The sequence below is a fragment of the Candoia aspera genome, chromosome 3 (assembly GCF_035149785.1).
Source record: "Candoia aspera isolate rCanAsp1 chromosome 3, rCanAsp1.hap2, whole genome shotgun sequence".
NCBI lineage: Eukaryota > Metazoa > Chordata > Lepidosauria > Squamata > Boidae > Candoia > Candoia aspera.
In genome coordinates, this window is record NC_086155.1 from 146860837 (window position 1) to 147005015 (window position 144179).

The following is a 144179-nucleotide window of genomic DNA, read 5'->3' on the forward strand; positions in this document are numbered from 1 at the left end:
CATCTAAACCATTGCATAGGAAAGAGAATGAGCTAGATCTTCTCTTTCGGAAACTGAGATTCCCCCTACGCGTTTCCCAGGATCTTAGCGCGTCTTCTCCTCCGGAACAGGTCGGGCGCTAGGACCCAAACGGCGGAAGGCCAAGTGGGTCGGTTCTCTTCATCGACAGAGGCGCTTCTGCTTCTCCTGATGTCACAGAGGCGGGGCTCGTTTTCTGGTTCCTGGGGGCTGCCGCCGCCGGCTCCTTGTTTCAGTCGCCTAAGGAGACGGCGGCGGCGGCTGCTGCTTTGGGAGCAGGGAAAGGAAAGGAAAGGAAAGGAGCAGCGCGACTGTGGCTTAAGCGCGGTCTGGTGCGGAAGCGGCGCCGTGGGCTGGGGCTCCCTCGAGCAATAGGAGGAGATGCGTGGCTCTTGGGGCGAGGGGCCTTGGCGAGAGCCCAGGTAAGAAAAGGAAGAACCCCCTCCCCCGCAACCCACTTTATTCCTCTTTCGGGACGTAGATTTCCGCCCGCTTGTCAGTCCCGGCTGCCCTCTGCTTTCTGAAGCTGGGGAGTTTGGCGGAGTTGCTAGGAAGAGAGGAAGGGAAGTAGAAGTAGTTGTTTTGTGCCAGAGCCGCGGTTGGCCATTCAGAGGGCAGGGAAGAAAACACTTGGTGGAAAGTGGTTCTCTCACTTCCTCTCTCTCCCCGCGAAAGGAAGGCGCTCTTGCTAAAATGGTCCTGTTGATAGAGGGAGGTCTCGGCTGAGGCTCTGTAATTTGGTGTCCCAGTTGTTGGCAATGAGGTTGGTTCGGCTGTAGTGCAGAAAGTCTGAGGGGGAGTCTTACGCTTTCCAGTTCGTGGGATCTCCCATCTAGGCGTTGTTAGAGGCAGCGAATATATTTCTTTCATCTCTTTATTCACTCCTTTTCATGATTTCATAGACTAGTTTCTTCGTATTTTTCTTTTTGTTTAACTGTGTTAATTTTCTCTATGAGCATGTAATTAGTCATTTCCACTGACAAGAAGTTAGTACAGTATGGTTTGGGGATTACTTACAATATTTAATCAGTCAAGCTTCTCTAAGTTGGATGCCTTGCAGGGGAGTTGGGACTACAGCTCTCAGAATTCCCTGTGATCTGATTGGGCATTCTGGGAGTTGCTGTGTACAGTATCTGAAAGGTATTGCTGGGGGGGAAGCTGAGTTTGTTGATTAAGAACAATTTTGATTGATGGAAAGAACTCCTAACTAAAGGAAAAACAGTTACAATGTAATTTGCTAAATAAGTAAGTTATTAAAAGTTCAACCGACAAGTGAAATCTTGAGTTTTTCTCTCTCATGCACAAGGAGGAATCTTCCTCTGTATCTTCCGAAAAGGGATGTTTTCTCAATAGCAATGATGATTTGAGAATAATTCTGTTTGTATTGCCACTGATGGAAGTAAATGTCAGGGTGAACTGTTCATTCAGATAATCAGTCTCTTCACAGAATTTCTATTCATTAAACTCATGATTACAGGAATTCTCAACCATGGAAATTCTGTCTTATTAAAGACACTCTAAGAGGCAAGCCATGTTAGTTTATGGTAGCCAAAAATCTGAAGGAGTGAGTCTGGAAGCATCTTTCCCAACTAACATATTTTATTAAAAGCTACTAGATTTCTTCTGATTTGTCTCTCATTAAAGAATCTGCTGCCTTTATTAAAGACAGCAATAGTTGCCTTACAAGTGTCACCACACCTAAAAGTGTTATATGTTATGCCATTAATTATAAGTATGCTATCCAATCTGCATAGCTTTTTGTTTACTATATATTATTACACTGTAATGTGCAGACCCTTAATGGAATTAATTTGAGAAAACTTGCTATGCTGGAATCATAAACATAACAAATGAGCTGATTTTATATCATGAGTACTAGTAGCTTGCAGATAGGTTTTAGTAAGTTTACTTTGTTAGAAAACTTATTTTTAGGATTGTTAAGCTTCTTCATCCTTGGACTTGACAAATCAGGTACTTAACTTGAACGTCAGCAGGGTGGAGCAAGCACTGGTTTAGACAAATAGATTGTCTTTTCCTCTAGATCATTATGATTTGACTGATTTTTGTTGTAATAAATTACTTTCTAATTATGCAGCTGAATGTTTCTATGCAAGTCTGAGCTTTTCTCCTCTCACTTTGTTTTTCTAGGGTTGCTTAGAGAACGGCATATGTCCTATGGGAAGATTAATCAGATATGAAGACAAGTCAGTAAACCCCGAGGAAGTAATAAAAGGGGTTTCCTTTCGTTACCAGCTGTCCTAATGCTGTGGGACATCATCCTGCCCGTGATGGAAGCAGATGGCTGGGAATGGCTGGTGTCTGCAGTTCAGCAGCTGATATCCTGGGGGGCATCTGCAGCCATGATGTTTGGAGGTGTAGTGCCATACATCCCTCAATACCGAGATATTAAAAGGACACAGAATGCAGAGGGCTTTTCAACCTATGTGTGTTTAGTATTATTAATTGCAAACATTTTAAGGATACTCTTTTGGTAAGTTGTTTCTTGTTTAAAAAACAAATTTCTCTGTGTTTGTACTTCTGGATGATCTATTGATACCTGGAAGAAAGATGTGTGTGTGTGAGTGAGTGAGTGATTTACTGTGCTGCCAAATTTCATGAAATTCCTTTGAAGTATAAGTAATATATCAGCTCTATTTGGCTCCCTCTGGGTCCTTGTCAATATTTCATGAGTATATTGAAGAGGATACTTGGGACAAACCCAAATGGTGTTTTCATGGTTGTCCTAAACTTGTGATACCTAATAAATGTCCTAAACCTGCGATATCTAATGATATCTAATATGTTGAAAAATATATGCTGTATTGGAAAGCTTGTATACTTTTGTCAGCCTGAAGTTGCCAGAATTGAACAAATGTAAACCTAAATAAAAACTCCTTTGAAGTTAGCTATGGAGGCTTTAGCAATATTAGATGCTATGACTTTTGAAAAAATTAATCTAGCAAACAATAATAATAAAATCTAATGAACAATGAAATATCTTATGAAGAATAAGGCTATGTAGCACTTCAGAATTGAAGGGGAAAAGGTCCTTTAGAGCATGCAAGTGCCGGTATGTAGGACACTGCAACTCCTTAAACAAAAAATATCTTTACTTAGGATCAGATGGCAGTCTTGTGATCCTGGGAAATGACAAAGCTGCTTTAAGGGATTGCAGACAAGTGTGTGTGTATCCCCATAGACTCCAGAGCACCTTTTTATCATTAACTCTGAAGTCCGCCCAGCCTTAGTGAAGAATATTCCTCAGTTAAATAAGGATACCTGAAGTGAAATGATACAGTGTTTTTATGTGAAAACCACATAACTTCTGCTACTCCATGTCTTCAATCTGAGGATTGCTATGGTTAATTGAGAAAGTTGTGTGACTTCCTGATCTAACTGATTACTGCACAAGTTTTTGTAGAGTATTGTGAGCAGCAAAGGTTTATGTAATTTTAAGATGACAACAAAGACTGTTTTTTTGCTGGACTTGACAAGCATAGATATCCCGCTGGAAATTGGCAGATTATTATGTACAGGATGCATGTTTCAATCTTTTTATACAGCAACACTGTAAGATTCTCATGCATACGTCATATTCCTACGTGGGAGTGTCAGGTATAAAATAAAAATGGTAAAATGTAAAATTTATCTAAGAAATTAAGTAGCACAATTTGTGTGGTACATTAAAAGTATTTTTGATCTTGTCTATTCTTAAAAAGGTTGGACATAGCCAATCACAAAACACCCATTTATCAAACAGATCAGTTTTCTTCTAACCATTTCCCCTGGATTTCAGAAATGCTTGTTACCACCCAATGTTGGTCTTTTTTTTTTTTTTCTGGTCAAATCGGCACAGTTTCAAACTAAGTTGCAGCCATTCACCAGTTTCATTTTCTAAAAATGCCAGTGGTACTTTATCATGTCCAGAGGAATTCTTGGAAATAAAGATGCAAACAGAGGGGCTCATCTGGCATTAATATATCTGCTTCCCTTTTTAAAAGAAAGTAGAAGAATAAAATCAAATGATGCAGGGAACCTAGTGGACCTATTTTCCCAATTGTGTAGGAATCAGGCTATTATTTGAGAGCTTGTATTTCAGGAAGGCACAATTTCTTAGCAATGTGTTTCAATATAGCAATGTATATTAAATATACATTATATTTCCTGAATGCACTTCAATATAGCTTGTGCTAATTATGTATATATAAAACAGCCTTGTGTGGCACAGAGTGGTAGGCGGCAGTATTGCAGCCGAAACTCTCCCCATGACCCGAGTTCGATCCCAGTGGAAGCCAGATTCTCAGGTAGCCAGCTCAGGTTGACTCAGCCTTCCATCCTTCCAAGGTCAGTAAAATGAGTACCCAGCTTGCTGGGGAAGGTGATAACTGAGGAAGGCAATGACAAACCACCCCGCTATAGTCTGCCAAGAAAATGTCGCCAAAGTGGCGTCCCTCCAAACCATTAACCCTATATATTTAGTTTGATCCATGAATCTTTGTGGGAAAGCTTTCCTTGGATTTTTATTTGGTTACAAATGACCTTTTAGGAGGTATTGCTATAACTCTTATGAATGTAATGCAGAATAAAGAACTTGGAGACAAGCAAATACTGTTGAAGTATTGCCTTTTCTTGTGATTGCATTAGATTGTTCCATCCATCCATCCATCCAGGGTCTGACCTTCAAAAAAGTTAGGCTGCTATTCACATTCTTCTTTCTGTGCTGCCTGAAGGAGAATTAGATTTTTATTATTTGCTTTATAGCTGTGTTTGGGGATGTTAACTAATCAAAAATGGCCTTTTGTTAAACTATTCTGTGTTTAAAGGAATAATGAATGCTCACTGAATCATTATTGAATCACACTAATCAGGGCTATCATTTAAGTCAGAGATAAGAGTGAAGCATATTGTCCTTTAGAAATTGGCAAACTCTCTTTTGTTCCTGTCAATTTGGCTAATATACAGGATGATGAGAGTAGCAGATGAGAATAGCATACTCCCTCTGGTATGAGGGGTACTAATTCTCCTTACTTTTCCTGTAGTGTTCCCCCCCACCCCCATGATTGTAATGATTATTTAGGAGCCTCAGTATGAGTCTCTCTATGTCATAAATGTAATTACTGTACTGTAAATATAATATTACTGAGCCTATGCATGTGCTTTTATTTTTTTAAGGGACTAATTTTCCTGGGTGATAATAATTCATTACATTGTTGTAGTTACGAAATCTAAAAAAAAAACAAACCCCACCACCATCAAAGGCTCTTTAAAATACAGCATTTTTCTGCAATATAAACATATTAGAGATTGGATCCTTTTTAATCCAAAGAGCCAAATAGGTAGGTAGATAAATTATGTGTGTGTCCTTCTGTGTATCTCTCATCCTTCCCAGTTTATCCTCACAATAAACCTGTGAAAGTGGTTAGGTTGAAAAATGGTGACAAACCCAAAATCTTAATTCAAAGAGTTTAATCTTACACTCTTAATCTAGCACTCTACCACATTTTTCCAGGAATTTATTGAAGAATGACTAAAATGTTCCATGGGTTAGCTGTGATGACAGCAGTGTTTGCTGCTTCATGTCCTTAACTGGCTTAAATTTTGGCTGGAGAATCCATGGGGAACTAAGGCAGACTTGAATGTGTGACATTGGGCAGAATAGGCAGGGATTTAGGAGAAATAATGCCTAGGAGGAGAAAAGGCAATAAGGTTTAAGTAATAAAAACAGGAGATCTGCCTTTATAAACTTAAGGCAACAGATGCCTTCCTAAAGCATCTTCTGCATCCTTTTATTGGAATATTAGACAGGTGCTAATGAAATTTGAACAGGTCACTAGTCCCAGCTATGCCTATTTAAAAGTCAGGGACTTCATACAAGACAGACAAAATATATTGTTTCTAATCATATATATCCATTACACATTGGGATTGTTGTTATAATGTATATTGTTTATGCAGTGTTCCTCAGCATAAACTCATCTGTATTTTATAATTTATATTTTTAAGTCAGAGCAAGGTGAACAGACAATGTTAGCCTGGACATTCCCACCTGTTTTGAAGCCAGGATGTGACAAGATTCTGAAATAGTAGAGCCTCTTTTTGCTAAGGATGATTTTTCTGGTAAGGGAGGAAAAATGTACCTGAAGTATTCATAACATTAGCTGCTGAGCAATTTTATGGAGTACCTGTACAGCTGCTTACATATTCTTCCTGATAATCCAGTACTCAGGTTTCTTCTATGGTACTTTGTGATGAAGTCAGTTGAGTGCTGTGAGTATTCTCCTATTTCCATGTAATTGGAAGGGGTGGGGACAGACCTACTGTTTTCTGGCCACTAGAAAACACAGCTCCAGCCCTGCCCCAACTCTGAGAAAGAATGGTTGCAAAAGTGAAGAACAAGGAAGTGCAGACTGAGCGGGCGGAACAGTCTAGTGTGAGGGCCTCCCTGAGTGCTCTACAGCTTGAGGGTTAGGTGAGGGAAGCTCTGAGCCCTGGAATCCCTCCTTTAAAACTAGACCAAAATCATAAAATGCCGGAAGGCTGTTATAAGATTGGCTTTTCAGATTGATTTATCAGTGACAGTCATTCAAAAAGACTGTAGGCTTTTATGGTGTATTTCTTTTATGCCAGCTAGTAAAATGTTGCAAGACCTTGCTGATGATGGTTGTATTTTGGCTAGTTGTAAGTGGGCCAGTGCTGCTCTCTCTCCTCAGACCTTCTTAGATTTTGTAACCAGCTATGAGGAAACTAGGCTGTATTTGTAGCGTCTTTTAAAGATTGACTCGTACGCTTTGTTTCTCACTTCCAAGTTATAGCAAAGTTCAAGAAAGGGTAGATAACGTTTTAAAACTCTCTTATGCACTTTCTCTCACAATCTTTTGTCTCTCTCACGCACAGGACAAGACAACTTTACATTAACATCTAGTAGATAATTTGATCAAAGCAATTTACTGTGGCATTTAATGGAGATCCTATCATTTATACATGATGAGAGAAAATTCAGGAAATGGAGAATTGTATTAGTGTTCATTATTATTGCATCCTTCCTTTGAATATTGGTAATGGGCTGCTTTTAGAGAAGGGATATTTGGATTTCTCAGTCTACTTATTTTATTATGCCAGTGCTTTCTCTTTTCCCAATCAATGGGGAATATGATTGTGGCTTGTAGTTAAAAAAAAGGATGAATATTTATAGACATGGAAAATATTTAATTAAATAATAATAGTTAACAGTTTACCCTTGAAAGTGGGATATCCTGTTAAAAAGATTTTAAGCATGTATCTGTTCATATTTGTTTGTCTTTTGGACAAATATATATAGTCATAAGTCATAACTATATATAGATTATAATGCACTAATACTCACCAGCTGCAATAGGAATAGAATTCTGACTATCATAAATCCAATATGCTGCATGTTTGATACTCAAATCCAGTTATTCAGTAAACCTAATTAAATTGACACCAGCAAATTAATTTCTTAGAGGGGGTAATTTTTTAACCTGATTCTAAGGAATTGTTGAGTAGACTTCATCTTAAATGTATTCTTTGCTTGGCCCACATATCATTAGAGATATGTTGTTAAAATCGGATTTTCATATCACTTTAAGATATTTCGATTTTGGTTTAGTGTGTTGTGTAAACCCTGTTATTGTGGGTTATCTAATAGATCATAGGTGATGTAGCATGATTTGTGAACCCAAAGAGCTGTGTATTTTTGCTAAAAGAATGAGAAATGTATTCTTTTAGGCTCCATAGTTTTCAAAGGTCTTTTCCTTCCATGCTCTTCTTGCCAGGGATGCTTGATCTTTAGTTTCCCTAGAACCCTTTATTCTGCACCTTTTTTTTACCCTTCTATCTTCACCCAGAAGATAAGTTCCTTCCTTCTTCAGAATTTGACTTTTCAATCTGCTGTCGCTTTCTTTTTATTAGCTACCATATCTCTTAGCATCCATTCTTTTCTCAGTCAATGGAAGTAGTATCTTCAATATCAGACTGCTCTTTCAACTTGCTCAGAGAAGTTACACTATTTGTCAACAGTGTATATTATCCAATTCCTCTTGAAGAAAGGAACACTAATAGTCATTCTCATACAGACACACACACACACACACACACACACAAAGAAACGGACACTGCCCCCCAATACACATAAATCATATATATAAAATTATGGGAGGTTGATTGGAGTTTGGGGAGGAAAATAGTAGAGTATAAGTTTTTTTTTATGGTATGCTTTTTTCCAGTGGAATTGATCTGGCTAACTTTTTTCCCTGTGGATTTTGAATTAAATTAGATTGGTGCTCAGCCATAGGACATAATTAATCGTTCTGTGTAGGATCATTCATATACTTATGGCATAGCAGTAGAAACTGCCATTTCATGTATGATGTAAGATAGCCTTCTTAAAGTTGGTGCTCTGCAGATGTTTTGACCAACAGTCCTGCTGTCTCAGAATTTTGATAATTGCTTAGAGTGCCAAACACAATTGGAAAGTACTAAGTTGGGGAAAGCCAATGTAAGATATCATTTTCATCCATTCAACTTTACGTTTTCAAGCCTTATAAGGCAAAACATTTCTGCAACAGGTCATGCAGTATATAGAGGGATGAATGTGATTTGTTCTTGATTACCTACTTCTCTGAAGCCCTTGGGGGAAAAACTTCCTGTGAGTGCTGTTATTTTAGGTTGGCTTTATAGTACTCATTTTATGGATTGAGGAATACTGGCAATCCATGCATTCATCTTTAAATGCAGACAAAATTAACATTACTTTTTGACTGATGCATAATGGATTTAACTTAGGTCTAGTGTTGAGGGAAGGAGAATTCTATGGTGTATTGCTTCTTCCTCCTTTGATTGCACTCCCAGTTTGGCTCAATGTTTGGCCAAGCCCTGAATAAAAGTATGTTAGAAAGGACTAAGGATGACCTTTCCAAGGAAACAAAAGTTAATGTGGAGTCCTTGGTGCTCTCTGAGGCACTGATGATGTTACCTAGTCAGATAATGAATAACCAATCTCAGAGAGCACCAGGGACTCCGCAGTCCAACCCTGAACTACATTATATTCTTTCTATTGGAAAAGCTAATGTTTCTCAGTTTCCAACTGTATAGTTAATGGCTGAATTTTAGCAAGATAATGGGATATTTAACAGAAGGATATTTGCATTAAATATGCCTGGCAAGTTCTTTTGACAGTTAAATGAGCAAGCAAATATTCACATTCTCTGGAAATATATTTTGTTCATGCTCAGAGGAAAAACTATTAACTAAACCAGACATTAAACTATATTATGCATATCCTTGCATCTTCTATAATATGACCTTTTACCCTGTACTTTTCTTTAATGACTTCATATTAATATTAATAATATGTAGTAGGATAAACCTTCTTCCTTTCATTTCAGTACTTAATATACTCATTAATTGATAGATTATGTGCCATCAAGTCAGTGTCATCACTTAGCAACCACATACATATTCTCCATGATGATCTGTCCCTAACCTGGTCTTTCATGTCTTCCAATGGTGCACCCATTGCCAGTGTAACTGAGTCCATCCAACTTGCTGCTGGTCATCCTCCTCTTTCCTTTTACCTTTCCCAGCATCAGAGCCTTCTTGAGAGAGCTAGTAAAGGTAAAGGTTTCCCTTGACGTAAAGTCCAGTCGTGTCCGACTCTAGGGGGCGGTGCTCATCTCCGTTTCTAAGCCTTGGAGCCGGCGTTGTCATAGACACTTCCGGGTCATGTGGCCAGCATGACTCACGGAACGCCGTTACCTTCCCGCCGAAGCGGTACCAATTAATCTACTCACATTTGCATGTTTTCGAACTGCTTGGTGTGCAGGAGCTGGGACTAGCAACGGGAGCTCACCCCGCTGCGCGGTTTCGAACCGCCGACCTTCCGATCGACAGCTCAGCGGTTTAACCCGCAGCGCCACCGCGTCCCCTTTTGAGAGAGCTAAGTCTTCACATAATGTGTCCGAAGTATGATAATTTGAGCCATTTATGCCTTGAGTGAGAAATCTGGGTTGATTTGTTTGATGATCCATTTTTATTGGCTGTCCATGGTATTCTCAGGAGTCTTTTCCAACACCAAAGTTCAAAAGCATCAATAGTCTTTCTATCCTGCTTCTTCAAAGACCAACTTTTGCTTCCATAGCATGTCACAGGTTCCCAATCTGCCCTTAAAGTCTCCTCTTTCTCATTTTACAGCAAGAGATACTCAAGAATTAAAAACTGAGGCAATATTAGAAATTGATCATACTAATCAATCATAGTATAGCTCAAGTAAAAATAGTTTCTGATTCTTTTTGGTGGGAAATATTTCTTGGCTACAGCTAGCTTTTCTCTGTTGGATTTCACCCTATTGGGGTAATATTTGGCCCAAATACAGGAAGAGTTGGGACAGTTTTCGTCTGCTAGATATTATTGCATAATACCCATGTCTCAACAACAAAGGAATCTCTCACATATGTTGGATAAAGGTAGCCAGATAGCTTGCAGTTGAAAGGAAAGATTCTATCCGATCATGGGCACTTGGAGAAGCCCTTAAAACTCAGGCAAGGTAGTCCCAACGTACACTGAGCTTTTGTAAGCACCCCCCCTGAATTCTCTTCATGCTTCCCATTGTCTGATTAATACTTGTGAACTGAAGTGTCCAAAAGCAAGAGAGACAGGGAGGGAACCAGGTATGACCCTGCTGCTTCAAACCCTGCTAAAGAGAAGAGTAGGTTAGATAAATATTTATACACAAGCATAACGCTTATAATTAAAACGTTCTGGTGTTACGTGTGAAAGAAACAGCAAATCTTGAGCCATTGGTATGATCTGTGGTGAAGCTGGTTATGCCTTGCTGCTGTTGCTAAACCCAGAAATTTCAGTGAAGATTTTTGTTAGAATAGTAACAGAAAATATCCTGTTCATCACAGATCATGATACTAAAGAATCTCTTCCCTTTCCCCTCTCTCATCAGTCCAGGAGACGAGAAGGAAAAGAATCTTTCTGGGTGACACTTCTTGATGATTTCCCAATTCCTTATTTTGTTGTTTTTATTTTGCTAAAATCTCCCCCCCCCCCATGCTCTCAACCATTCATCATGTCAGAAGAGAACAGGTTTCTGCTCAACTGAGAAAACTCTCTTTCCTTGCTTTTTCTCACCCTTTTCCTTTTGTTTTTATCCAGAGAACAACTCTTCTTTTTGCTCTTTGTCTTTTTATCCCAAGAAGCTGCACCAGCTGCCAGCAAACCCTGAACAGCCCGAACAGCTCAGTGATGCAAAGGGAAGTGGATGTTTCATCCATAAACCTTGCTGTCTCTGCCTGTTCTCCATATTCTGTTTTCTATGCCTACGGGGAGCAGTGCAAAAGGTGCTTGCCGTTGGGACATGTGCATGTATGTGTGTGAAAGTGCTACATTTTGTAACCTTCCTCCTTTTGCTATGGCAATAAGCCAGGATGCTAAATTCACCACTACCTTTCCTGGAACTCACTTGGTCTCCCCAAACTGAATGACCCATAAAAAGTTAAGATCTGTATGTTTATCAGCAAACTCCCAAGTGCAGCTGTTAAATACCAAGTGAGTTTTTTATTGCTTTGTGTGCTATTAGTCTTTCAGCAAAGGATTGTTACCTTGTCGTGGTGCTGGAGCTTGAGCACCTCGATGATGCCATGAGCTAAACCGTGAAGGGCCACCCAAGACGGGAAGGTCATGACAGAGAGGTCAGACTAAATGCGATCCCTGGGGAAGGTAATGGCAACCCACCCCAGTATTCTTGCCGTGAAAACTAAATGGATCAGTACAACCAGAGGTATGTCGGTATACCATCGGAAGATGAGACCCCCAGGTTGGAAGATGGTCAAAATGCTACTGGGGAGGAACAGAGGATGAGTTCAATTAGCCCCAGATGTGATGACGCAGCTAGCTCAAAGCCGAAAGGACGGCTAGCGGCCGACGGTGCTGCTGGTGAACGGCGAATCCGATGTTCTAAGGATCAACACACCATTGGAACCTGGAATGTAAGATCTATGAGCCAGGGCAAATTGGATGTGGTTATTGGTGAGATGTCAAGATTAAAGATAGACATTCTGGGCGTCAGTGAACTGAAATGGACTGGAATGGGCCACTTCACATCAAATGACCACCAGATCTACTACTGTGGACAAGAGGACCACAGAAGAAATGGAGTAGCCTTCATAATTAATAGTAAAGTGGCTAAAGCGGTACTTGGATACAATCCAAAAAACGATAGAATGATCTCAATTCGAATTCAGGGCAAGCCATCTAACATCACAGTGATCCAAATATACGCCCCAACCACAGATGCTGAAGAAGCTGAAGTAGAGCAGTTCTATGAGGATCTGCAGCACCTACTGGACAGCACACCTAAAAGAGATGTTATTTTCATCACGGGAGACTGGAATGCTACAGCACCTACTGGACAGCACACCTAAAAGAGATGTTATTTTCATCACAGGAGACTGGAATGCTAAGGTGGGCAGTCAAATGACACCTGGAATTACAGGTAAGAATGGCCTGGGAGAACAAAACGAAGCAGAACACAGGCTGATAGAATTTTGCCAAGACAACTCACTCTGCATAACAAACATTCTCTTCCAACAACCTAAGAGACGGCTTTATACATGGACTTCACCAGATGGACAACACCGAAATCAGATTGACTACATCCTTTGCAGCCAAAGGTGGTGGACATCTATACAGTCGGTAAAAACAGGACCTGGAGCTGACTGTAGTTCAGATCACGAACTACTTCTTGCACAATTTAGGATCAGACTAAAGAGATTAGGGAAGACCCACAGATCAGCTAGATATGAGCTCACTAATATTCCTAAGGAATATGCAGTGGAGGTGAAGAATCGATTTAAGGGACTGGACTTAGTAGATAGGGTCCTGGAAGAACTCTGGACAGAAATTCGCAACATTGTTCAGGAGGCGGCAACAAAATACATCCCAAAGAAAAAGAAAACAAAGAAGGCAAAATGGCTGTCTGCTGAGACACTAGAAGTAGCCCAAGAAAGAAGGAAAGCAAAAGGCAACAGTGATAGGGGGAGATATGCCCAATTAAACACAAAATTGCAGAGGTTAGCCAGAAGAGATAAGGAATTATCTTTAAACAAGCAATGCGTGGAAGTGGAAGAAGACAATAGAATAGGAAGGACAAGAGACCTCTTCCAGAAAATTAGAAACTTCAGAGGTAAATTCCAGGCCAAAATGGGTATGATCAAAAACAAAGATGGCAAGGACCTAACAGAAGAAGAAGAGGTCAAGAAAAGGTGGCAAGAATATACGGAAGACCTGTATAGGAAGGATAACAATATCGGGGATAGCTTTGACGGTGTGGTCAGGGAGCTAGAGCCAGACATCCTGAAGAGTGAGGTTGAATGGGCCTTAAGAAGCATTGCTAATAACAAGGCAGCAGAAGACGAGGGCATCCCAGCTGAACTGTTCAAAATTTTGCAAGATGATGCTGTCAAGGTAATGCATGCTATATGCCAGCAAATTTGGAAAACACAAGAACGGCCATCAGACTGGAAAAAATCAACTTATATCCCCATACCAAAAAAGGGAAACACTAAAGGATGTTCAAACTATCGAACAGTGGCACTCATTTCACATGCCAGTAAGGTAATGCTCAAGATCCTGCAAGGTAGACTTCAGCAATTCATGGAGCGAGAATTGCCAGATGTACAAGCTGGGTTTAGAAAAGGCAGAGGAACTAGGGACCACATTGCCAATATCCGATGGATAATGGAAAAAGCCAGGGAGTTTCAGAAAAACATCTATTTCTGTTTTATTGACTATTCTAAAGCCTTTGACTGTGTGGACCATAACAAATTGTGGCAAGTTCTTAGCGGTATGGGGATACCAAGTCATCTTGTATGCCTCCTGAAGAATCTGTATAACAACCAAGTAGCAACAGTAAGAACAGACCACGGAACAACGGACTGGTTTAAGATTGGGAAAGGTGTACGGCAGGGCTGTATACTCTCACCCTACCTATTCAACTTGTGCGCAGAACACATCATGCGACATGCTGGGCTTGAGGAATCCAAGGCTGGAGTTAAAATCGCTGGAAGAAACATTAACAATCTCAGATATGCAGATGATACCACTTTGATGGCTGAAAGCGAAGAGGAACTGAGGAGCCTTATGATGAAGGTGAAAGAAGAAAGTGCAAAAGCTGGCTTGCAGCTAAACCTCAAAAAACCAAGATTATGGCAACCAGCTTGATTGATAACTGGTAAATAGAGGGAGAAAATGTAGAAGCAGTGAAAGACTTTGTATTTCTAGGTGCGAAGATTACTGCAGATGCTGACTGCAGTCAGGAAATCAGAAGACGCTTAATCCTTGGGAGAAGAGCAATGACAAATCTCGATCAAATATTTAAGAGCAGAGACATCACACTGACAACAAAGGTCTGCATAGTTAAAGCAATGGTGTTCCCCGTAGTAACATATGGCTGCGAGAGCTGGACCATAAGGAAGGCTGAGAGAAGGAAGATCGATGCTTTTGAACTGTGGTGTTGGAGGAAAATCCTGAGAGTGCCTTGGACTGCAAGAAGATCAAACCAGTCCATCCTCCAGGAAATCAAGCCAGACTGCTCACTTGAGGGAATGATATTAAAGGGAAAACTGAAATACTTTGGCCACATAATGAGAAGACAGGACACCCTGTCTCCGATATTCTTTAAGCTGTGTTTCTTAGTTGCTAATTATAGTTTCATTTTTGTACTGTCTGAACACATGCCTTGTTAATCACCTATAAAGTTAAGGTAATTAAAATTGGTGCTGAAGGAAGCCCAGTTTGTCACACCTGCTATAGTGCAAATGGGTATCATATATTTTCACTTGGCTTTTTAAAGAAACGATCGTAAATATGGATATTATGTATTAATTCAGCATGTTTTGAATATGTTTTGTGAAGTTGTTACTTGCATATGATTTGATTAATGATTTGTAAAAGCTTAAGAGGAGAATAGATCTCCCTCTAGTGGTTTCACCGGGAGAAACTGAATTTACTTCTATATACAGTATAAGGTTAGGTTCATGGCAAAAATTCTGTATTTAAAGTTAAGACTCTCCAGTACCTCTATTCTATAATGTCCTCTTCACTATGTAAGGTTAGGAAACTCAGGAAAAAAGGTTATTCTGCCTCCATAATTTGTTAAATTTTCTATAATTACCTAGTGCAGTTTATTTGGCATCCCTTTGTCAAAAGTTTCCCTAGCTACAGATTTATATGCTGGTTCCCTACCTAGAATTAAGATGATGGCTGACCCTTGGCAGAAGTTGCATATTGATAAATTAATTTATATCCATTTTGGAATTTTTGCTTTATGAAAGTGGTGCTTTTTTTTTTTTTTAGCACTGACAGTTTATATTTCAGCTATTAAGATTCTGTCTGTTCAACCACTTGATGTCTTTTTTTCTTCTTTTAGGTTTGGGAGACATTTTGAGTCACCCTTACTATTACAAAGCATTATAATGATAGTCACAATGTTACTGATGCTGAAACTGTGCACTGAAGTACGTGTGGCAAATGAGTTGAACATAAAACGACGTTCCTTTTCAGGTTGGTTGAAATCATTGTGTAGTGGTTCTGTATGGTATTGTTTCTCCCCTCTTTTCTTTGGCTCCATTATATTTTGGCATATCAGTGCCAAACCGTTTTGATAATCCAACATTTAAAAAGCATTCCAATTAAGGAAATGGGATTCATTTTAAAAATACTTACTTTTATGTGTGTATGTGTATATGAATATGCCAAATCCTAATCAAAGCAATCCTCACACAGTAACACTATTTATTGGAGTGGTGAACTACAGAAGTGGGTAGTGTTTTTCTTCTTTGCAAAGTTGTAGAGGGAAGATTTTCCCACCATTCATTTCCAGATTGCTAGTACTATATACTCAAATGCTTCTTGCTGTCACACTGATTGCTCTAAACTCCTGTGGCAGCAACTTGAAATAGCCTCTTTGCACTTATTGTTCTGCCATCAATCATGAATGTCTGGTGGTGATATCGGTGATGTATAGATTAATCATGTGACAAGCTATCCAGCATTCTTATCTATTAGACCTTCTGATGGCTTCCATCAAGTTATAATGTCTGACCTTCAAATACAAAATATGGGGATAGGGTGTTATTATTACATGCATATGCCATGTAAAAACCTTCTACAGTTTTCTCATACTTCAGCTTTTCTAAGTGTTTATTCTTAATTTTGTGATAATAAAAACAAGAGAAAAAGCTGATGTCATGACCCCATGAAATATGTATACAATTTACAGTCCTATGCATGCATATTTTCCCCTCTCTTCACTTCAGATATGGCAGTGGTTTTCAAATTTGCTTGTGGAAGTCCACACATCTTAAAGTTGCCAAGTTTGAAAAACACTGAGATATGGCAGTGCAAAGAATGCAGACATGTTGGTCTCCCTCCCCCCTCCTTCCCCTTGTTAATTCTCCTAAATTCCTATTTTGCCCTTTCTGATTGGACGGTTGGCTTCAGTATATAGAACCAGGTCCCTTATGATTTTCACATTGCCTAATCCTGACAGAATAGGCACTTGCACAGAAAAATGTCTTAGGTGAAGCAAATCTTAATGGGAAAACCTCAAAGGATCTGTAAACAGTCTGCTCTGTGCTGGTTGGAATATTTGTTAAATTGTTGCAGATTATTGAGCTTTCTATAAACTTTAGGCAAAGACTTGTTTTAAGATGTAGCCTCCTCTTTGCTTTTCAGCCAATATTGACCCTTCACTCTTGGATTTTTTCCTTGAGTCACCTGGTTTATGACAGTAAAGAGCTCAGAGCTCTTCAGTTTATATGGTCTACATTTCTGGCGTATTCTTATACGATACCTGTTTTGCGTAAAGGGTAATTCACTCATATGCTCTATTATTAGCTTAGTGACAAGCATGCATTGGAGGTTTTTCTGCAATGCCATTTTCTAATTTGTAATGCAAGGAAGTTTTTCTCCTCATGTTCTTATATGATTTAAAACATTGAGTTCTGTGAGGAAGTGGTCTGAAATATCTAAACACTTGTTCTGATAGTTTGCATTATTGGCTTTTTGTTTTGAATTGATGCTTTTCATTCTTATGTTTGCTTCAGAAGGAAAATGAATTTGTGTATGTGAGAGTGGGTGTGTATGTATAAGAGATACATATATGTGGTGACCGAAGGCATTTATTGATTTTGTTTCAATATCCATCATATATAAAGTTTCTTGATTTGCAAAATTTAGAGCAGAATTATTTTGAAAAGAATTTAGTTGTTTTTAGCGAAGAGGAGATATCGTGTCCAAAGAATGAAAGTAATTGCTGGTTTTGTAGTTTTGTGCCACTTTGGATAAATGAATATAACTTACTTAAGGGTTCCTTTGTTATTCATATTGTAATTCAATTATAGAAATTGAACATAAGGTTGTTATACATATTTATCTCTTGAATTATTGGCTGGATTGTAAAGCATCATTTATCAAAATTCTTAGATGAACGCTTTCATGCTGTTTTGATTTAGCTAAACTAAAACTTCACTTAAATTTTTTTTTTTCACATTCCTCTTAGTGTTAAAATGTGTGGTATAAAATAGAGTAATATAATTGCTTGATACTGATCTGTGCATTAAATATTTGCTTAAGCTATGGTTCTTGTGCATTATGTTATCTAAATAAATGTTTCTTTTATTTTTCTAAATTTTGGGGAGCACAATATGAATCCATGATGCCTAATTTCAGAATCCAGCAAATAGTCTTTTCAATTAAAAAAAAAGCATTCTAGCATGATGACTACCACCAAGATATATTAACTCTGAGTTAATTTAAAAGCAATTTCAGAGCTTGCTACTATGAGGAGTCAAACCGCTTTGTTTTGTTTTTGCTTTCTCTTCAATATTTTAATATAGCTGCAGATAGTAAGGATGAAGAAATCAAAACAGCTCCCAAGAGAACCTTTCTGGGTAGGTACTTCACAAGCCCATGTCGCATGAGGTTGCCATTGGAACACCATCTTTTCTCCACTGCTTTTCTGTTTTTGTTTGGGCTTTATTTTACTGTGTGGTTTTTGCTGTGTTAGAAATGAATGCATGCTCGTCATTTCTAAGAAGAAACTACCTGTGCTACATCTTCCTAACAGCAGCGTATTTCTTCATTTTGGTTTTAATACTGAGGAAGAAGGTGCATTCAGTTTTGCTCCTCTTGTGTTTCACATATTATGTCCCTTTAACAATTTTTCCCATGACCAAATTTGACGTTGTAAGATTTACCCTCTTAGATTTACTTTGTTCATGAGATTTGTGAAAATCATGTGGGATTGTGTGAGTGGTGTTCCATAACCAGGTTATTCAGCTTCAGATACACACACACACACACACAATATTCAGAAACATTTTAAAATACTTGCATGTATGAGTGCACACATGTATGTATTATATGAATTAATGCACTGCAAGATGAAAGCTTCATTTGAAGGTTATGGGCTAATCTATCACAGTGGTGCATTCTGGACGGATGGATAGATATTTCTTGACTTCCCAGTCTAGGGATGAGAACTGGCCCAAAGCCACTCAGCTGGCTTCGGTACCTAAGTGAGGACCAGAGCCTGGGCCTCCCCATTCCTATCAAGGATTCCAATGGTTTAGTTTTTTGTAATTTCTTTACTTAAATAAAGATATATAATTTGTGCTTTCCCTAGGTTGGAGTGTTGTTTTCCCAGTCAGTCGAGCATTTTAGAAATTGTTGTGTGGAGACTGTGAATGGTAACTCCTAAATGATTATTATCATCTTCAGATTTTTTTTTTAATCTGTTCAATCGTGTCTGATTCTTGGAGACTGCCTCGACAAGTCCCTGAAGTTTTCTTGGCAAGGTTTTTCGGAAGTGGTTTGCCATTGCCTCCTTCCTAGGGCTGAGGGAAAGTGACTGGCCCAAGGTCACCCAGCTGGCTTTGTGCCTAAGGCGGGACTAGAACTCACAGTCTCCCAGTTTCTAGTCTGATGCCTTACCCAGACTGGCTCTCATCTTCAGATGATCATATCTTCAGATAATCATGTTAAATGATTAAATATTAATTAAATCAAATGATTAAATATTAAGATGATTATCTTCAGATAATCTTCAGATAATATTAAAATGCACATATTAACTCTGTGGTATGGCTGTTGTCAAATATCAAACATACTCCAGGTACCATTTTGGAAGAGTAAGGTTTATAAGCACTATGTAAGTTGCTTAATGAGCTAACTTAGTTACTTCCCTCTCCAGCACTAATTTTTCACTTTAGAGCCCGAACATGCATATATTAAAGTTTAGAGTTTGTCTAATGTTGTTAGTGAACCTACCTATACTGAATCCTACTCAAGAGTGCATGAAAAATGAAGATTATGGAAATAATGCTTTCTTAGTGTACTTCAGTTTAATTATGCTATTTCATTTCTTGTGGCATTTTTTTCACCAATAATTTTAAATCATTGCTGCATTGTTTTATGTTCTTTGGTTCACCTGATTAGCCAGTAGTAAATTTCAAAAATTGGACATCTACATGAAGCCACTGGGGCAGATCGTCTGGAAGTTAGGGGTCTGGTATCATCAATATGCTGATGATGTCCAACTGTACATCAAGGTTCCAAGCCGAGCCAGAGATGCTGTTGAAGTCCTGTTTCAGTGCCTGAGGCTGTGTGGGTCTGGGTGGGAGAAAACAGGTTTAAACTAAATCCTAGCAAAATGGAGCTACTGTTTATACATTAGGGATCCTGTATGCTCCCTGTTTTGTCTCTAGTTGAGATTGCAGGAGCAGGTCCACAACTTGGGGGTCCTCCTGGACTTGCGGCTTCTGCAGGATTAGGAAGTGGAGGCCATGTCCAGGTTGGCTTTGCCTACAGGGTGACTATAATGGCTCACACCCTCATCATCAACCAGTTAAAACACTGCAACATGCTCTGCCTTTAAAGACCACTTGGAAGCGTCATTTTATGCAGAATACGGTGGTCCAGGTTCTGATAGTCCAGGGTGTGAATTCTTGAGCTCATATTACACTTGTTCGGTGGGCCTTGCATTGGTTAGCTATTAGCTTCTATGTGAGACTTAAGGTGCTGGTCTTAACATATCAAATGTTGAATGGCAGGACACCTCTCCCCGCTAGAGTTTGCCAACTACTCTATTCATGCCAGAAGAAGCAGCTGGTTGTCCCCCATTTTGGGGAGGTTGGGAGGCCATAGCCAGAAGCTGTGTTTTTCAGTAATGGAAAAGCAATGCCATTGGAGATTCATCTTTCCCCAACATTATGTACCATATGGAAGAAACTGAATATGGAGCTCTTCTGGAGGGGTTTTGGGATAATATATGGTGAATTATTGATGAAAAAGATGCCACAAGAAATTATGTTTTGAAATGTAGCTCTTCTGGAGGGGTTTTTGGACAACATATGACACAATGCATGGTACTTTCCAGATAGTAACTTCTAATGGCCACATGGGCTCAGAGTTTTGGGAGTTGTAGTCCAACCAATCAGGAGTGCTCAGAACTATAGAATATTGGTTTATACTGTATAAATCGAAGGACAGTAAAACTGGCAAATGATTTGGAGTAGTCATTTGGCATTAATTTCAGATCAGAAACCGAGCCACTTCCCTTGTTGTCTGGGCTCCTCCTTTATCTTATTTGTCAGCAATCCAGAAAACTACTTAGTGTACTTAATTGTCCCCGTCATCACTACCAAGAAAAGCAGTACAAAGCTTTTATCTAAGTGCTTTATTCAGAAACCTGTCTAATTGTTTGCCAGGCAGTAGCTGTCAGTCTTCCAAATAGAAACAAAGTGTTGGTCAGGCTATCTATGCAAAAACAATAAATAAAAATGGATTCCAGTGCAAATTATTATTCATATTAAGCCTGTGGTTTATTTGCAGAGCTTATTAAAAAAACATGATGAATTGTTGGTCTTAATCATTTAATTTATCTAATAAGAATAGAAGGTTCAACATTCAATTAACTAACATTCAATGTGTTATCTTAAAAAAATGTTTCTCTAAGTCTAGGGACAGTGCACAAACTTTTTACTGTAGAGTTGTCAGCAGATAGAGAGCTGTTACATATTAATGCTATTAAGGTTTAGAATTTTTTTGTTTAATGGCTAAACATGTTTGATCTGATAAAGCTCTGCTCTGTTCCCAACTAGCTTCTTAAATGGCTTCCAACTTCAAGTCCCCAGATGCTGAATAGTGTCTCTTGTAATCCCCTCTCAGCCGCGCCAGTGGTTGAGATGATAGAATCAAGGTTGGAAACTGTTAACTTAGATAGCTGCTATGGCAGGTCTTTAGCTTTTAAAGTTAAGTTCCGTTTATCTGAATGGAGAACACGGACTTGCTGCTATATCTCTTGTTTTTGTTGTCATCGTGCTTTGAAGTTTCTCTCTTTTTATGGTTTTGCTAGTTTGATTTTTTCTGCTATAGTTTTTCTGTTTACTGTTTTGCATTCCACTTTAGGATTGTTATCACTATATTAAAAATGGCAATAATACTGATAAATAACATTTTTCCAGTAGTGAATATTTTGGGGAATTTCAGATCTGGTAGTGTTTGTCATCAAAAGATGCCCCCTGCTTCAGTTGGGTTTGTGATCTGTACATCATAGAAGTGTGTAAAGAGGTGCTTCACAATATGTGGGAGTGCAAACAAAGCTCCTCTCTTCATATTGTTAAAACAACTGCACTTTTGCATGCATGGCTGATTTGAAATCTGCTTCTGGCTGAGTCTGCATGTGCGTGCACAGCCACTTTTTTTTTCAGTCATCCAGTAGCAGCCAGGAACAACTTTCAAGGCAGCCTCATATATGAGCCATGCAAAGGATGTGGCTGCTTTAATGATTCAAAGAGAAGGGCTTTGTTTGCACTCCTGCCCATTTCAAAGCACCTCTTGAATTCCCTGCACAAACCGTTCCATGCACAGAACAACCACTTTTGGGTGGTTTATATCTAGACTGAGACACACAAATTTGGGCTGTACATGAATTGAAAAATGTGTGTTTTGGAGGGTTGAGGGAGAAACGAAACATGCCAAGGGCATTAGCAGTGGCACAAAGTGGCTGACTGGAGATAAGGGGAAAAAAAGGTGCTAGGAAAATGGGAGGCAGATGGCTGCTTTGATATGCTGCACTTGAACCCAAGGGCATTGGTGACTAAGGGGAGAAAGGGAAAAGGAGGTGTTAGGAAAATCAGCGGGTGGGCTGTCACCCAAGCCACGCAGAGGGGGAGAGGGAGGGGTGAGGTGTACCAACCTTGTTCTCTTTGCCTGAGGATTTTGGCTGAAACCCAGAATAAACAAAATATTTTGAGGTACAGTTCTACTGAACTGCAGCCCACCTGGAACATTTTGGCAGAAGCTCTGAAATACAATGCTTTTGTTCTGGATTTGAAAAAAAACACATATTCTCTTTTCATGTCCAACCTTAATATAAATGATGAACTTTTCTAATGATTTCTGTTTTCAGAGCTAACTTAGACGCTTCATCGATTTGGCTACTGCCAACTTAGCACAATAGTTTTTGACCACAAGCATTTGTTATGTTGCTCTGGCATATTAACATCCATTATTATAACTTTAGTGGTGGTATTTTTTGGTCTCCTTTTTCTAATAATTGTTAGAAAATTATTTTTCTAATACTTCCTATAATATGGTTTATTATAAAAGTTCATTGCATGTTCCTCTGGGGAGAAAATTACTGTTGCTGTTATCAGCTCAGGTTATGTACATATTGCCAAACTGAAATGGTAAGGATGGTATTTTGCTAACAACTTGCTATTTTTGAGAAAAAGCCATTCTTATTTATAATCAGCCAGGTGGCTTCTTCTAGCTCTTCCTATATTTGAAATTTCACTGCCCCTCACTTCCTGTAGCAATGTCCTTTTCTTCTTCCTTCCCATCTGGTGAAATTACCAGCCAGTTTCCAATTATGAATGTTAATCTAATTATCATTTTGCATAGATTAATGTAAGATTATGTCTGCCTAAAGAGGAATCTCATTTAAAAATACAAGATTAAATATGAATACCTTAATTAGTTGGTATAAGCCATGAGTATATGAATATTTCAGTACTGTTGCCCTATTTTTCAGGGTCCTACTTTCACTAATTATGATGACAGAATCCAGTCTTTCTCTGTAACTATTGTGTTTTCTGTTCCTCCTTACTGCTTTGAAGGAAGCCAGATTAAACATTACGTAACAGTCAGAATTGTGATCTTCTAACAGAGTACCATTAAGTTGAGCTAGGACTCTTTCGATTACAGGATAACATTTTTGTCTTTGGTATCCAGTGCTGTGATTTTGCTGAGCAGGTGGTTCTTTGAGGTTTCCTTCTAGCGTTTAATTTCATGAAGCTTGCATCCTGAAACTGGAAAAAGAAAAAGATGATTTAAAAAGGGGATGGAATAAAAACATCTTCTCTTTTAGTGTTCCCAAGGTAGAACTAGATCTCCTCAAATCACCAATGACATTGTCTATTGATTATTCAGGCTGGAAATTTACTTTTGGAGTGAGCTGTGATTGGGTATCCTGCCTTAACATATTGCTCCTTATCTTTTTACCTGAAACTTCAGCTATCTAAGTAAAATGTTATATTGGATCAGTGATAATATTCAGTCTATCCATCTAGCATAAGGAGGATGAAACATCATAGGAGTAATTTATATTAGTCTTAAAACTAATAGTGTTAAAGTAAGATGCCACATGTACAAGTGTTATCACAGTCATAGCCATTGGCTATAGCAACGGAGGTCAAGAATGAAGTCCCTAATTAATTTTCCCTCTGAGTTGATATTGTGTACATGGCTAACCTAAGAACCTAACAAGATAACAGGAAGAGCTAAAAGCATTTCTCTTGGTGAAGAAACAGAAGTGGAAAAGAACAAATATGATTATGCAGTCATGACCTCAAATGTGTTTTTGTCTCAAAACAAACTGTCATGTATTTGAAGCAAGTGTGAGCTTGTAATGGAAAGTAAAACAGTGCAAAGCTGTGCTTCAGCTTATAAGGCAGGATGAAGATTTACTAGACTTAAACAAAAGAGGCACAACAACGGGAACTGATAGAGAAAATAATTATCTATAGGAAAGACAGTCAAACAAAGCAGCAAGCCCACAGACAAAAGTGGCAAAAGCAAGAGATATAGAAGATACTCTGCACTCAGTTGGAACTCAGTACAGGCACCCTTCGGAGATACTGTGGGTTCAGTTCCAGACCACTGCAATAAAGTGAATATCTCAATAAAACAAGTCACGTGATTTTTTTGATTTCCCAGTGCATATAAAAGTTATGTTTACACTATACTGTAGTCTATTAAGTATGCAATAGCATCATGTCTAAAAAAACAATGTACATACCTTAATTGAAAAATACTTTATTGCTAAAAAATGCTAATCTGTTGGGAAAATGGCGCTGATAGACTTGCTTGGCGCAGTGTTGCCATGCTCCTTCCGTTTGTAAAAAAAAAAATCTGTGAAGCACAATAAAGTGAAGCACAATAAAATTAGGTATGCCTGTAATAGGTTCTTGCAGAAGGAACAGTTTGTGAGTCTCCAAGGAAGAAACAAGAGACTGGGCTAGGCAGGAGATGAGAAGTTGGACAGCTGAATAGCAGGGGAATGCAATTGCTGTCCACAAGAAAACAAAGAGGACAGTTGTGGTGGCTGATGACTCCTTACTATGAGGAACAAATATGCGCAACCTGGACTCACCCATGAAGTGCAGTTGGGAGCAGAGCCAAGGGTGAGGGGAAGTTGCTGTGACTCATTAAGCCCATTGACAGGTATCCTCTCCTGTTCCATACCGTCTTGGACTGTGAAGATCTATGATGGAAACTGAAGAATTTGGGAGCTTGGTAGGTATTCTCATATATTCTTCAATTCATGAAAGATGATGGAGAAGGAAAGAACAATTTTGCAAATGATTGGTTAGAGCAGTATTTCTCAAACTTGGCAACGTTAAGATGTGTGGACTTCCACTCCCAGAATTCTGGGTGTGGAAGTCCACACTTCTTAACGTTGCCAAGTTTGAAAAACACTGGGTTAGAGCAATGATTCAGAAGAAGAGATTGGGATTCTGGGATCATACAGACCTGAATGATGGACTACTGGCCCAATATGTACTGTATTTACAAAGACTGGAAGAATGTGTTTGGCCAAAGCATGTGAAACTTGATCAGGAGGACTTTACATTGAATCTTGGGGCTGGTGAAGCAAACCTATACATAAGAACTTATGTGCTACAGGGGTGAGTGGCAATAACTGTACTAGAAACTATTAAACCACTCAGTGAAAATCAGGAAAAGCATTAATTCATGAAGTTCACTGCCTTCATTATTTAGATACTTAAGCTTGGATTATGGGAGTTAAGTGGAATGAGCTTGAACTTTTGTTATAGGGCACCAAATGATTTAAAGGTATAGCTGAGACCTGCTAGGATGACTCATGTTCTGAATACAATAATTGAGAGAGACAACTTGTTCAAGAAGAACATTAGCAATAGAAAAGGAGGAGTTATACTGCCTTGTGAAAATATTGACATTTGCACAGAAATCCATGGGAATGGACTTGATGGCACTGTTGACAGCATCGTAGTTAAAATATATGGAAGATGGAATGCAAGAGCACTGTTGTTAAGTGTCCACTTCCAACTCTCCAGGCAGGAAGATTTGTATAGTTTCCAAAAGCAAAAGAAGCCTGAAGGAATAATAATGGGGAATTTAGTTAGCCCCACCATCTGTTGGGTATCTCTGGCAAGCATGGTCCTTCCAGGAAATTTCTGACCTGTGTTGTTGACAACTTTCTCCTTCAGTCAGTGTAGGAAGTCAGAAGGGGATTGACTATCCTTGACTTGATCCTAACTAACAGAAAAGTCTTAATAAACGAAGTGGAAGTAGTGGGAACTTCTGAGAAATAACCATGTAATGCTGTAACTCCAACAGTCTCTTATCACTGGCCATGTAAGCTGGGACTGATGTCAGTCCAAAATATACTGCTAAACCTTCTTAGCCATTACATAATGTAGATACCATAAATATATGGGTAGCTCCATGGAGATAATTATAGGTACATATATGCATGGATTATGATAGATGCCAATGATAAAGATTCATACTCTAGGAAATGGGCACTTTATATATATAAAAAGTTAGCTTGGGCACAAGATTTTTTATGCCAAGATGAAAACTTTAGGTTGAAGAGACCCATGGTATCTAAAATGCTACCAAAGCTGTAATTGCTATATTTGAACACTTGAGGGTGCCCCTAGATTTTCAAATTATTAATATCAGGGTCTTCAAGTTGAATAGAAAAATGTGTATTCTCAAAGTCTTAAGGGAAAGCATGAAGATGCAGCAAAAATAAAAAGGATGTTCTGACATCTGAGATTGTGATTGAGTCATTATCCAGCAAGCATTTACACAATCATGTTAAATAATATACTTACAAACAGGGGAGGGAATGAGAAGAGAAATTGATTTTTCCCCCCTGTATTTGGGAGAAAAAGGTATTCATATACTGTATGTACTGAAAACTTTTATGAAAATACCTTAAATGACTATCCATATGCTTAAGAAAATGTGTTTGAAGTAAGTGGTTGTAGATATTAGAATGATTTTAAAATCATAATTCAAAAACACTATCGAACAAAAATCTGAAGCTTGCATGCATAATTTATATTTCTTACAGTGCCTCTAGCCCTGCACTGAACTCAAAGTCATTCTTGGAAAACAATGTACAGATTCTGTATTTTCCTTCAGTGAATGGATTGAAGAGAGTGGCTACAGTCCAGGGCTTGCTTTGGATGTGTGCCTGTATACCCTGAAAAACAAGGCACCCTGAGGTGGTAGTGAGCTAGAGGAAGTGGTGTAACAACTTCACCCAGTTTGTATGTATTTACTTGATATCCTGTACTTGGCAGCCATTTTTTTTTAGAATGCCCATAACATGCACTTGAAAGTTCAAAAAAATTTGAGAACCTTGATCTAATTGTGGTGATAACATTGATTTCAAATAAATACAGTGAATAGTGGGGAGAACTGGCTGTACCCATCTTTTCAAACTGGTGTCCTTCAAAGATGGTGAGACTGCATCTTCCAGTCCAGTGTTTCTCAACCTTAGCAACTTGAAGATGTCGGGACTTCAACTCCCAGAATTCCCCAGCCAGCATAGCCAGCATAGAATTAGGTGAGAAACACTGTTCCAGATGCTTCAGTCAACTCCCATGTTGCCTAGAAATTCTAGGTCCTGCAGTTTCAAGGAGACCAGACTGGAGAAGGGCTTGGTGTACAATGGCTGCATTTGCACTGTTTGTAAGTGTTCCCCTTGCTCCACCATTCTGGAACAAAATATGATTTGGTTTTCTAATTTGATTTAAGCGTTCTGTAGAGAGTTTAAACTTTTTTTAAATGGGAAAAGCTCTTCACAGAATAAGGGTTTGTGATAACAGCTGCATTGTGTGATGTGATAAATGGAAGTACATGGATCTGAATATAAATATCCATCCATTCATTAAAATAAAGTAACTTTATTGCCCTCAGGGTTAAGAGACCCTTTTGTGAGAAAAATGGGATTTTGCAAAAAGTTAGCGGGCAGTAGCTTCAGTGAGAAAGTGTCAGGGCAGCCACGCTCTGAATAAGACTCAGACTCACTTAGGAGGTCTAAGGATTTCTGGTTTTATTAGAAAGGTGTGCGTGCAAAGAGAAAGACGGGAATCCTTATGTGGTGACAGGGTGCCCTGTTTATACTTTGCTGGCGGACGTTGTGCTTCTCTACCCTCGGGCCAGGACCGGATGGGTGCTTGAGACTGCGATGTGTCAGCTGATGGGCGATCCCGGCGATCTCCTTTGTCTCCCTGTCTTCGTCCGGACCGGGTGCGTCCCCTGAAGGTGTTTCCCCGATCTTCTGATAGGCGTTAACTACTGTCTGATGGGTGCTCCCATTATGTTGGGCATTACTCTGTGGACATGCGTGCCTGAGGGAGGTGTGAATGCATCCCCGGGGGGAATGGGAAGGCATTCCCCTTGCCTCTTGATGGGTGCTAAGTTTGGTCTGAAGGGCTTATCTATTGTGTTGGGGGTTCCCTTCTGGATATGGGTGCTTGAGTGATTTAGGGATTATGCTTATCCCTTCCTCTTACCTAATGTGCATGTTCCCCGTTGTGATGCACATATGCCTTGCAACGGGGAACATGACAGGCAGAATAAGTCTCTGCTTGATTTTCTTTGAACTCCCCTTTCCTCCAGAACTGTAATGTTATACATTTGTTCATGGTACACAACTTTATACAACTTGGTGCATCCAGATATGTTGCATAAACGCCTCATAATTTCCAACTAGTATGAGCCATAGCCATGAGGACATTATCATCCTGACCAAGCTATAGTTATTATATATACTTGTGGTGGTTCTAGAGAGCCAGTCTGGTGTAGTGGTTAAGGCATCAGGTTAGAAACTGGGAGACTGTGAGTTCTAGTCCCTCCTTAGGCACAAAGCCAGTTGGGTGACCTTAGGCGAGTCATTACCTCTCAGCCCTAGGAAGGAGGCAGTGCCACACTGCTTCTGAAAAACCTTGCCAAGAAAACTGCAGGGACTTGTCCAGGCAGTCTCCTAGAATCGGGCACAGTTGAAAGGATTAAAAAAAAATGTTCTGGATGGAGAGCTACATAAATGATTTTCTAGTGGTGATTGTATACCTAGGTTCTCTCTCTAATTAGAAACTGAGGTTTTGTAGGTAAAATCCTCTTTTCTAAAAGGTGATGATCTTTTAGCTGGGATGTTGCAATCTGCTATCGTCTATGAGCAAGTTGGATTGGGTTGGGAGATGAGGACTTCCTGTTGCAGGGGCTGATCCACACAATCCTAAGTATATGCATATCCAAGCAGAACTGCAGCCAGATACATATAAAATGAGATATGAGTTTCTCAAGCAGGATTATAGATGAATGGGTAGGGACCTAAACTTTCTATCAACCAGCAGTGTAGTTTCCTGCATTCAGCCCCTCCCTAGGATCTACACTGCTTTTATTTTCAGCTGTACTTAAGAGGTACCCCCAACATTTGGTGACTAAGAATGGCTTGGGTTGAGAAGAACCTGGGGAGCTTTTTCAAGAACCCTTCTGCAACAGGATAACAGCAGTTCATTTCAATTAGTTACCATATTTTATTCTAAAAACTGTTTTTACCATTGCTTTTTAGGGGACTTGGAGAAGAGCTAGGTGTACACAAGTGAAATTGCTGCTTTTTGTCTCTAGGAGGTTCAGCACAATAAGGTCATAATTGACCAGAAAGCAAACAGCACTCTGTTAGGAAATGTAGCATTCATTTAGTATCAAGCAAATGGATTTTTGCTTGCCTAGCGGAATGTCCTTTTCCTGCCTTGCATCCCCTAGCCTGTTCTATAGGATCTCCCTACCTTCCAGAGCAGATTTTGGATGCAAGTAGAGCAGGTGAGAATTATTGGGTAGATGGTCTAGATATCATCCATGCATTACATCTTGTATTAAGTATGAAAAAAATATTAAATAATTCAAAACTTAAAATTCATATGAGAACAGTCTGGTTGGTGGCAATTTATGAAACTCTTAAATAATGTAAATTAGTGCAAAATTAGCTATATAATGTTATGTATTGGTAAATATGTGTGAAATGTGCTGAAGTGAATCTTACCATCACGTACCACTAAAGATGTAATCTAAGGGCCAGAATAGGAATGGGGTCTAAAACTTTCTGGCTGTTTTACTTTTCTGTTTGTTGCTAGCAAAGTGTAAGTTCAGCGACTGGCCCAGAGTCACTCAACTGGCTTTCCTGCCTAAGGGAGGCCTAGAACTCACAGTCTCCTGCTTTCTAGGCCAGCACCTTCACCACTACACCTAACTGGCTCTCTAGATGTGAAAATGAAAAAAAAAAACAGGCTGATAGAAGACAAAAGTTTCTTTTAAGTTCTAGAAGCTTTCTCTCTCTTCATTCATAAAAATTCATAAAAGCTCTCCTTTTGTAGTCCTTGGTGCTCGCTGAGCTTGGTGGTTTGCTTGCAGACTTTTCATTACCTGGCTAGGTAACATGATGTTACCTACGGTAGTCGGGTAATGAAATGTCTGCAAGCAAACCAAGCTCAGCGAGCACCAAGGACTCCACAGTTCAACCATGAGCTATGTATATTCTCTTCTATTGGAGCTTTCCTTTTATTCATCCTGTTGCATTATATTAGGCATGCATTACATTTCTCCACGGTTTGGGCCATATGCTCTCTTCCCAGCAGAGCAACAAAAAGCTTTTGCGCAAGTAATATATGAAAAGCCGCCGTGGCTCCCTTCAGCTTTTCCTTGCTCTCCAGGGATTTGACGTATCCCATAGGAAAAGACTGAAAATAAATTATGTAGTAGTAGTGCTGGTGGTGAACGGCAAATCCGATGTTCTAAGGATCAAAACACCATTGGAACCTGGAATGTAAGATCTATGAGCCAGGGCAAATTGGATGTGGTTATTGGTGAGATGTCAAGATTAAAGATAGACATTCTGGGCATCAGTGAACTGAAATGTACTGGAATGGGCCACTTCACATCAAATGACCACCAGATCTACTACTGTGGACAAGAGGACCACAGAAGAAATGGAGTAGCCTTCATAATTAATAGTAAAGTGGCTAAAGCAGAGCTCAGATACAATCCAAAAAACGATAGAATGATCTCAATTCAAATTCAGGGCAAGCCATCTAACATCACAGTGATCCAAATATACGCCCCAACCACAGATGCTGAAGAAGCTGAAGTAGAGCAGTTCTGTGAGGATTTGCAGCACCTACTGGACAACACGCCTAAAAGAGATGTTATTTTCATCATGGGAGACTGGAATGCTAAGGTGGGCAGTCAAATGACACCTGGAATTACAGGTAAGCATGGCCTGGGAGAACAAAATGAAGCAGGACATAGGCTGATAGAATTTTGCCAAGACAACTTACTCTGCATAACAAACACTCTCTTCCAGCAACCTAAGAGACGGCTTTATACATGGACTTCCCCAGATGGACAACACCAAAACCAGATTGACTACATCCTTTGCAGCCAAAGGTGGCGGACATCTATACAGTCGGTAAAAACAAGACCTGGAGCTGACTGTAGTTCCGATCACGAACTTCTTCTTGCACAATTTAGGATCAGACTAAAGAGATTAGGGAAGACCCACAGATCAGCTAGATATGAGCTCACTAATATTCCTAAGGAATATGCAGTGGAGGTGAAGAATCGATTTAAGGGACTGGACTTAGTAGATAGGGTCCCAGAAGAACTATGGACAGAAGTCCGCAACATTGTCCAAGAGGCGGCAACAAAATACATCCCAAAGAAAGAAAAAACCAAGAAGGCAAACTGGCTGTCTGCTGAGACACTAGAAGTAGCCCAAGAAAGAAGGAAAGCAAAAGGCAACAGTGATAGGGGGAGATATGCCCAATTAAATGCAAAATTCCAGAGGTTAGCCAGAAGAGATAAGGAATTATTTTTAAACAAGCAATGCGTGGAAGTGGAAGAAGAGAATAGAATAGGAAGGACAAGAGACCTCTTCCAGAAAATTAGAAACATCGGAGGTAAATTCCAGGCCAAAATGGGTATGATCAAAAACAAAGATGGCAAGGACCTAACAGAAGAAGAAGAGGTCAAGAAAAGGTGGCAAGAATATACGGAAGACCTGTATAGGAAGGATAACAATATCGGGGATAGCTTTGACGGTGTGGTCAGGGAGCTAGAGCCAGACATCCTGAAGAGTGAGGTTGAATGGGCCTTAAGAAGCATTGCTAATAACAAGGCAGCAGCAGATGATGGTATCCCAGCTGAACTGTTCAAAATCTTGTGAGATGATGCTGTCAAGGTAATGCATGCTATATGCCAGCAAATTTGGAAAACACAAGAATGGCCATCAGATTGGAAAAAATCAACTTATATCCCCATACCAAAAAAGGGAAACACTAAAGGATGTTCAAACTATCGAACAGTGGCACTCATTTCACATGCCAGTAAGGTAATGCTCAAGATCCTGCAAGGTAGACTTCAGCAATTCATGGAGCGAGAATTGCCAGATGTACAAGCTGGGTTTAGAAAAGGCAGAGGAACTAGGGACCACATTGCCAATATCTGCTGGATAATGGAAAAAGCCAGGGAGTTTCAGAAAAAGATCTATTTCTGTTTTATTGACTATTCTAAAGCCTTTGACTGTGTGGACCATAACAAATTGTGGCAAGTTCTTAGCGGTATGGGGATACCCAGTCATCTTGTCTGCCTCCTGAAGAATCTGTATAACGACCAAGTAGCAACAGTAAGAACAGACCACGGAACAACGGACTGGTTTAAGATTGGCAAAGGAGTATGGCAGGGCTGTATACTCTCATCCTACCTATTCAACTTGTATGCAGAACACATCATGCGACATGCTGGGCTTGAGGAATCCAAGGCTGGAGTTAAAATCGCTGGAAGAAACATTAGCAATCTCAGATATGCAGATGATACCACTTTGATGGCTGAAAGCGAAGAGGAACTGAGGAGCCTTATGATGAAGGTGAAAGAAGAAAGTGCAAAAGCTGGCTTGCAGCTAAACCTCAAAAAAACCAAGATTATGGCAACCAGCTTGATTGATAACTGGCAAATAGAGGGAGAAAATGTAGAAGCAGTGAAAGACTTTGTATTTCTAGGTGCGAAGATTACTGCAGATGCTGACTGCAGTCAGGAAATCAGAAGACGCTTAATCCTTGGGAAAAGAGCAATGACAAATCTCGATCAAATAGTTAAGAGCATCACACTGAGAAGAAAGGTCCGCATAGTTAAAGCAATGGTGTTCCCTGTAGTAACATATGGCTGCGAGAGCTGGACCATAAGGAAGGCTGAGAGAAGGAAGATCGATGCTTTTGAACTGTGGTGTTGGAGGAAAATTCTGAGAGTGCCTTGGACTGCAAGAAGATCAAACCAGTCCATCCTCCAGGAAATCAAGCCAGACTGCTCACTTGAGGGAATGATATTAAAGGCCAAACTGAAATACTTTGGCCACACAATGAGAAGACAGGACACCCTGGAGAAGATGCTGATGCTAGGGAGAGTGGAGGGCAAAAGGAAGAGGGGCCGACCAAGGGCAAGGTGGATGGATGATATTCTAGAGGTGACGGACTCGTCCCTGGGGGAGCTGGGGGTGTTGATGACCGACAGGAAGCTCTGGCGTGGGCTGGTCCATGAAGTGACGAAGAGTCGGAAGCGACTAAACGAATAAACAACAAAAGTAGTCCTCAGCACACTGATTATTATTATTTTATGTTTCTTACAGCCACCCATTCCCATAGACTCTGGATGGCTTACAAATACAAAACAATAAAAACATACAACCTCACAGGCAGCCTGGACCAAAACAATCAAACTACAACAAATCAAACCAAATGAGCAGCCCCATAGTACAAAGCCAGTACTGAAGAACTTTTTCAGTTTTGCTTTTCATGTAGTCCTCCCTGGAGAAATGGGGTAGAGTTTTCCAATTACTCCTTGCATATGACTTTGAAGACTGTTGCAATTACGTTACTTCATGCAGCGCATGAAACAGAAACAGTCCCTTAGTCCAACATCAATTCCAGTACTGTCCACAATAGAGTCATAAAGCTTTCTTCCAACAAGTTTCTTCTACCTACCCCCAAAAACAGATGCAGCATGTTTAAGTGGCACAAGAAATTGGTGCATAATTCACAAGAAAAGGCAGCCAGAGTCTTTTCTCATTAATTTAAAGGCTTATTCCTCTCTTTAAAAAAATGGCTGTGTTTGCATTTGCAGCTGTTAGACTTTGCTTCTCAAAATCTTTTTTTTTTTTCAGGGGAGTGTCAGAGCCCTAGACATTTCAGAAAGGCTTATCTCAACAGACTCTGGTGGTATCTGGTGGCTATTGAACTCAAAAGCTGAAACCTGTAATTATTAAAAAAAGCATAAATAACGTGATGTTATTCTAGCTTCACACCCACCTCTTTTTGCTTGGTGATTATTGATTTTTTGGGAGATGGGTTATGTTTTAAGATGTTTCCAGCTTTTAACTTGAGTCAAGGTTTCTATGAAGGACAATTTGGACACCTTTTCTTTTTGGTAATAACTGTTAGGATGCCTCTCTGATAATCGTAAATTAGGTGTTGAAAGCTTAGGTAAATACGTACCAGGCAGGGGATATACCATGATCATGATTTTGAGCTTAGGAAAAAACTAAAGATCAGGGCAGTTATTCAGGACCTAGGAAGTGAGTTTCATCAGTATACCTGGATCTAACATCAGATATGATATTTGTGCAGCTTTTATGCAGAATACTGTAGTCACTAATGCTAAGCTACTCCAAGACATATCTTCCTTTTTTCTGATCTCCAAGGACTGCTTCATTGCAGAGAATTCTGATCTGTAGCAGCTTGTATTTTCCAAAGCATTACAAGAGTCCTGTGAAATACTTAATGCTTTGTCTATTTAGAGGCAAGAACTCAGTGTACAAATGACAACTGGAAATTGTGAAACCCACAGTAATGCTTGCTTGCACACTTACATGTGTGTGACTATGTTTATTACAGTATTGTAAATGTTCCTGTAATATTCTGGTTTGCTTCTGAACATCAGAATGCTTGACTTGGGCTATTGGGTCCTACAATCAGCTTCAAGAAAATGAGGAACTAAGGTCAGAACTATAAAGTTAGGGTCTGTTTTCTACGAAATTGTAATTGCAGAGTTTGTGTGTGTGTGGAAAATAGACATTGTTAACTTTTAGAAATAAATACATGTCAGAACAAGGGAGTTGGCGAAGCAGCTGTAAAATGAAAAAAAGTCTATTTTTTCTTACTAAGCTTACCTTCCTATTTTTTTTTTTACTGTTTTCTGTTGTTAGCTTTCAGATCAATAAAACCTATCTGCGCAAAATCTTCTGGATTATTTTTGTTTTCCCATTAGTAGAAAATAGTTGCAAATGTCTAAACCTAAAGTAGTTTATAGCTCCTTGAAATTTGACACTGTACATATATAATTTTTTTAAAAAATGGATTTGTTTAAATGTCTAACATCACATCAGAGGTGTTGCACTTTTGGCTGTGTTATCATTTGCCCACTCACCACCCTTTTAAATACAGTTTTCCAGATACCCAGTTATTTTTCCATTGGCAATGGATGCTACATGTCCCCTAGCACTGTCTGCAGTTTAAAAATTCCTTGATGGCGCAGACTTCTTTCTCTTTCTTAATTCTCCAGCTTTTATAAAAACAGGACAAGCAGTCCTGCTGTGCTGAACTTGTTGACATCAATATGCTTGCACAAGGTAGAAACTAATTCACAGAATAATAAGCCACAGAAGCTAGGATTTCTTTAATTACCTGATAAAATGGGAAGAATTCTGCACGGAGAGGTCTTCTTCCAATTTAACTGTGAACATTTATTTTTCTGTTTTCATATCAAATCACGCTATAATGTTAAGCTAATTGCTTTTTATTACTTGGGCTAGGGTTGGGGAGACCCAGATTTAAATTGACACTTAATCATGAAGTTCTCTAAGTGAGATTGGATCAATAATTGTCCTCAAAAGATTATTATGGGGATTAAATAAAGGGGAGAATTATGTAGACCACTGTGGCTCTTAGATGAGACATGCTGATGCCTGCAGATGCCAACTAAACATACTCCACTTACCTTAATTTTTTAAAACGTTCCTTTGATTTTTTTAAAAAAGGAAATCTGGCATCTTATAAACTAGCAGTCTCTGGAATTATCGTTATTTTTAAAAATGTCTCTGCAGTTAACTTCAGAGGCCTGTTTTCTAAGAACATCTATGAGACCTGTATGAGGCCCAGAGGAATTAGTAGAAATGACTATATTGATTGATTTGGTGTCATCAAGCTTAGTGGCAGCCATAGCCAGATTTTCTCCAGGACATTCTGTCTCCAAGCTGGTCCTTCAGGTCTTCCAGTAGTGCACCCATCACTGCTATAATTGAGTGAATCCCCCTTACTTCTGGTTGTCCTCTTTTTCTTTTTCCTTTTACCTTTCCCAGCATTATAGATTTCTCCAGAGAGCTAGTTCTTCACATAATATGAAAACAGCATTAAGAGGGCAAAAATTTGTTTTCAGCAGGTTAGTTTGAAAGTTAAATGTTTCTTTAAAATTGAGTGAAGTGGGGCAGGGAATTTGTGAGGTGCCAAGACTTGTCCATGGGCATCAGGTCTGGGAAAAACACACTGCTGACAGCTAATCCTGAGAATTTCAGAAGGGTATACAGAGGAACATATAGTGGACTGAGCTGGCACTTTGCTATTCCTCTAGAAAATATGCATGTAAGATGGAATCTTTTGAAATCATGTCTGTTCACCCAGTCATTTATAGGATAACAGCTACTCCAAGATCAGACTTGTCTTTCAGATTTATTTTGGTTTTTAATGAAATATTTTTATAATTGTTTTTAAGGATTGTTGATTTTATTGTTATTTTTAGATACAATTTGTTTTATTCCTTTGCTAACAGAAACAGGTTCCTCCATGAGTATGAGCTGTATAGAAATAAAATTTATTTATTTATTTATTAAATTTATCACTGCCCATCTCCCCAGAAAAGGGACTCTGAGCGGTTAAAATGCTAATCATATAAATCTGTCAAAAAAATTGAATAGGTTTTTGCTCTTATGCTACTACATTTAATTATCTTTTGATCCCTTCTCCAATTTGATTATGCATTCCCTCCACATACAAGCTTGAACATGCCATTTGGATAGATAACTAGAGCCTGATGAAAATACCTTTTCTGCCATAGAAATGGGAACACCTGCATAATCAGTTTTCTTTACTCAACCAGTTGATCATTCCATGGGTGTACTTCATTTAACATTAAATAGTTCTTTTTATATAAGAACTGAAAAAGATGAAGACCAGACTAGCTGCATTAGACTTGGATCATTAGCGGCAGTAGATAACAAGTGCAGATTGTTCATGGTTAAGCTCTTAGATAACTTGATTTCTTTTCCTAATCTCTACATTAAAATCTCAAAGTATAATATTTGATGTAAGAAGCTAACTTTAAAATAAAAGTCTAAAGTTTTGATAAGCCATATGACATCATGTAGGGCTTTAGTTTTCCTAGGGAGGGAAATAAACATTTATAATGATCACTGAAAAATTCTTACCAGACAAAAGCCTTACGTAATTTCTAACTTAATCGCGTCTTCATTTTCATTCCTGGCTCAACAAAATGGCAGTTCAGATTAATTCTGAGCTGTGAGATTTCAAACAGTCCTCAAGAGTCTGCCAATGTTTTTGTGAGGAGTGGGACCATCTGGAAAAATGAGATCTCTTATCTGGCTTAGGTGTCCTTGACTTTTCTGCTAAAGTCTTTCAGAGCTCTAAATCCTCAGTGGGGTAGACTTCAGGAAATCTCAGTTTTATCATAGTAGTCCTAATCTAACCTTATCTAACTTAATCATATTCGATTGCTTAAATGTTGATGGAAAAGTTGGATTCTGATGAACTAATTGAGCTTTGCTTAATCTCATCTCAATGCCATTTAAAAATCTCATAAGAAACCATCCTTATTCTTGCCTTGACATATCAACTTTGTTATATATATTCTGGCACATTTTATATTGGGAGATGGATTTTCTGTATATATATAGATTTAAATTCTGCAGTTACCTGAAGAAACTGATCGTTATTCTTGGCTGAATTTACCAGATTACTCAATGGAGAAGATGGAATTGCTCCCTTAGTCTGAACTTCATACCATGGAGACAGTACACTGTTTAAATCAAGATTCCCCTAATTTTTTATGGGAGTCCTATTCAAATAAGATATACCCTGGCTAATCTTTTTAATTAAAGCATCACTCAGAGCATAAAGCTTTGATAACATACTACATTGCTCAGGTTGTGGTAAATTGCAGAAAGGTTCTATAAATATGGCATCCTTTTGCCATTATTTATCTCTAGTAGACTGACTTCTGGGTTCATCACCTCTTCTATCAGAATAAGAAACAAATAATTTCCATTAATATTAAAGGGATTCTTTAACTGCTTGGTACTGTCCAAACTACCTGTTTCAATCTGTAATTGGAACCAGATTTCTGTGTACCATCATACTTTACATCTGTGTAATGCATAGTACACTTGGTATAATATATCTCACTACTATACTTTTCTTGCATTGGCTGCACTATAATTATATAAGATTCCATTTTATAAAAATGTGTTTATGGCATAATCACTACAGAGGTGAATAATTTTATAAAATTTAAATGATATGGTTTATGATTTAAATGACTTGGGATACCTGTAATGATTGCCTATTCCAATAAAAGGAGTCTCATCAGTAATTACTAGAGAAAACTAATTTATTGAATGAATAGTATGCAAAGTACGAAGAAAGCTGAGAATGAGCAAAAGCGCGCCAAATACAAACTAAATACCCTCGCTTCAAACCCAATCCCGCCCCTCGCCCCACCATAGCAACCACCCCCTCCCAGGTGTTGGCAACCGTCACACATCGGCCTGGGAAAGTAACCTTGAAGACATGTCATAACCCAAACATACATTCCTGCAGAACAGCAAGGAGATTACAGCCTGGCACGGCTGAAATTCCCCTCCCCGCAAATGACAGACACGGAACAGGAGAGTGACATGTGAAACGTTATGATGTATTCAAACCATTGGAACGATGAACATGACAATACCTCTGTTCGAAAAGTCAGAATTTAAGGTGTGAGATGCAAATAGCAAAATGTATCTGTCAGACTAGGTCAAAATAGTATACTGTTTACTACTTAGGACACACACACAAAAAGGAACAGCACTGTTTTTATAAGGAAGGATATAGCAAAGACAGTACTTGGCAACAGGGCAGTCAGTGACTAAATAATATCTGTTAGACTTCATGGACATCCCTTTAATCTGATGGTTATCAAAGTTTATTCTCCAGTCACTGATGTAGAAGAAGACCATGAGTTTCATGGTCAAATTCAATCTAAAATCAACAGAACATGCAAGCATGAAATATTAGGAGAAAAAATTATTTAGACTGTATGGCCTAGGAAATAGAAATGAGGCAGGAGAATGACTTATTAGTTTCTGCCAATCCTTATTGCTAACACAGTCTTCAAACAACTTCAAACAATGAAAACAATGCCTATATACATGGACATTACCAGATCGAGTACCCAGAAATAAAATTAACTGTATTATTGGTATAAGTAAGTGGGAGAGCTCATTCCTTACAAAAAAGATGTAAGGCTGACTGGAACAGGTCACAAACTGCTCATGTGTGGGTTCCAACTAAAACTACCATGAAAGAACAAAACTAACTAGTTTTCACAATGTGACCTTGAAGATATATCCATCAAGGAGTACATCAGGGATCGCTCTGAAGTCCTGAATGTCACTGTTAGGCAACTGGAGGAATTGTGGAATAAAAAAGTTACTAAGGATGAATGTGAAAAGAGACTGCCAAAGATGGAGAAACAGAAGAAAGCAAACTGGATGTCAGAAGAAACCATGAAAATTGCCAAGAAGTGAAGAGAAGCCAAAGCCAAGAAAGACAAAAATCTCAGGAAGGAACTTAACAAAGAGTTCGGAGAGCAATTAGAAGAGATAAGTAGTATTACAACATTGGTAAATACATTGAAGATGGAAACATACATAGAAAAACAAGGAAAGTTTTTCAGAAGATTTCTGAACTCAGAAGAAGGTTTCAACCTCAAATTGGTATATTAAAAGACACCAATGGACAGATAGTAACTGATTCAAAGAAGATCATAGATGGAATATATTGAAATTCTAAATAATGGTGATGTCAACACCCAAGACCTCAGCACTCTTGTCATTACCAAGTTGAAAGGCTACAGGAATTAATGGAATATCTACAGAAATCCGGCAAGCAACAGAAGAACAATCTGTAAAGATTCTAACCAAAATATGCCAACCAACCTGGAGAATGACACAGTGGCCAACCGATTGGAAGAGCTCAATCTACATACCAATACCAAAGACTTAACAGAGTGTCCAAACTATCATATAACATCCTTAACTTCATGCTAGCAAAATAATATTTAGGACCATCCTACACAGATTAGAGCCTAACATTGAAAGAAAGATGTCAGATGTTCAAGCTGTCCTTAGAAAAGATTGAGGAACAAGAGACATTATTGCTGATGTACTCTGGATAATTGAGAAAGCCAAAGAATACCAAAAAGGAATCAATATATGCTTCATTGATTATAGAAGGGCCTTCAATTGTTATCGACTATATTAAGCTGTGGAATGTTCTTAGGAAAATGGAAATCCCAAAACATCCTCAGGCTGTCCCCATTTGAAACCTATATGCAGATCAAGAAGCCACAGCGTGGATAGAACATGGTGAAACATACTGGCTGCAGATCAGCAAAGGAGTGAGACAGAGATGTATATTATCCCCTTATTTGTTCAACCTCTAAGCTGGATATATATTGAGTGAAGCTGGATTAGAAGAAGATAAGCATGGCTTTAACATTGGAGGAAGAAACATCAATAACTTGGGCTCTACTGATGACATAAGTGGGTGAAAATGCAGATGATCTGGAGGCTCAAGGATCACAGTGAAAAGTCAAGGATCACAGTGAAAAAATGAAACTAAGATTAAATATAGAGGAGACCAATCTAATAATAACAAGTCCAGTAAACAGAATTGACAATGAAGATACTAAAGTGATGGATACTAAAGTTTCTGCCTTTTAGGATCAACTTTCAACAGTAAAGAAACCAGCAGTCAAGAAAAATGCTGCAGGCTAGCACTTGGTGCGGTTGCAGTGAATGGCTTGAAAAAGTTGATCAGATGCCGTGCCATGTCTGTACGTATTACAATCAGAATCCTGCAGGCAATGGTTTTCCCTGTGACACTCTATGGAAATAAAAGTTGGATTCTGAAGAAGCTGGATAGAATATTGACAATTTTTTGAAAAGGCTTCTGAGAACACCATGGATCTCCAAGAAAATAACAAATTGATCCTAGAACAAATTAACCCAGAGTTCTCACTTAAGGAACAAATGACCAGGCTCAAATTATCATATTTTGGACATATTATGTTAAGACCAAGTTCTCTTGAGAGGTCAGTAATGCTGGGAAAGGTAGAAAGAAAGAGGACAACCAGCAACTGCAATGGGTACAGTGTTGGGAGATTTGAAGGGCTGAGTTGGGTACTTATCACCCTGAAGAAAGATTAATCTATGTGGTCACTAAGAATTGACACCAATTTGGTGGTATATATCTAAGATGGGTTAGCATTCAGATACTGATTAACATTGGTTTGAAGTGGTTAAATGTTTGTGCTAAGTTGCTTAAGTTTAGCAATGGGCTGATCAGGGAGAACAAGCTTAAATCTAGACAAGATAAAGTCAGTTTGAAAGTATAGGTCCTCATTTAGCACCCACAATTGGGACCAGCAACTCAGTTGTTAAGCGAAATGGTCGCTAAGGGAAACCATGACTGTGCTTATGATCTTACTTCAGCTTTCCTTTGCTTTACAGACCTGCAAAGGTCATAAATGCAAGGATTGGCAGTAAAGTGTCATCATCGTTGTTACTGTGAATGGTTGCTAAATGAGGCAGTTACTGAACGAGGACTGCCTGTAGACTCAAGAACACAAGAATAGGGTACTCTGCATAGGAGTGCATTTTGATCCTCAACTGTCACTGGAGGCCCATATGGCAGCTGTGGCATTTGGGATTCCAGCTTTTCTCAGGTGACCCCTTTTCTCTATTATTGAGGCCTGCAAAGGTTATCTCACTGCCAAGGCAATGCTCCATGCCACATTGGATGACATGCTCTAGTCCTTTGTCACAGTAATGCAGAGCTTTGGTAAACTCGGTGCGTTGTAGGAAATTAAAAAGATATCTAGATCCCACTGACAGGTACTGTTGTTGTTGTTAGTTGCTGTCAAGTCATTTATGATTCATGGTGACCCTGTGTATAACAGAACGAAATGCTGTTCGGTCTTGCGCCATATGCCTGCCTGTTCCAATGTTTGCATCCATTGTTGCTGTAATTGTATTACAGCCAGAATGTTCCCTAGAGGTGAAGGTAACTAGGCAGGTACTAGCTAGATGGACATAAAGGGCCTTGGCTCAAGATCTCTGACAGCTCTCTACAAAAGTGGGCTTTTAAACCTGGCCAAGCTCTGTGTATACAGTATTTCCCCTGCACAATGTTCCATTCAACATACAGGCATTGGGAGATAGGCAGCAGTTGGATTTTAGGATCAGGTGGTGCACTGTTTCCTTCTTTACACATTGCATATTGTGGAGCCTTTGCTGAAACACTTTTCTTTATAAAAAGAGCACATTTTAATTATTGATTACATGTACTGTTTGGGGGATAGGATTTCAGTGACAATGTCTCCTATTCTCTTTGAAAATATGTAACGCTCAGTCTTTCTCCTCACTGGAATAATTTCCTTTTTTGGGAGGCAAAAGTACAGGGCTATCTCATGTGTGTTGAGTACTGCTGTCATACATTATTGACACAATTAAGCTGATCCTCCTCCAGATCTATCAATCTTGGTTTGATGTTGCCAGCACACAGTGTCTGGCTTATTGCTCTCAGCTAACCAGTTGTGGACCAGACTTTTATAGGGTGAGGCTTACGTTGTAGCTGAAATACAATTAATCTCAGCTATGCAGTGCTTAAAGAGAAGGGATAATAAATGACTTCCATTTTTAATGCTCTCAGAAAATAGTCTTGTGTCTCAGTGATTTTGGTGGGAGATGGAAGTTGCAATATAGTACAGCTTTCTTATCTGTTAGCAAATAAGATAGCAGCAATGGTAAATGATGCTTTTCATTGTTGCAGCAGATGCAAGCAAGTGAATGTCAGAATTACTATCAAAAAAGAAAAGTTTCATACAATTTCCCTGCCTTCCTATAAGGCTGCTTCAGCTTTGAATTTTTTCCTTTTTCTCTGTTTGTTCTGGTTAAACTTTTCTCTGTTTGTCCTTGACTCTGCCTTTCCCTTTCAGCCGCTTAACTCCATTTGCACCACCAGAATATGGTGAACAGCTGTTTACTTGGGGGCCCAGAGAAGGCAAGCGTATCTAGATAGGTTGTCCCCATCCCAATGGCCTAAAAGTTAAGTCAAGTCTGACTGCATGGATACATCCATGTTTTTTCTTGGCCACAATCTGGAAGCAATTTACCGTTGCTTTCTTTGAGTTTTTTGAGTTTTTTTTTTTAAACAAGCCTGGGGTTTCCTTGGGGTCTCTCATTCAAATCCCAACCAGGTCCACTTCTGCTCAGCTTTTCTAGGAACAGGTTAGGGTGCAGCCACCTCCTGTGATCCCAGGGGATTAGAAGAGAGAAGTAGCAAAAATATCTTAAGTATATCACCATTCCAAGGTCTTAGAAAACAATATTTTAAAGATCTTTTTGCTTTTCCTGTCTCCTAGAGACTCAATACTTGTTGCAGTAAATTATACCAAAAGTTCAGTGCCCAGGGCTACAGCTCCCATCCCGCTGAACTACTGATATCCTCATGGCTGGAGAAAAGTGTGAGCTCTCCCATCACTGGGAGCAAAGGCTTCCCATTTTAATGGATAGACATTGTCACAGTTCCAGAAATATGGCAAATATTCTCAGGACAGGGAGAATATACAGTCGTTTTCTTTCCTGCCCAGGGAGAATAATCAATGGGAAGATAGCAGGTTCTTCATATGAATCAGCCCTGAGATTCTCAGAATCCTGTGACAATCTCTTGATGGCAATTTTGTGTTTTGTTGAACAACCATATCCATCAGATCCTAGTGCTTATTTAACGTAACTCCTGATTCCATTTTCTTGTTCTTTGTTCTCTAAATGGATGGCTTTGGAATCTTAAGTTCTCATCAACAGAACTTGACTTATGTACCCACCAAATTAAGATGGGGAAATGGTTGGCATGTAAGTTGCGAAAAGAAAAAGAAAAGAAAGTGGTATTAAAGTTACAAGAAGGAAATACTGTAATAACAGATAATGCAAATATGCGAAAAGTGTTTCATCAGTATTATTCTACTTTATATAAAGGCCAAGAAATTTCCTTGGAAAAAGTGGATGAATATTTACATAAACAGAATTTACTGAAGATTATGGAGAATCAGAGACAAATTTTGAATAGATCTGTAACGATAAAGGAAGTGTGTGAAGCTATTAAAAAGACTAAAAGAAGAAAGGCGACTGGTCCAGATGGGTTGCTGGCTTCTTACTATAATGTTTTGAGGATGAACTTTTACAACCTTTGCAACAAACGATGAATATTATTTTACAGCATGGAAATATTCCTGATAGCTGGAAAGAGGCTAATACAGCATTAATACCTGTATTAATGCTGTATTAGCCCCTGTAAAGAGGCCCAGGACTTTAACCAGAAATTATCGACCAATATCTTTATTGAGCAATGACAGTAAATTGTTTACCACGATTCTGGCTGAAAGGTTGAAAATAATTTTACAGAACTTTATTCATGAAGATCAATGTAGGTTTTTACCTAAAAGACAATTACAAGATAATATTAGAAATGTTTTGGATAGTCAGGAGTATTTGGAGCAACATAATGAAAAACAAGCTGCATTGATATTCTTAGATGCAGAGAAGGCCTTTAACAATTTGAATTGGATTTTTTTGTTTAGAGTTCTGGAACATTTGAATCTTGGAGATAATTTTATTAAATTGATAAGATCAATTTATACTTCAAGGAAGCACAAATAATTGTTAATGGGGAACTAAGAATGTCCGTTGTCTCCACTTTTGTTCATTTTAGTTCTTGAGGTACTAAATAGAGACATAAGACAAGATGAGAGAATCATGGGAGTTAAGATTAAAAAAGAAACTTATAAATTAAGGGCATTTGCAGATGACCTGGTGTTAATTTTGGAAGACCCACTAGAGCAGTGATGGCGAACCTATGACACATGTGTCAAAGGTGACATGCCACAATGTTTTGGGTGACACGCCAGCGTTCACCAACATCCAGCAACAACTATTCTCCTTGTTTGGGTTACCAAAGAAACTGAACAAGCAAAAGGCACTGCAACTCCCCTCACCCACCTATCTTCCCCCCTACCCCACATCTCTGCCCTTTTGGGCCACCCAAAATTGGTTGTATTATGCTTATGGACTTTTTGCATAAAAATGAAAAAAATGAGCTTGCGATTTATGGTTTTGATGATTAGACAGGATAGATTATAGAAAAAAGTCATGATGTAACTTTAGAGAGAGAGGTTAAAATATAATTGTACTTAAAATTTCTGTAAAGAATATTGGAAGCTACTTCTTTATATCTTTCTATATTTCTTTCTATATTTTTTTCTACTTCTATTTTCTTTTCTTATTGTACTCTTAGATTTTTCTGTTATTTCTTTCTTGCTTGTTTTCTCTGTTTTAATTTAGTTTGTATTAGTTCTTATTGCTTTTAAAACTTACAGACACACACACACAAACAGATAGAACTTGGCTTATGTGATGCTTCCATTGTTGGGATGAGAAATGTCTATTTCCCTCCTTCTACAACATCACAATTTGCAGAAATGATATTTCTGATCATGGTTCATGTAATCGCTTGCCTTACAATATTCCATAAAGGCAGTTTTAGTTGCATTATATGTTTATTTTTCCACATCATCTTCTCTCCCTATTTCTATAATCTTGTTAATCAGTGGTCTGATCTCAGTTTGCCTGCCAGCTCATGTGTTTATGACAGTTTCCTTAAACTTTTGAAATAATTGTATATCCCTCTCTTTTTTGGAAGTGCGAGTGGCATTGATTGAATGGCAAAGCAGTACATTTTGCTTTTTATTTATTTATAAACATTGTTTTTCAGATTTTGACTTGAACTCTTTCTGGCACTGGAACAAGTTTGCAGATTATGTGCAGTGCGTTCTGGCTTTCACTGGGGTAACAGGATGCATCACTTACCTTTCCCTTGACTCCGGTATCTTTGTTGAAACCCTGGGTTTCCTTGCTGTTTTCATTGAAGCCATGGTGGGTATCCCGCAGCTCTACCGTAATTATCAAAATAGGTCAACTGAAGGAATGAGGTAAGATTGTATGCATGTATCATAACTTCTGGCTCTCTTGACATTAAATTGTTTTCTTCACCTAAGTGACAGCCCCAGAATTTATTTTAACTAAAAAACACACACACAGAAATACCATATATACTTGCGAATAAGCCCATCCGCAGATAAGCCAACCCTCAAATTTGTAATCAAAATACCATGAAAACTGTACCACATGCAGATAAGCTGACCCTCAAAATTTTAATATTTTAATTTTCACAATTGGCTTATCCATGGGTGGTGTACTTTTCATGGTATTTTGGTTAAAAATTCAAGGGTCAGCTTACCCATGGATGGACTTATTTGCAAGTATTTATGGGTAGAGAGCCAGTTTGGTGTGGTGGTTAAGGCATCAGGCTAGAAACCAGGAGACTGTGAGTTCTAGTCCTGCCTTAGGCACGAAGCCAGCTGGGTGACCTTGGGCCAGTCACTGTCTCTCAGCCCTAGGAAGGAGGCAATGGCAAACCACTTCTGAAAAACCTTGTCAAGAAAACTGCAGAGACTTGTCCAGGCAATCTCCGAGAATTGGACATGATTGAACGGAGATACAGATATTTTAAAAAGCATTACCATATACACTTGCATATAAGCCCATCCACCAAACCCAATTTTTGGTGTGTTTTTTAGAGCCTAAAATTCTTGTCTTATCTGCGAGTATACAGTATGTCCACAATTCTGGCTCAGCTCTAATACTTTGGGAACACCGGTGGTAGAAGATTGGAAAAAGCTCCTTTTTCAAAGCAAGAATTGTGGGACTGAAATTGGGAGTCAAGATTCAGAAAAACCACCCAGAGTCCCTCTTTGAGGGAGATGGGTGGTGATGAAATTTGATAAATAAAAATAAATTTAAAAATGTAATAATAGAATACAGTATATGTGACTCTGTGTGTGAGTGTGTGTCTGTGTGTGTGTGTGTTTAAGAGTCTATGTAATTATATGTAGTATATACAATCTTAAAAGAATTTCCAAAACTAGGAAATACACTATTTTCTGTGTTATAAGCAGAGCTTTATATAGTCTTGAATTTTCTACAAGCTTGAATGTAATGATGCGTCACAATCTCCTGAACTTCCTTTTTCTTCTTTTTAAATAAGCTTAGTTTATTATTGGCTTATACTCTAGGCGGGGAAGTTCATATATAGACTGGTCTATACAATACAAAAATTATGTGATTATTGGCTTATACTCTAGATGCGGCAGTTCATATGCAGACTGGTCTACACGATATAAAAATTATGGCTATGCACTGCACATTTTGAAAAAAGTAGAAGGAAAGTGCTTCAGATGTCATGTGAATGTGCTCTCTGCTGTCCATTTAATCATCCCAACTGGTTTCAGGCTTTGAATGAAAGGGCTGTGTTCATCCAAACCAGAGGTTCCAAAGCACTTCTGAATAACATTCAAAGCATAGGGTAAAGGTAAAGGTTTCCCTTGACATTAAGTCCAGTTGTGTCTGACTCTAGGGGGCGGTGCTCATCTCCGTTTCAAAGCCGAAGAGCCGGCATTTGTCCGTAGACACTTCCGTGGTCATGTAAACAGAACGCCGTTACCTGCCCGCCGAAGCGGTAACTATTAAATCTACTCACATTTGCATGTTTTCGAACTGCTAGGTTGGCTGGAGCTGGGACTAGCAACGGGAGCTCACCCTGTCACACGGATTCAAACCGCTGACCTTCCGATCGGCAAGCTCAGCAGCTCAGTGGTTTAACCCGCAGCGCCACCACTTCCCTTATTCAAAGCAGACATAGCCCTAATATACCCACAGATATCATCATTAGGTTGTTTGAGTGGATTTTGCAATAGATTTAGCATATATAAATGTAGGAGCTAGTACTCAAATCAATTTTTGTCACTGAGATGTGGAACAACGCCTACTTTCCCAATATTTGGAAGTTGCCAGTGGAGACTCTTGAAAAGTCTCTTAACATTTGTGTGTTCACCACAGATAGTGATCTATCGTTCCACGGAGATATTTCTATTCTTCATGTCATAAAATGCTGATAAATTCAATTTTCAAAGTAGAATTGTAGTCTAGTATAATGTTCTTGTGGATGTGTACCCTGCTTATTATGGTAGTTACCCTTGATATGCTGGCTATGTGTTGTTTTCTTAAAACTGGTGTCTTCTAAAAAGCCAAACTGACCTATGCATCTATTTCAATGTGCTGACTTTTTTTGAGGATATAAGGTGTGTTATTCTGTTATACAGAGAAATGCTGTATAAGTATCTGCTGCAAATGGATCTGTATTTATTTCTAAGAAGTATTTCACTGAAGTATTTCATTTTCCTTGAAAATGCTTTTTTTTTTTTCAGGGCCTCATTTTGCAACCTTTTTTGTCATTTCAATTTTTCCAATCAAAGGAAAACTTTTGAAGTGATAATTTGGGGCTCATCACTCTTTCCTCCCTCATCGATGCCTGAGGCAGTCTTTGAATTTGGCAGAGCTCTTAGCTCTGAACTAGCTGCACGATTTCTTTCTGAATGCTTGTTTTGCATCTGCTTGCCATCTGGGAGCAGTAAAGTCTTTTACCCTCAGCCCTCCGTCTTACTGTTTTGATGCCAGACCTGGTTGTCTTTTGCAGTATTATCTTAATTGTGCCTTTCATGAATTCTGTTGTTTGTTACATTATGCTTTCTCTATCTTAATGATATGTTGGGAACTGAATTAATGCTATTCTCTTTCTCTGGTTCTGCTGTTATTTAAAAGAAAGATAGAGCTCTGCCTGTACCAGCTTGTTTCCTATACAGCATTGCAATATAGGGGTACAAAATTTACATTCTAAATTGCATGCCTTCTAGAGGAAAAAGTGGTAATATGTATATACTATGTCAATTGTACAATACTGTAGTAAAACACTGCAGCCTTTTTGTGGTGGGGAGTTCTATTTAAAATTCAAAATACATGTCATCAACAGTGGAATAGAAAGAGTTCAGAAACCCCATTAAATTGGCTTCACTATTTATTTAAAAAATCTCTGGAGACTATTTTATCTTCCTTTTCCCCATTAAGGTGAATGTCATCTGTTGTAAAGGAATGTGGATGAAGAGGTGTAGGAGCCGTTAAGGGAGGGAAAACTGCCAATTCTGTCCACAGAAAGTGAATGAGAGAGAACCAAAATAACCCTGCCTTGATTCTACTTGGTATAAGAGGGGGCAGAAGGAAATACTAGCAGGCTTTCACAATTCTCTTATTCTACCCTACAAGAATAAAGTAGCATTCTTGTAATCCTTGTGATATCTGTTTCCCGACTTGGCTATCTCAAAGAGCTGACAAGAGTTCCTTTTACTTTCAGCAGTTCAGGATGAGCAGACACTGCAATGAACTGGGATGTTGATGGTTGGGCTAGATTTTGGGGACTTTTTCTCCATCTCACCTACCTTATAGGATTATTCTGAAGACATCAAATGGGGGTGGTAGGCTACAGTGTACACTGTACTGAATGCCTTGGAGGAATAGCAGGGTATAAATGTTAATAGCAGTCTTAAAGAGTTTAAAACAGAATATTCCTGAATGCTAGGAATTTGATTCATGAGAGGAACATGCATGTGTGAAATGCACGTAATTGCACGGCCCTTGTTGTCTGTGGTATAGGTCAAAGAAGCTAGCTAAGTCAACTCAAATAGAGTATCTTTAAAACAATTCATACTTTTTTCTGAAGATATATTAAGCCAAACCTGTTTTGCTGTACACTGACTTATACCAGGATTGTGTAGCTGCTGTAGTTGTTATATTGTCACAATCACCATTTAATCACCATTTTCCCCAAGGCTGATGTCACCACTAACTTTCACTTCCCCCTTCCTACTTCTTCTATGACCAATATATACTCATCAGCTTCCTCAGTCATGAGTATGTGCTTTGAACCAGCATTTTGCCTTTCTGCCACCAACTTTCATCACTTTCATGCTTGTTCAATAAATTCCATGCTTTCTATATTGGCCTCTGTCATCCACACGTCCTTATTTTATAGCCCTCTCTCTGGCTCTGTTGTCTACTACCTTGACATGAATGCCTTCTGTCAGTATTGCTGCAACTATTGTTGTTGCTTTCTTCAGACTTTTGAACTGTGGCAACACCAAGATGCCTTGAATGAGAACCAGAAGGGTCAAATCACTGTCCGCCCATGAACCTTGTTTTGACCATACTACAGCACATAAGGAAGCATTTGGAATAAGAGTTCTTTTTTGGCATTAAAGTGCAAGGGTTAGAAGGGACCTTAACAATAATCTACTTGAACCCTCTGCCCAGTACAGGAATTGACTACCATTGCAGCCCTGACAGATAACATCTTGGTTCTGCATAAACATCCCTGCGGGAAGGAGAGACCACCCTCTCCTGAGACAGACTGTTTCATTCATTCATACAGCTCTTACCATTATAAATTTTCTTCTAACATCCAGTAGAAATGTCCACGTCATTAAATTTCTTGTCCTGTCTGCAGCAGCTCTGCACAATTTTTAAGTATACTTAAAATGTATTTTTATAGATTTAAATATAATTCTTAATTGGGGGTGTGTGTGTGTGTGTATCTAGATCTATTTATATTCATTCTTTCATATATATTTATGAGAGGTAGTTTGAAAGAATGACTCCAAACAACTGCTGTAGATGAAAACCCAATATTTAAATTGCCTAGACTGGTCTTAGAATCATTAAAATAAAACAACAATATGAAATACTGACATGATGTCTCAGTTAAAATAAATGAGCTTAAATATTATTATACATTTTCTTGAGGGATTTTCAAAACAAAAGAATTAAATTAATCTCTGTTGATAATTGTGAGTTCTGGTGTGGCCTTCCACTTCCAAAAAAGGTTCCCCAGACAAGATTAATCTCTAGTTAAATGGTAGAGTATTGCATTCTAAGTAGTTTCTGAATACTGAAATACACAACTTAAGAATTTTTCTTAATGTGCAGCATGGCCTCAAATTAGGTTTGATTTCTGCCTTGCCATGGGCTTAATTCGAAAGTGGCTTTGCTTCTGCATTCTGGGAAGATTTAACTGATCTAATACCTCTACATTGAGTAATGAATAGCTTGCAATATTTTCATGACAGCAGTGCCTTAAGAAAAATAGCATTTCTGTATCACCTCTCACCCATATGGAGGTGGAGGTCTGCCTATCTACAGCCTCCATTTCTGACAGCAGAACCACATATACTCAAGGCAGTGTGGGTATGAAATCTGCATTAAGTCTGAAATACAAACAACACAACTGATCGCCAGAATTCTTGTTGCCTCCTTTATGATCCCTGAAACAAGATTTCTCCTGGGGAACCCATAGCATGTGAGTTTCATCCTACGTGATGCTGCTTGTGATTTGTGCTAATTTTAAGAATGCCCCAGAAACCTCCTGAAAAGGAGAGACTGCACACCCATTATTAGAATTTGATTCAAGTATTTAACTGCTGTGGCAGATGTCTCTGTGATTTTTGGTGGCCTTCGGTTACACGAATCTGCCCTTAATTTTATTAAAAACTAAGTCTATCAGCAATGAGCACATTCCAAGACCATGCTGCATTTGCTTTGTGGATGTGACCCAGAAGTCACGCAGGATCATCTTTCTGGATCATACGTTGCTGAACAGTCAGGCATACATCTCTGCCCCAGCCCCAAAGTTAGCTGAAACATTAGGTCATCCTTTTACTTGGGGATATAGTTTCTGTTTCATACCAAAGTTCCCAAAATAACATCGGAGCTCTTCTTTCCCAGTCCCAGTTAACTGATTTTTGTGATAGATGGGCCTAGACATCTTGCTTGCTCTTGAGATTATCAGTGCTGGTGTAATGCCAGACAGATTGCTGCAAAGTGACATAAGAAATTCCTGTTCCGAGGTGGTGCACATTGGCATGCTGGAATGAGCTTCAAATTTAGAACTCCTAAGTGTTGTCCAATGGTCCCAAGATTGGACATGAAAGAAGCTCTATTACCTGCTCATTCAGGAATTCCATATTTTTAGGTGCAAGCTCAACAGACTCGTATTTTAAAAGAATAAAAAGCGAATGTTTTTAAAATTTATCCTCTTCGTAAAAATACTGTTTAGAAGTTTGGAAATGATTTGCATCGATACCTTCCTGAATTCTTGGTTACGGTTAAAGATTTCAGATACATTTGTATCTCTTTGTGTGGTACAAACGCTCCCAAGTTTTTGTTTTTGTTTTTGTTGTTACTTGTTATTTTTTTCCTATGCTATATGTTCATTTGGCTTTCTGCTCTGCAAAAATAAATAAATCACCAGCATATATTTATATTTCTTGAACAGGGGACCTTTTGCCCTGACATGAGTTACTATTGGTATCTTCTTATAGTTGGGACTCTGAAGAATGGTTGCTGGGTGCCCATATTGTATTCAGTTCCTGTTCATCAGCAGATAAAAATCAACTGAGTGGAAAGTATTGAAAATGTTGCTAAGAAAATGAGCAATTGATGGTGCTGGGTCAATTCTTTATTAGTGTCTGTGGTTTACATGTCCTTGCCCATCTTTCTTTTGAAGGATACTTTTGTTTTCTTTTCAGATTTTAGCGGGGTTAAAAATAAAAGTTATCTCTCTGCGTTTTGTTCAAGACAACTGAAATAGACTTGGGAATAGTGATTAAAGATTGAATATTTCTGTTGAAACCCACATGGAGAACTTTGGCCTCAGCAGATCCAGCTATTTCTTCATTGCTAAGTTCACACTTGGCCATCAAAATTGGCCAGCACTTCAAGTATTCCATTATCATATTCCACTGGAGTTCTTGTGGAGAGAATAAAGTGGTTATTACAAAAATACTTGGCAATGCATAGTACATTAGCCTTTATTTCTGGAGCACTAAATCTTTTGCTAAGAGGGACATTAAGTGAGCATTCCAACTGTTTGCCACCAGTTTGGGGACCTCTTCACTTTTTTCTAAAGTTCTTCCTGGATTCAATAATTTGCAGCACTATTTGTAAGCAAATGGCACCCTAGGCATTTGAAATTCTTTCAACTGTTACAGACTTCACTGCTATTTATTTAGCAGTGTATGCCTTTCCTTGATATATCAGTTGTTTCAGGAAAAAAAAGATGTTCTTTTGTTGATACACAAACCCATACGATGAAATCATTCTGGATACTGCTCTACTCAACAACTCTCAGGGTAAAAATTTTCCCATCTAGTTTATTTTTTGATTCCTTGGTTTCTGCTCTACACACTTCATTAATTGTTCCTCTATTTTGGTTAACCTGTATCTTGGTTGAAGTAACAACCATGTGGATTTAGTGTGCATTCTCATCCATACCAAAAGGAGAGTTGCATAAATAACCTGAGCTTTTTTTTCACCAGTTCCTGCTTGCTGTAATCTATTGATTTATGTTAGAATGTTATCTATGCCTATTTCTGTATGATGGAGTTTGTTTTTTCCTACTTAGCTAGGTAGAAGCATCTAGTTGATCTTGGCTGATCACAAAAACTAAACTGGGTTGGGTAACAGTTTGTAGAGGATGGGAGACCACCAGGAAATACCAGGCCTGTGCATTAGGCTGGAAAGTTGGAAAAAAATCCCAGTAGTAGGCAGGGACAAAAGACTTCAGCACTACTATCAAGAAAACTGTGTGGACTTGCACATGACCTCGCCTGGAATCAAGCTTGATTCTAGATGACAAAATATTTATTCACCTGAAAAATCCACCCTTCCTTAAAAACATGTTTATTACTGCATTTGCTTTTTCATCATGCACATTGGTGGACTGAATTCTATGAAAAGGTTAGTCCATGCTGGCTGGGGAATTCTGGGAGTTGAAGTCCATGCATCTTAAAGTTGCTAAGGTTAAAAAACACTGGGTTAGTCTATAAATGGCTAAAAGACTCTTTGTTCTGTTTGCTACACAAATGATTGTCGTTCCTCTGGAATGTTTTCTCGGAAGGGCAGCCATTCTGTTCAGCAGGGCTCCCAACTACACATGGACATAGAAATGAAGCCTATGGGGGTGGGGGGCATTAGGACACATTTATGAAATGTTAAAGCTGCATTATTGAATAACCAGATTTACATTTTAAAAATTCACCATTATTATTTGAAGCAAGGTTTTTTGACTGCAGTGTTTAGACTGTAAGAATTACGGTTCTTATATATATAACAGGGGCCTTCCTGTCTGTTGCGTAAATTGTGTGGCTTGAATGTAAAACTGATTTTGAATGCGGCAGAATAAGATAAGTTGATGGACAAATTGGTGCTTGTGCTAACACAGCTTCCTGATGAAGTTGTTCAATGCATGCAGAGTTCAGAGGAACAGTTCTTTGATATGGCTCAATGCATCATTGTCATCAGCACTGAGATCTGGCACTTTTTTCAATATCACGGGAAATGGAGAGGCGCTGCTTTCTGATTCTCTCTCTGCACGTATAGACTTGAGTTGGGATGTGGTTGCCCAAAATGAAATCTGGTTTTCCAGAATCCCTGTCCCAATATTTCCTTATCAGTGTTGCACAGATTGGTAAACTGGGAAGGGGGCCATCAAATCTGTCCTCCTGACATTTGGTGAGATTTCTGTTGTCTAAATCAGTTTTAATTCCTCCAAGCAAGGAGATTTCACCTCACTGTGAGGCAGCTTATTCCTCTGTATATAGTTTACCAGTGAAATAAACTAGGTGTAATAAATGCTTTTCTCCAGTTATGTAATTATTAGATCTGCAACCTTCAATGGAGGGAAAGTTCCCCCTTCAGTCAGATGATTGCATAACTGTGTTCTGAATATCTTAAAGTGTTACAGGGTGGTTCTCAGGTTACGATGTAATTGGGACCGGGATCACCATTGCTAAGTAATGCAGTCATAAAGCTCGATGTCACGTGACCGCATCGCATAGCAACAACAATCCCAGCAGTCCCAGTTGCCATTGTAACCCCAAGATGTCATTAAGTGGGAAGCAGTGTGAGTGCCAGCATTGCCATGAGAAGCCCTGGGGGGGGCAGTGCAGGCCCCGCATGAGTTGGAGGCTGGGGAAGGGAGGTGCCGTGGCGCACTGTGCGTGCAGTAAGGCTGGGGGGTGGATGGCATGGCAAGGTGCTCATGCAGGAAGGTTGGGGGGGGGGATAGATGGCATGGCAGGGTGTGCGTGCAGGAAGGCGACTTACTAGAGTGACTTGTGACCTTCCCTGCTGGCTTCCCCATTGACTTTGCTTGCGGGAAGCCGGCAGGGAAGGTTGCAAACGGCGATCATGTGACCATGGGACACTGCAGCCGTCATGTGAGGCAGTTGCCAAGCGCCCGAAATGTGATCACATGACTGCTGGAATGCTGCAACAGCCGGAACTTCAAGGAACAGTTGTAAGTACCACTCATTTAGTGCCGTTGCAACTTTGAACGGTTGCTAAACAAGTGGTTGGTAAGTGAGGACCACTTGTATTTCAAGAGGATGAAATTGACAATATCATCTCCAGTTTTCAGATATCCATGTTTTGGATGCAGCTGTACCTATACTGCCCTCCCATTTTCCTTTTCTGAAATTTTATTGTATTTTAGATAGTGGAATAATTGGCCTACTTTTAGAGCAGATGTTTGAAGTAATCTAATAATTTAAGATCCTGCAAAATTTAATTCTGTGGCAAATAAAATGGGTATTCTTAGCGTCTTACCAGAAAACGTGTTTCTGTGATCTGATTATGGTCTTGTTAGAGCTGCACCACAGAAACACTTTCTTAAAAAAAAATGTGAACAGGTGTGTAGTGAATCTACTGGACTTTTAAAAAGAAATTACTGTATACCTCTGGGTCTATTCTCTGCCTTGTGTGTTTCTCCATTTCTCAGAAAGGTTACACGCAGGAAACTTCGAAGAAATAGCTAAGCAAAAAAAATCAAGGAATTAACAAAAATCCTTGTTCAGGAGAGGAAGCTGGCTGGCATAAGCAGTCAGACTATAGACAGATGACTCTAATAATGGAGAAATTTCTTCTGGGAATCTTAAAACTGAGTAAAATGTTCAGGAGGGAGACTAATAAAATAATATTTTCCACAGTTAGATATTACACATGCTGTTTTAATGATCCACCTGAGGGAGAAAGGGGTTGTGTATGTGAGAGAGGGAGATGATGATGGAAGAATCATGTATGTTCTGAAATTCTTAATTTCATTGTTTATATTGTAAAAGTCACCATTATCCTAGTCTTAGAAATCTGAGTTAGAAACATGTATTTATTTTTGCTTAACTTTCACTTTAACTTCCCAGATTTTTTAAAGTTTACCCAGTAAATGTGTTCTGATTTTGGCATGATGTCAAAATGGCCTATGTGCTTGGTATAATGGGTAATATTTTCTGGAACTGTCCAGAGTTTGTTATTCCAGAATTTCCAGAGGTTAGCCAGAAGAGATAAGGAATTATTTTTAAACAAGCAATGCGCGGAAATGGAAGAAGACAATAGAATAGGAAGGACAAGAGACCTCTTCCAGAAAATTAGAAACATCAGAGGTAAATTCCAGGCCAAAATGGGTATGATCAAAAACAAAGATGGCAACAACCTAACAGAAGAAGAAGAGATCAAGAAAAGGTGGCAAGAATATGCAGAAGACCTGTATAGGAAGGATAACAATATCGGGGATAGCTTTGACGGTGTGGTCAGGGAGCTAGAGCCAGACATCCTGAAGAGTGAGGTTGAATGGGCCTTAAGAAGCATTGCTAATAACAAGGCAGCAGGAGACGAGGGCATCCCAGCTGAACTGTTCAAAATCTTACAGGATGATGCTGTCAAGGTAATGCATGCTGTATGCCAGCAAATTTGGAAAACACAAGAATGGCCATCAGATTGGAAAAAATCAACTTATATCCCCATACCAAAAAAGGGAAACACTAAAGAATGTTCAAACTATCGAACAGTGGCACTCATCTCACATGCCAGTAAGGTAATGCTCAAGATCCTGCAAGGTAGACTTCAGCAATTCATGGAGCGAGAACTGCCAGATGTACAAGCTGGGTTTAGAAAAGGCAGAGGAACTAGGGACCAAATTGCCAATATCTGATGGATAATAGAAAAAGCCAGGGAGTTTCAGAAAAATATCTATTTCTGTTTTATTGACTATTCTAAAGCCTTTGACTGTGTGGACCATAACAAATTGTGGCAAGTTCTTAGCGGTATGGGGATACCCAGTCATCTTGTCTGCCTCCTGAAGAATCTGTATAACGACCAAGTAGCAACAGTAAGAACAGACCACGGAACAACAGACTGGTTTAAGATTGGCAAAGGAGTACGGCAGGGCTGTATACTCTCACCCTACCTATTCAACTTGTATGCAGAACACATCATGCGACATGCTGGGCTTGAGGAATCCAAGGCTGGAGTTAAAATCTCTGGAAGAAACATTAGCAATCTCAGATATGCAGATGATACCACTTTGATGGCTGAAAGCGAAGAGGAACTGAGGAGCCTTATGATGAAGGTGAAAGAAGAAAGTGCAAAAGCTGGCTTGCAGCTAAACCTCAAAGAAACCAAGATTATGGCAACCAGCTTGATTGATAACTGGCAAATAGAGGGAGAAAATGTAGAGGCATGAAAGACTTTGTATTTCTAGGTGCAAAGATTACTGCAGATGCTGACTGCAGTCAGGAAATCAGAAGACGCTTAATCCTTGGGAGAAGAGCAATGACAAATCTCGATCAAATAGTTAAGAGCAGAGACATCACACTGACAACAAAGGTCCACATACTTAAAGCAATGGTGTTTCCCGTAGTAACATATGGCCGCGAGAGCTGGACCATAAGGAAGGCTGAGAGAAGGAAGATAGATGCTTTTGAACTGTGGTGTTGGAGGAAAATTCTGAGAGTGCCTTGGACTGCAAGAAGATCAAACCAGTCCATCCTCCAGGAAATCAAGCCAGACTGCTCACTTGAGGGAATGATATTAAAGGCCAAACTGAAATACTTTGGCCACACAATGAGAAGACAGGACACCCTGGAGAAGATGCTGATGCTAGGGAGAGTGGAGGGCAAAAGGAAGAGGGGCCGACCAAGGGCAAGGTGGATGGATGATATTCTAGAGGTGACGGACTCGTCCCTGGGGGAGCTGGGGGTGTTGATGACCGACAGGAAGCTCTGGCGTGGGCTGGTCCATGAAGTGACGAAGAGTCGGAAGCGACTGAACGAATAATTAAAAAACAACCAGAGTTTGTAGGTATGTTACATGATAAATAAAATAGCCTTTTTGCAACTTGGTGGAGCATAGACCTAAATAGGTGTCCTTCACATCTGTTGGACCTCAGATAGGTATCTTGGCTAGTGGACTATGAGAGTTCAACCTGAAGGGTATCAGGTTAGGCGAGGCTGATGGGGAACATACCCATCTTATATCTTAAGCTGTTTCTCATGAATAAAGCTATGAAAAGAGTCAACCAATATAGTACTATTGTACTATACTGTATTGTACTGTAGCAGTGCTTCTTAAACTTTTTTCTCTCACTTTTAAAAATTATGGAGGACCCCAAAAGAGCTTTTGTTTGTATGGGTTATATTTATTGATATTTGCTGTATTAAAAAATTAAAATTGATACATTGGCTGCCACTACTGCTTCTCACAACTGTTTGATGGGATTTTAATATTGTATTATTTTTCAACATAGGCTGGCAAAAAAAATTGATTTTGTGGACCCCTGAGAGGTCTTGGGGCGCCCCAGCGGGCCTCGGACCACACTTAGAGGAACACTGGACTGGGTCAATTATTGCCAGATCGGGCTGACCTAGACATGGGTTTTCAGCCTTGCACTGATAGTTGTGCGCACACGCTTCTTGCCATTGCCAGCACCTGAAGATCTAGAGAAAGCATCAGAGAGGAGTCCCAGGCTACAAACCTCATCTTTTGTATTACAAAATAGAGCTTATCCTGTATATTTAAAAATTGATCAAAATTATTTTTCAATAGCTGTTTTGGTTTACAGTAGCCCCCAAGCAGAAAGAGGCTGGCTAAACTGATGTAGGTTTTAAAATAGCCACTCCACGAATCTGATAGAGCGTGCTGTAGTTCACGACAGCTTTTGCCTTTTAATAAAATTGGTTAATCAGAAAAGGTGCTACCAGACCTCTTCTGGTTTTTGATCAAACAGTATCTGGCTACCGGTGGGAGGGGTGCAGAATGTTTTTCTCAGAAATGAAAACAATCACATAATATTTATTCCTGTTATACATTTACTCTACTGTATATGTAATTACTGCTATTAAATCCTTCGTTGTAAATGCGGTTGTCTGCACTGCGTAACTGGATTGCTCTTTTTGCCTACCACGTTGAAACTTTTAAACGCTTGGCTCTAAGGCACTTACGTTAGAGGGGCGTGTTTGACACTGGATATCACGGTAGTGAGTTACATAGCAGGGAAATGCTATTTTTGTTGCTTGAGCCTCTGGCAATGGCATTTCTTCCAACCCGACCACTGCTTCTTTTGTTTTCTCTGGCGTATGCATTGTTGCAAAATCTGAGGCCTCTCTTGAGCCTCTTGCCACTCAACTAGCCGTATTGCAGCATGGTTCCGTATAGATCTGATTCCTGACCAATGCAGACCCGTCCCCGCCCCTCCAAATCAGGGTCCTTTAGATCATTGTTCTTAGAAAATTTGCAGAAAATGTGCTCATAACAGAAACCTTAGATATAATGGGAAGCGTTCTTCACAATGTTGTGATCAGGACATATTAGGGCTGTGCGTACTTAGAAAGGATATGGAAGAACTGCTTTTGAACCTGCCAAGTTCCTGTTCGCTGAAGAAAGCTGTCATTTTCTGGCTTGGGTATAAGCCTGAAAAAATGGAGCTGCTCTCACAGGAATGGCTTGACTCCTTAAAACCGCAGCGGAAGGCTTGAAAACAACAGGGTGTTTTAATCAGCCATTCTTCCTAATCATCTTCAAAGCATGCACAGCGTTAGTACATATGATACAAGTTAGACTGCTGTGGAAATACAGTCCTGGCTACTTCACACAATACTGCATAATTTACTTAGGTTTTCATTTATTCATAAATTTCATTTATTTCATGTGGCCAGCATGACGTTCCGAGTCGTCATGCTGGCCACATGACCCGGAAGTGTCTATGACAACGCCGGCTCCAAGGCTTAGAAACGGAGATGAGCACCGCCCCCTAGAGTCGGATTCGACTGGACTTTACGTCAAGGGAAACCTTTACCTTTACCTTTTCATTTAACAGGGCTGTTACAAGCTTCAGTTTGTGGCAGGGGCCTCTGCGGGGCAGGGTCAAAAGTCAAGTTAGCAGCTGCGACCACACAAAGGAAGCCCTGCCTCTTTGTTACGAGCGACACAACCCCTGTGAAAAAAGGGCAGTGCTTTGTTTGCAGTCATAGCTGCCATCTTGACTTTTTTGACCCTACGACCCCTGGCACAGACGCCCTTGATCTGCGAGTCCTCCAGTACAGTTACAGTTGATGGCAATTCTCAGCTGTTTGCCTTTGTCTTCAGTGTTGTGCAAGCATTATTTTTGCTTTTACAACTTGGAATTTTACGACCACTAAATGATGGTAAAATATCTGTAGAATTTAGCCTTTATTTTTATCTTTCATTTCACTGTTTATATATTCTGAGACTCATGAATGATTAATAAAAATCACATGGTGGCTTCTTGGACGCAGTCTTGTTTCAGTTTTGTCCATGAATTTCCACCCTACATTGGTGTCATGTCTTTTGTAGAAAAGGAATGTGACATGAAATTAGCTAGCCCAGAATGCAGACCCTTCTTAGCATATTTCTAATTCGTCAAAATGCTTCTGGATATTTTTCATGGAATTACAACACTGTTACAGATCTCCCTTCCTTATTAATGGAGAAACAGCTGCTCAAAATAGGGGAAAGACCCTTTGTGTAATAAAACTCCTATCTGCCCCTGCCCTTGGCTGCCTTCTTGCTTCCAGGCAGATTGTGTGCTACTTCTAGCTTCCTGCCTGTTGGGGTGTTCGTTCGTCCTGTTTTTTGCCTCTTCTGTCGCTCAGAAATAAGTGTGAGCCTGAGCAGCTGTTCAGAGTTTGCAAAAAGCAACATTTTTCCAGCTTATTCTGACTGCAGAAAGCTGGCTTGATTTCCTTCGGCATATGCAAAAGTTCCATTATCTTGAAGCAGGAGGGGCGGGGGAGGAGGAGTTGTGCAGTGAAGAGGCAATAATATCTTAAACGGGAGCATACATGAAGCAGAAATTTTCATGTCATGGATTGTACCAGAGGACCGGCTGAGAAGGGAGGGGGCAACCCTCCTTTTTTCTAGTCCTCTGGCCAAAATGCACTTCATTAATTTGGGCCTGTCATAACTGTGTTGCTTTGTCTCTCCCCCCCACCCCCAACCTTCTAAGGATACTTGAAATAAAAAAGGGCAAATAAAGGAGTTAGAATAACTTCAGTTTATTGTAGAACTATAGATACAAATTAAAGCATTGCCTAACAATTTAAGCTTATTATTTTTGGATATTGCTCCTGAGCCTTTGTGCATAAATACAAGAGTGGGAAACATATTTTTTTTTTCAAATGAAAGAAAATGCTTTATGTTTATAAGAAAGAGAACAGTTGGGAGTTTTGTTTATTTAGAGGGGATTTCATTAACCAAATAGAACTTTTTTCAGGATGGTGTATGAGTTTTGTAACTCCTTCGTGTGAAAGTGTAGGATTGGATCCAGGAAAAAGTACCCAAACTCTGCACTAAAATATTTAGTTTTATGTTTCTTTTTTTGAAAAGAGTCAGGGACTATAGTTTATTAAAGTTATATTTAATCCTGCTGTTACATTCCTGATGTTTTGTGGATGCATAAAAGCTTCATTAGCATCTATAGCATTCATGTTATAGCTTCACATATACTGAATGCTGGAGAATGTTCTACGCAGGTACAACTGGGGTCTTCCTTTAAGCAGAAATCAGGTAAGATCTCACTTATAGAGTAGCTGCCTTACCTCCAAGTCATGCAGAAGACATTTTGAAATTTCAGTAATTTCCCCATTTGTGGACATAGTTATCTTGAAAATTATTGCTTCCTGGGTACGTGGATCTCTTCACTGAACCTTCAAGATGTTGTCATTGTGGGAACCCGTGGTTCCCACGCAAGATACTTTACATTTTTGTGATGTCCGTTTGCAAAGCTGGGTTTTGCAACATCCGTTTGCAACATCATATCTTTGTGAAGCTGAGTTTTTGGTGGTCTTTTGGCCCAGGGGCACTGTTACTCAGACACTAAGGTGCCATGAATCAAGAAAGTTTGGGAACCTCTGGTGTGAACTGACAATACAGCTAGACACAAACTTTCTTCTGGAAATTTCAGCACTTCTCTAGATTACTGGGGATGGATTGCCCAGCTAGGCAGGCCGATACTTGTACTATTTATTCCCAATCCACATGGATTACCAGGAGAACTCATTGAAGTGTATGTATGCATGAGTACCTTCTGAAAGATAGTGGACTGAATCCTGATGGGGTTAGTTGAATACAAATCCCATTGAAATCAAGTTGCATTGCAAGTTAACTTGTTTCATTTATTTTAGGGGAGATCTATGTTTAATTAATTTAGCCTGTTCTAAAATATATTTTATATAAACTACTTTTGAGTTTGCAGCCACTGTCCTTAGGGAAGTAGCAACTCAGGCATGAGTAAACTGCTCATCTCTCTTGTAGAACATAGCTTTTGAGCCTTGGTCATCAGATTTTGATAAAGTTAATGCACAAATATAATAAATATTTTTGCTACCTTCAAGTTGCAGTACAGTCCTAACTACATGTCATACAATGAAGCTTGTGCCTCTCTTTCTTTAACTTTTGAAGACATTTTTGGGTCTTAAGATAAAGTTTATTCTGTCTAACCTGTATCTCTGTCTCCCTTTGTTATTTCAGCAGTTGGATAAGAGCTGGGCCATCTCTGAATTCAGTCATACCCATGCTCATCATAAATTGTAAATAAGGTGAAGTGCTCAGGATTTTCAATTATATTTTGTACATGATGCACAATATATTTTAAGTTATTCTAACAGCTCTGAAGCTTTTACTGGGCATTTCTTATAATTTCCATTTAAAAGATTATGCATTTATAATGTACTAAAACAAAGTCACTTAAAAGCTGGCGATGTCTTTGAGTCTTGCTATTTATATGCATTAATGAAAACATTTATGATAAAAGCTATTTAAGATTGCTTTTGTTCTAATCATGTGACAAGAGAAGCATAATATTGTGCTTTAAACTACAAAATAATGGCTTAAAAATAACAAGAATGTTAAATATCCTTTCTTTTCTTACTACTGTTAATTCTATAGTTTGGGATATTTACTTTATTTCTTTGTGTTCACAAAATCTGATTATCTGACAGCATAGGACAAACTTTGTATCCAAGTGATGCCCACATGCACGGTCCTTGTTTATATGCTGTCATAAAATCAGGAAACCTCTAATTAACTTAACTTTCCATTTTTGTTTGAGCAGGTATGTCTAGCTTTGAAATCACAGGGAATGTGCAAAATGGTCTTGCATGGTTCTAGGTTAGGTCCTAGGTTCTAGCAAGGTTCAGGTGGTCCATATGCTGACCAAAATGTTCAGCTTAGGTATAGACTGAGAACAAGTATGTTGGGTCTTGGCATAGATGTTCTATGGTGAAAGACAGCAGGAAAATGCAGTCATTGGCGGCGGCAGCAGCAGCAGTTTATGGCAGCAGCAGCAGCTAAGCAAAGATACAGGGAAGAAAAGTGCTGGGTGGGAGGATCAAAGGAGAGGCGATTTTGGTTATACCACCTTTGAATTCAAATGTGGCGGCTAAGGGCAGGGAAGATCTGCTGCACAAACCATGCAAAGATAGAGGGTAGAGAGGAGCAAGAAGCCCCAGGTTTGCTCTACTCATCCTGTAGGACTCACCTGGAACATCTCTAAACCAAAACATGAATCAATCAAGATGTTCCAAGTTTCAGTTCAGCCAATCCATGACTCATCCAAAATGGTTCAGTTGATCTCCTAAACACAATGTATTTGTTCTATGCATGGAACACAGATTTTCTGTTTCACGCTCACCTCTAGAAATAACCTAGGATCTTAAATATAGTTTAATATCCTGGTTTGTTTTGAAGATGGAAGCCATATATCTTGGTTCAGATAAAATGAGGAACATTGGTTAATTCAAGACCTAATCATGTAAATTAAAGCATAGTTTACCGTAATAGAGCAAGGAGATTTTATTCATGGGCAAAAGGATTGTCTAGACCTCACTTGGTTAAGACAAGATACTATGATCTGAACTAGGTCGTCCCCTTTTCAGCCTTCAGCAAGTTGTCATCTATTAGATTCCTTTTTTTCTGTCATTCAATTGTGTCTGATCCTTGGGAACTGCTTGGACTAGTTCCTTCAGTTTTCTTGGCAAGATTTCAGAAGTGGTTTGCCATTGCCTCCTTCATAGGGCTGAGAGAGAGTGACTGGCCCAAGGTTACCCAGTTGGCTTTGTGCCTAAGGCAGGACTAGAACTCACGGTCTCCCAGTTTCTAGCCTCTTGCCTTAACCATTAGACCAAACTGGCTGTCTAGATTCCTATACCCATCTATAAAATAGGACGTATTACATGACTTGCAGAATGGTTGTGAGCATGGCTATAGCCAGCAGCACTGTAAATTTTAAGCTGGTTCAAATGTCAGCTGAGTACAATGGTTTCTCCCATAGGTCTGTTTATGTGGGTATCTTTTGAAAAATCTAAGAGATGTATCTGTATTTATGCGTGCATGTGTATGTGTAAATGAATCTAGACTTGAACGACATACTTGGCTGTGTGTTGTATGAAGTTCTATGGCATGGTCTTGATAGCTTTGTGACTAACTACTTTGCAGAAGAGCAAACAAAAGATGTACCCGGTGTGTTATCATCATTGCAACAGCATTTGATCAAACATTATTACTCATTGTATCAGAACATTAGTGGTAAGAAATTTCTAATTTGTTTCTTTTATTTCCCTTACTGGCCTTGATATTTATTTGAATAAACAATGTAATGCTTTCTTTCTTCATAAAAAGGAAATACTTGCTTTGCCATTGGCGGAATTCCAACATCTGTGTCAGGGAATACCTTTACTGGTGCTTTTCTCTTTTTAATTTGTTTTTCTCTCCCTTTTAAGTGTAAAGATGGTGCTAATGTGGACCAGTGGTGACACTTTCAAGACAGTGTATTTCCTCCTGAATCAAGCTCCATTCCAGTTCTCAGTGTGTGGACTTCTCCAGGTCTTTGTGGACTTGGCCATCCTTTTGCAGGTTTACTTCTTCAGCTGCTACCCACAGAAACCGATTCCACATTCCACACATCCAGCCAGTACCAAGGCACTTTAAAGCACAGGGTGGAAGCAATTATGAGTTGAGATGTAGAAGTCAAGTGGTTTGGAGCCAGCCTTAGCTTCAGCTCTGCTTGTACCTACTGTGTCTCGGAGGAACTAGAAATAGAAGAATCAAAGATGGACACCTACACGGACACTTCTTCTGGCATTTTTCCCCTTCTTCCATTGGGTTGCATACCCATTGAGTGGTTTCTGCTCTTTGGGATTTTTCTTTTACTTTCTTCAGTCCTACTCAATTCTCTATATATCTGTGCACGGACAAATGTGTGTATCACAAGGGCTGGTTGTTACTGTTCTCAATGCTATATTTTTCAAAGGTCAGTCATAAAAATTGGAGTATTTTGTCTGAAGCATTTACCTATTCATATGATATATGCATATGGGTTATGTATTTGGAATATTTTACATTCCTTACATGGAAGTACAGAACCATTTGTTAAAAAATGTGATAGGTAACACTTGATAAGATTGTAGGGGGTGATACTAGGAAGAGATGGCTTAGTGAATGATGTCAAGAAACAGATTTTGTGCAACTGTGTTATATATATATGTGCACACTGCTGGGCCAGTGTGATGTATAGATTAGTGATTTTGGTTCAAATGCTACTACAGCCAAATGGAAGAGACTGGTGCATAAGAAGTCTTTAGAGAGCTCAGAAGGATGAGTAATTTTGACCACCTTGGAGAAATTACTAATAAAAATGATACAGGATTTATGGGTAAAAGAGGAAGAGCTTGAAAGAAAATCAGTGTTTAGTTTAGGCATTATTTGCATTCTGTTCCTGTATTTTTATTTGGTGGAAAAGCCACTACTGTAGAGTTATGTAATTCTTGTCTTTGCAGTGTGAGCGCAATGAAATTCTTAAAGTTAGAATCTTAAACTGCACAGGTCAACTACACTATCAGAAGCACTGCATTTTAAGTTAAAGACATTATCTGAGTAGGCTTTTCTCCATGAAAGGGATGGTTCACTAGACCAGAATAGAGGAGGGAGAGCAATAGTTTAGTGCTGGATAATAGAGCAAACCTTTTTTTTTTTAAAGAAAATGTGTGTGATATTTTTCTAAATGTTTAATGCCAAATGTTACCATTTTATGTTTGGGGCTACTAAAAAAAGGGGGAAATACAGTAGTAATTCTAAGCCCATTAAAGTTTTGAAAGTTGCTTCATTTTAGCAATGCCATGGCCAGTAACTGAAATGGGAGAATGAAAAAGCAGGGATGCAAATTTACAAGAATAGAGAAACTGAAGGTTCTATAAAATGAGTTCACCAGACTTATATAAGACTTTTCTGGGATTTGATTGGGCTGCAAGAAAAGTATTGCTTGAATTGTTTTAAAAGTTCCTTGGCTACTTGTCAAGACAAATTTGCTTTCATAGCTATGAGGTATGCATTCTGCAGTGTTTCAGGAACCACTCTGTTCTCGTAGCCATAAAATGTACTACATATGCTTCGATGTTAGATATGTCCTATCCGGAGAGACATTTGATTAAATGCTGATTAAATGGTTACTTTGATTCCCTACACTATCCAAAAAAATGTGTTCAAGTCTGATCAGAACTCTTCAGCTGGACGACCTCCTTGCTTCATCCAGTTGTCTCTCTCAAACCTTTGGTGACCTGAAGACACCAAAATGTCACCTTTGCAAGAGTGGGAACCAATCAGAAGCTTTGTTTGAACTCTTCCACTTGCACATCTGATCTTGGCCATGCTTCCTCTCCGCTTCACATCTGAGGGACAAGCTGCTTCGCTATGGCAGTTTTGAATGTGCAGGAACTCAATCCCTCCCTTAAACAGCAGAAACTTGAGGCAAGGCAAGGACGAAGCAGTAGCCAATATTGTTTGGCTACTGCTGTAATGGAGCTCTCTCTGCCCGTCTGGCAAATAAATAAAACCTCAGGAAAGCTGCTTTAGTGGGAGCTTGGTGTGAAACGCTGTAGTTGGCTAGACTCTGTGCTATTCATTGGCTTCCCTACTTATTCCCTGGTGCCTGAAGTGACCTTACCAAGCTGATTTTATGTGGCATGGCCAAATGTGAATGTTGCATTGCTCTCCTTTCCACAGATGTTCTGTGATAGAACACTCTGGCAGCTGTCTTTTAAATTATACATTTCCATCGTAGTTTTCCCTGGTATGCTGCTGTAAGTGAGGATTGTATTTCTACTTGTAGAACAGAATTTATTAAACTTGCAACACTAGGTTTTATTTTTGTATGGGGTAATACTCTTTACTTTCCCCGTGTCTTTTGAAAAGAGGTATGGGACTAAGCTATGTTAACGTTAGTGTAGCCTGCATATATACAAATACCTCTTTATATAACAAGTGTTATTGAAGATAAAATTAATAGTATTCCACACACATTCCCAATTTTTATTCAGTTGAATTACTGTACAGATTAACTTTTGCTGTCAATACTAAAATACAGGCTCAGAACATCACAGCAGAGCTACAATGCCACTAGACAAGTTTGTGCACTTGTGCAGTATTTAACTATGTGGGACTTTCCTGAACTCCAGATAACCAGGTATTTAAGGAAAGGGCCATTTTAATGCTGTATATGGTCCAGTGGAATCATAACTGTCCATCACATAGAAGAGAGCCAATTGCCTGGGTTTTTCCCATGGCACTTCTCCAGTTGGCATGACTGGAACATTTAAACCACAAGTAGCCAATCTTTAATTGGACAATGGTGAAACTCTCTCTCCTGATGAGCTGGAGAAATGCAGGATGCCTTCTAGTGATGTGGGACCATCAATTTTCTCCTAACCTTTTTGGAGGGGGAGGGATGTATGACCCATGTTTCTGAAAATTGGCTATTTTGCCATCAAATTTCAACAGTTCTCAAGATGCTGGGAGGCCAGATTTCACCATAGGAGACAGGTTGCCCATCACTCACATAAGCATTCTCCCAGCCACAGGTAAAATACTCATCAGTCAGCAGCTCTGATACATCTGGAAGAGTATCCAAAGAGCACCTCAGTAGTTAGAAAACTATTTCCTGAAAAAAAGTTCTGTAAAGAAATTTTGTATATTTTCACTATATGTTGAATGTATGGAAAAAAAATCAATTGCACTCATTGATCAGTTTCATTTTTTAAAAAATAAATCAGTTATACACAAATTATTTGTTGTTCTTTTCAAATATAAAATGGAGAAGAGATATTGTGTCTGGGTTCGGTTAGCCTGTCAGTGAAAACTGGCTTCCTCCTCCAAAGATATATTGAATTTGAGAGAGAAAACATCTGTAACTTATCTATACATACAGGAGAACTTTACAAAGTTCACTTTGTTTCTAATATTGGAATAATAAATTATATATACATTTAATAAATAAATAAATAAATAAATAAGGCTGCTTTTTATTGTGTTCAGGACTGATTGTGCACAAGTGCTAAAGAAATTCAGTAACATACTCATTTCTTCCATAACACCTCATTTATACTCAAAGGCCAGTCTTCTTCTAAAACAGATGGTTTTAATAATTTAACCCTTTAAAATGCACATTTTGTTAGCAAAGGTGAGTGATTTCTGCAATTCCAATGCCAATTACCTAATAATTAATTAGATGTTAATATAATAGTTGCTTTCTGAGTGAGATGGGTGTGAATAAATTTGATATATAAAGAAATAAAATGTGTAAGACTTTGCACTCATACACTACTCACACAGAACCAGACCTGGATTACCATCTGAATAGATCTTTGCCTGTTCCAGCTGATCCCCCTTTCTGTTCCATCAGTCGCAGCAAAACACTATTGTTGTATACATTTTTGTATGAAAGATAAAATAGTACATATACCTTAGAACGCAGAATACAGTAAAAGTTGTATTTGTGATTGGCTGAACTCATTGGATCTTGCATGGTGAAGTTTGTTAGGAATTGGACTGTAGAATAGAAACGTTTCATCTGGCCTGTTTGCAGAAAAGAGATACTTCGATATCTCAAAAAAAAAAAAATCTGCCATTGTCTCCAATTTAAAAAAAATGCATGAAAAGTTTCATCTATTTAAAAGATAAACTTTTATCTAGTCTTCCTTTGCAGGACCAGAATCTCTTCACAAGCTTTAGAATCCGATGTCTGAATCATCTACAATCCCACATATGATGGTATGATGATCTGAACGTTCCAGTTGCTCCCTACCAATCACCTTGTAAAGCACTATGTCCTACCCTTTCTACCCTGATCTTTATCTAATAACTGTGCTGCTTTAATCCATCCTATTGTTTTTGGACATAAAAATAGGAAAATGACATTGCTTCCATCTAGGAGACTGAATACAATAGAAAAAGTGCTGCCTCTGGCACTTGCACTAAGGTTCACTTTGGCAGAGTGCTCCACAAATTCTCACAGTTGCTAAGCACCTAGTAGAATACTAAAATTGAAAGGGTTCCTGGGTAAATTGCTGGTAACTGATGCTCCAGTTCAGACCCTGAACAACATTAGGCATTCCAGATGTGATGGACTGTCTCCTGAGGAGGGAGATGGTGTGACAGTCTGCTTAGTGTGGAAAGGGGGGGAGCAAAGGAGGTCAGGCTGGTACCGCCTTAGCTTCCCAAGGGTATTTTCCCCTTTAGCTCAGAAAAGGAACCTTTCCTCTGGCAAGATTCTGTGTATGGTAGAAGCAATGAAGAACTAGAGTTAGAACTTCAACTCAGTGTTGTTTCTTCACTGGTTGCCCTGACATCACTCCAGGACTCTACCAGTTCCGAATCACTGTTGGAACACTGTAATTGCACACAGTTGCCTGAGTTCAGAAACTAAGCTAATTTATTTCCAACTAAGTGATGGTATAACCCAAACTGCACAACAAACAAAAACAAAAAGCAGTCTGCTTCCCCATTGGAGGGACCTCTTGCCTCTATATTCTTCTGAGCTCCTGATTCTCCAGCATTTGAGCAGCTCCTTTAAGGGCAATGCTAGTCTGACTTGCTGGGATGAAAGTGAGTAGTTCTCTTTCCTCTTTCTATTCTATAAAGAGCAAGGAACAAGTTGCTTGGTTTCTCTTTTACTTTTTCTTTGTGGAGTGGGGAAATGGATTTTGGTTGGTCCAACAGAAAGGAAATAGCACAAATTGCCCTTACAATGAGTTGCACTTCCTGTAGCTTAAAAATTACATATTGCCCCCTTTCACTTCAACTGGTGTTAGATCCAGTGAAGTACTTGGTTGCCAGATGAACAGAGCATCATGGTTTTCAATGGGGCTTTAATACAAGAGGATCCGGTAGCTTTACTGCATGGGGCTTGGGGTGGGGGGAACAGCCAAATGGATGGAAAGCATTGGCAGTGGGGATGGTATTAGCAATGTACGTAGTTTCCTTTTTGTGTGGAATGGAGCTGGGGGGGGGTGTTTTTGCTCCAGGACAAACAGTAGTTTTGGTGGGGCACTGATTGGCACTAAAGGGAGAGCCCTCATTCTCAGCATTTTGAAGTCAGCAGGAGCAAAGATATTGGCTAGGTCCATTTCACATTGCTTGGAGGGAACTGGTTTGTGGAAGTGTCCATTATTTGGGAAACATCTTATGTTGAAACTCGAAGTGAGATTGGCTCCTAATCTGTTTACCCCCAGGTGCTAATATTAGTCTTACTATTTTAGTTATTATTTTAGTAGACCTCGAGCACATGGAACAAGTTATATTGCATTATGTGTCTCACCCCGAAAGTAGGAATGGGGCTTTCCATTGTAGTGTGAACTTAGCTTCTCCTAAGTTGGTTCTTCTGACTCCAGCATGAGCTCAGATAGACTCTTTTATGTAAAAAAATGGTGGGTTATATACAGTTCTACATATTCAGTGGAAACAGCAAGAACTTAAAAGAGTGCATATGGAAAACAAACTATGTGTAATAGAAATTGCTACAATAGGTAAAAGAAAACTGGTTTTAGATTATGTGTCACAAGGTCATTTTATTTTCCTTTTTTTATTTTCAAAATAAACCAGAACAAATGAGAATCAGGAAATAGGTTTTTTTTACAATGTTCCTTGCTTCAGATGAAATGTTGAATATAACTCAGCCACACAAAACAAGACTGAATAAACTCCCAGTGTCGTCGCAATCTTGCTGACGAAGAATCAATTCAAATGGAAGAGAAAGTGGACATCAGCCTTACTACTTACCTCCTGCACTAGGACTCTTCATTGTCAAAAGTGGTGGGGCTCTTAATTTTTGCTTAGATCCAGGAGGTGGAGTTCACCACAATTACTAATCACTGTAAAATGCTCCTGCCTCCTTGTAGGAAAACACACTTCAAAAATATTGCTCACTGCTGACACTTATGCAGTTGTTTCCATCATAGGGAAGCAGTCATTTTTAACCATGAAGAAAATATTTGCATGGTTAAAATACATCCAAGCCTAGAGCTTTTACCTCACATTTGTAAATCCCACATGCCCAATAAAACAAGACTTTGCTGCAAACATAGAGGAATATAAAAAGTGGAAATGCTTTGTGCTTCCTCCCTTGTTGTGGATCTTTGCAATGGCCACGGTTTAACTTCTGCATGTTCTGTGGTTTTCCCCATATGCAACTCCATGCCAATTGGTCTTGTTTTCTTTGTGCATACAATTCTTTCTATTATTGGTAGCATTAATTTCTACCAATTTCTAATACAGAGCAGAAGCTTCCCAGTTTTCTAACCTAAGATTGTAGGTGATATTTGTTGGAGTAAAATGAAAGCCCAATTTTGCTGTTTGGTTTGAAGAAGACTGGAGCCAGCCAGTTATGAATGTCCTAGAAGTGTTTTGTTCCATTTTAAAAATCATGGCTTTAGTACCAATGGATCAGACATACAGAAAAGATCCAACTAAGATCATTTTAAAACAATGCACATTGAAATCTGAACAAAGAACACATCTTCTAAGCTAGCAAAAGCTTCCTGTGGCCAATACCACTAATGCATAAAGAGCTCAAGCAGGCCTTTTTATTGAAGGGAAAACTAAATCATAGATAACCTAGAGATTGGTTTGCCAGTTGGTCTCAAAATGTCTTCACTTTTTAACCTTTATGCATGCCTCATGACGTATACAACAACATGAATCCACCGTGAATGGGAAAACTATTCTTGGGCAATCTTCCAGTTGCTCTAGTTCCATACATAGTGAATGGAACACGGACTTATTCTGAATTCGGACAAAAATATGATTTAGCTATGTTATTTCTTCCCACGCACACAAAAGAAACATGTCTGAAAATTGCTTTTGAAAGAGCAATTAGCAGCATTTTTAGTGCTGGAGAGTCTCTGAAATTCTAAAGTATGTTTAAAGCCAAACTGTCCTTAGCACTGTGATTGGTCATGTAAGCCATTGCTCAAAAGACAGTCTTTCTGGTGGTAATAGGAGATCTAAGCAGTTTGGTAATTTCTTGAAGACATAAATATCCCTCCATGCACTTTTCCTCTGCTATTCCCGCACAATTCCAATTTCATTTGTGTCAGCAATTCTTAGTCCCTTGTTCCATTTCTGCGTGGACTGCTGCTCCATCACTGCCCTGCGAAGAGAAGGAATCTCCTTCCTGAGAGCTGCTGTCTTGTGGGAGGTTGCTGCTCTCTTCCAGTTCGTGAAGTTGCCTATTAGCAGCTCGCTGCTGTTCTTCCTTAAGCTCTATGTACGAGCGCGAGAAAGTGTGGAAAATGGAAGTCACAGGAAAAGCCATAAGCAGGATGCCACTCAAGATACTGCTCAAGGCTACTACCTGACCTGGAATACTACGAGGCACCATGTCACCGTAGCCAACCGTTGTCATGGATATTACAGCCCACCAATAACTGCTGGGAACACTAGTGAATTCATGCTTGGCACCCATTTCATTTTCTGCCAAGTAAACGAGTGGCGAAAAGAGTGCCATGGCAACACAAAGAAAAAGGAGGAGGAGTCCAAATTCCCGTGTGCAGCGGCGCACAGTGAGTCCCAGGGTCTGCAGCCCCAGGGAATGCCTTGCCAAACGCATGACGTACAGGATACGAAGGGCTCGCAGGGTGCGCAGCACCAGACCTACTCTCTCTAGGTACTTGTTTCCAACTCCTCCACCTCCACCCCCAGGCTTGTTGCTGGTTTTGGGAGAAGCCATATCTACAATCAAAGAGATATAGAAAGGCAAGATGGCCAAAATGTCTATAATGTTGAGTGGTGTCTTCAAAAAGGCACACTTGCTCTCTGCCTGGATAGAGCGCAAGATGAACTCAAAAGAAAACCAAGCCACACAGACCGTTTCCAGCACGAAGATGTCATGGCACTTTTGGGAACATTCCCCCTGCAAGGAAGGCAGAAAATTAAGAGGTATTTAGCAAGCCAGCCAAAAAAAGACGACGACGACGAAGAAAAGTTCTTTAGTTTAAGATGCCAAAAATGTTCTTGTATTATGTGCTTCTGTGTTCCCGTAAGTAATTTGCTCCAGAATTAAAGCTGCAATATAAAGCTAAACTAAATCCAATTCTATGCATTGGCATCCTAGAGACCAACAGATTCGGGTGGATCTGCCCAGACAGTAGCCTCCTTATTACACAATCTGTTCAAGTTACTCATGTTCCAAATGAATAGTTATTATTTTTGGTAAATTTCTCTAAAAGTAATTTTCAGACTCTTCTCATTTTTATGAATACTTAGATTCTTTAGAGTAGTGTTTTTCAAACTTGGCAACCTCCCAGAATTCTGGGAGTTGAAGTCCACACATCTTAAAGTTGCCAAGTTTGAAAAACACTGCTTAGAGGGTTCAAAAGCAGCTCTTTTGCCCAGTCAGGCCCAAATGCCATTTAGGGGTGTTATAACTCACCAAATTCACACCAAAACGGGCTTGATTCTAGGGGAAAAAAATTGTAGCACCTACTCTACATTAAAGAATTCTGTTGGAAAAGCTGCTAAAGAAGTCTATTCTACAAAACCATTTCTCCCCTAGCATCTAAATTAAAACTAATCACTGCTATTAAAAACAATTCCAAGCGGTAAGACAACTGTTTGATTATTATTCCTTACAGGAAAATGAACAAAGTTGTTATTTAAAGGCTGTAAATAAACTCACCAACACAACACTTAAGCAACAACGAATAATGATTTTTCTTTGGTTGTTCTATCCCCACTTCCAAATATAGCTGCAATTCACCATTACCTTTTTGTTATGTGTGAACATTAATCACCTCCAGCAAGAAAATGGAACAAATAAAGGCTATTAGAACAAACATGAATTAGTTTTCCTTACAAATTCTTTGTGACTTGGTGAGGGGAGTGCAGGGTTTAAGGGTGGAAATGGAGGTTGCGATTTCTATCTTTATTTTTGAAAAAAGAACCCCCCCAAATTGTACCACTGAAAATCAGACATTTTGTTGCTTAATTTTGGCAGCATGATTTCTGGGAGCAGGGGAACTGGCGTCATATAACTAATGGGTTGCTGAACTCATAATACTGAATTGAATTATAGGGTTGATGTTCCAGCAATGCATTTTCCTTCTCTTTGAAGACAAAAGAGTGCTCACTTGCTGAATTCCTAAAAGCCATCATAATTTGTGGGGAAAAAAAGATTCAGACATTTCCTATAAGTCTGCTCAAGAGACTATGGATGATTGTAATGGTCTATGGGAATGACCTTGGGAGACAGGAGGAAGAGCTGCAGCCTAGACAACAGTCTGATAAATGAAATTTGAGTTTGAAGAAGGAGGGGTGGCGAAAGTGTCCAGAACGGACCATCCCTAGTTTTGGGGACAGTAAAAGTGAAGGAAGGGAGGGGTACTTTCAGACTTGGAAGATTCTGTTAATGCAACCTTGCAATAAAGATAGAGCTAGTAATCATGCTTCTTGTCTGGACTACCTCAAAGGGCTAACAGTGATTTAGATCACTCTGTACATTGAGGAAGAGAAGGAACACTGCCAAAAATTTACCTGAAATATTTTAATGAAAAGAAAAGGAGGCAGAGATGACATTTCTAAGTTACTGTTCTCTCAACAGATATAATTTGCTGGAAATGATTTGCAAGGAGAAGGCTGTTAAACATAGTAAAGGTTCTGCAGGGTTCTTGGCTCCATTATTTGGTAGAAAACTAGAAACCAGACCACGAGCTGAAGTGGTTTTTGCCCAGTTAGAAAACAAGATCAAAAGAAAAAGAGAGGGAAAACAACTGCCTAGCTTCTTACTTCCATCAGTGGAAGCCAGCAATAGCTAGGCATAGTGATACTTTCAGTGAAGATTTTCCAGCCTCACTTCCACACCTAGTAGTGGTAGTTCACTGCCCAAAAAAGTTCTAAGTTTTTATCTGGGAAAGTAACAGTGGCCAAATTAAGTCTTTATTTTGGTCATTGACCAGCAAAAAGCCTAACAGCCAGTATGTTATCTTAGTAGGTGACCATTCATATCTTATATGGAAAAAGTGAAACACTAGTTCACCACACTTCCATTCACACAAACATTTTGGATCATACTGGAATATTGTTAAGTGTTGTTACAGAAAGGAATGATTTTAAATTTCAGCTTCACAGAGATAATTTGCCAGAGAACTAAGGAACACATTCGTGTATATTATATATAGTGGGCTGATCGTAAAAACTCATTCTAGGTGTGGAATGGAAATTTTAAAGAAGACTTAAGTAGAAAACTGTAATGTGGGAAAAGCAACATGTATATTGATTTGGGGAGAAAACATACGATGGACACATCTCTTTTTAAAATTTACCTACATTCAATTTCTTTTGGGAGGAGAACTAAGAATTATTTCCCCATTATGTTGTTTGTGCTTTTAGGATTCTATAGCTGGCACTACTAGATTTTGGATTGGAATGAAGATCCATTTAGCTTTCTGTTTTCAAATGTGGTTAGCTATACAAGCGAGAAGCCACCAGTCTTCCTCCACTTCCTCCCTTTCGCATTTAGTTGTTACAGGTAATAGCGACCGATGGACTCATTCTCCATAAATTGTTTTAGCCCTTTTAAATGGCAGAACTAATATCAACTGTGTGGTTAATAATTATGATTCCAATGGTAGTGAATTACATTAATTATACATTGTGCAAAATATTTTATCTGCAGCCAGTACATTTTACTGTTTGCTCTAAGTCCTAAACTTTTAGAAAAGAATTGAAGTATCCAATGCCATGCATAATTTTATAATTTCTATAATCTCCTCCTAGCTATTATTCTTCTCTCCTAAAAAGATGTTTATCATGGAATTAAACAACAATAACAACCCCCACCCAATCACACTCTTTGTTAGTTCTCACCATTTCACCATCCCCCCTGTGGAATTGCTTCTCTTCCCATTTTGTTGACCATATACCCATTTTGAGATAATTTGCATATTCTAAATTGAGATATAAGACATAGGTAAAGGTTTCCCTTGACATTAAGTCCAGTCATGTCCGACTCTAGGGTGCGATGCTCATCTTCGTTTCAAAGCCAAAGAGCCAGTGTTTGTCTGTAGACACTTCCATGGTCATGTGACTAAATGGAACGCCGAAGCGGTACCTATTAATCTACTCACATTTGCATGTTTTCGAACTGCTAGGTTGGCAGGAGCTGGGACTAGCAATGGGAGCTCACCCTGTCACATGGATTTGAACTGCCGACCTTCTGATTGGCAAGCTCAGCAGCTCAGCGGTTTAACCCGCAGAGCCACCGCGTCCCTCGATATAAGACACAAGACTGAAAATTATCCATTATCTTTCTCCATAATTAAACATGTTGATTACTGCCAATCCTGTTTTTAAAAAAGTACTGAATTACATATCCTTTACATTTCTCTTGTTTTATAACGAAGAGGGAATCCTGGGAGTTGGACCCAGAGTGTCTTACCAGGATTTATGTTATAGTATTGTTTTTATGAAACAAATCTGAACCTCTCTTTTGGGGTAAGAGCGCCTTAGTGAAATAGCAGACAATACAGTAAAAAAAAAATTATTTTTTTTCTCTTTCCGATTGTTGCTACTGCAAAGATGCAACAGTCTCTCATGGAGTGAATTCTGAGAAGACGTTTTCCAACTTTCAAATTAATCTTGGTACAAACCTGCTCTGGAAACACCTTTTTTTCTGCCATATCTCCATGAAGTTGTGTTCATTGTACACCAGGCCATGAGTGAAACAAGTTATGGTTTCCTTAGTTACATCAGTATTAATTATTATTGAATATCAACAATTAAAGGAATCAGCACTCAAGAGGTATGCTACAGACTAGAACTTGGTAGGGTAGCAATAAATGTACTGGAAAAGATATTCAGATATTATGATGTGTCTATACCTACAAAGATCAGAATCATGCAGGGAATGGCTCTTCTGTGATACCTTACAGAAGTGAAAGTTGGACTTTGAAGAAGCAGGAGTGTGTTGATGCTTTTGAACTTTGACTCCTGAGAATGCTATGGACAGCCAAAAAAACAAACAAATGGACATAGAACAAATCATTCCACAAGTTCTCACTTGAGGCACAAATTATCACCCTCAAATTATCATATTTTGGATACATTATGCAAAGACCTAGCTGTCTTGAGAAGTCTGTAATGCTGGGGAAGGTGGAAAGAAAGAAGACAACCATCAGCAAGGTGGGTGGACTTGATTATAGCAGTGATGGGTGCATTGTTGGAAGATCCTGAAGTGCCAACTGGGAGACAGATCATGCTGTGGCTACAACACCAACTTAATGGAACATAATCAGAATCAATCAGTGTTAAAGGAATGGTTTCCCCTTAAGCATACAGCATCCAGTGACAGCAGTAAGGTGTGTAAAATCTGTTGAACTTTGTCAGCCAGTGCATCAGAAGTAAAGTCAAGTGACCAGTAGCTGGTAGGATGGGAGAGATGCTTATCAGCTATTTCAGGCTGATGCAAGCATGCTACCTCCCCTCCAATCAGCCATATATGCCATCATTCTGTTGTCTTTAATAAGCAACGCTGTGGGACAACTTTCTATATAAACAGAAAGGTGGGATAAAAAAAACTAATACCTAAATAAACGGACAGAAAGAAAATACCTGTTGGGGCTTGAAACAGCCAAACTATGAAACAGTGTAACAGGGAGAAATAGCATGACAGCATGAACAGAGCTGGAGGGATCTGCAAATTGGATTTTTTTTTTTTTAACCACAATAACGATTCTGGATTATGCTCTCTTAGTGACTCAGATCTAGTTGTGTGGGTTTTTTTGTTTTGTTTTTTGCTTGTTTTGTTTTAAAGAAACTTTATTCAGCTTGGGTTATGACAAAATGAGGTGTAGTAAGAGGGGTACAGGAAGAAGCTTAGAGATGACAAAGTCCTATAGACTTCCTCCATTCCTGCTACAACATCGTGATTCAAGCACCCTAGAAGAAGCAGATTATTTAGACCAGTTCCAAAGCATGGCACCTGGGACAGGAGAACAATTCCTGCCCACATCACCCTTGGTCAGGACAACTGCAATGTGCTCTACATGGGGCTCCCCTTGAAGACCACCCAAAAACTTCAATGAGTCCACAATGCATCTGCCTGTTCATTGCCTGGCACTTGCTGCTATGAACATATTATTATACTCTGCACTGGCTTCCAATTAACTTCTGAGTGCAATTCAAGATGCTGGTTATTATCTCTGAAGCTGAAAATGGCTTAGCTCTGAAGTGTCTTTGGAACCTCCTTCTTTAATCAGAATCAACCTGACCAACTCTTTTGTCTTGAAAGACACTGCTGGTAGTTCTCCATTTCCACAAGGCAAATACTATGGAAGTCCTCCATTTCCACAAGGTAAATACTATGGAAGTCCTCCATTTCCACAAGGTATATACTATGGAAGCTTGTAGGTACTGCTTTTCTGTGGCAGTGTCTACACTTTTGAATAGACCCATGTTTGAACTGAGATTGTCCTTCTAGTTTTACTGTTTCAGGAACAATTGAAAATAGAGCTGCTCTGGAAGATGGAGGAGGAGGAGGAGGAGGAGGAGGAGGAAAAATGTCATGGTAGATGAGTTGGGGGGGTGTTATGATTTTTTAGTTATATAATTTATTGTTTCTACTGTGGATGTTTTATGTTTCATTACTGTAAACCAATGAACATCTTGTGATTGGGATAGGTAATAAATGTAATAAATAAAGATGTCTTAAGATGGACTATTTAATGCAAAATGGATCTACAAATCATACTATCTCTGAATCACAGTAAGAATGAGACCAGAATCAACATGCTCTCTGTGAGGTTCCCAACCCTATCCCATAACAGACAGAATCTGTATTACATGAAATTATTTACCTTATTAACAAAATGAATAAACCTCCCCAGTCATGCCACTACTTAGGTACCAGAAAAGTAATTTTAATATACTGAATGTAAACAGGCATTAGCAAGACATCTTGCATCAAATGTATCCCTGCATTAATAACTGTCATGCAAAATAGTCTATGAAGTTTTCAAGCCCATGACTTAATGATATTTATAAAATTCAACAAAAATGCAAATATCCCTTCAGGAGATAATTCACAAACACAAAAATATAAGATAAAGTTTTAGTTCCTGTAATGTATATTAAAGGTTGGTAAATCCTTCTATGGGGATTTTTTTTTAATTACTTATGTCTGACCTACAGCCCCGGGAATTCCTGGTGTCCTCCCTTCCAAGTATTAACCAGTTCAGCCTTGCTTAGCTGTTTTGACCACTCCAAGGTAGACTAGGTGAGGCCACCTGCTTTAAGTCAGGAGCATTTATTTATTTTACCTTTTCTCTTCACTCAATGTTACAGGTTGTTAATGTGATCATTCTGTATTGCTACATTTGAGCATCTATTAGGAATAGTCTTAGGGAGAAGGAAGAAGAAGAAGCCATAAAGACAGATAAGGGCAGAGGCAGGTGTGATGCAGGGAGGGAGACCCATTACCCATCTTTAAAAAACTTTAAAAGGCAAACATGTAAGACATAGAGACATAGTGGAGACCATACAACCTCTTCAGAACTAGAAAAAAATACCTCTTTGGCATTAAGAATTAGGATTGTCTCTGCATATCCTAATTGCACATTATGAAGCAGCACAGCCTCGGTTAGTCTGTTTATTTTTATTTTACATGATATATTCAGTGGCTCCCTCATGAGTAGATCGGAATGTAGACAGATATGTAACTTAGTTTAAGAAATATGATACTTTTTTCATAAGCATACAAATCTGAGAGGTATGCAAAAGCATATGAATCTATGTAAGAGAGAAAGTGTGTACAAGCAAACAAATATTGGCAATAGCTGTTAAGGGCCACTGAGCAAAATACATGCATTCAAAATGTCATCAGCCGGTGCTTGCTAATATTAATTGTTAGTAATACTGAATATATTTCAATAGTATTCAATACAGACTATTTCTGATACAAAGCCATCTTTACAGAAAACACGATTGTAATGTGTTTGCATTCCATTACGTTTAATGCTGTCCAAAATATTTTGAGCCACTCGACATTCTTCATCTGAACCTATAATATAAAAACTAGATATTTTAACAGCCCCTTAAACCAATCTCCATACATCACTGAGTCCTGAACAGCAATGATCCACAAAGCACGGAATATACAGCAAAAGCCATCAACAAATAATAGCACCTGGCCAGCCTTGTTTGAATTCAAAAGCTGGGCAGGGATAGGCCTGGTCAGTACTTGCGTAGGAGACTATCAGGAAGTTTAAAAAAAAAAAATCTTGAAAAAAGACAGCGGCAAACCATTTCTAGAATGCTGCCACAAAAGCTACACGATTGTTTCCTTAAAGTCATCTGATCTCAATTTAAGGACATCTTTATCTTTTTATGAGATTTTCTGATCTCTCTCCAATTAAGATTACAATTATTATAGGATCAAAGTAGATTTTATGTGATCTTGCTGTTCTCCATTATTTCTATTCCTCTCCAACCTGATTGAGGCACGTTTCCCTATCAGCAGATTTTTGTATGTCCAATCTTTTCTTTACTTACACACACACACACACACAGACACACACACACACACAGAGGCCAGCATCCTGGCAGTGTTCTGTGATCTCTAGCTTTTCACCCACATTATACTTCTTGTTAACAAGCAATATCTTGTTATGTGATCCAGGTTGTCCAGAAGACTATATTAACTTTTGTCCCTTCCTCCTCCACTTCACTATCAATGCCTTGATAATAATAAAAAAAAAAAGGAAATTTGCATCACTGCACAGAATATCTAGATAACAGTTCCATAGCCAGGTAACTGCCCTGAATACAGAGCACAAGCCTGTAATCCCCACCTTTTGCCTCCTCTACCTGAGTTCCAGGTTGTCTGTGCGCATCTGTTCCCCCAAAGGACCGAAAACGTAGTTACCCAAGGAAGTAGTTATGCTGCTACTACCTGTGGGAAAATGCACCCCTTCTTCCCTGGAATTTGAATAGGGCAGAACAGGCCTAGGCTTTTCAAAAAATGCTCTAGTCTCCCCCTTTAACCAGGGTATCGGGTCCAAGGGGATCTGGAATGTGTGGTGGTAGAACACACACACTACTGGATAACAACAAATAAAGGGCTTTTATTTTTATAAAATATAACCAAGAGGGTACTTGGGAAATAAGGGATCTGAACCAAGTTCTACCTTCCCAGATCTATCTATATCTAACAGCTATTAAACAGCAAAAAAACAACACAGACTTAGAGGAACAAAGAATATTAACATACAACTGAGTAAAACAGCTCTGAAAAGAAATAAAACATCCCTGATGCTTCTGCCTATACCTTCCCTGGCAGCTTTATCCCGCTGGTTTCAGCTCTTCCAGGGTTTTTGGGCAGAGGGCCTGAGTCACTGGGTCAGCCAAAACATCTGCTCCTACAACGCTTGTTGTTCTGAGGACTTGCAGCCAGAAAGGCAACTTCTAACTCTGTCACACAGTCTGACTGCCATCTCTGCCTTTCCCTGGAAGAGGGCAGTGCTTTCTAACACTATGCAGTGCACAGAGTCACTAGCCATATATTCCTTGTTAACAAATGCTAAAATATCAGACCCTGACAATGCCACGATTTTAAAATCAATTTTGTATTGCATTCTTAAGATGCTGCAACCAACCTTCCACCTCAATTTTTCTGTCATATTTACTGATAGATGTACAGTATTTCTAAAATAATTCTGATGCGGGATTCCATATTATGGTGAACATGCAAAGAATATATCTGACCCAATAAAATAAAGTGAAATATAGCTTGTGATGATATGGGTATATAAATAAACGCACGACGAACAGCCAACATTTTTGTTCTGGGGGCTAAAGGACAAATATAAGCTGAAGAAAGAGTATCTTAATGTGAGAGAAAACTATTATTATCATTATAGTTTTAAAAACCCAATTCAAAAAGGTACTCTCATGAACCCCTTCTGCACAGACTTCTCTAGCCATAGTATAATCACATTCATCAGGTGTAATCCCATTTCTTAGTATGATAAAGTGTCCAGGACATTTTATGTTACTCGTGTTCTAATCCAGGACTTCAGTGTTTGCTGAAGCAGGAGGAATGGGGGTTTCTTTATGGATGTCTGGTCATGTTTCCTGCCACTGAACAAGAAGTTTGACATTTCTCTGGGATACAGTCTGTTTCCAATGAGTCATCTGGCTCATGAAAAACCACTCCAAGAAACCAACTAACTAAGCAGCAACCAATCATTTTGATTGAAAATACGCAATTAAAGCTAGTGTTGGCTTCAGACTATATCTCTTTGCCAATACTGGCTAAGACATTCTCTCCCTCCTTTAGTCCAAGTGCTACATTTAAAGGACACAAATTCATAACAGCTTTCCCAAAAACCCTTAAGAAATAGCCACTTGCCTAAAATGTTAGGCAGACATTTCTTTGCATTGTTTTCATTTGGTTTACTTAGTTCTGTATTCTTGAGGTCTCTAAGAGCTTTCTCATGTGATCTGGCACAGAGGTTATTACTCTGAGTGTGAGGTTCTTGAAAGGCCTTATGGTATAATATTATAACATGGCTAAGGCACTCCTAATAATTTTGCTTGCATATTGAATAGCAATGTATTCATAGCATTAAATTTCCTTAAACCAATTTGCATCTTTAGGACAACTATTTTACACATGCTCTATAAAATAATATATAGCATATTTAGCATAAACGATCAAATAATTCTAAAACCAATGTCTCTCCCCACCCCATTCCTGTCTTGTTAAGAAATGAAGGCAAATTTCCAGTCTCTGATGGTTGTCTAGGATCATTCTCATGGACTTTGTCAGAAGTGCATGTAGTTATAAAACTAATGAACAGGTAATACTCTAAAATAGATACTTAGAATAAGGGCTTAAAAATAGGCTGTTGGTATTTTAGGAAGTAAAAAGTCTCAAGCTAGCAGCTTTACCATCTCTTGTTATATACTGCATCTCAAATTCATGCTTCCTTCTTTTTGGTCCCATGCCACCAATCAAATTTCTCCACGCCGTACTCTCCTGTCCTCTAACTCCCCCTTGTCCACTGCTCTGGGCTTTATGGCTTTCATAGTCTCCATGAAGAACCGAAAGTTGAAGACAAACTGAGAAGTTGCCAATAGAGAATTCTTTGCTTACTCTTTGTGAAGGAATAGGCATGGAAGAAAATGTCTATGTAAAATCGCAAATAATAATATATTTGTAAATCATCATTCAAGGACGGGAGGAACTGACACATTTAGCAAGGTAGGTTTGATAAAGGGAGAGGAAGAAACTGGATGAGGTGGGTCTCAAAAATGTGCAGTCTGTATTACCCAATTACTTGTTTTCAGTGTCATTACTGGATAATGTTGATTATGATGAAAGTAGAACAACTCTCTAAAATTTGATTGTGGAGGGGCAAGCCAACTTTCTAAATGTTTATTATCAACATTACTAGATGCAACTACCAGCCTAAATTGGCACAGATTGTACCAATATAGTAGTCAGTCTATCAGTAGTCACTTGACAATGTAAAACTCTGAAGATTATTTTGCTTGTGATGGAAGAGGTTAGAATATAATCATCTGAGGGATGCAAAGCTATATTAATTCATTGTTCATGATCACTGGAATTCACTCCAGTAGTAAATTTGGCACTAGACAATGAAGTACAGCTCTTGAGAAATTAAGGTACACATACTATGGTAACTTATACATACCAACTATGTTAAAACTATGGGCAGCCATTTTAGTGTATGAATGGAAGAACTGGTGAAAAAATTACAGAAGAGTAAATCAAGACCAGAGCAAAAGGCTCAAAGCAGATGAAAACAATGGGCCCAAATGAGAAAGTAGTGGGTTGCAATACCAGCAGATAATCTAAGGCCAACAGAGACCAAGAATAGGCTTTTGGAAAAAATGTGGATGAGACAAGCACAAGAATCCAACCAGAGGCATAAGGGACTGCATGATCTCCTTAGTAGGTACAATCTATTGAATTGGCAAGATATTGTAAGATGAATGGGGGAGTATAAACTAAAAACTGTCTCAGAATATTGTGAAAGAAGACAACAGTAAAACATGACAAGGTGGCAAATAACAATAAGTCGCTCTAGACAATCTGAACAACCAGTAAGGGCAGAAAGTGACATTGTCCAAATGAGGGAACTTCATCAAATACAAATTCTTTCCAAGCATGAAACCAAATAAAAGTGGCAAATAAACAGCAAACATTTGGGAACTGATTGACAACAAAAGATTACCTAAAGCCAAATAAACAACACCAGAACTTCCCAACTCCTTTTTTCTCTAAAAGCCATCTTTGATCCAAAATTAAATAAAAGTTAATTAAAACAAACAAAATTGCCATAATATTCCAAGATCTCCAAATATGACAGGATTTCAAGGTTGTTACTTGATATCTTGGCAATTCTGAGTGAGGATGCCAAAATTATATAACTGAAAAAACTCACATTTCAACCTTTTTAAAAATTACTTTTTAGATTTAATTCCTAAACTACAGGTCCCCTGCATAAACCAGTAACTATATTTAATTGGATATTCACTATGTAAGGTAGTCTTTACTTTACAGTAAAAGCGCAGGGTGGTAGGCGGCAGTATTGCAACAGAAAACTCTCCCCATGATCCAAGTTCGATCCCAGCGGAAGCTGGATTCTAGGGTAGCTGGCTCAGGTTGACTCAGCCTTCCATCCTTCTGAGGTCGGTCAAATGAGCACCCAGCTTGCTGGGGAAGGTGACGACTGGGGAAGGCAATGGCAAACCACCCCAATATAGTCTGCCAAGAAAATGTCACAGAAGCGGCGTCCCCCCAAAGGGTCAGACATGACTCAGTGCTTGCACAGTGGACCTTTCACCTTTCACCAAAGTAGTCTTTGGAAGAGTGCTAAAAGCTAGCTGTAATTATTATTATAATAATTATACTAATTTATGCTTGGCAAGCAGAGAGATGATTACAGGCTGCTTACAAGCATTGAGTTTTAACTGTTCCTTCCATTTGACACCTAGTATCATCTTAATATTAGATTGCTCCCACTGATCTGCAAAGCCAAAATATATTTGCTCTCCTTTCATAGTTATTCTAGACTAGAAATAGGCACTACAATTCAGGGCTCTTTATGATGTTTTGCTTTACTTTTCCACTGGCATATTAATAAGTGTCCTATCATTTCTTTGTTGAATTTTAAATATCTCCACCATTTGGTTGCTACCACCAATTACATTAATATGTTATTTTAGGGAGATTGCATTCTGACAGTGGCTTATTATCACCAGCGTAAGACTATCAGCTATATCCTGAAATTATGTTTTTGTAGTTTTCCTGACAGCAGTGGCTGTCTAAAAATTGCTATACCACATTCTCTGATGCTTTGATATAAGTGCACTTTCTCTAGCTATCCTCAAGCCATATGTTGGACTGAAAACATAACCCCTGTACTCTGTTTTAAAGATATTGGACTTGCTTACTTTACTTTTAGTCCCTTTCATCTCCACCATCTCACACAGCATTTGTTATAAAAATCAAACTAATCATTGCAAGGAGGAGAAAAAGAAAGACATCATACACACATCAAGATCTTCTCTGTGCAAGCTGCATTAAAATGAATTTAACTTACACACAACATGCCCATGCTGTAAAACTACTGCTGGAATATGAAGGGAAATTTAATATTATATTTTGCTACTCTTAATTGTAGAGACTGCTCATGAAGATAATAAGAAAGCCTATAGAGTTGAGGAAGCTACTAAGCCTGCCAAGTGGCAAGAAAATATTTGCTAATCATCAGGTGCAGATACTGTAATATAATCACTCTGACAAAACCTTCTCCCCAACATTCTTCAAATTGATCAAGATACTGGTGTCAAGTTACTACTGTTCAGCCTAGCCCATGACAATGGATCATCCTTAGATAATTCCTTTTTCAAAATTACATAAAAATAAAGTGTTCCTTGTATATGGCAATTAAGTTGTGCAATGAAATAGTTCCGGATGTTTCATGCAATTCTGGAAGGCCCTTTAGCCCACAGAACCAGCTTTTTCAGGAAAGCCTTGTTGTATGAATTAACTGAATTCCTTTGGATCCATGGGACTGAAATTACCATTAATTTTTAAGTTATTTTCATACATTTTGATAAAAAACATCTTATGACCAGATGTATGAGTTTAATCAAAGACCTCTCTCCCTCTTTCTCTTTCTCTTACTATCGCTATCTCTATTTTTCTATGCCACGATCGCAAGACTCTTTGCAGTTAAAACACTTCTGCTGGGTTTAAAATCAGCAAACTCTTACAAAGCTCTTAGCCTCTGATCTATATAGTGTTTATATAATAACTTATAATAACTTATAACCGTACACTTTCTTTAGACTACTTTAGTTAAGCAGGTGTTCATAAGAACATTATTCAAAGAATATTTTGGTTTATTTGAGGACACTATATTTAATGAGTATTTTCCACTAAACGTTGGCTCCTCCCTAACTCTGTGCAACATCCTCTTGGAGCATACTTTTGCCTCTTGGAACAGACTCTGCCTTTTTGGACAAAGGACTATTTTCAACTCACAGACATCTTTCTCTATAGTGGCCTAATTGTTAGACTTGTAACTATTCTACAGTTTTGTATTTTTGTTTATTTGTTTCCTGGAAACAAAAAGACAGATGTTTTACAACTATCAAAACTAAATTTTCAGAGTGTAATAACTCTTTCACTTCTAGTTACCAAGAATGAATGAAACTGCTGCTTTATGAACTACAAACAACATATGGTGATTCAGTATTAAGAGTCTGAAATAAACTCTATATGCAGAAAATGCCTATGCCCTTGAAAAAACCCATTAGACAAGATGGAGCATTTAAGCCCCACTAATATCCATGGGAAACTTGCATTTATACTTATCCACTGAAATACTTAGCTCTTAACACCTTTAAAAACAGGCCCTAATGTCATAGGGTAACTAGTCAGAAAGAATACTTTCAGTATGCACTGAATTATAAAAGCTAAAATATTTAAACAGAATTTAAAGTAAGAATTTTGTAAAAATACGGAAACCTCTTACAGAATTTGGTGAAGTTTACTAATATTTTAATACTGACTTTGCTCTTTTCATTTACCTCCTAAAAATCCTTAACTGTAACCCTAGGTTACCCATCTGCCATCAATAACAATAGCATTCCCTGAGCTCTTGAACAAAAGGCATGATATAAATTTAATTAATTAATTAATTAATTAATCAATCACCAGTTTCCATGAAAAAACCCAGAAAGGAAAAATCATTACAAGGTTTTCTACCCAAGGGAGAAATTTGTATGGAATGTAAAGCAAAGCTGCAGATTTCTGTTTACACATGCACTTTGAGCTTCAAAACTAGCTCAGAGACAAGAATGCTATATTCTTGATGATAAAAAGGATTACAGCACCTAATTACTCTCTTATACTGATCAGGCGAAACTACAGACACTCAAAATTCATCTTGCTCAGTTTGCAACTCTATTGGAGTTTCACAAATACATTCTTTGAATTTTCTGAGGTTTGGGGCCCTTATCACCCCAGCTAATTTTTCTCCCTTCACAATAGAAGGGAAGAAATCTTCTTTCTGTGTACTGTAACTTTTTCTGTCAGAAGAAAAAAAGGACTCTTTATTCAGCTGAAGTTTCTGATACAAGAAGACGAGAAGATTTGGGACAATGTCTAAAATGCAATTATTGAGATATCTGTCCTAACTAATTCAGGAAGTTAATATATAATAAAGTATTAACTTACCCAGAAAAGTAATTATGATTAACTAATCACAATCAGAATGTCTGCTTGGGATACTATACTGATTAACTAGATCTTTATGTTACTTCCAATGTCAAAGATATGCATATATGCATATACAGAGACAAGCCTATAAGCAAGTATTGCACGTAAGTCTCTGGCAATGTTTACAATTACATAAACATTTCTTTTATACTGTGCACTTACCCGATCTTCTTCTTCTCTGAGATCTGGCATGGTGCTAATGCAGAGGCTAACTGCAGTGATGACAACAAAAGAAACAGATATACAAGCAAAGATCTTTCCTGGGATCCCTGAATGAGGATTTTCCACCATATCCCTGAGCTTTCTCATGCACAAATGCAAACGGCTACTGTCCTTGAAGGCACATTGGGGTGCTTCATTATCTTCCACTTCATCTTCAAACAATGCAGCTTCTGCCATCTCTTCCTCTTTCTGTCGTAGTCTTCTTTGACAGCACCACTCCAAGTGTTCCTCTTCTATCCCCCAGTAAACCAGTTCATCTTGGAAAGAGAGAGCACACATTTCCCTGAGGAGCCTTAGCTTCCCAGCTGTCAAAAAAGTCATGATGGTCCTGAAGGCACAAGGATTGCGGTCAAAAAAGAATTCATTGCAGTTGACATCATAATCATCACATATATCCATTATTTCATCATAGTTGTTGCATGATTTTAACTTTCCAAGCCTGGTCAAGGGACAATTCTCTAATGTGGTCCATGGAATCTTGTATTTTATGCCCCCTACATTGATTATCACATTCCTGGCTCGGTCCTCCCTGCAGGCAAAGCAATACATGTCTTCCCCAGGATTGAGAAGTTTTGCTTTTTTGTAGAAGACTCCTTTCTTTGTCTGCACATCACAAAGTGTCTCCAAGTTGTTATAAGAGTATGCAGTGAATTCGGGATCTGCATTCCCAGGCAGCAGTGCCATTTCCTGATACATTTGTTACATTCATGGAGGGGCCAGAGCAGATGAAGAAATGAGAGTATTGACTAGTGAGGATAGAAAAAGTGAATATATTAGTGTCAGCAGTTGCATTTTAATAAAGGCAAAATAAACTCCTTCTGATATTTTCATCTACATTGGGATTGTGTTTTTCTTAAGAAATTCTGCTGGGTTCCCTCTGAATTCCTACAATGTACAGAAAACAATTGGGAAAACAGTTTTCACATTTCAGAATCCAACACAGTATAATAAAATATATGTCAACATATATCTTTACCTGGGAATCTTCAATAAATCTCAACATGAGAATCCTCAACATATCTCACCCAAGTTAAAAATGTGAAACAGGAAAAACAACTTTAAAAAAAGGGGGCAGCTCAAGATGGGGAGGGCTGTTAATTTTTTTCCATAAACTTTGCTTCAACTCCTTTTATCATCTGTACATGCCTTACGGTCCTCCACAAAGAAAATGTAAGGAAGAAGGGAATCAGGATGGACCATGTGTGAATACCTTGATGGACCTGAATTCCCACATATTTTCTGTACTGAAATTCCCATTAATGTCTTCTGGAGATTTCATTTTTTAACTGCCATGAAGGGAAAAAATCTTGCAACTCTTCAAGAGAAACAGATTTTCACAGGTATCCTAATTCATGGGGGTGAAACTTCTTTGTCTTTTATTGGCAATAATAACACCAGATAACATTTTTCTTTTCAAAATGGAGTAAAGATTCATTGAGTTTGGGCAGACAGAACGTAGAATTATTTCTGAAATAAGATTACATTTTAAAAGTATTCCTATATTAAGAGGAAACTATCTTATGACAAAATAGGAAAGTACTGTTTCTGTTATAGACTTTATTAATATATGATAGAAAAAGTAAAAGCTTTTACTTTCAGCAATAAAAATTTTACCCATTTAATTTTCATTTATAATTCCTTGAACAAATATAAAATCATGATAAATTTGTAAGCACCCACTAGGCTTTTTAAAGATACATTTGAAAAAATTTAAACCAAACTTTTGATAGCATGGAAGATATTTATATCAATAAAAGTATTGGTATATTTTAACTAATATTTTACTCTGAATACAGTATCTTTCACTATTTGCTACTAAAAATTCACTGACTGATTATATTTCAATAGCAGATATTCAGAGTAAAATATTGGTCCAGCTTTAATTATACTCCATTAGAATATGGCTGGATTATACTATTTCACAATATATAAAAATTATTCTGCAAATTTATTTCTTAATGATATTATTTCCAATAAAACAGGAGATTTCATCCCCATTGATTAGGGTACCTGTGGAAATCTGTTTCTCATGAAGAGTTGCAAGATTCTTTTCCTTCACAGCAGTTAAAGATGAAACTCTGTATTTTTCTATTCTTATTCTTATATTTATTGTATTTTAAGTAGCAGCAGCAAAAATAAGAATCTGAGTTTGATATCAGGATTTACATTTATGATCATAATATTCTCATGTAACGATGCTCTTTGTTCTTTATGGGTCCTAGAATTAAGAAGTGCAGAGGAGAAAATCCATGCAAAGATGTATTAATAATTCAGCTAGTAATGCTGCATTTTAGTGTTGTGAGACACAGAAATATTAACAAGTTATGACAGTGGAATGTATAATATTAAGCTGTGTTTCCCTTTTCAAACAATATTTACAGGGGATATTTAATTTAATCAAAAGTATTCACATAACAATGTCAAGCTGCACAGATCTGTACTATCCTACAAGACAGCATGGTTTCTTATTGTGACAATATTTGCGGCTAGGAACAGAAGGGGAATGGGGTAACATGCTGATAACTCCTTCCTTGATACCTGCCAAGCTTCCTATCCCACCTTATTTCATGTTACTGTATTTTAATATTTTTTTAGAAAAATGAATGAGAATCTGGTAAATTGTGATGCGAAACATCAGCCTCTATCATTGTCTTTATTTACAGTAATGTCTCTGGACCCCATATAAATCCTGTAGGTGTTCCAGGGATATAAAAAACATTTCAGCACTTCCACTGCTTCACTACACATAGCATCACTGCATCTGCAGAATGCCACATGGCGGCTCTGTTTAAGATCACTCGATCCCTTTTGGGGAAGGTGGGCTCAGTGACCCACCAACAGGGCCGGGTGGAGGAGTTTTCTATGCATCTACAGGATAAAATCGCTTGGATCCGTTCGAAGTTGGATTCCAAGCGTGACGCACAGTCTGAGGAGATGCCAAGGGAACGTACTTACTCAGTTATCTGGGAAGAGTCTGATCCTGTTGGACCTGAGAAAGTGGACAGGATCCTCCAGGCTGTCAATCCCACCACTTGTCATCTAGACCCGTGTCCCTCCTGGCTGGTGAAGGCAGCCTGGGAGATGACACGTGGTTGGGCCCAGGCGATGATTAATATATTCTTGAGAGGGGGGGTGTTCCCAGCGGCCTTTAAGGAGGTGCTGGTGCACTCCCTCCTCAAGAAACCATCCCTTGACCCTACTGTACTGGACAATTTTGGTCCAATCTCCCACCTCCCCTTTTTGGGGAAGGTGGTTGAGAAAGTGGTGGTGTTGCAGCTCCAGAGGATCCTGGATGAAACAGATTATCTAGACCCCTTCCAGTCAGTTATGGGACAGAAACAGCATTGGTCGCGCTTATGGATCTCTGGCAGGAGTGGGATGGTGGCAGCGCATCCATCCTTGCTCTTCTTGACCTCACAACAGCTTTCGATACCATCAACCATGGTATCCTTTTGGGGCAGCTCAGGGAGTTGGGGGTGGGTGGCATGGTTCTGCACTGGTTCACCTCCTTCCTCCAGGGCCAGTCCCAATTGGTGGTGATTGGGAACAAGAGATCCAACCACCAGCCCCTCCTTTGTGGGATGCCACAGGGTTCGGTTCTCTCTCCGCTCCTCTTCAACATCTACATGAAACCACCGGGTGAGAGCATCCGTCACCACGGGACGAGTTATCATCAGCATGCTGATGATACCCAATTATACATCTCCATCCCAGGTGAGGTAAGTGATGCTGTGACTGCCCTCTCTCGATGCCTGGGGGCTGTGGGGGTCTGGATGGGGAAGAACAGGCTTCAGCTGAACCCTTGTAAGATGGAGTGGCTGTGGGTTAACAGCTCCTCTGTTTCCAGGAAATTGTCATCTTTAGTTGTAGATGGTGTTGCACTGCCCCAGACAGACCTGGCATGTAACTTGGGGGTCTTTCTGGACTCACAACTCCTGCTCGAGCAGATGGCAGTCGTGGCCAGGAGGGCCTTTGCACAACTTCGTATTGTGTGCCAGTTATGCCCTTTCCTGGATCAGGAAGCCCTCCGAACAGTCACTCATGCCCTGGTCATCTCCCATATTGACTATTGCAATGAGCTCTACATGGGGCTACCCTTGAATAGTATCCGGAAGCTACAGCTGGTCCAGAATGCAGCTGCACGGGCTATCTTTGGTGCCCCTAGAAGGGTGCATATAACACCTATACTACATGAGCTGATGTCATGAGCACTGATGGTGAGCAGGAGGGGGCCCCTATCCAGGGGGGAAAACGCATGCGTAGTAGCAAGGAATTAAGCAGTCATTCAAAGAGACACAGGACAGACCTGCCCTGACTTTTGGGCTTTATCTGTATGAGTTTTCTCATGCTCCTTCAGTTTGTTAGGATTTTCTATCTAATGTAGCAGTAATAAAACACTAGAGACTTATTCCTCGTCTCAGCGTGGTTCCTGCCTGTTAGGACAGCTGCGTTGGGTGCCAGTTTGCTTCTGGGTCCAATTCAAGGTGATGGTTATCACCTTTAAAGCCCTACATGGCATGGGTCCAGGTTACCTGAGGGACTGTCTCATCCCCATGACATCAACCCATCCTACCCATTCATGCAGAGAAGGCATGTTGTGGACCTTGTCTGTTAAGAGAATTCCATGTGGCGGGGTCCAGGAAACAAGCCTTCTCTGCAGTGGCACCCACCCTCTGGAACATCCTGCCACTGGAGGTCAGGCAAGCTCCATCCCTTTTGACCTTCAGAGAGTCCCTGAAGACTTGGCTCTGCCGCTGTGCTTGGGATGGGGAGGTGGGAGTCATTCTTGGGGTGGCTGGTACCTCAGAGTGCTCCCCTTATATTTATCTTTTGTAGCCATCTGGATTTCTATTTTACTTCTTAATTTTAGGTAGTATTGTATTTCGTATTTTATTATGATTATTGTTTTACTGTTTTAATTGATGAATTTATTGTAAACTGCTCAGAGTCCCTCCTTGGGGGGAGATGGGCGGTGGTACAAATTTAAGGAATAAATAAATAATGCGTTTCAAAAAAAAAATCACAGAATGTTTAAGATGTAAAAAGATAGTGAAAGTAATATTTATCTCCACTGCACATATAACTCGAATAAATATATAAATAAAATATATGAGCTTCTTGTGCACCCCCATGCTTTACATTATACTCTTAGTTTAGCTTAGTTTAGTTTAGGCTTTTTGCTATCAAAGGCCAGATTTTTTTTTCTTTTTCCATTTCAGCATACTTAGAACAAAAGCTGAAGACTTTTAAAAATAGTTTTATTTTTGATAAAAAAGTGAACACACCACTCAACCATATTCCTTTATTTTTCAGCTTTTCTATTTTTGCTTGTCTAAATTGTGGTGCTGGGAAGGTTCACTTTTGTATGTAAATATCGTTATCACTTTAATGACTTCAGCTATTAGACTGCTGAACAATGGATAATTGGAACTCACAGAGACATAGGGATGAACATACAAAATGTTGAGGGTTATGACCTAGGAGGAGGTTTGGGAGTGGGGGAGAGATGTTCCAAAAGACAGTGGTGTATTTTCCCTTATATAGTGACTATATGCAGTTATCCATCACATTACAGTTAATATGTTACATTTATTAACTATCTGTAACAATACATGAATTGCTGAAACCAAGGATAAGCAATCCACAGATCCAACACAGCTCCTATGATGATCTCTTGCTGCTATAAAACACCATTTTCAGTCAACACCAAAGTTGATGACGTTCTTTTCAGCACTATTGTGAACTTTTCCACTTTGAAATATGTTAAATTGATTGTGACTTCACATACTTATTTGTTCTAGCCTTTTAAAAGGGAAACCTTTGTCACAGCATGCAAATATCAATTGTAGTCCTCAGCTGAAACACGTTGTCAAACCTACATTAGGTTACGATGGGTGATGGAGAGAAGGGAGGAATTCAGATTTCAATATTTATCAAGATATTTTACTTCCCATCTATATGTTTCAATCTTTATTGGGACGACTATATGACAGAGATTCCATATTGTTTATAACAGCAATAAATAAGTAAGTGGCAGAATTTTCTATGGTTTTATGATCTTCTTGACAACAAATACCAAAGCAAAACAACTTTTAAATACTTTCTCAGAAAGAATATCCTAACACATGAAACACTATATTAAAGAGAGCCCTTTATCACTGCCTCCTTTCCTTATCTCTTTTCTGTGCCAATTATTAATTAATTAATAATTATTAAATTATTATTTAATAATTAATAAATTATATTTAATTTAATATTAATAATTATTAAATTATTAAGCTTTAGCTGCAGTCATGCCTAGCTACTATTCTTGGGTAGGAATATGCTATCTTACTTCATCCAATGGGCATGAGAAGCATGGCCATCTGCAGGGCAAATGATGTCAAATGTGTCATCATTCAAATGACACAACTTACATACTTCTGTCAGATATCATGACATTACACAAGCATGCCATTAAGATTTACATGTTATCATTTTGATGTCACTGTAATTTGTTAGGGACGCTACTGCTGAAAGTTGTATTGCTATTTACAACTCAATGCTACCACCTCAGGAATTTCCTTTCCATTATTTTTCCTCAAGAACAGAAAGGTACCTTGGCTGTCAAAGCACTTAAATCAGGGGTGCACCTGATCCAGTGCTGTGTACGTAGGCTGCCAGTGTCCATACAACCAAATTGTTTGGAGGTTCTAGCAGGGGAGAGCAACTATCGTATACCCTTGACCGAAGATTGGTACACTCCTTCTATCTGGGATGGTCGTCCTCTTCCACCAAGTGTGCAGCTTCGGGAGGGACACACATGGAGTGGTGAGGGAGGAAGGGGACACCCGACTAGCCAGCCAGATCATCCAAATCAACCCTGGCGATCAATTGGGTGACAGATGTCGCAGCCAGATCGTCCTCACATCCAGCCACATTGTAATTTTTAATGTGACAGAAAGAGAAAATGATTAAATACATGGAAGTAATCATCTTAATAGTACTCAGCTGCTTTCACTGCATTTTGTATGTAAATATCGTTATCACTTTAATGACTTCAGCTATTAGATCCTGGCCATTTCTACTATTTGGAGTATGGTTCTTGGCACACCATATAAAGGCTAAATGTATTCCTTGGCTCAAAAGCTGTACACCTTTGGTTGAAACCTTGTCCCTTAGGTATATAGCTGCTGAATTTCTCCAAGCTAAGCAGATAAATAAGAATAAATTGAAATACGTTTTAATAATAGTAATAACTATCAACATATATGAAACCAAAAAAGGAAACAGGCAAAATGCTGCAATCTAATTTGCATGTACTAAGTTCCTTGTGCTATCTTTCTCTTAAACTGTAATTTTTCTCCCACCCTCCCAACATTCCCTCACTCATTTTCTGTCACAGACACAGACAGACACTCAATTCAGCTGGAACTGCAACATAGACATATTTACATTAAATTCCATATTCCAATCTCCTTGCTGGATCTGAACAAATGTCTATGCGTTAGTGCCATTTTGTCTAATTTGCCACCAGTCATAAGCCTAAAAAACAGAAACCTAAAATTGAAAGTTAAAAATATGTACAGTACAATGGAAGCTATTTTCTAGCACCAGAAGGCAATATAAGGCTATTAGGATCATTAACAACTATAGCCTGACAGGTAATTATGAAACAAAAAAACTTATTATAAAGCAGAATATGAAGAATTCTCTTTAGAACTGCAAGTGAATTCAAACAAAACACCTAGTTATCTGCAATCATCAGTAATGGTAATTTCTATTATCACCTTGTCATGCTCCTTATTAATTCACATTATAGTGGCAAAATACCACAAGATCAAATTGAGGTACTGTAGTTCCATTGGTGACCTAAAACTAAAAAAAAGCATTTTTATGCAACTCACCACTCCATCAAGCTATGAATAGCTTATAAATAAGAAGTAAAACCAAGAATTTCATGCCCATATGTATCCTAATTGGGTTTACTATATTTTCCATGCCATTATTGTATAACATACCACTTCAGATCTACTTCATTTGATCATGACCAATATACATTCTGAACTAAAATCAACAAAATATTTTCCTAAATAAATTATATACAATAAGTAAATGTGCTTTTCTTTCTTGGTTTATAGCTGAGCTGCTTACCTCCAAAGGCATATGTACAGGATTATATTCTTACCAAACTATAGTATGTAGTTAATATTGCAAAGTTGTCTGAGAACTGCAGAACTGAAAGAAGCACATTCTAGTCTTTAACATGAACCAGAGAACCAGTGATTGTGAGGTTCGCTGCATATGCTAGATTTTAAATAAACACAATATTTAAAAATACTTCTTTAAAACTGAGTGAGGCTTTACCCTTCAGAAAAATACAAAAAGCTGTATTTAATGCACCACATTAAAAAAAAAGGTTGGAAGAGTTATAGATTACTTCTAGGTAGAGAGCTCCTAACATTCATGTATCTTTCCACACGATAAATATGATAAATTAAGAATTATATAAAAAAAGCATAATAAAAATACATGCAAACAGAACAAGAATTGACCTCATATCAGAGAATTCAGAAGTCAAAGATAAAGATGGAAGCTAGTTTACAAATAGCAAAATTAGAACTGCATAAAAATATTGGTAGATTGGATTTTGGTAGAGAAGACTTAGAGAAATGGAAAATTTACTTCAAGAATATTTTGATCTAGATCAGCGTTTTTCAAACTTGGCAACTTTAAGATCTGTAGACTTAAAGTCTGGCTGGGGAATTCTGGGAATTGATGTCTACACATCTTAAAGCTGCCAAGTTTGAAAAACACTAGTCTAGATCAAGATGAGCCATTTGAAATTCAGTAAATTCACTGACTAAATTCACAGACAGAACAAAGAAGCATATTACGTACTTTAAGATAAAGAATGCAGTATTGGAACAAAAAATGCATACTTCTTTAAAATCTGGAGACACCATAATTGAGGTTTTTCCAGATGTTCCACAGGGTATACTAAGAAAGAGAAGAGATTTGAGGTTTCTGGCATCAATTTCCCAAGAAAAAAGATCAGATAAGGGTAAGCTACTCAGTTTTGTCTTTAGACCTTAATGAATGACAGTGAAGCCTTTGAATATTCAGGAGAGGATTCCAGTTGAATGTCTGACTCATGAACAGTTGCAGAACAAGTAAAAAAAACAACCCAAAACTGGACCAAGCAGCTGCTCTTTCTTCGTAAATCAATAACTGACACAGTAGATTTCACTGAATAAAATATATCAAGAATCCCCAACTATTTTAGCCAGCGGCACATCTGGAATGTTAAGAACATGCTGAGTGCATACGGCTGGTGGGAAGAGCTTGTCCATTCACCAATTGCTACCATGATGGCATGGCTAGTGACAAAACAAAAAACCAGACGGGGCATGCATGGAGCCTAGGGTCACAGACAGTAACATAGGTGCAGTGGTTGCTTGTTGGCTCCTTCTAGGAGATCCTAGAAATAAAGAAAGCAAAGTATTTGTAACTGTACACTCACATTAATTCTCAAGAAACAACCGTACCACGATTTCTTCAATACAGATCATTGTACAAATCTGTGAAAGAAAACCTTGTCACCTGATTGGTTGTTTTTCTTTACTGGGACAATATTTGCTCCTTTAATCAATTCTCAAATCAGAGAAACTTTAGATTAGTTGGCACGTGCAAATGATTCCTTCTGACTGTATCACTGCCTTCTGTGTGTAATTTTGGACTGCTACCCTTTTGACATGATGTTGTCCTTTTAGCACTGTAGGGTTAATACCAGGACTAACAAATTTGGGCTGCAAAAATCACAGGCAAAATTCAACTACGAAAGGCCCTCCAGAAGAACTTGGTCTTTTGTGCATTCTGGAAAGCACATCACACGGTGTGAGTCTGACATCTATGGGGAGGAAAGTAAGAGTCATAACCGAAAAGCATAATCTCCTAGGTTCAAACATCCTTATCTCCATGAAATGCAAGATCCATAACAGCTCCTCCCATGATGACTGCACAGTTCTGGTTGGAAAAGATGGTCCTGAAAGTACCTTGGCATCACATCATATATGGCTTTCTTGGTCAAAGCCAGCATTTTGAATTGCACTCAGAAACCCATTGGTAGCCGATGCAGAGCATTAAGCACAGGTATAGTGCTTAAATCACATTTGCTACTGATTAATACCTAACCATCATCTCAGCTGCCACATTTTGTGCCAGTTTAGCTTCTGGGTATACTTCAAGTATATAGCACACTGCAGTAGTCTAACAGTATAGTAATGAGGGTACGAATTACTGTTGTGAAGTCCTCATGCTCCTGATAGGACTGCAATTGGCACATGAGCTGAAGCTGAGGAAAGGCCTCCCTAGCCACCTCCACTGGCAGTAACTATGGGTCCAGGAATACCCAAAAATTGCAGACCTGCTTCCTCAGTGGTAATGCTTTTCTATCAAAAGACAACACTGCAACTGGCTGAGAGCTTCAGTGTACAAACAGAAGTTTTGTCTTGCTTGAGTTCTATTTCAGCCAGTTTTGCCCCATCCAGACCCTTATAGCCTCCAGGCACCAGGACGAGACTTCCATGCCAATGCCAGCTCAGCCCAGGGTAGCAATATAATCAGCAAATTGATGATAACTGTTGGCGGATAGTTTCATATAGATGTTAAATAACAGTGGCGGAGGGGGGCAACCCTTGGGATACATCATGTATATGGGACACTGAGCCAACTTTTCCTCCCCTATAACAACTAAATGAAACCACACACAACTTTCAGTCCCTAACCCACACAGGCGGTCAAAAAGGACACCAAGGTTGGTTGATGGTACTGAATGCTGAGAGCCCCAGAAAGACTAGATGAAGTACAATACCCCCATCTAGATCCTGGCAAAGACCATCTACTATTCCATTCAAAACTGTTTCTGGCCCATGCCCATGCCTGAATCCTGAGTGAATTGGATCCAGATAATATGCTTTTCCTAAGGTACTTTAAAGCTGCTGCCCTACCATCCTCCCTATAACCTTTGCCAAAAACAGGAGGTTGGAGACCAGGCAATAGTTGTTAAAACTTGATGGATTCAGAGAAGGCCTCTTGAGAAAAGGTGTCAGCCTTGTAAGAAGCACACCCAGGAGTACTAGCTCTATCTTTATGGTAAGGTTACATTAAAAGAATCTTACAAGTTTGAAAGTACCCCACCCAAACTTCACTTTTACTCCCCTGAAAAACAGGGAGGGTCCCTTCTGGTACACTTTCGCCATCCATCCTCCTTCGGAGTCAAATTTCGTTTATCAAAGTGTTGTCTAGGCTGTGGCTCTTCCTCCTGTCTCCCAAGGTCACTCCCACATACCATTACAAAAAAACACACCACAGGCTCCTTCAAGACTGCAGCAGCATCTCCTCTCTCAGTGAGGCACTGACAACCCAATCTCCTTTCTGCTGACCTTGGTGGTACCCCAGGCCCACTGCTGCCATCACCTACTACCTTTGGCCTCCTTTTCTGACTGCAGGAGAGCCTCCTATTCCAGTAGATGAAAAGATGAAAAAACCAGTCCACAAGAAAGCATCAAATCCTGTCTTCACTGCTGTCATAAGCAGTTTTCCTCTCAGTTGCTGTATTTCTCTGAGAAGTGCTCCTCCAACCTGTCTTTCTCTGGCCACTACTCCTCCAATAATGGCAGCTGTTGTCACTGCCAATCCAATTGCATCTCATTCTGGATGGATCTTGATATCTATTTCCACTCCATGTAGCAGGCTGTCTTGACTCAGCAGCCCTTGGAATATCTTGTAAACTAAAAAGTTCTTCTTAGCAGTGAACCTCTTGCTAATCAGTCCTTCCAACAATCTTCCTCTAGTCCTTCACCTTCTTTCATCTAATCTCACCCAACATTTCTACTCCTTCTAAGCTATTATTTTATCAACCCTAGACTCACTTCCTGTCCCTATAACCCCTCTTTACTCCCATCCAACAATCTAACTTCTCTTCTCTAACCTTCCCAAGCTTTCCATTTCTTCACACACATAAAAGAGGCATCCATTAGTTGCGATCTTGAAAAAAAGGAGAGTAAGAAGACATTGTTTATATTCTTTTTCTGCCTAATGGATTTCTGCAGCCCTTATCCATTAGCCCTAATAATATCCAAGATAAAGAAAATATGCTTTTACCAACACATGTTCAAGAAAAAGCTTTATTCTCTTAATGATGAGAACGTTAATGTAAGTCCATTAAAAAGTTAGTAATCTAAGTCAGAGTTTCTGCATGGTCACTTGCTAAATAGGTGCTTGGAAAAGCCCTGGAGATATGATCAGTTTGGAAGGAGATTCCAAAATTAGAAAGAAAAATGTAAAATAATATTAAAAGGTCCATAGATGTGAATTGCTAATTTAGTTTCACAATATGCTGAAAGACAGCATGCTGTGTCTTAATTACATTTGAACCCTTTCCAAACAGCATATTTCAACAGCAGAAGAACAGTTGCTAGGGTTGGAATCAGAACTTAATACTTAATTTGTGCAAGAGGCCATGATATTAACCTGTCAACAGGCAAAAGCTTATAGAATATGCTTCATGTACCCATTTCTGGGCATGTACAAAAAAGCTCATCATTCTAACATCCTCCTCAAATGTTATTTGCTGACATGTTATAGTCTCTAGGGATCCCTGAAATAGGAATCAACTGGTGAGTTTGAAAGTAAATCTTTTGGTTAAAAAATAACAGAGTTTTATGAAACAAAATGATTTTGAAGAATGTATGGATAATTTGCAAGTTTTTATTATTAATGGTCCATGTTCTCTGTAGGGTGAGCATTCCTGTTTGAAACTGAGTTTTTTTTTTTAATCTGTTCAATCGTGACTGATTCTTGGAGGCCACCTGGACAAGTCCTGGCAGTTTTCTTGGCACGGTTTTTCAGAAGTGGTTTGCCCTTGCTTCCTTGCTAGTGAAGCCAATTTAGTGGCCTGCTAGAACCACTGAAATGGAGCAGAGCTTAACACAGCTGCGAAGCTGTCCACAGAAAAGGAATATTATCTTAGATAGCTTTAATGAGCATCCCAGAGAAACACAGGTTATTGATCTTACACATTCAGCCCTCCCAAGCATAAAGAATTACATGCTTAGACATATTAGGTTAAGTAAAAGAATTCTTACTGACTTTATTGTTGCTTCTGTTACATCCAACTTGGTGGAAAAGATGAAGTTCCTTTGTTCTTCTTTTCTTTCTAAATACTTAGTTTGCCCTAAACCCTCAGCCCTATTTTGCTGCCAAGTGCTGCGTGGAAGAAAGTGGAATTCCAGGCCCACCACATGGTGCCCAGAATGGAGGAGAGCAGCATGCTTGCTTTTCTCTGGATGGAAGGAGAAGGAAGAGAGAGAGGAAGTGGGAGTGGCAACAAACAGCTTCCTCAGAGTTACTTTGTGGGACAACTCAATTTACATGGTAATTCACATGCTAATGAGGCATGCTGGATTTGCCAGGACTTCCAACACCTAGGGCTGAGAGAGAGTGACTGGCCCAAGGTCACCCAGCTGGCTTTGTGCCTAAGGCAGGACTAGAACTCACGGTCTCCCGATTTCTAGCCTGATGCCTTAACCACTACACCAAACTGGCTCTTTAATTTAATGCAAATTACCTGCCTCCTAGTATGAAATCTCAGATACATGAAAATGAGAGGTTTTTTTCTTCCAGGGGTGGGGATGGCTTTTTTTTTTTTTGAAGTCCAAAAATATGGAGACTTGACTGACATGTTGTCAGAACATACAGTATATTGTTCTGCTAGACATGCTGTATTAAAGTCATTGTATGTCAGTTTTAAACATGGCAGACACACTTTACATTTGCCAAGATTTTATTTTCCTCACCCCATCAAAGGGTGCCATGTTTTCAAATCCTATTACAACTGGGAAATAATCTGAACTTTTGATTCTTTCAAACAAAAATCAAACATGCATTTTTCTTTGAACAGATTTCTGTTAGTAGTATCTTATACCTATTGAATGAATTTTCCTCCTTGTGTGTGTGTTAAGTGTGTATACCTCTCTCTCCAATTTGGACTATAGCCGGTTCCTGAATCAGACATCTCAAAATAAATACATCTAATGCTTGGCAAACTTAATTAGCCACACTTAAAGTGTGTCCAATTGACTCTATCAGAATATTCATTCTCATGACCCTGAAAATAAATTACACATGCACAAATCAAATGGAGACTAGGAGAGCATAAAAAGCCAGGAGGGAGTTTTAGTTGATAAAAAGATAAATTAATCAATTTCATTTTCCAAAGTTAAGTCACAATGAATTCCATGGAGCTTACTTCTGCACAGATTTGTACATGACTCCACTGAAAATCAACATAAAATTTGCATCAAAAATTTGCAAAACAGTACAGTGATTAAAGATATATTTCAAACAAAAGATGTGTAGTCACATCACAGAAGTGATTTACCATTAGCATTGGCTACTAGCCTATTTCCCAACCTCTAAGCAACCTGAGTTTTTTTTTTTTGACAAAACTATTCTGTCCATAAACTGACATATGAGTCAAGGCAAGTAGAACTAACTAAAAGGACTTTTCCTGTAGTGGGATCAACTTTGTAAATTCTCCCTCTAGAGCAGGGGTCCCCAAACTCTTTAGCTCATTGACCCCTTCACGAAGTTTCAAATTGTTCATCGACTCCCAAACATTTATTGTATAAAAATAATGGATACTACTTTAACTAATACTACAACAATAAAAAATAACAACAATAACAACAACAATGGTCGAAACTGACCACTTTGGGGAAGCCTGGCCCAAGGCATATATTTTGATCCTTTCAATGACAGGTGAAGATTGTTATTCTCACTACAATTTTAAAAATTGGCATTTTAAAAACCAATTTATAATAGTCATAGGACTTTACAATTTTGCTGCAGCTAAACACAACATCTTACAGCCAAGAGTCCCAGCTCTTTTAAAATATATTTTGGAGTCATTATGATAATTTTCTTAAATTTTTAATTTCTGATTTTTTTTTTCATATAAGCAAGACAGTTGGCTTTTTAAAAAGAAATTTTGCTGCACATCATAGCCCTCTTAATTTTGTGATTTAATAATAATGCAGTAGTTTCTGATTTATCTGATTACTATATAGCACAATGATGTACAATTTGAGGGGGGAATAAGAGGTCCATGTGGCATGCTGGGAGCCAGCTCAAAAGAGTGGGCAAAACAGAGATTGGAGTCAAGATAAAAAATAAACCATTTCTAAGTACACTTAATATTCTTCTCCATATTTTAATAATTTCCTCTTCTGAGCACATTACAATTTAACAGCATGCAAAGGGGTCTCTAGAGCCTCAACTTTTCTTTAGAATAAAAATATGTATTTAATATTAGACTGTGCAGATATTAGAAATGATAGATGTTGTGTGAGCAAAAACACAGCATATTTCTGCTATTCATTAAAGCAGCCTGGCTTTTTCAGACTTCCATGTATGTCTATAAAAAGATGCTGCTACTTTAAGAGTAAGATTAACCACTGGACATCTTAAAGCAGAAGCATCTTTTTAAGACTTGAATGCAAGCTTGAAAAAAGTTAGGCTGTTTTAATGAACAGCAGAGAGGAACTGTGCTCACACAAGATCCAAAATGCTTCTTCAAAATTATTCTCAAAACGTGCACAGACCTATTAGATATTCTGAGCAGTCACATATAAATGAAATAGTTGTGGCCACAGTTTTTACACCATCAGTTTCATCTACATAGGAAAATTCTGGTTGATGTATATATAGTGGGAATTAAAATCCCAAGACAGACAAAAATAGTGTTGATGCAAATATCTAAACCAAAATGAAGACTGATGATCACACCTTCTTTTCCCAGTAAAATATAATAGATTTTAAAAATTCTTATTTATTACTTCAAATCATCAGCTGCAAAATGATAGATACATCTAAAGTATAGTGATGATGATCATTTTCTATGCAATATTTAATGCTGCAATAGGAGTTAAGTCACTGGTAGTAAAAAAGACTCAAAACTTCAGCTCTGCTGTTTATGAAGACATCATACATCATACATAATAAAATGCCTTCCATTAAAAATCAGGTATGAAATATGAAAGCATTCCTATGTTCGTGATTGTTGTTGTGATTATTTGTCCCACTTGGTTGCAGGTCTGCTTGTTTTGCACTGTGCTCACATAGCAAAACTATCAATGCATGAGGCACTGAGGGGTTTTGTTGTTCAGCTAGTTTGCCTCAGACCCTGACGCTGATTAGTGCCAAGAGGACGTAACTGACTTAAAGTCACCCAGCTGGCTTCGATGCCTAGGGGAGGACTGACCTGGGTCCCCCTGCTCCTAGTCTAGGACTTTAACCACTATACTATACTGCACTAGCTCACTATTTTTCACAGTTATTGTTAACACATACATTAAATTATCTGCTGTGCAGTGCTGATGGCAGCTTTACATAGTTTTAAATATGATAATGAACCTTCCCCAAATTTGCTTTTGTGCATGGCTGGTGTTACTTAGTGACATACAAAGCAAAGGAAACAAGTATAGCCCAACAACAAAAAAATTCAAGATGCGGCACTCCTCTTCCTGTTGTAGCTGCTCTGTTCCATTGCCTGCCACCCAATTTTCCTCTTTGTCCTCCAAAAGGCAGTCAATACTTCACCTGGTTGTGCACATCCTCAGCTGGATGGCTTTGTTTTTAGATTTTTTGTATGAACACATTTGTATCTGACACTTAAGATAGCAGAATGTATTTCCTAGTAAAACATTACCACTTGTTGGATGGAGTCAAATATGAAACTCAGAAGACTGAAACATACCTCGGCTAATATGTTTTACAATTATATCTCATAGTTGTAATGCGTTCTTAGTGGTGCCATTACCTAACATTTGATGCCAGGGGAGGGGATCCCAGAGGGAGGAGGGATCCCTCTTCATTCCCTCTTCCCAAAGAATATTCTTTATAAATTTGATTCCTAATACTTTAGGATAAAGTTTCACCTGTTATATGGCAGAGAATTTCTTCTATACCGCAGAGAAACCAACCATATACTATCCTGTGGTAAATCATACATATCAGGTTAGTACTTTTGACTTTGAGTCTTGTACAGTAAAACAGAATACAGTCGTTCAAAACCAATGAGCAGATAAAATGACAGGATACCAAAGTGATGATACATTTAAGCTCATGGATGAGAAGATGGTATCTTGTGCATACTTATTTGGGAGAAATCCTATTAAATCCAGTAGTAAGACTGTTCTCTAATAATCCTAGCAATGCTATTTCAAATTAGGTGTGGTTTAAGGGATCATGCTGACAAATAATAAAATTAACAACAATTTCCTCTAAAATTTCATTCCAAACTACACATAATGGCAGGACACCTACATTTTTACATGTAGGATGGATCTATTAATGTGTGTAATACAAGATGCAATGTCAAAAGTAAATGCCTTGAAGGGAGATAAGCAACTGGAAATTCGGCATTCTTTAATGCTATATCTTACTGACTTTCTGTTTAAAGATATCACATGCAACTTGGATCAAAAAGCCAACTTTTCAAGATGGCGTATTATGACTCAAACACAAAGATGAAATATTTAGACTTTGAAAGTTCAGAATGGGAGACTTACCAATCAGTATATGATACTGGTTACAGGAGTTTGTATGGACATGAAAACTCTCACAGAGCTCAAAAATAGAAGCCTTGGGCAACATGCAGTTTCTCAGACCTATTTCTAGAATTGTTAAGAGGTTAAAATGCTGTCCTAAGCAACTTACAAATACAGTGCATAAATAAATTTATCCTAGGAAAACTTTAAGCCTCTGGTATTTTATTTCTATTTCAGTCCCTCCTTCTCCAGTCCTGCTATGCTGTCTCATCATGGTGAATGTAGAATAAGGATATAGTCTTTATGAAGGTATGCGCCAGCTATTATTTAAACATGAGGTTAGCCTGAAAAGATAGGAGGGAATGAGAAAGAAACTCAAGATTGCCCTGCCTTGACTCTATTTGGCATAATAGGAGAGAGAGTCAGGTTTTCAAGATTACATTATTATACCCTGTAACAATAAAACAAAATTCCAGTAGTTCCTGTTTCCTGACTTGGCCTACCTTGAAGGACTGACATCAGACAAATATTCCTGAAAGGATGAGCAAGAATGCTGGGAATGTACCCCAAGAGTATAGACTCCCAGCAGGGTCAAAGTCATCCCAGCTGCCCAGCTGAAGTAAGCAGGCACTTTCATTGGACAGCAGTAATACAGGAAGATGCTGGAAGTGGATGATCACTTTAATGACATAGGCAAAGGAATCATTTCATCCTGCATGGGAGAAGGCAATGATAAACCACTCCTATATTTTACCAAGAAAACCACATGGTTATACAAAATAAAGTGATTGACAATATGGTGCCCGAAGATGGGCCCCTCAGGTCAGATGGCACTGAACATGCTACTGAGGAATTGCTGATGGTGCTTATGAGATGGCTAAATTAAAGCCTTCAGGATGTCTAGTTGCTGATATTGCTATGCAAGAAAAGAAAATGAAAGCTGCAAAGAGAGAATTATAGTAGGGACATGGAATTTAAGAAGCATGAACATGGGGAAGCTCAATATAGTGAATGATAAAATGAATTTTTATAATATGAAGAAGAACGAATTAGTGACAAGTACAGCAACTAGCCTTAGAACTGACAATGAAGATACTGAAGTGGTAGATTGCTTCTGCCTTTTAGCATCAACTATCAACAGTAAAGGAACCAAGAGTCAAGAAATATGTTGTAGACCAGCAACTGGTAGGGTTGCAATGAAGACACTGGGAAATATATTCAGATGGTGTGGCTTGCCTATACCTACAAAGATCAGAATCATGCAGACAATGGTGTTTCTTGTGACACTCTAGGAAGCTGGAGTTGGACTTTGAAGAAGCATGATGGAAACAGTACTGAACCTTTTGAACTTTTGTGTTGGAGAAAACTCCTGAGAATACAATGGATATCCAAGGAAGCAAAGCAATGGATCATAGAACAAATCAATCCAGAGTTCTCCTTCAAGGCACCCATGAACAGGCTCAAGTTATCATATTTTGGACACTTCATGTGAAGACCCTGTTCCCTTGAGAAGTCCACAATGCTGGGAAAGGTGGAAGGAAAAAAAAAAGGATAGTCAGCAGCAAGGTAGATAGATGATTACAGTGGCAATGGGTGCACAGCTGGCTATATAAATTGGATAAATAAATAAATAAATAAATAAGCTTTTAAAATAGTTTTTAACATTTTTAATAATAATGATAATGATGATAATTGTTTTAGATACTTATTGTTTTATCTTTGTTGTATGCCATCCAGAATCACTTGCTGTGAGATAGGCAGCTATATAAATTGGATTAAGCAAAAAAAAAAAAGAAAGGAAGGAAGGAAGGAAGGAAGGAAGGAAGGAAGGAAGGAAGGAAGGAAGAAAGAAAGAAAGAAAGAAAGAAAGAAAGAAAGAAAGAAAGAAAGAAAGAAAGAAAGAAAGAAAGAAAGAAAGAAAGAAAGAAATGCATAGGGCCAGGCTGGGGTCAGATCATCCTGGAGAATGTCTATCTATGTGGTCAGTAAGGCTCAACGCTGACTTGATGACACATAATCAATCAGTTAGTTTTATTTTTAATAATTGATGCCAGAAGCTATAACCACTTTGCATTATTGAAAGTTGATTTAAAAAAGAGAATGCATCAGTGGTTCTAGATAACAGAACAAATTACCTATTTTGTAACAAAATCTACATGCCTTGAAAACCTATGGAATGTATGTATTTAATATAACAGAGGTATACTATTCTCCCAATTCTACAAACTGGAAATGTCTGAAACTCACACATCTTATTTCTATAAAGTAAAAAAAAATGTATTTATTAAATCAGAATGATCTGAATGCCAACTGCAAGGCCCATGAACCTTTACACATTTTTTAAAAAGGCACACTTCCTTAAAACTAAGCTTGTTCTTTCTGAGAGGGAAACACTTAGTACAAGGCAAACTCCCCTGTGTAGAGAGTTCTAGCAAAAGAAAGGATGACACTGCAGAGAGGTTGATTCATTACAGAGGTCTCTCACCTTATAAGCCTATGAAAGTGAGGTCATCAATGAGACCCAAGGCTTCTGAAGAAAATGGGGCAAATTCACACATGGAATTTAGAAATGCTCTTTGCATCTCTTCAGTCAAATCCCAATGTTCCTCCTTATATACTTAATGCCTTTTATTTTACACAATGAAATTAACCAAGTTCTTCATTTAATTACTACTCTACTTTAAAATGGCTGTTTTCTTTTTAACTATGGAATCATATGATGTTGAGATTTAATAAACAGAACAGTGGTTGACAACCTTTATAAGTGCCCAAACCATCATGGGCACTAAAATAATATTTTGAAAGATATGTTTGAGATTTTGGTCATTATTAAAAATAATAATTTTGAGATCCCACAGATACCATCTGGCATGTTACACAAGCCAAGACACCCACAAATATCACTCTACCAACTCCTAAAAAAAAAATGAAACTGTTATGCAGATTGTAAAAGCATTCAATGTATTTAACTACATCACTCATAAAAACTTTTTGTATCTGAGAAACATTACATTCTTACTACCTGATATAGTTTATAAGCCTTATGTTTAGTGGCAAAAATTAACCCAAGCCCTAGCACATTGTGCCTAAGTTTCCTTTATTGTCAGTAATATTTTCTAGGCTTTATGTTTCAATTCTGAAATGTATGGGCTTTTTTAAATGGTGATTTTCACTGCTTTCTTGAAGTATCAGATACTAATTATAAAAGTGCACACTATAATCAGGCATTTCTAAGTAATGCTTGTAATTATGTGTGAATTATCATCCTTTACTAGAACACGCTGTCAACTGACACATTATTTATTTTTCTTGTATTTCAAACAAAATATTTTGGAAAAGTAGGTCATATACTTAGTCAATATCTTTATACTGAAAAAATAGTTTCAGTATAGGTTAAATATGATATGCTATAAAACAGATTATCAAAATGTATTCTCTAGTTTTTCATTCTTACCCCTTCAAATTACTGCCATATATGCTGAGCAGAGAACTCTTGGAAAATTAGCAGAAACAATCTTGATTTTTTAGCACCAGCTTTAATAATATGATATAATGGAAGAGCACCAAAACCAAGAAAAACTCTAGAAACAGAATCCTAAATAAAAATGGTTTCTGTATTATTTGCTGAATGTACTATGTAACTGTGTGATGTACCATTCTTTTGATACTATATCTCTGTTATACAACATTTAGATTTTTTTAAAAAGATAACCATATAGATGTTATGTAGCCATGATCTCATAAAACTCTGAAATGCCATGCAAATAAGTACGTGTTATCCTTTTAGTGGCAGCCAAATTCATTTTAATAACCTTAAGGTATGCATTTAAGTTTTAAGACACAATTCTAAGAATGCATTGGGTTAACATAATAGTCATAAATATCATCTGTACAGTTCAGAAAATTAAAGGAGCCATGACTATATATCCAATTTATTGCTAAAGTTATGTTTAAGTTTTACCCATAAAAGCAAAATCTACACAAAAACACACATTTTATGCTGGTTGAATAACTAATGTCTTTTAAAATAATATCTATCATTTTATTATATGCAGTCCATCTTTTTAAGTTAAAATTTCTATAATGCAGTTATCATCAGATACTAAAACTAAATATAAAAATAACTAATAATGTGTGTGCCTCTAATACTCAACTTGCAAATAAAGGGAATTTAGCTTTCCCCAATTTAAAGGTGTACAATTCTGAAAGTCTGAAAGATCTGAAAGTCAAAATGGAATTATCTTTAATAATAATCATAAATCTATTAATCTTCAATCAGACCTATATAGGAGATTGCAAAGATATTCAAAGAGTCATAATTACACAAAGTTTAAACTATACTCAACTAGCATTGTCGTAACACATAATACTGAAGTTACAGTATCCCACAATTTACTGTTCTTGGCAGCAGCACCTGCTGGCTCTTACTGCTTTCATCAGGATTGTCAGACTCCACAATCAAATGAGTTTGATCGGGTTCATCTGCCATGATGAGTCAACGTGTGTCAAGAACCAGATGGGAGTGGGAACACCAAGGAGTGTGAAAGTATTCTGTTTGGGGTTAAAGGGGGGACGTCAAGGTTGTACCATTAGAGACATCTGTGCTTGGCATGACTGACTGTTGGGTTAGGGTATCTCGTCGCTTTTAATTAGGTAGTTTAGGCAGGAATCTTCAATCGTAGCTTTTCTCTTGATCTGTACACATCCTCAATAAATCTGAATTCTGCATAATTCAATTGTACATGAGCCAGGTCATTATTCGGATCCAAAGTGTCAGTTCTTACAAGGATGATGGCAGCAGCATCTCATGCATGCAACATCTTGATGCACATAGAAAGGAGGAGGGGATTTCACTGTGACATCACATACATAATTCTGTTACCCCCTGCCTTCCCCTCATGTGCCATTGGTTCTTAGCTTTCAAAGTAAAAACAAAATACCTGTTTTAAGAAACATTTTATATGATAACTAGATTATATAGTCCATCAGCTACATCAAATCCAATAAACTTGAAGAAGAAAATCAAGTCAGGGAATAGCTTATAAATAATAAACTGAATTATGCTATGAATATCAAACTGAAGAGAAACCACTGAAATACCTATTATTAAGAATCCAGATCTTATTATGAAGCGGGATCTCTAGATTCTGACTGCTTTCTGTATTCTTCCAAGTTACCTGGAATCTGCTTCCTATACAGCTCTAGGCCCTTTCTCCTGTAAGACAGCCTCCAATTATTTATTTGTAATAAATGTGGCCTAGTGCTTATCTCATTCTTTTTTGTTTGGAGGCAACAAGATGGAATGAATTCCCTTTTCTCTTAATGAAGTGTAGTTCCCTGGAGAACACTTCACAACAGGAAGAACAAGATTTAATGCTCCCACCCTTGGTAGCTTATTACAGTTTTTCCACGTAAGTAGTATTACCTCAGCATTTTCTTGTTCAGAGTGGAAACCTATGCACAATTTTAGCCGTCTTTTGACAACCTGACAAATACCTCTTCAATATAACATTCACAATGCAAAATCCTCTATAATGAAATAAACTTAACGGCTTTGATCCCAACTTCTATTTGAAGTAGACCCACAGAACTCAATGGAGAAAATTAATCATGATTAACACATTACAGGTAGTCCTTGTTTAACAACCACAATTGGGACTGGAATTTTGGTTGCTAAACAAAGCAGTCATTAAGCAAATCCAACCCAATTTTATGACCTTTTTTGCAGCAGTCATTAAATGAATTGCCACAGGTGTTAAGCAAAACATGTGGCCATTATGGGAAGCATGCAGTTCCCCACTGATTTTGCTTGCCAGAAGCCAGTCAGAAAGGTCAAAAATGGCAATCACGTGACCACAGAACACCACAACAGTCATAAATGTGGACCACTGTTGCCAAGCACCCGAATTGTGATCACATTAGTGTGGGGATGCTGCGACAGTCCTAAGTGTGAGGACCAGTTGTCAGTTTTTGCAGCACCAAACCATCACTAATGGTTGTTAAGTGAGGATTACCTGTAATTTTAATGGCTCCATTCTAAGCGTGCCTAAGACTGAATCCATGCCTACAAATACAGCTTATTATTTATTACAAAACAAGAAGTTTGCCACATATTTTTCCTGTAAAGAAACATAAATGTCACTCTCCTAAATGGCTCCACATATTTAGTATTTATTTATTCCTCCACAAATGTTCAATCTTTACTTTTTTCTATTATGGTTGCTTCACAAATTATTTGTAATTGTTTTGCCTTTGTCACTACTGTACTGTTCTATTCTGCCACAAATGAGACATTTCTAGGAAATTATAGACATGAATATTATTTCTTTGGTAAAGGTTTCATATGCTGTCCATTTTTATGTTAAAGGGAATGTCCCAGCCCTTTCATTTCACTAGAGGGACTCATGCCATGAATATTGGTAGTATCCTTCTATATCCACCGGTAACCTGAACAAAGGGCCGAAGGAAAAAAGGAAGTATCAAGATAGTTAACTAAGATTACATAAACCCCCTTGTAAGTGTAAACCAAATTAGTTGATGGAATATTTGAACGATTAGTCTGGAAATTGCCATCTAGTTTACACTTTAGCACAGGCTAATACTACGTAGATATCCTAAGTTAACTTGTATGTAGCTTACATGCTACTGCATTTCCAACAAAGAACACCTTGCTATATGCATACAGGTAATTACTTTCTTCCACTAACATAAATGAACATTCCATTAATACGGAGCGTTTAGATATAGTATGGAGCACATGGATTTTATGCATAGTGGAAAATATGCATAGTGTTCCTCCAGCAGAAAGAAGTTTGTGGAACTAGATTTTCTCCCAAACTCTGAATAAGCTTCAGGCCAAATTTAATGAGGATCTTCCATCTGAAGGGCAGAGCTAAAGAGTGCTTAAACTACCAAAGATTTGTATTTATCTCCCATCCTAGTAAGGTAATACTCAAAATTTTGCAACACAAACTTCAACACATGGAACAAGAAGTCCCAAATGTATAAACTGAATTCAGAAGAGGCAGGGGCACCAGCATCACATTCCAAACAAGATGCCTATTTTGCTTCATTGATTATGCAAAGGCTTCTGACTATGTAGATCACAATACACTGTAGTTAGCCCTTGAAACATGTGTATCAGACTACAGGATCTGCCTATGAAAAACATATGTATGATTAGGAAAAAGCAGAACAACCAAATTGTTCAAAATTGGGAAAGGAGTGTGCCAAGTGGATATACTGTTACATTATTTATATATCTTATATGAAGACTATATTTTGAGAAAGGCTAGATTAATAGAAAAACAACCTCAAATATACTAATGATATCACTTTGATGACTAGAAGTGAAGACATAAAGGTTTAAGGAATCTCTAGCTACAAGTGAAAGAAGAGAACGCCTGCTCCTCAGTGTTTTAGAGTATCCTATCCAAATCTGCAAATTTACTTCACCTTGACATCAAAGTCATTAATAAAAATATTGAAGGATGTTGGGTCCAGATCAATCATGTTTTTTTTACTTAAATCGGTAAATTCATTAGCACACCAGAGGATTTTTTTAACTACATCAAATTATTCAGTATTGATTATCTATTTTTACTTTCTTTCACCCTTCCTTCCTTTGCATTTCTTATGTTTACAAATCATGACTGGGGCCTATCTTGCATTCCTGAATTCCCTCCCCACTTTGATTCCCAAACCGAATTTTAAAGAATCAACAGTTTTCTGCCTTCTTAAATTTCTTCTGTTCCTGCCTTTTTCTTCACAGGTTCCTTCTCATAGAAACCTAAATTATATTCATAAACCAACTTTCCATCTCTTTCTAAAATATCCTCTTAAATAATTGTGCAACTGCTACATTTTATTTCCAAAATTTCTAGAAAACTACTGCTCTTTTTGAGTCCTAATGTAGTAATTCACCTATACTATTTTAGAAATAGGTTAAAAATATGTTCAGGCCCTCTTTTCTAGACAGAAAGGAAAAATCACACAAAGGCTTTATTTTTGGCTAATATAGCCACAGATGGAAATGAGATTGGGATGAATTACAGCTCCTGTTTAAAGCACTGCTACACATGGCTCATGAAAATTTACCTTCTTACAGAAGATCTCCACACACATACACAGACAGAGAGAGAGACAACAACAAGACAACTTCAAAATCATTGAATGGACCAGTTTTTAACATAATTCTAATTGCTTTCTTGGAAATGGTTGGGAGAAAATATGAATGTCATGAAAATTTGCATCAGGCTGTAGGCCAAGTAACACCATCTGTGTATAGAGGGACCACACAAATTAAATAAATTTTCTACACTATTCATGACTATTCTTCCTGAACATCTTGCATGATTAACTAAAACAGAGGAATCTTTATGGGTCACAGGGCTATAGATTAATCATGGATGATGGGAGAGGAAGGACACAGCCTTCAACATCCAAGTTACAGAAAAAAGTCCTTCTAGTTTATTTTTATTTATTGAAGACTAAAACTGATTCAGAGCAAAGCTTCAAGCAAATCAGTTGCTCTTACTCGGAACACTGATACTGTATTTGTCAAGGAGAGAATTGCGTGTTTTTTGAATAAATAGCAAAAGGGTGATCACCCAGTGTCCTTTTAAAGGCACCAACCGCGGTTTGAGCAAGCTGGCTATTCCCTCATCTCCCAGAGCTCTAAACCTGCTGGAGACTGCTGTCTTGCAGTCTCCTCACAAGGAGAACCATCTGGAACACTTGTGTGCAATCCCAAGCCCTTTTCTTGTCCAGAGAGGAATTATGAAGAGCCAGTCTGCTTGCCAGCTCTTCATTCCACCACGGTTGTCAGCTCTGCTTTTCACAGAGCCATCATCAGTTCACCATTTCTTCCCTAGAAGTCGATCTGCTATTTCCTAAAGTCCTCTAACTAGCCCTCAGATCATTAAATTAACCCTTGCATAGGATATATCAAATCTCTTTTCTTGCAACCTTTTTTTCAGGCTCTAGAGGATGTAATACATAGTACCAATATGTATAGAACCAATATGCTTCATGTTTTCCTGGTCTGTATCATATTTTGAAGCATTTGGGATTTTCCTGGGACACTGATGAACATCATTATTAATTATGAGCCATGTCCCAGTCTTGTTGGCTGAACCTTTACATGGTATATCCCTAATTCTATTCTTTTAAACCCCAGGAAACAATATAGTATATTTATTCTTCAATGTGCCTTTGGAGGTTTCTTCCCCTATCCCTTGCTCTGCAATCAGCAGTTTATCTGGATTGCTGGAATAGAGAGAGGGAAGAAAAAATAGTAAAACAAGGTTAAATAATTTTCAACTTCTCCATTCTGAATGTGTTATTTGGAAAAAAAAAATTGAAAGTTGATATATTTATATATTGGGAAAAGTCAGAAATAATTTTTGGAAACTAAGTATCTTGTGTTTTGTATCAGATTTTGTAATACCAAGTTTTAACAAAACTGACAATTTGTGTATGTGTGTCTGTGCATTCTGCACAACCCCAGAAAAAGATACAGCTGCTTTAAAGCACTGCATGCAAATACTATGCTCATGCTCCTGTGCTCTCTGAAGCATCTTGCTGGAATTGATATTCAATGTATGTATGTATGTATGTATGTATATATGTGAACTATCGAACAGTGGCACTTATTTCACATGCCAGTAAGGTAATGCTCAAGATCCTGAAAGGTAGACTTCAGCAATTCATGGAGCAAGAACTGCCAGATGTACAAGCTGGGTTTAGAAAAGGCAGAGGAACTAGGGACCAAATTGCCAATATGCGATGGATAATGGAAAAAGCCAGGGAGTTTCAGAAAAAGATCTATTTCTGTTTTATTGACTATTCTAAAGCCTCTGACTGTGTGGACCATAACAAATTGTGGCAAGTTCTTAGTGGTATGGGGATACCAAGTCATCTTGTCTGCCTCCTGAAGAATCTGTATAACGACCAAGTAGCAACAGTAAGAACAGACCACGGAACGACGGACTGGTTTAAGATTGGGAAAAGAGTACGGCAGGGCTGTATGTATACTCTCACCCTACCTATTCAACTTGTACGCAGAACACACCATGCAACATGCTGGGCTTGAGGAATCCAAGGCTGGAGTTAAAATCTCTGGAGGAAACATTAACAATCTCAGATATGCAGATGATACCACTTTGATGGCTGAAAGTAAAGAGGAACTGAGGAACCTTATGATGAAGGTAAAAGAAGAAAATGCAAAAGCTGGCTTGCAGCTAAACCTCAAACAAACCAAGATTATGGCAACCAGCTTGATTGATAACTGGCAAATAGAGGGAGAAAATGTAGAAGCAGTGAAAAACTTTGTATTCCTAGGTGCAAAGATTACTGCAGATGCTGACTGCAGTCAGGAAATCAGAAGACGTTTAATCCTTGGGAGAAGAGCAATGACAAATCTCGATCAAATAGTTAAGAGCAGAGACATCACACTGACAACAAAGGTCCGCATAGTTAAAGCAGTGGTATTCCCCACAGTAACATATGGCTGTGAGAGCTGGACCATAAGGAAGGCTGAGAGAAGGAAGATCGATGCTTTTGAACTGTGGTGTTGGAGGAAAATTCTGAGAGTGCCCTGGACTGCCAGAAGATCAAACCAGTCCATCCTCCAGGAAATAAAGCCAGACTGCTCACTTGAGGGAATGATATTAAAGGCAAAACTGAAATACTTTGGCCACATAATGAGAAGACAGGACACCCTGGAGAAGATGATGATGCTAGGGAAAGTGGAAGGCAAAAGGAAGAGGGGCCAACCAAGGGCAAGATGGATAGATGATACTCTAGAGGTGACGGACTCGTCCTTGGGGGAGCTGGGGGTAGTGACGACCGACAGGAAGCTCTGGCGTGGGCTGGTCCATGAAGTCACAAAGAGTTGGAAGCGAATGAATGAATAAACAACGTATGTATGTATATTGAAGTGGATTCTCTTTTAATTTAAAGCTGATTAACGCAATGAACAGTAAAGCTGAAAAAAGCATTTGATTCCATGCATTTATTTTAAAGGGAAAAATTATTTAGTAGTATAGTTCATTTAATTAAGATGATAATAGGAAAGGTAATTAATTTCATAGGTGATGAGGAAATGAATTTATTACTGTTACTCCTGTAATACAATAATTTTGGTTATATGGCTATCATGTGACTAGGCACAATCACATTTTGACTACGGGTACTCCTACCTCATGACAGTCATTTTGTGAAACACCATTCTTTCATCTCAGCTATTTTATAGTGGTACCCTGAAGCCTTCCCAAGAATTCCTACTCTGTCCTTGGACACAAAAGATTGCCAAGATTGTTGGAGACTTAAAACAATCAGAATTCAATACAATTCCTGGCGTTATTACTTTCCTGGTATTAAAACACAGGAATTTTTAAGCATTTGAAGGCCACAGTACAAGATTGATAACTACTTTCAGATTTATTCATAAATTGTGCAGGCCTTATTTATAACTTTCATGGAGACAATTAAGGAATTACCCAGTTTGGCACACCTTGCCATATATTAAAGGTATCTAAGTTGCAGATATGGATGTTCACCAGTACAAGATTCCACATAGGGACCAAAAGCAAATTTGTTATTTCCATGAAAGCAATTGAATCTTATCTGAAAAGGCCACCAAGAGTTATAGCAGAATACATGATAATGACTATGACAACGTAAGTATTGTTTACCATCTCTAAAGATAAAAAAAAAGTCTAAAATATGTGAGAACTATGCTGAGTTACACAATACTGAGTTTAAATATTAATCATTTGAGTGAATGGTGATGAAGATTTGCACTCATCCTTATATGCAGATTCAGAGGATTGAATACTTTCAATTTTTAGTCACAGGGAAGATATCCTAGAAATCAAAGACTGATCTGGGCACTAGTCTTTTAATGAGCTTAATGGATAATGAGAAGTCTATGTTAGCCGCCAACCAAACAGTTGAATTCCAAGTTTGCTATCAATCAGCTGAGAGCTGGATTGGAAGGAAAAGCAAATATGAAGTCCAGCAACTGACTGAACTAGCAGAGCACTAGAGATTGTTGCAGATGACTCAGAAGAAAGAAGAGCAGAAGTTAGAAGAACAAGCAGTGAGGGAAAAGGAACTAAAAACATAATCCGTTTCTTGAGACAAAGATGAAGTTCTATCAGGGAATGATGCATTTAGAGCTCTGCAAAGAGAATTCAGAGGGTCTGGTATGTGATTTATGATCTGCAATATTGGTAAATTTATTGGTAAACTTACCTTACCATCAGCCAGTGTGGATTTAGTATTTATTCAATTTAGGAGTATAAACTAAGGAGGAGATTGTGTTAGGAAAAAACAATCTGATTAAAGCAGCAGGAGGGATTTCACAGAGAGTCATAGAAAATAAATTAACCTAAATTTTAAGAAAAAAATGGCATATTTCTAAATAGCTGAACTTCCTCTGCCTCCAGTCTGTGTAACTATAATGAAGCAAACATACAAAAAGATTGTCTGAATTTAGTTCTGTATTTCTGTTTTGTTACAAATCAACTTTATCTTTTTAAATATACTAGCCATACTTCCATTTCAAATTACATACCATTTATAGTTAAATGATACATTTTTGGTTTCTCTTCCTGAGAAGAAACATGATGGCAGCAAAAACCATGTTTTAAAAATAAAAGAGGTATTCTTTAAAAGGTTAGGAAAAAGGTCTTTTTTGATTTTGGAAAATATCCAGACTCCACAGGAGTATTCTCCACCACAAATGTAAGAGTTTTTGACAATGACTGTTATTAAAACAATAACAAAAACACACTGGAGCCCAGCAATAAAGTATAGCAATGATATGATAGCCAAGAAAGGGGGAAAGTATAAAGCATTCTTATAGTTCAAAGACAAGAAGGAGTGATACCAACAAAGGCAAACAAGCCTTTAATATCCCTTTAGTAGAGGTGATACCACATAAATATGTTCCATACTTTTTGTAAAGTTCCAGTAAAGTGGATATATATAAACACCTCAGCAGATTGTTTTTATGGCCTTCCTTCTATTTGAACTACCAGATTTATGTACCTCCTTTAAAATCATTGGTTGCAGTTCAGTTTTGTTAAATCATCAAGCATCTTGCTGTAGAGTGAAAGCTGGTGCTAAAGCTTACCAAACCAAAAGTTAAATACTTGCTGAACTATTTTAGATCCTTAGATTCTATGATACTAATCTCTTAGGTGTCAATACATAAATAAATAAATGTCAGAGGATGTAAATTTTTAATACTGAACACTGAAGACGTTGCTTTGCATGTAGCCTCATAAAAATTCTTGACTACGCTTTACTTATCTAGTTGACTGGCTAGAAATATTTTAGTAAGAAACAGTAAATGCTCTAGAGATCCCCTACAACCCCAATACAGCAGTTTGGAATACTGTACTTTTGAAACAAGTACAGGTCAATGTTATAATAAAATCAGTTAAAACTTTCAATTGCCATGAAATTTCACTGTTTTTGTTACCAGTAGCTAACATGAATCCTTCTTTATATACATAATAAAAATAAAATTTTATATTAGAATTAAAAGATTCAAATTAGCAAGAGACTGTGATGGGATTGAAGCAATGTTTAACTGATTAACTGTCTGTTGTTAAAAAAACAAAAAAAGGAGGGACTAGACTTTTTTTTTTCTAGCAGATCCTGCAAACTTGCAAATTTAAGATTAGGTGGCATTGTCCTCTTTTTTAAAAATCCAGAGAATAAAAAAATAGCTTTTATCAGTGGATATATCTATATTTCTGGATTTTTCTCTTCCTCTCCCTCCTTCCCATAGGACACTCTGCTTTGATAAAAGATAAACTGAAAATTATCCAAATAAACTAAATAAAACTGTTATGAATGACATTTATTTATTATCATAATTTGTATACTGCTCAATCACAGGACTCCAAGCAATTTACATAATACAATACAAATAACACACTCAATATCATCTACAGTCAACACAACCCACTAATTTAAATCCACACTATAAAACACAGAAGGACAGAAAATTTAAAAACAAAATCGGATCCCAAAAGACAGCACCAGTAGACCCTGAACAGGAACACTGGGGGAAAGGGGTGGTAATATAAATCTAATAAATAAATAAAAACATCTTTATGGCCTTGTACCTTTGGGGGAAGATTGTACCTAGGTTAGGGATAGGGTCTGCCACCAAGGTCTGTCTCTGGGTTCACATCCCCATTACGTGTTGCAGGACAGGGACCTGGAATCACAAGCATCAGACAAGCAGAATTCAAAGTATGAATCCTAGGTTGTATCTTAAGTTATGCCTAAGTTACTGAAAGTAAGCTATTTGTCTGCACCATCAGTGACAAATTCAATTCAATCCTCAAAAGGAAAGGGCCAAGAAACATTAGTTCACTTTACCAGCCTAGCAAAAATTCTACAAGCCAGGCTCCTAGTACAAAGGAGTTGTACTACTTTGTCTCATTGTAAAAAACAGAAATCACTGAATGCAATAATTGTTTTTCAGGCTTAGAATGACATTACATTATAGAATAGGAGATAAATAAATTGTGGTACAGAACTAATATAGAATACAGTGTTCAAAATGTAGGCCATCATAAACCAGTCACCTGCCAATGACTTTCTTAGAGTCAAAGTTTGCAACAGTGTTAAGATTTATTTTTCCACTTAGCCATGTAAGAAAACAAAGTTCTAATCCACTTTACTGCAGTTTGCTAGTGAATTACAATGGAAATGTTGCATATATAGGTAAGAAGTACATATTGTTTAAATAAAGTTTTTTTTAACTTTAATATTGGTAATTGCTTAAAGAGTAAAGGTATTCAGATATTTATAAGGGTTTTTTTAGATAAATTATGAGAATGCAAATATGCAAAAATAAATACTGATTTAAAAGGTAGGTCAGTGAAATGTTTTTCCAGACATGTATTTCATCATCCAATTGTTTTCCTCCCTAAAAGTGGAAATCTTTAATTTGTATATATTGTTTTCTGTTAAGTTCTAATTTACATTATACTGAGACATAATAAGTATTACAAGACAGTACTCATTGCAAATTGTGTTTTATGTTATATGATAAACATAATGATTTGGACTTTACTTTTTATCACATTTTTACATAGTTACTGTATAATTGTGCAAGTTATTTATATGGCGTTTTCTTTTAGTGCCCTTGACAAATGATCTTGCCTAAATGCACTGGGCTTTTGAATAATAAAATAACTTCACTGACATTAAGGGTTTTCTTCTTTCCTCTCTTATCTCACATCTTTATTCTGCTAAGGAAAAGCAAGGCAGGGAAAGGGAAAATAAGAAAGTCCACTGAGAGCAGCAAGATATTCTACCAGTAAAATGGTTAGATTTCTTCTTTTTCCAAACTCAGTAGCGTCCAGCTAGAAGAATGAAAAGCAGAGCCAACTATAAAATAGCAACTACACTGGGATGACCTGCCTCTATTGATAGACAATTTATATTTGGTTACTATACAACCATTGGTTACTATACATATTTTATATTAAATATGAATAATGCCCTTGAGCCTCTTGCAATCCAGTCTCATACATCCTTGCAGCTTGACACCTTCAGAGAATTCTTACTATCTATTAAGAGCAATATAAATTGTCTGTTTTCCCATGACCCTGATAAAATCATCTCAGGATCTACTCATTACTTTTCTATACTGAAGTTGCTTTGTTCCTTGCACCAATGTGAATCAGAAAACATCACTTTGTAGCACAGTTTCAGATGTAATGTACAATCACAGACCACTAGTGGAGGATCTTGTTGCTGAGTGACCCTATTTATCAAGTCATGCATGTGTACGCCCATACACACATGCACAAATAGCAGTAGCAGCACTGGCCACAATAATTCTATGCTAGCTGTAATTAAATTGTTGGGATTTACCTGGAACTGTATTGCTTGGTAAATACTAACTGTAGTAAATAAATACTATGACTGACCTTTTCAGCGAATGCATCTAGAATAAAATTATTTCAAAATTGTTACTTGAAAAACTGTTAAGATTTCCCTCTACTTCTGTCTTCTTCTGACCAAGGAATCTGTACGTTTCTCCTTATGAGCGAAGACAGATTTAACAGCTGGATTTTATGTTTTCAAAAAGGAAATGTCAATTTTGTTGCTTACTTTTCAGCAGTCCTTAGAAGAGTCCTAATGTAATATATTATTTTAGCACCAGTAGGATTTAATTTGCATATATATAGCCTACTCCCACAGACTATCTAAAATTGTAACAAAATGCAAACATAGCTTTAATATCTGCAAATCTTCCTCTCTTCAACTTTTTACTCTGATGCAAATAATTTTTTTAAAAGTTTGCACCCAGTTTGTGATCTTAAATTGACCTAATAGCAGTATTACCTCAATCTGTTTTTTCAGTATCTTGTGCTCCTTTAAAACACAACAAAATTGTTCCTGCCAACACATCAACAAAACAAAAAAGAAAGAACTGAAAAGTTTTTAAAGCTCCCCCACATTAATTTTGCGAGGACAATTTTTAAATTTGGTATTCTAGAAATATTTCAAGTGATTTAAAATGTATATGTGTATGTTCGTGTGCATGTCTGTGTGTGTACGTATGTGTGTGTATATACACACACACTCAATATAAATCTGTAATAGACTGAATCCTAGAGTTGCTTTAGCCCTCACTTATGTATTGAAGTTTTTTTTTCTAAATTTAAAGATACATTGATACATTATATTTAAAGTTAGTTCAGTAATGCTGAAATATTTTATGTTAAAAATACACAGATTACATTCTTTGGTTTAGCTTCCCAATAAGTTCATAGTTCTCTGTTTATAGTTCATTGTTTAAAAAACAAAACAAATTGAATTCAACCATATTTTATTGCTCTCAAACTGGATATCGAATGATGGTCTCAAGTATTTTATCTGAAGGATTCAATATAATCAAATCTCTGGGCTAAGGTTAAGTCTTCTTTAACTATTTAAGAAAATACCTTTATTTTTTAAAACTGCAAAACTGATCTATAAAATACACAAATATACACACTCAATAGATTGTCTAGAGGATATTAGTTAAGTTCTGACTGCCTACTGTGATCAATGGACCAATAGGCATTATACCTGTTAATTTGAATGAGTCAAGTAAAAGGGATGGCTAAAAATTAAATGCAACATCACAACATTTACATAAAACGTATTAGGAACTGACTAAAATAATTGCAGCACTTGAATAATAGAACGCAGCTCATGTTGAATAAGAATGGGAAAAAGTTTTTATAAAAATTGCTCAAAAGATTGAAGACAATATATTACTATTTATACAACAAAGTGATATATTGTATGTGTATTTTATTTAATGTACTTTGGTTTAGACTATTAGACACCATAATTTGGCCAAAAAGTCTGCCTAAGACAAATATTTGAAATCATCTGCAGAAGCAATCATCTTAATTACCATACTGAGAAATATCCATATAACATCACTCCAAATTTATGACTTTATTAACTCTGTTAATTTGCTTAATGCAAAGCAATGCCTTTTCTTCCGTTTTTGACATTTTCACTTTGGGACTTTGATGACAAACAATTGAGCCCAGGGCCGCAACTACGGTCTGGGTCACTCGGGGCAAACATAGATTCTGCGCCCATTTTGGTGCCCCCCCAGCACTCATTTTGCGCCCCCCAGCGTGGCTCCTGGGGCACATGACCCAGTTGCCCCCCTCTAGTTGTGGCCCTGATTGAGCCCCCTTCCCCAAAAAATGCAACAACAAAAAAATCTAATCAATTTTCACTTCAAACTTCAAGTAAGTTTCACAGAGGAGCAGAAGGCAAACAAAAAAAAAGGTTCAGTATTCAGATAAAAAATTTTGAGAGCATGTTATGGACCCTCATGTGAAATGGCTTCCATAATTGGTATGACAAATGACAAAACTCCTACTCACCAGAAGGAAAACAAGTTAATTGCTATCTACAACACACTCTAACTCCTCAGAATGCTCGTAATCACCCCAGACTACTTTTGCCTTTTTCTTGGCAAAAAAGCTGGGTTCCAAATAAAGTATTGGGCTGCATCCAGACACTACTCTAAGAATGTCTGTGAGGCATTTTTGTAAATATGATGTTAGAGGTTGATGCTTTGCAACATGCCAATTTCTCATTTATATATTTATTTTAATTAAAAGGCTATTAAAAAAAAAAAAGGACAGACTGTCAGACAAAATAGATCACTACCAACATTATACAGGACCTAAAGAATGTAGCAATTGTCTTTGAGGATGAGGCTAAGGAACCATCTAGTTCTGAATATCGACTCCAATGATTACTAGTTACGTGCTGTTGGTTATCATCATAACAGGGAAAATCAGCTTCTCTATAGAATTGGACAATTTTCATCTATCTACAAATTACCAACTACATGAATCACAAATTTACATAAAATGTCTTATGTTGTAAATTTAAATGCCTAACATGGGTTAAATTTAAGTTAGTCAACCTCATTCATAAATCACATGAGTTACTCTCACTGGTCATGTGCAGATTCCTGGATAGCCACATTTTCTAAGCTGCTGAGATCCCACAATCCCATTGGAAGTAATCCTCTCACCAATTATACCCTCTCTAAATTCTTTCTCCAAGGCCATCTGCTCTTCCTGGTTTAGAATCTTTTAAATGTATTTCTTAGCTCCATTCTTGGTATCACAAGGGAGAAGAAGTAGCCATGCCAGTACAGATTATCAGTACTTCTCTAAAGCAACCACCTTTTACTTCATTGTCTGAGCTTCCTTTACAAATAATTAAGTCTCTAGATGCTCCATTGTAGGGGCAACTTTAAAAATGTATACCAAAAGTAACTTTACAGAGCAATTTATGTAGAATTTTTTTTTATTAAACTTTAAACTATTACACAAACAATGTAACTCTAGAGATACTCTGTACCATTCATACTATAAGGAAATTAACATAAAAGATATCTGAAAGTATTTCTTTTAAAAAAGAATCACATGCATAGACTAAGTTTTTTAATGAGGAATTTAGATTTTCTGTTCTTTAATTCTGCTGAAATGGAAGCAGAATGTAAATCATACTTACCACAAAGAAAGAACAGCATGGATTTAAAATACCCACACCCGCACAAAAGTAAAATAGGTTGAAAAAAATTATGAACACAAAATGCCATCAGGTGTATGCCCAGTTTCCCTACCTCAGGTTACCAACTTCAGCTGCAATTTCCCATCCCACCCATACAATAAATGATGCACCAGGCACACTTACATATGTATTCATGTACTGTATTTATTCCTGGCAGAAGCCACACACACACACACACACACACACACACACAGAGGGTCAGGACAAAAGTTAAGTACATGCTAAATGAATTAATAACCAATTAAAATTAATTCTTGTAAACTAACCATATTACCAAATTAATTCATTCCCCATCTGCATTTATTGATCATCCCTCTTATATTCAAGCCACTCTCATACACAGAAACACAGTACACATTTAGCCCCCTCTCTATTTCCAGCAGAAAAAGCAAAAAAAAAAAAAGAAGACAGGGATGGAAATGAGAAGCAGGAACAGATAGCTACGTATATTGAAAAGGGAAGGACAGAGAAAAAGAGAGATACAATTGGACAAATGTAAGGCAAGGAAAAGAAACTGGAGAGGGAAGGAAAGAAAAGAAAAAGAAACTATGCTTACACTTTACAGAAAGATTGAATTCAGGAAACAAACTGCATTTCTCAAGCAGCTGCTAACCTTCAGTCTATCTACCCTTCTCAGAAGTATCTGCACTCATTGTCACTTCCATTTGTTTTGATCAGCGTCTTCTATTCCTCTGTGAAGATAGTATTTATTTGTTTGTTTATCATTATTTGTATAGCTGCCCATCTCATATAGTGACTCTTGGCAGCATACATAATAAAACAAAATGCATAAAAATAAAACACATAAAAACCAATCAAACCACAATTTAAATTAAAGATAAAAACAAAGTAAAACAACAACAAAATGGCAGCCAGCATCCAGAGAGTGCATCAGTTAATGATCACATAATCATCCAACAGGCTCCATTCTACCATGGGATCCCCAAGCTCATTGAAAAACCATGTTTTGAGGGCCCCACAGAAGGCCAACAGGGTTGGTCAGCCTCACCTTGATGAAACTTCCTGGCTTACAGGACCCGGAACATGCCTCTCCTGCCAGACCTGATAGGATGGGTAGATGTCACTGGGGAGAAGCATCCCACAAATAACCTGGTCCCATTCCATGCAGGGCTTTAAAGGTCAAAAACTAGCACCTTGAATTGGACCCAGAAGCAAGAGGTGTAACATGTACAGTTCTTGAAGCACACATAACTGACCACACTGCCACATTTTGTGCCAGCTGAAGCTTCTGTATACTCTTGTTGGGCAGCCCCATGCAGAGTGCATTACAGTAGTCCATCTGGGAGGTGACTAGGGCATAAGTGGCTGTGAATAGAGCCTCCTTATGTAGAAATGGGTGCAACTGGCACACAACATGAAGCTATGCAAAGGCCCTTCTGGTCATGACTGCCACCTGATGTTTGAGCAGGAGCTGTGAGTCCAGGATAACCCCCAAAGTGCACACTGGGTCTGTTTGGGATAGTGCCACCCCATCCAGGACCAAAGATGGTAAATCCCCAGATACAGAAGGCCCCCAAACTCAAAGCCACTCAGTCTTACCAGGGTTGAGTTGAAGCCTGTTGTTCCCCACCCAGACCCCAAAACTTCTAGGAACTGGGAAAGGACATCAACAGCATCACTTAAGTCACCAGGGGTAGAGATGTACAACTGGGTGTTATCAGCATACTGATGATACCTCACCCCATGGTGATGGATGATCTCACTCAGCAGCTTCATGCAGATGTTAAACAGGAGTGGAAAAAGTACTGAATCCTGCAGCACCCCACATAGCAGGGGTCAAGAGCGGGATTTCTCACTCCCAATCAACACTGACTGGAATCAAGTGGGTATACTTCAGGGATGGGTAACACGTGGCCTATGCAACTCCCTAATACTCAAGAACATGCTACCACTTTTTGGTTTTGCTTTTTGGTGGGATTTCCCCCAGGATTAAGAGTGGGAGTGGGAAGCCTCTTGGAAACAAGCTGCTCCCATTTCCATTCATAAACACTCAAAATGGTAATTCTGGATTATTTTTCAGGATTTGGGGATGTTTTAAGGGTGGGGCTGAGAGCAGTTGGTCTCATCATCCTTTTTCTGTCCCTAAAATTCCTCTTCCCCCAAACCCAAATACTAGGCTGCAAAATTTGTTTCCCATCCCTTCTGGTAATGTCATCACATCACCAGAGTCTCTGTTGTCTTCTGGAACAGTGGAATTCTGAGTTCCAGTCCTCAAACATTCCCTTTCTTTGCTGTAATTGGGGGAAAAAAAACATCTGTGGTGAAGTCTTACAGTAGAATTCATCTGCTTTGATTAAACCCATTACCATAAAGCATTTGTGGACTTCTGATTACAAACTTTTGTTGTGATTTTTTAATCACAAACTTTACAAATACAGTACATGGGAGACATACACTGTGTTTATTATTTTCCACATTATAAACATTTTGCCCAAGCTGCATGAACATTTACTTTCCATATAACATATGGATGGTAACTGACAGCTCCATTGCTGAAAATTCTGAATGCTAAAATCCAAGCCACATAAAACGCTTTCTACCATCCAATCAAAATTTCATAAGAAAATCCCTCTTTTCTTCAATCCAGTATGCATGCTCTCCCTTGTGCTCTCTCCCTGGTCTTTATCTTTTATATGCTTTCTTTGCCTACCCAATCTTTTTCCATTCTTCCTTGACAAGCATGCTATGGAAAAGCTTTACCAAGCCATAAACCTTGTAAGATACGACCGATCATGATTTGGCCAGAGGCTACTGAAAGCTTTTCGCTGCTTTCACACAAGTGGGTTAAACCAGTCATTTCCATAACTATAATAAGAGTGTACATTGGCTAAAAATATATTGCCAGTTTAAAAATGGAACTCTTCCACCTTTTATGCCACATTAACAATATACACAAATGACTTGTTTAGGCTAAAAGCTGTTCTTAGCTTTTGAAAGTGCTGTTTGTCATTAAGTACCAGACTCAGATTTCTAAGGCAAGTGGCTTTAATTGCTTAACAAAGACAACTGTGCATTACAGAGGAATATCTTGCAATAAAAAATAAGCCTTAAATTACGGGATTCATATTTAAGGCTGGTCATTTACGCTGCTGGGATCAAAATCCAATAGATCTTCTCAGCTCATCTTTTCAAGAACCTTTCATTCACCTACCCAAAAATGCTTTTAAGATTTGAGGCCATCCATGAGTTATGTAAGGGACGCGGTGGCGCTGCGGGTTAAACCGCTGAGCTGTCGATCGGAAGGTCGGCGGTTCGAAACCGCGCGGCGGGGTGAGCTCCCGTTGCTCGTCCCAGCTTCTGCACACCAAGCAGTTCGAAAACATGCAAATGTGAGTAGATTAATTGGTACCGCTTCGGCGGGAAGGTAACGGCGTTCCGTGAGTCATGCTGGCCACATGACCCGGAAGTGTCCTATGGACAACGCTGGCTCCAAGGCTTTGAAACGGAGATGAGCACCGCCCCCTAGAGTCGGACACGACTGGACTTTACGTCAAGGGAAACCTTTACCTTTACTATGAGTTATGTAGGATTGTTAGCAGAAGGTAAATTCCAAGGATATGGTGTGGCAGGCATTTTTTGCCTTATTCAGTCTCCCTAGCATATCCTAATATGCCCCTTTTCTCAATGAGGAACTGAAGATCTTTCCAGAACGTTACTTGCAATAGTCTCATCCAGTGTTAAATGTGACATGTCTATTAATGAATGTGAGGGAGTAATTTTACAGTGGAGTAACTGAGACAAGTTACCCTGTTGTGGTGCTGGAGCTTGAGCACCTCAATGATGCCATCAGCTAAACCATGAAGGGCCACCCAAGATGGGAAGGTCATGACAGAGAGGTCAGACTAAATGCGATCCCTGGGAAAGGTAATGACAACCCACCCCAGTATTCTTGCCGTGAAAACTCAATGGATCAGTACAACCAGAGATATGTCGGTATACCATGGGAAGATGAGACCCCCAGGTCGGAAGATGGTCAAAATGCTACTGGGGAGGGACAGAGGATGAGTTCAACTAGCCCCAGACGTGATGACACAGCTAGCTCAAAGCCGAAAGGATGGCTAGCGGCCGACGGTGCTGGTGGTGAACGGCGAATCCGATGTTCTAAGGATCAACACACCATTGGAACCTGGAATGTAAGATCTATGAGCCAGGGCAAATTGGATGTGGTTATTGGTGAGATGTCAAGATTAAAGATAGACATTTTGGGCGTCAGTGAACGGAAATGGACTGAAATGGGCCACTTCACATCAAATGACCACCAGATCTACTACTGTGGACAAGAGACCACAGAAGAAATGGAGTAGCCTTCATAATTAATAGTAAAGTGGCTAAAGCAGTGCTTGGATACAATTCAAAAAACGATAGAATGATCTCAATTCGAATTCAGGGCAAGCCATCTAACATCACAGTGATCCAAATATACGCCCCAACCACAGATGCTGAAGAAGCTGAAGTAGAGCAGTTCTATGAGGATCTGCAGCACCTACTGGACAACACGCCTAAAAGAGATGTTATTTTCATCACAGGAGACTGGAATGCTAAGGTGGGCAGTCAAATGACACCTGGAATTACAGGTAAGCATGGCCTGGGAGAACAAAATGAAGCAGGACATAGGCTGGTAGAATTTTGCCAAGACAACTTACTCTGCATAACAAACACTCTCTTCCAACAACCTAAGAGACGGCTTTATACATGGACTTCACCAGATGGACAACACCGAAATCAGATTGACTACATCCTTTGCAGCCAAAGGTGGTGGATATCTATACAGTCGGTAAAAACAAGACCTGGAGCTGACTGTAGTTCCGATCACAAACTTCTTCTTGCACAATTTAGGATCAGACTAAAGAGATTAGGGAAGACCCACAGATCAGCTAGATATGAGCTCACTAATATTCCTAAGGAATATGCAGTGGAGGTGAAGAATCGATTTAAGGGACTGGACTTAGTAGATAGGGTCCCGGAAGAACACTGCACAGAAGTTCGCAACATTGTTCAGGAGGTGGCAACAAAATACATCCCAAAGAAAGAGAAAACCAAGAAAGCAAAATGGCTGTCTGCTGAGACGCTAGAAGTAGCCCAAGAAAGAAGGAAAGCAAAAGGCAACAGTGATAGGGGGAGATATGCCCAATTAAATGCAAAATTCCAGAAGTTAGCCAGAAGAGATAAGGAATTATTTTTAAACAAACAATGCGTGGAAGTGGAAGAAGACAATAGAATAGGAAGGACAAGAGACCTCTTCCAGAAAATTAGAAACATCGGAGGCAAATTCCAGGCAAAAATGGGTATGATCAAAAACAAAGATGGCAAGGACCTAACAGAAGAAGAAGAGATCAAGAAAAGGTGGCAAGAATATACAGAAGACCTGTGTAGGAAGGATAACAATATCGGGGATAGCTTTGACGGTGTGGTCAGGGAGCTAGAGCCAGACATCCTGAAGAGTGAGGTTGAATGGGCCTTAAGAAGCATTGCTAATAACAAGGCAGCAGGAGACGACGGCATCCCAGCTGAACTGTTCAAAATCTTGCAAGATGATGCTGTCAAGGTAATGCATGCTATATGCCAGCAAATTTGGAAAACACAAGAATGGCCATCAGACTGGAAAAAATCAACTTATATCCCCATACCAAAAAAGGGAAACACTAAAGGATGTTCAAACTATTGAACAGTGGCACTCATTTCACATGCCAGTAAGGTAATGCTCAAGATCCTGCAAGGTAGACTTCAGCAATTCATGGAGCGAGAATTGCCAGATGGACAAGCTGGGTTTAGAAAAGGCAGAGGAACTAGGGACCAAATTGCCAATATCTGATGGATAATGGAAAAAGCCAGGGAGTTTCAGAAAAACATCTATTTCTGTTTTATTGACTGTGTGGACCATAACAAATTGTGGCAAGTTCTTAGTGGTATGGGGATACCAAGTCATCTTGTATACCTCCTGAAGCATCTGTATAACGACCAAGTAGCAACAGTAAGAACAGACCACGGAACAACGGACTGGTTTAAGATTGGGAAAGGAGTACGGCAGGGCTGTATACTCTCACCCTACCTATTCAACTTGTACGCCAAACACACCATGCAACATGCTGGGCTTGAGGAATCCAAGGCTGGGGTTAAAATTTCTGGAAGAAACATTAACAATCTCAGATATGCAGATGATACCACTTTGATGGCTGAAAGCGAAGAGGAACTGAGGAGCCTTATGATGAAGGTGAAAGAAGAAAGTGCAAAAGCTGGCTTGCAGCTAAACCTCAAAAAAACCAAGATTATGGCAACCAGCTTGATTGATAACTGGCAAATAGAAGGAGAAAATGTAGAAGCAGTGAAAGACTTTGTATTTCTAGGTGCAAAGATTACTGCAGATGCTGACTGCAGTCAGGAAATCAGAAGATGCTTAATCCTTGGGAGAAGAGCAATGACAAATCTCGATCAAATAGTTAAGAGCAGAGACATCACACTGACAACAAAGGTCCGCATAGTTAAAGGAATGGTGTTCCCTGTAGTAACATATGGCTGCGAGAGCTGGACCATAAGGAAGGCTGAGAGAAGGAAGATAGATGCTTTGGAACTGTGGTGTTGGAGGAAAATTCTGAGAGTGTCCTGGACTGCCAGAAGATCAAACCAGTCCATCCTCCAGGAAATAAAGCCAGACTGCTCACTTGAGGGAATGATATTAAAGGCAAAACTGAAATACTTTGGCCACATAATGAGAAGACAGGACACCCTGGAGAAGATGCTGATGCTAGGGAGAGTGGAGGGCAAAAGGAAGAGGGGCCGACCAAGGGCAAGATGGATGGATGATATTCTAGAGGTGACAGACTCGCCCCTGGGGGAGCTGGGGGTGTTGACGACCGACAGGAAGCTCTGGCGTGGGCTGGTCCATGAAGTCACAAAGAGTCGGAAGCGACTAAACGAATAAACAATGACAACTGAGCCATAAAATGACACTATACAGGTTTGGTTTTATTGATTGGAAGAGGGAACATAATTAGAGGTATGTCATAATGCAGTCTTGAGCAGGTCTAAAAATTAAAGGTACATCTACAGGAGACAGAAGATTGCCTGCTGGGACTCATGCTTTTTTTCCCATGAAGTCAAACAATTAAAATGTGCTTTAGAAAAAATGTAAAAAATCAGCCTTTTAAATTTAATGCAGTGCTAAATAAGTAAACATGCAAATATCAACCAGGTACCCTCCAGTAGTTATGTTCAACTACAATTCTCCTTTCATTACCTGGGAAAGACTAAAATGAGCACCTAGAAATTAGTGTTCCTGAAACTTCTGCTTCCTTCATCTCAAACACACTGAAGATTCTTCCCCACAGCTCAGTGTTCTCCTCCCATCTGTGAGCCAGCAGGAACAGACTGACTCTCCTCTGCCTTACAGCCAGAGGACAATGTCCTCATTTCCTGTATTGGGAAGGCTGCCCTTTTTCTACCTCTTCAACTTTACCAGCCAGCACTGCTGTGACTGGCAATTATTTTTATAGATTCCTAGACACATAGCTTTAGCCATCTTTGGAGGCTACCCCTTCACCTGGCACATCTCCCACCCTGGTGATCAGTTCCAAGGGCTTGGGGAGGTGGCAGGCAAAGTGGAAGAGGAGGCTTCCGAACTGCCAAATCTCTGGGCCAGGCCTTCAGCTCAGAGTTGTAAACCGTCTCAGATAGCTAAATAATAATAAATGTATCTACCATTAAATAACTGGCAGTCCAAACAACAGCTGACAAGTGCAATAGGAGGATTGCACAAACCATTTTTCTGCCATTTCATCATATTACTCTCTCACCTATCAGATATTTTTCCGAAGAAGCACTACATGAGTGTCAAAAGCAAACAGGACAACTGGGCAGATACAGGTATTCAAATTAGGGATCAACTCAGAGAAAGCACCATTTTTAACGAAGAAAAAGTATACAGGAAGAGCGCCCAGTATGATAGAACCAAACTCTTTCACTGCCCAAAGCAGAACAGCCCTGGAAGAGAGTACCCAAGGACCAGAGTAAGGGACATACCTGCATCAGCCTAAAGTGGTTAATAGGCACTAAGATCAGCTGATAGTGCCACCAACAAAAGGGTTGGTGAAGCGTGTCAGATTGTATCCACGGTAAAACTGCTACCACTTGTTGGCTGCTTAACAAGGAAAGCACCATTTTTAACAAAGAAAAAGCTAAAGAAAACTTTAAACTGCCTCCTTCATGATGGGTTGGGATAAAATGAAGACAACAACATGGAGACATGTCAGAAAAAAAGACATTGCTAGGGCATGTCCATGCCATGGTTAGGTACAAGTGGGGAAGACCCTGAGACAATGGCCAATGGGATAATAATCCAAATTTCCAGTGAATACTGACTTCATCCCTTTGGTTTCACTTGGCATAGATTACCTCAGTCCCTGCTATTATGATTAGCCGAAAAAAAATAGCAATGACTTTTTAGAATGTTACCCAAGGTAGGATTTTTAGCCTATTACTCTCTTTCCAAGCCAACATCTCCTAAACTGGGACTTCTTGGGTGATGAATGCTGGAGCTTTTAAAAATAACCAGCCAGGATCTCCAACCTGGATAACATATGAAAAGGAGATCTTGGTAACACAGTCATACTAATGCTAAGCAAGAATTAAAGAATTGTATGCACCCATACTGACAATAAGAACCTGACTCTTTATTCCATACAAACTTCATAATACTGAATTTAAAGAGAACAAAGGTGAGCCTTTCCAGAAATTTAATTTTGCACCCGGTACTGGAAATACCTTCACATTATGGTTTTATTTCCATTATTTTATTATTTTGATGTTTTTACATTTGATTTTTAAGATACTATGGGAAGATAAATATCCAACAATTTTGCAAGCACTGTTTTTTGTTCCCAAAGTGGGGCCTGGAAAAATTATGCCATATGGCTGAATTAAAATTTAATTCTGATTTCTGACCATCATCTATAAATATCTATTTTTAAATGTGTATGCATTCTGCTAGTCTATGACCTGTTCAGCACAGAAATAATTCTTTATGTCACTTCACTTTGTGTATTATTGTTAACTTTCATAAGAAAGAACAAGGCATTTTTCTTTCAAAAGGTATTTTGGTAGCTGGGAAACTATTTCACTGTAACTATGATTTTTTTATTAGAGGTACTCCATAGGTGAAATCCTTTTAGAACTGTTTTGCAAGCCACATTCATGTTTAAGAAATGAAATGTATTCATTTAAAACATTAATATTCTACCTCAAGGAGCAGTGAACTTTGTGTCTGCTTGTTTTTCTATTCCAGCTGACTAAGTATCAAACATGTAATCTATGACATACAAAGAGTGCGATCTTATACATACATGTACTTGTGAATTACACATCCCTGAACCCTGTGGCTTGACTATGAACCTTTGTGAAAGAATACTTCCATATACAGCAGAGATTTTGATCCATGAATTAGCCAAAGAAAGTAGAACATGATTTTCACTATTTTTTTCTATCCTAAACAGCCCACTGCATTATTCAAATAATTCCCAATCTTTGGGACACTGTTTTGGTGCTGTAGAGGGCTGTAGGTAATCAAATAAGGAACAAATATTAACTTACCCCATACTGAACTTCCATCAATAGTATATTATTTAGGATCCTGGATGATGTGACTATTTATTTAAAATTATACTAAGAATTGTGCTGATATTTTCATGATATTTTTATTTGCAGATGTCTCTTCCAAATAATTGTATAGGTATTTTAAATGCACATAATAGCAATGAGCCAAAAACCATAACTGTAACAAAATGCCACTGCTGTCTCACTGAGCCAGCATGATAATGGATAAAGCATTGAATAATACTGAAAAGATCCAGGTTCAAATGCCTGCTAAGCCATGAAATTCTCTGGAAGACTTGGAGCCAATGAATATGCATCCAACTTCACCACGCAGATTCAAAATGCCCTTTATACAAATTATTTAAATGTCCTTTCTACTTTAACAATCCTAAACAAAGTGAAAAGATATTTTATGTTATGACAAATATTTTCCTATATTTAAAAAATATGAGATTATATTGTTTTGTAAAATTTGGTACACTTTTACATTAATTGAATGAAATAGAAAACAATATATATATATATATATATATATATATATATATATACATACATACATACATACATACACATTAATTGAATGAAATAGAAAACAATATATATATATATATATAAACACCCCAAGGAGACTGTCTTATCACAGTAAGCACCTACATTTTAAGTGAAGTCAACTTCTTTTGGGGGATAATTTTAATCTCATGTCTAGAACTGAAACTGAATCTAATTTAAGTTATATTGTATCAGATTAGGGAATATCATAAAAAATTAAAGACAAAAATTTAAGGACAGTTCTTATGATGCATGTTCCATAATGACACTGGTAGAAATTGTCTTTGCATTGGAGTTTCACAAGAGGAGCCATTTCCTGAGAAGCTGTTTTAAGTTAAAAAACTCCCTTAACTGTATGAGCTTGGTAAAGACCACAGAGCCTCGTATAGCAAAAATTAAATACTGTACATTCTGAATACGAATAAGCAACTGGCTTCCATGCTTTTAATTCTATAAACATCAGGTCTTATTATTAACAAGTGGTCCAGCATTATTTATCACTGAAATTGTAAATGAAAGTTTATTACTAGGCATTAAGAACTGTACTACATGCAACTGATCTCCTACAGAGAAGAAATCTTAAATTACATTATTATGTACATTATACATAGCACAATGAACAGAACTTATGCTTCCTGAAAATATAGTCTATAAATACTATACATAGTTTATAAAATATTTGGGTATCTCATTATTTACTTAAGGGAGTAACAGACTGCTTACTGATTTGTTCTAAATTTCATAGGTTTTACTCAGCCATATGTTTAAGATAAAATTGCATTAAGTACAAAGAGGTTCATTTAAAAAAGGAAAAAGTAGTATTGGAATGAACTAGTCAAATGTACCTGAAACTTCAAACAGTATCAGTTTCAGTTCACACTATGCACCCTTCCAAAAAAGTGAAATCCACCAATTTTTAATTAGGGAAGAGCCATAACAAACCATTTTTAAAATTGAGCACTGACGAATATCATAATTAAATACATAAATTACATTATGTAATTTTTTATTTCCTTATCACAGGTCCAGGAAAATATATTTGTATGTCGGTAATCTTCCAAAACACTGAAGCTGGATCAATTTTTTATGCTGTCAGTTACTGGTCCCAATAGCTATTGCTACAGCAGCAGGATCTTGTTGGTATTTTGCTCTGTGCCTCAAAATATTAGCATATTTTGGCTACTCCCATAGCCAAATTATAGTACCATAGACTTACTATGCAACGTATTATAATTGTGAACTTAATAACTGCTCTGGCAGTTTAAAAGATAGGAACTGGTGTTTTGAAATAAAATGGAAAACTAAACAATTTTGCTTTCCCCCCCCCCCCCATATATTTTTATATTCTGGCTTTACAAAGTGAGAGAACAAACAATTAACAGTTAAGACCAAACATGCTCTTCCTGAAGTTTGCTTTTCTCCTGCCTAATGAAGAATAGAAGTTAATGGGAAGGAAAAGAGACATTTGCCCAAAATGTGATGTGAAAGATCAAATGATGCAAGCCGTTCAACACTATCAATCTTAGCCTGAATGGAGGAACTCATGTGAAGAGGGGTGGAGGAAAGCTGATAAAGTTCCCGCAAACCCATTACCAATGAAGCAGTAATATTTCTAACCCTGTCTCCGTCTATCAAGGAAGAAGCTATAGGTTTGAGTCTTTACAACTTAAAACAACCTCGAGTCGGTATAACCGAACTCTTTTACTGGCATCACAGACGGTAGCCATACAAGCAGGTACATACAAGAGCGCAAACTTAAATTGTTTAGCTAAGGGAATTTCCTCGACACTTCACGCTGCAATCCTATACGCACTTTCTCTGGTTTGTAACTTGCCGAACTCAGTAGGGCTTACGTAGTATCGAGATGGGCTGCTACTAATCATCCTTATCCGATCTATCGAGCTCCACGGCCCCGATTCTTCTGCTAAGGTGGCTCAGAGGAGGTTCCCACCCAAACTTTCGTCTCGTTCACCTCCAGTTTCTAGTAATCCTTGCCGTCCTCCGCCCTTGCCCCTTGAAAGCTCCCTTACATTCGCTGGGGAGCCTGAACACCCACCTCGGAGTTTTTCTTTGGCGCTGCACAGAGGCTTTCCCTCTTCCAGGATATTCCCGATGCTTCAGCTCCGGAGGCTCGGCGGCGCGCTCCAAGCCGTTCCTTCCCGGTCCTCTCGCCCCCCCCAAAAAAAAAAAAAAGTCCGAGCGCCAAGAGCAGGAGCAGCAGCACCAGCTCCACGGAGACAGCCGCGAAATGAGGCGGGTGGGAAGAATCCCGCCCCACTCAGCCTCGTCTCAGGCACCGCCTTCCGCACCCCCTCACGCAGCGAAACCCCCAGAAGAAAAGGCGCGGCCGGTCTAGCGACGGCTCAGTCGCGCCCTTTGCCTGGGGTCTCAGAGTGGTACCTGCGTCTCTACCTTTGGGTGCGCGAGCGCCGGATCCGCCCCAGGAGGCCGCCGAGGGCTCGCGGGAGGTTTGCTAATTCCTCGCTAGCTCGGAGGCGAAAGCGAAGGGCGTTGCCGAGGTGGCCAGGCCCACCTTGAACTTTCGGGCCAACAGGTAGATACTGAACCAAAATAGCAACATAACAATATTCTTCCCTCGCTACACTTGATTCGGACCGGATTCGGTTTTCCATACTCACTTCATAACCGTAGCTTTTTCTTTTCATTTCACAAAACGTGCACAACTCGGCAGGCCTAGCCCAACAGATTTTGCATCCTGCGGTCAAAGGAAGATCAAGATAATACTTCGTCATCGGAAATCTGTGGGTAGGAGACAAGTGGACTGGAAATTATTACTTCAACAGTGGAAATTGAATATTATGAAATAAAAACAGTTAAAAAGAATGTGGCCTAAAATAACAATAAGCATAATGATTGTGAAAATGCACTAAATTGTTAGTATGAAATTCTACAATGAACATTAACCAACTTAGCATCTTGGAACTAATTTGCACATACATACACACGCGCATGTTCCTTCAAGTCAATGTTGAGTCCTGGTGACTACCTGGAAAGGTCCCTGCAGTTTTCTTGGCTAGATTTTTGAAAGTGACTTGCCCTTGTCTTCTTCCTAGGTTGAGAGAGGGTGACTGGCCCAAGGTAACCCATCTGGCTTTGTGCCTAGGGCAGGACTAGAACTCATGGTCTCCCAGTTTCTACCCCAATACATTTTACCATTACACTAAACTGGCTCTCAAGAGAAGAAGGAAGGAAGGAAGGAAGATCTTTACATATGTGGTGGCACTGTAAAAGTGCAGTGCTATTGGCTCTTGTTCCTTTTTTGCCTGCCAGCAGGGCCACAACTGGGGGGGGGGGGGCAAGCGGGGCATGTGCCCTGGGCGTCGCACTGGGGGGGCACCAAAGTGGGTGCGGAATCCACGTTTGCCTTGGGTGACACAGACCCTAGTTGCGGGCCTGCTTGCCAGTGAGTTTTGCACACAAATTAGTTACATCCACTTACTTCAACTGTCTTGTGGTTTCCCACCAAATGCATTAGAACCAGTGTTATCAATCAATGGTTGACAGTTATCTCTGAATTTATGCACCCACACTGTAATCATGAGGATATTGCATCAATTACATTTGTGGTGAACAAAAACATTTTGGATGCGAGATTTTAATACTAGTGGGGGGCAAAAAATGAGAAAACTAATTTGAATTGGATTTGTGTACTAATGACAAGCATGGAAGATGAGTATGTTAAAGACTATGATTAAATTGGCAAAGGTTTTTTTTGGATATAATGCTTGATCAATGGGAGAATATGTGGAGTAAAGGATTGAAATTTACACTGAATTATAATCTGAAAGAATTTTTATAAGATGATGTATTGTTGGTATTTGACATCTGATAAATTGTCAACGATGTAAAAGGGAGTATCAAATATATGTTGGAAATGTAATCAGTGCGAAAGTACTTTTTACCATCTTTGGTGGACATGTAAGTTGTTGTTTATTCATTCAGTCGCTTCCGACTCTTCGTGACTTCATGGACCAGCCCACGCCAGAGCTTCCTGTCGGTCGTCAACACCCCCAGCTCCCCCAAGGACGAGTCCGTCACCTCTAGAATATGGACATGTAAGAAAGCTAAGAAATATTGGGATCAGATATGTACTTTAATTCAGAGAATTCTCAAATGTATAATTGAAACCAGAGGTTTCCTTTTAGGCTTGAAAGAAAACAAGGGAATTTGTTTCTATATATGATAACAGCAGCAAGACTTTTATATGCACAGAGGTGGAAGGGCTTACAAATACCTACAATAGAGGAATGGATGGAAGAATAGATAGAAGAACTTAATGAGATGGACTGAGATGGCGAAATTAACCACTTTGATTAAAGAAAATACTTTTTCTAGCTATGTTTCTACCTGGAAACCACTTTTGGACTTTTTGCTTGAAACTGAAAGAAATGAAACTTTAATTTTGGGATTTGATGATTAGAACTGTTTATTATTACAGAAATGTTGTATACTATTGTTAATTTTAGAGTAAGAGGTTAAGGTACTTTATACTTGTATCTGTACCAAAGAAAGTTGGAAGCTATTCTTTTTCTATTCTTCTTTCTTCTTTCTTTTGCTTTTTTGCACTCTTAATTTTGCTCTTTTTCTTATCTTTTCTTCTTAATTTTTTTTTGTATGCTGGTCTATGACCGAAATAAAATTGATTGGTTGATTTTTTTTTTCTGTTTCTTTATATTTTATCTCTTGTTGAAACTTAATAAAGTTTTATGGGGAAAAAAAAGGAACAAGACTGTCTCATTTAAAGAATGGTATGGGATTACATATTTAATATGCTTTGCTGATTGATTATGTAAATTGATGAATTATGAATTATGACGTTTTTGTAATTTTCTGGTGTCAGATTTAAATTACCTTTCTTTGACATTCTGATGTTTTGTTTTTGAATTGGTTGCTGTTATGCACTTTGTTAAAGACTCACAGTATTATTAATTTGCACTAAACTAGCAAAAATATATAGCCACAGATTTATTTATCCATAGATATGATTATGCAAAACATATCCACGAGAAAATACTAATAAATATTATTTATTTAAAACATTTGCCTACTGCTTCTCATTTAAGCATACTGAAGTAATTATTGTTTTGTTTTATTGAATATGCAAACAAAAGACTATAATCACAGGAGAACTCTGGGAAAGGGTGTTAAATGAAAAGAATGACATACAAAACTCCACATGGGGCTGCTCTTGAAGACCATTCAGAAGCTGCAGCTGGTCCAGAATGTGACAGCACAGAAAGTTATGGGTAGGCCATGGCATGTTCATGTGAGCTGCATTGGTTGGCAGTCGGCTTCCTGGTGCAATTCAGGGTGCTGATTATTACATATAAAGTGTTCCATGGCATACGGCCTGGTGACCTGAGGGACTGCCTATTCATAGTTTCTATTGATTGATTGATTGATTGGATTTCAAGGATACCTGACTCCAAAAAGGCCCTGGGCAGCTTACAATACTTATTTATTTAAAAGACTTATATGACTGTCCATCTTATGTGCTATAACATTGGCTGGCTCATAGTGACAACAATAAAAACATACATACAAAACCCAAAACCAGCTTGCAGTATCCCAAACATTCTGTAATACTTATGTAATTTGAGTTACTGGGCTCCAGCCTCTATCTATCCCACCACTTGGGGGAAAAGCCAGCTTTTTGAGGCCTTTCAGGAAGACTAGAAGGGTGGGGGCCTGTTGCATCTCAGGGGACCACTACTTTAGAAGGATACATAATTTAAAAAGGAACATGACCACCCAGACAAAACCACATAAATAATATCCAGAAAAAAACTGCCAGAAGCTCCATAAACACCCTAATCCAAGGCCCAGGAACAGAGTCGGGGCTTAAGAACATTGCAAGGATAGGAGCTGTATGTATCTGGGGGATGCTATTTGAGGGGACAGGCACTGCAACAAAGAAGGCACAGTTCCTTGGTCCTTCAAGATGACACCATTTAACTGAAGGGACCGGTGTACCAATCCCACATAGTCTGACAGTGTTGGCATGCTCCAGGTCCCATCTATTAAACTACATCTGGTACACCATTCCTCCCTCCCACCAAGATTCCAAGATTCCTACAGCTTCCATCACAGCCCTATTTAAACAAGTCCTTAAAATCTGGCCTTACCTTAGGCCATGGGTTAGAGTGGTGATAGATCCGTTGTGTGATATTCTGCTATTTTTTAATTGTTGGCTTTTTCTAGGCTATAGAACATAACTAAAGTTATGTTGTTTTTATGGTATTTTTATTGTTGCATATTGCAAGGCAACCAGAATCATAACTCATTTGGGTGACCAATAAATCAAATAAAATCATTAATAAATATTGTCATCTTGAATAAGGAAACTTGAAACAAAAGCTATGTGTGGATGAATTGTAATGGCATAGAGCAGTGATGGTGAACCTTTTGGGCTCAGCGTGTCAAAAATATGGAAAATGCCTAACTTGACCCTGCTGGCATGTCAACCCACCCAACCCGCCCCTTTGTGCCAAGGCATGCCCCTTCACAGCCTTTTGCACAAATTGCAAGCAGCTTCTCCAGGAACCAGCTTTGTGTGAAGGGATAATAACAATAATTATTCGTATTCGTATTGTCCCCTTGCACAAAGCCGGTTCCCCAGAGCCGCATGGTTCTGGGGCTGCTTGCCGCCCTGTAAGGCAGGGTTCAGGGCAGCCAAAAGGACAGAGATGGGGGGAAATAGGTCGGTGGGTGGAGTTGCAATACCTTTTGTTCATTCAGTTTCTTTGGTAACTCAAACAGGGAGGATAGCTGTTGCCGGGTGTTGGTGAATGCTGGTGTGTCACCCAAAATGTTGTGGCATGTCACCTTTGACACACGTGTCATAGGTTCGCCATCACTGGCATAGAGCAATGTTTTTCAAACTTGGCAACTTTAAAATGTGTGGACTTCAAACTAGTTCAGAAATTATTTTTTTTAGTGTGTGTATGTGTGTGTGTGTGTGTGTGTATAATATTGTAAAACATACGTAATACATTATATTATTTTGAAACAGTGGTATTACAGAAGATAAAGAGAGAGAAAAGTATTATATCAATATTAATTATGATTTAAAATGTTAATGTTAATGAGCAGAGATTATTTAGGTTTTTCATCCAGAACCAAATATAACATTAAAAAAACTGCTGCAAATTTCATCAAACAATTTGTTGTACAATAAAGGTTTCTGTCTTAGAAATTAACCTTAATAATAAAACTTGTTTATATTTTAACTAGCTTTTCTATAAGCTCTTTATCTATACCATATTATCAATTAATTGATTGATTAATCAAATTTGTATGGCCAAAATTTTATATCTCACCAAAAGCAATTCTGAGCAGTGTACAACAATTCTTTAAAATTTAATTTCACAATATTTTCATATCTATCTATCTATTCTATATCTCTATAGGTATTTGATATATGTATATCAAATTTATTTATTGGTGGCATCTCTATTTCTGTTCTCTCAATCCCTGTCTATCTCTATTGTCACTCTCTATAGAGCTATACTGCTTTTTCAACGAAGTATCTTTTTTTAGTTCTGTTTTCTATTTCTGCTCAGTCAAAGTCTTTACTTTTTCTTGGCCTTTTCTGCTTGTTTATTCCTGGCTGGGCTTCTTGGCTCTTTGCCTCTCCCGAATTTTGGCTCCATCTGAGGGAAATGGCCACAAGAGCTTTTCCCTCATACCAGCTCTGAGGGTAGGGAAAACCACCTCTGAATCTCTCACTTTCCCAGTTGCAGCTTCTTTTCCCATTGCCTCTTTCTCGGCAGAACTGTCTATCCTTTAGTTTGCCTCTTTACTTTGACTCCTGGGCTTTGGCTCTGTTATTCAGCCTCTTCTTCATGAGGCCTGTGGTTGCAGAGCTCCCAGGTAGCCATCTTGCCTTCCTTCCTCCTCTTTGCCTGTCCAACGCTGCTGTTTGATTGGGAGCCGGGTCATCCTGACAATGGGGGAGGGCCAAGAAGGGAGGGGAAGGAGGTGCTTATAATCTGCTTGGGCAGTCTGTCCTTCCACAGGCATAAATAATGCACTAAAGCCGAACACATCAATTCCAGCCTTTCCTTGTTTCTCATTAATTTCTGTTGCAATTGATAATATTATTGGTTGTTCTCTTACCTGAAGTCTCACTCAGCCCTTTGGAAATATCAGCTGAGAGGGTTGAGCTTTCTTAGTCACTGCTCCCTTTCTCTGGAACAGCATTCCCCCAGATTTCATATAGGTCCGACTTTGCTAGGCCGACCAGCATCTGAGGTCTGTGGGAGCATTGCAATTTCCTTTGTGAATGTTCTTTTAAGCTGACAACTCATATCATCCTGATCTGAATTACTCTATCATTTATCTTTACCAACGCTGATAATTTGCAAACTTTAATATTTAAAGTTTTTAAGGTTTTTATATATATATAAATATAAATAAAGTTTTACTTTGTTTATTTCTGGTGAGATTAGGAAAGACTGGAACAACTAGTTATACCTCTGCTCAGCGTGGCCATGAACTTGCAGTATTATTTTGCTTTTTGCAT

The 144179-nt window shown here is 38.4% G+C and overlaps 2 protein-coding genes across 3 annotated transcripts; one reads left to right on the forward strand and one right to left on the reverse strand.

The window, feature by feature from the left end:
- The first annotated feature begins 285 nt into the window (after window positions 1–285).
- SLC66A2 (solute carrier family 66 member 2) lies at window positions 286–66417 on the forward strand. Of its 2 annotated transcripts, XM_063299010.1 has the most exons (6): window positions 286–440; window positions 2167–2509; window positions 15470–15603; window positions 17940–17993; window positions 45873–46089; window positions 65170–66417. In XM_063299010.1, exons 2-6 carry the CDS (start codon window positions 2280–2282, stop codon window positions 65375–65377), a joined length of 843 nt encoding a protein of 280 aa, XP_063155080.1. In that variant the 5' UTR covers window positions 286–440; window positions 2167–2279; the 3' UTR covers window positions 65378–66417. The 2 variants fall into 2 exon arrangements, with proteins under 2 accessions (XP_063155080.1, XP_063155081.1); XM_063299011.1 differs by lacking the exon at window positions 17940–17993.
- A 6031-nt stretch (window positions 66418–72448) lies between these two features.
- Window positions 72449–89444, reverse strand: KCNG2 (potassium voltage-gated channel modifier subfamily G member 2). Its single transcript, XM_063300217.1, has 2 exons — window positions 88689–89444; window positions 72449–73628 (listed from the first exon to the last, which is right to left on the reverse strand). The coding sequence occupies exons 1-2, from the start codon at window positions 89442–89444 to the stop codon at window positions 72810–72812; spliced, it is 1575 nt and encodes a 524-aa protein (XP_063156287.1). The 3' UTR covers window positions 72449–72809.
- Between the last annotated feature and the right edge of the window lie 54735 nt (window positions 89445–144179).

Coding starts and splice junctions, on each gene's coding strand:
- KCNG2 (XM_063300217.1), bottom strand. CDS start 89,444: ATGTATCAGGAAATGGCACTGCTGCCTGGGAATGCAGATCCCGAATTC. Junction 73,629..88,688: donor TCAGAGAAGAAGAAGATCGG/GTAAGTGCACAG, acceptor CCTTCCTTGCAG/GGGGAATGTTCCCAAAAGTG.
- SLC66A2 (XM_063299010.1), top strand. CDS start 2,280: ATGCTGTGGGACATCATCCTGCCCGTGATGGAAGCAGATGGCTGGGAA. Junction 2,510..15,469: donor ATTTTAAGGATACTCTTTTG/GTAAGTTGTTTC, acceptor TTCTTCTTTTAG/GTTTGGGAGACATTTTGAGT. Junction 17,994..45,872: donor TCCCAAGAGAACCTTTCTGG/GTAGGTACTTCA, acceptor ATTGTTTTTCAG/ATTTTGACTTGAACTCTTTC.